Below are 144,179 nucleotides of genomic sequence, written 5' to 3' on the forward strand. Positions count from 1 at the left end.
GCAACTTGGAAAAGTAAACAGTTGATTTGAACAAATAAACAGTGATGGTCCAGTCTCCTTGGTGATACATTATTCTGCCTTAGTGACTGATTCAGGATGGTGGCTGATTGTTCTAGGGTTTAAGAGTATCAGCAACAAAGGCCATAATGCCATAAAACCCTAATTTTTGGGAGAAAAAACCATGCTACCCTCTCCTGAGACCGACTAACTCAGAGACGTTGTAAAAAAGCCCACAAAAATTCCTGATATCAACAACGGGACTCGGGGACTCAGGGATTCAAGGGGGCTCAGATCATTTCCACCCGGTGTTTGGAGGACGGCGATTCTACCAACTGTGCTACTCACGAAGGCGCTGATTATGTTACATTAGTGATTAATGACTAATCTTGATGGGAGTTTCATTATGTTGCCTAAGCAACCTTATCCACTGATCCGGATTGTTGGCTCCTTGTGCTACCTAGAGTCACATTCCAGATGGTGGCTCATTGCGCTACCTAGTAACTTATTCGAGATGATAATCCCATCTCGAAAGAGTTAAGTTCTCTAAGGAAGCACAAGAATGGCTCATTGTGCTGCCTTAGCAACTGATCTTGAATGGTAGCTGCCGTGCTCCCTTAGTGACTGAACCTGGACGGGGTATACAAGACCATCTAGAAAAGAAAGCCTTTGTACTTATACTAATATTCAACGATAATTAAATTGTGCTTCTGTATCTATTGTTAATCCCATAACCAAACAGAATCAAATGTTTTCAAGTGAATCACTTTTATCGACAATAAATAAATACTAAAATGCAATCTCTTTCTGGAATCAACGCGCTTTGTTGTTTCACTTAAAAAAACAAAACAGATGCATTAGATGAAACGATAATTTCGCAGATTAATAAAGCTATTTCATTGGAATGTGGCGGTATACTTAATTTCAATTTCCTCTCCACATGACTAAGTATCTCTTAATTCTTCGCGGAGAAAAACAAATATGAAAAACTACAACAGCGTATTATTTGAAATAATTTCCCAGCCAACATCCAAGAAATGGAGAGATAGTTGTTTCGTGTCCTTGAATATAAACTATCAATGATCTGAATGAACATCACCTTGCAATAAATCACCTCCTAATTATCGCGCTAATTAGAAATAGATAACGTAGAGATAAAGTCGACAGAGAACATTACTGATAAAAAGTCTGTAGGGTATAATTTCTTTAGAACATATTTCACATTTAATCGCTCAGAAAAGACATATAATTATATATATTTCGAAAAATGTTTAGTTATGGGTATTAATATTGCGCTTTAAAAGAAAAGGGGAAATTTATGATCCACACTTAATGTGTTCCCGTAGGGCTAAAAAGAACTATGATTTAAGACACTGGTAGCGGCTAAAGTGAGAGGGAGAATTGCCCTAACAAACGCTTATGTCTCTAAGGGCAATCAGAAACATACGCGTTGTAATTAAGCAGAAGATATCGTCATCCAGTGAAGCAGAATGCAGTGGAAAAGTGCGGCACCCTGGCTCGTGATAAGATAAGCATTAGCTCATCTCCGGACTTTCTTTAGCTGTATCTACTATTCCGGAAGGTTCTTTATGAAGAAGAAGTTTGCTTGGTGATGGTTCTTTTGATAGACTGTCCCGTTTCTTCTAGTACTATGCATGTCCAGTCATTTTTCTTTCAGCAAGGACGAAGCAATTAAGAGAAAATCCGGGCAGTAATTAGAAATGGGATGAGGACATTGGTAGCTTCTATTGGATAAGGTGTATAATGTTTGAACCGCTCCTCCTGTGAACAGGGACTTATATAGAGGGTTGAGCAAAGGCAACTGCCCATTTTAAAAATGAAAGGAGTACCGTGCAAGTGGAAAAGACAGTTAGTGCTATTTCACTTTAATAACATACATCAAAGCATTTATTCTACAATCCTCAGCAATGTTTCTCGTCGTATCCTTTCAATTGCCAGACTACCATTTCTTCCGATGTTCAAGTGGGGATAGAATTCGCTTTGGGTATTCACAGTAATATTACCCGATTTAAAAAAAAAAAAAATCCACAGCAAATTCATGATGTTTATATGACCAACGGTCCATTTCTACTGAATGCTTCAGTGTACTCTTCTATGGGACGCGAACCATAGTGTCCCCACTGCAATCTCCAAGAGTTATTTTTTCCCGGATATAGTCTTTCAAGAAACGTAAAGAATATAGCATTAATCTCGAGGCTTTGACACACCTGGCAGGTTCAAGACAGTAACCACGATGTGTAGGAAGAAAGGTGCTGAAAATCTGTGGTGCCGTCTGAGAATAATGCAATGGGCGTATTTGGATTTTGTTGGTTTCAAAGACAGAAACTCTTTAAACTCTTTAAACTCTAGAAGGAAGGGGATGAATCAGATTGGTCCACTTGATATCGATGGGTCAACTATTGATGATCCTACTCAGGTAGCTAACAAACTAAATGAATATTTTGCATCGACATTCACACATGAGGAGTTATTTAGCGAGGGGAAAGCCAGAGGTGTATTCAACTCTAGCAGTAAGCTAGAGAATCTTGTAATAACTGTGAGTAAAGTGGAGGAGAAATTGTTGAAGATAAACACAAGATGGCGCACTATGGCCATAGTTGCCGATGCGCCCAATAAATTCCGAAACAAACAAACAAACAAACACAAGAAAGGCACCCGGGGTGGATGGGATCTATCCAGTTATATTAAAGGAGGCAGCAGAGGAAGTAAGCAAACCCTTAGCCATAATTATGAGAGCTTCCTTGGACTCAGGTGAGGTACCCACAGACTGGAGATGTGCAAATGTGACCCCAATTCACAAAGGAGGATCAAAGGCTGACACAAGTAATTATAGACCTGTGAGTTTAACTTCTGTTCCAAGAAAATTAATGGAGGCACTAGTTAAAGAAGCACTGCAGGATCATTTAGACAAGACTTCAGTTATAGCTCGGACACAGCATGGTTTGCTAAGGGGAAGTCTGCCTGACCAATTTGATTGGATACTATGATGCAGTCACAAAAGAACTGGATGCAGGGAATAACTTTGATATTATATACTTGGATCTTAGAACGGCTTTTGATACTGTTGCACATGGAAGACTGCTGCACAAATTAGAGCAGTGTGGCATTGGAGGCAAATTGCTGCTGTGGATAAAGGGGTGGCTGAGGGGGAGAAGACAGAGAGTGGTAATCAATGGACACTGCTCGTCGTGGACTAATGTTATTAGTGGAGTCCCTCAGGGCTCAGTGTTGGGTCCATTATTGTTTTCTGTATTCATAAATGATATTGATGATGGTATATCAAGCTTAATGTCGAAGTTTGCAGACGATACAAAGGTAGGCAAGGTTGTCAAGGACACTACTGACACTATGCTGCTGCAACAGGATCTGGAAAGGTTGAGCAGATGGGCTGAGAGGTGGCAAGAGTAGCTCATGGTGTATTGTCAATGATATATAGGAATTTTTCTAGCAGGGATAAGGAGGTGATTATTCCCATGTATAAGACAATGGTCAGGCCACACCTAGAGTACTGTATACAGGTCTGGAGGCCTCATTTCAAGAAGGATGTAGAGATGCTGGAATGAGTACAGAGAAGGGCAACAAGATTAGTGAATGGAACAAAGGGGTGCTCTTACGAAGAAAGGCTTAAGTTTTGCAAATTACAGTGTCTGGAGACTAGGCACCAGCGAGGTGGTCTGATAGAGGTGTATAAAGCCTTGAATGGTCTGAGCATGCTCAATGCTGATGGGATTCTTCCTCTCGCTCAGAATGATCACCTGAGAAGGCATAAATTCAAATTGAGGAAAGACAGATGTAGGATAGACGTGCAGAAATTTGCCTTTAGCCAGCGGGTGGTTGGTTGGTGGAAGTTGATAGCCTAAATAAGTTTAAGGCTCAGCTGGACAGGTATTTCGAACGAACAGAGGGGTGAAGTGGAAGTGGTTTTTTTTTTTTTTTTTTTTTGGCTGATGCTGCATAAGCTTGCTTTCTTGCATCAAATGCCTCTACTAATGCTAATGCTAATGCTAACAGCTCAAACAGTTTGATATACTCAGAGAATTTAGCAAGGGTGTTCTCTTGCTTGGAATGTATGGTCCACTATGAGAGCTCTCTGAGGACATTGCACTACCGCCCATTAAAAAAAGTCTGGATCAGTTGTGATTGCAAAAGAGATTGAGTCATTAATTATTAAAACAAGGGAAAATTTTATTGCCTTTCAAACTTTTTCAAATTTAGTTTTCGTAAGAAGGAATATTCTTTTGCAATGGGAAGAGTTAAGATTGAATAATGGATGAACTGGTAGCCTGTACCCTTTTTTACATGGAATAGTATGTTATATTTTATGTAGGAACAAAAATTTCTTTGCAGAAGTGGACAGGACGTTACGTTGGTACAGTACTCTGTTTCCTTTGTGGATGTCCACTTCTGCTCCGGCCAAGGCTGCTGTCAAGAAGCCTTAGTTGTAGTTTTTCTTGGATTTGATCTCACACTTTTCTTCCAGCATGGTTTGCTGGTTAATATGGCTAACTTCTGTGAATATCTCTGACTGCTGGTGGATTGCTGTTCCTTGAACTGTTTCTCTTTGTGGAAATTGCTGTTCGCTATCTGCAATGCGTTATATCAATGCGATGATAAGTCTCTGGGATGTGATGCTCATTTATGGACAGTGTCTCTTCACTCGTTTCTGTTGTAGCTACAGTTCATTGTGCCGTGGCTACTTTCGGGATGAATATTGAAAACTATATTTAGTTCGTCGTCAGTATTCATGCAACTCCTTGTGCTGCAGTGGAATCAGAAGAACATATTGCCTTGCTGTGCAGTTCCTTCATGTATATATTATATTTTTAATATTTGTATATTGTACCATGTCTATAATACGTATAGCGAATTTTCCAGATCTTTGGCCAGGGACCACTTTATTCAATAAAGAATGAAAAATGAATGCGATTGCAAAAGGACAAAACATAAACGACAAGGACTGCATCTGGATACTTTAGAGTCACAAGAATTCATCGCCAGACACATGTCGAATCAGTACGGCCACAGAACGTGTTTCCAGCCAACACCATTAAACTACCACCTTCAATCGTGTCCATTTCTGTATTTTTTTAAAAGCATTGAATCAGGTGCCTCGTTACCTCCAGATGAAAATGCGTCGAAAATCCCATTGAAGACTATAGGGATTCATAAGTGAAAAGTACCGTGGCCCATTTGCTACTGGTTACGGTAGGCTTGCTGTTGGCACCAATTAGCTGGTAAAAAGAGATTTTCCAGTCACAAACCAGAATTAGAAGAATAGTAAAGAGAGCTGTTTTTAATTTAGATGAAAATGCAATAGATAAAATGAATTTTAAGCTATTTCATGTAAAAATCAAAGCTAAATGAACGTTGTAATTTTTTCATTTGCATAATTTAATATTATGTTTGAAGATCATATTTAAATCACTTTGTATCTGATAAATTTCAACCAATATTAATAAAGTAAAATAGTTTATACAAGTATTATACTGAACGGGCAAATCCAAAAAAAAAAAAAAAATTAATTAATTAATAATAATAAAAATAAAACAGAATAGTCATACTATTGCCATTCCCACAAGGAAATCGTCCACATCTGCTTTGAACTTAGCCAGATTGCTTCTGCCACACTGGGAGACAACTTATTCTAGTGCTCGACAACTCTTTATACGTTTGTGAGCTTCGCGAAATGCTTTCTTCTGGTAATTCCTGAGATTTAAAATTTAGACCCCTCCGGCTCTTGTCTCCCATACGAGGGAACCAGGCTCTTCTCATTCAATTTAATGAACCCCCTCCAGCTCAGATTCCCCATAGATGCTAGTTGTCAAGCTTCGAGGACCACACCCATAAGCCGTTCTTTATTTATGGGTGTCATCCCCTAACTTCAATAGTCATTAACAACCCTCCCCACATTGGCGGGAAAGAGCTGAGTTTGGGTCGCGTCAATGATTCGAGGAATTTTTATGGGCCTTTTTCAAAATCTGACTGAGTTAGTCGCTCTCAGGCGAGGGTACCATGGTTTTTTCTCCCAGAATCTTCGTCCAGCAAGCAGCAAATCGACCACGGAAGGCAAGCAGTTTACAGATAATTATTTTTGAGTACTGGCTAAACGAACCTTGACGAACTCCTGTTGACCGCACTCGTGCAATCCCATCATGTAATTTCCATAAGGTATATTTGAACTCAACTGCATATATCTTTTATTTATACAGTCAGTTATGTTTGCTATTCATGGTGTTTAAAATTGATATAGATTTATAAAACATATGTTTAAAAGTTCTTTGATTGCTTGACTTATATTTCAATAAATCCTTTTCTTGCACCATCATCGTTTGATATACAAAACTGCCTTAGATCGCATATTATGAAGATCTTTATTGAAAAATTCGTCTATACCTTCAGCTGTGCATACCGTGCGAAAGCACCTTATTTATTTAATGCAAAAGTTTGTTAGCTCGGTATTTGATAATACGAGGGCGTTGTAAAGGTACTTTAGCTCCGATACGAAGTTTTCTAATTTTCCAATCTTACACTTCACCGACTCTGGTATTACGTGAGAAATGCAGACACCTTATAATTAATAATGGAGCTACGAAAGTCGGGAAGGGGCCCCAACAACATTAGCGCATTTATAGAGGCAAAACAAGTTTGTCGATAAATTAATTTAGAAAACCATGCAGGCATATTTTAAACTTTTTTTTTTTCGAATTTCAGTGAGCTCTAATATGTACTCGAACATTACAGGTAATTTCAGAATAAAAATGAGTTTAAATCAATACTTAGTTGAGATTTTCATAGTTGGGCAGTCAGTGATATGGTATGAGTCGTCCATTGGTTGAAAAACCCAATTTAATTCATTTTTAGGTAGGTGGCGCTTCTGTATGTTACACTTTGATTGGCATTTTTATTTCCAGTTACAAATGGCGGTTTTTATAACTGGAAAGATGAATAAAAAATGCAATACTTGAATAGTTTATTATAATACATAAAGCGAATTACTTGTGTGTGATAGGGCTACAGAATCTCAGTTATTTTTATTCAATTTTTCCTTATTTAATCTAAATCTCCTAAATCTGATCGACCTCCTTCTTGAACTAAACTGTATCTCATACGGGCAGAATTAAGGAGATTAATCGTTGGAGGTCTTTTCTTAAGCCCGATGTTTTATGTAAATTACCAATGTAATTAAGCAATTACTGTAATTAGATACAACTCATTATTTTCCTCAGGAGATGCATGGAAGCAATTGTTTTCGCTAAGTGAAAGTTACGAAAACAGAGATTTCTTTGAACTAAAATAATTCCCTTTTTTATAAAGAATTCTTGTATAAAATTGTCGATATGAACAGTAAGAGAAGCATTCCTTATCCCTAAAATACATCAGAGAATAGAGAATTTCTAATAATGGGATCCGTCTTTTTAAAGATTATTTTTGAATTTTTGATCATTTTGAAGAGAATTACATAAACTGAGGTGTCCAGGCAGAGAATACATAAAGAATTCTATACTGTTTGTGTTACTTCCACTATTAAGGCTATTCTTTGCCCGAATTACAGTACGTATAAGTCGGACATGGATTCAAGTAGGCGTCTGATGGAGTCTAACTCCACATTTGACTATTTCTCCATCAGGATATTTGTCAAATGCTGTACTGTGGTCTGTAGAAAGCTGCGAACCCGAACAGCCCTTTCCGATATAGATTCTAATTGGATTCAAATCTAGAGAAACAGGAGCCAAACAAAGATATTGGAAATCTTGTGAATTTTACTAGAACCATTCACATGCGATATTTGGACTGTGTCTAGTTGAGGCAAAAATGAAGCACAGCAGGGTAAAGTTGGTCGCATACGACAGAAGGATATTCATTGGAAGCAACGCGACCTTCTAACTGCATAAGTGGACCCAGTTCATACCAACAGAATATACCAATGCCACGATACCAATCCAGCTGCTTTAGTTGGGTGCACGAGACAGTCTGGATGACTTCATGAAGTTCATCAATGGTAGAGTGAAAGTCCTACCATTGACGAAAAAAAGTATAAATCAAGACTCGTCACACCACACAATCGTTTTTCCATGTTCCACTGTCGCGTTGCTGTACAGGTTCAATAGAATAATTTGATATTTTAGCAGAAAGATATATCTGTCTTAAAGGCACACGACTACCAAATTCCAAATTCTTCAACTCCAGCCACGTACTTCGGTTGGAAATGGATCTTCCATTGAATAAATTGAATTTTGCACTCATTTTCTGCTCACTGGTTCTTCTATTCTGACGCACAATTAGTTTTAAATTCCTGGAGTCTCGTTTACGGAGTACCCAATTACTCCGCATCTTATTTTCTTCCTTTGAGAGCACACATTCTCCTTTCGTTTTCCATTCACTATATATTTTTTGGATGATTGCTTTCAACACACTAGTGATTTCCTTTGTTTTCTCTATTGTGGTTCGTAATCTTTCCCTATAACCGGATCCACTAAGAAACCCCAGGTAAGGGTAGAATATTCATCTACCGTTAACTATTACCTGTGGATATAGATAATTATGATTTATTAGCAAACAATTTTCATAAGAAAGGATCTTTTGAAGTGTACAAGTCCGTACTTATATTTTAAATAAATCAACAGCCATCGAACTACTCTAGAAGAATGCGTTGAATAAATACACGTTTCACAAAATCATAACAAGGGCATTCTTGGAAAATTTGTTTATTGTGCAACCCACGCTTAATTAAACGAACAAAGTGTGTCCCTCAAGGTCCAAAAACTATGAAATAACAAAGTACATATACACTAAGTTATGGTCCAAACTGGTGGGTAATGCCCACAATATTTTCTTCTTCTTTGGCCGCAAGCATTTCTATTGCAGTCGATATAAAAAGCCCTTATATTCTTTCATCAAGAAAACTAGTAGTAATTCCCAAGTGAGACATCGCCTTGTGGAGCAAATAGCATTTCATGACATATTCATACGTCAATAGAAAAAGAAAGCTTCCACCATGTGATATACGACCATATATTTATAGGCTTAAGCTTTGAAACGGGAAACCGATAAAAATGCATTTCTGTGTCTTTGGCCATCTTAGAAATGCGGCATATGAGTTATCTTCACATTTATAATCCTAAAAAAGAAATGGATTTTTTAGTTCCAGAGAACAGTGTGAAACACGTTTGAGATTTAAACAGCATCGTAGTGGCATTTTTAAGGACATTATATCGTACTTTGTATAATGTGGTACAGAATAAAATATCTTATCGCAAACGGAAGCCATTTTGTTTCGTGTTTTTTTGACAAGTGTAATATTTCCACTTTTTCATTCGATGCACGATTTATATTTTTGTTTATTTTACTAAATGGGGTTTCTGTTGTGTGTTTTTTCGGAAAATGCGTAGTCCGTGCTTGAACGAGATAAAAGTTTTTATCTACGAATGACTGAAAAACTACTCCATAATTTAGTCAACACTCAAAATCGAACTACAGTTCCCATCGTAAAAGAACTAGAAATTTTGAATTATTACCTGATCCAAATTATAAATAAAACATATTCTGTTCTTTTATTCCATGTGATTTAAGTTTTTGTAAACTTACTTTCGCTTTCTTAAAAAAATTCATTTTTATATGAAATAATTACGAATCTGTAATCTATATTTGCGCAGGATCATTGAGCATTTGAGCATTGAGCATGGAACATTGAGCAGGAGCACTGAGCATTTGAGCACTATTTGTTGATATCTTACACAGGTGGCTTAAGCATTTTGTGGGGAAGATGAGGAGAGCTGTGAGGAATATGGGATGAAAATAACTTTAATAACAATACGTTACGTTGATGGTAGAAAATAATTATTAAAATGGACGTTAAGAGGATATTTCAATGGAAATAATAGAGTGGATAAACCTTGACAATCTGCTAGAAGTGATGGGAAGAGCAGTCGGGAAATTAGCATTGGATTGGTAAGATTTCATTTCAGAAGAGGAATCAGATATTTACAGTGAGATGGATATTGAGTTAAGGAGGAGGTTATTGAGTACTTTATATGGAGACAGCATTAGAAGGTAGTTAGACGAAGTGCTGAGAGGATTAGAATTTTGGATGTCTTCATACAGACTGTGGATATCGTGTGCTGAAGGGAAGGGCTAGAGACAAGGAAAGATGGAAATGCCATTGAGATAGAGAACATGATGATGATAACATATATACATTTTGGCCACACCTACGGAATAATAGTGGATAATTCTTGTCCATGTTTCTAAATATAGGTAAATCAACAAAATTGTGTAGTTGAGAGCAGAGGCTGCTCGTTCACAGGCACTGTGGCACTACAGCACCCCAAGCTATTTAAATCTAGATATACTGTGAATGAAGTATATGAAATTTTGTGAAGAGCAACGCAATGAATATTTTTATTAACGGACCCGCATATAGTATACACATCCTCTATTTCCAGGATCAATTTCAATAATAAACGAATAAAAACCACGAAATTGTTTCCAACTTTGAGGTTTAATTAACCGTAGGCTTCACTGTGCGCCAGGCAGTGACACATTTTGCATTCCAGTGAATATCTGGTAGTTGGTTGTCATTGGCAACTTGCCAATATACATTTTTTTTTATAGGTGAAACGAATCAAAGCCACTGTAAAGCGCGCAGTGCAGATTTCATCATTGACCATGATGGGTGTGTAGCCACAATGTCAGTGTCTTTTCGTTATTCGACCGAATTCCCATTAAGTAACTAAATAATATCAATGTTAAGTGAATACTCAACATTCAACAGTGTAATTATGTGATTATAGCTTAATTGCGAATTGAGCTTGAACCTTTAAATCGCGTGTCGGTGAATAAACTTCTGCAACTTAGTTTTTCACAATTATCTCTCCAAGAAAAAATGCGATTAAAAAAGAAAGCCGGCTTTGTGGTTGTGAAGTTAAAAAGTCATTGTTTTGTTTAAATTTTTAGATTCCAATTTAAAGAACCATTTAGAAAGTAATGCAACATTTAATGGCATTTCAAAAGCTATTCGGAATGATATTCTTGACTGTTTGCTGCAAATATACCGGGATGAAATAAAAAGAGAAATTAAAGAAGTTTCATTCGTAGCTGTCATAGCTGGTGACACAGCAGATGTTTCAGAACATATACAAATGGTAATTGTTCTGAGATATGAACTAAATGGAGATATTTTTGATCGTTTTTGGGGGATTTTCACTCCGGAAAACCAAACGGCAAACGGAATATCGAAGTGCATTCTAGATCAGTTAGACATAATCCTCGAAGGAAGTACTCAAAAACTGGTTGCTCAGACAAGGCAAGAAAGGGGGAGTTCAGGCGAAAATAAAAGAAGTGCACAAAAACGCACATTTTATTCACTGCTATGCACACCAACTGAATCTGATGATGAGAAATGCAGTACCCGAGATTCCAGAATATTCTTTTCGAAGTCGATAGCAACATTTTTCTCGAGATCACCACAGCGTCTCTCTGTTCTCAGAAAGCATATGGACAGCCGTGTTGTCCGACGACCTTCCCCTACAATATATGCACCGTGAACAGCGTTTATAAAAATTTTGAATCCTTAAAAAAGTTCATGGAGGAACTACAAGCGACAGCAAACGCAGATAAGACGATTTCAGAAGAAACTGGAATTTTGCACATTTTGAGTTATGAAAAATTCGAGTTCTGGTTAGAACTTTTCCATCAGATAATGCCTCACGTGGAAGTTATTTATAATCAAATGCAATCGCGACAAATTGAGACAGTTAAAATACATGAATATATAGGAAACTTTAAGAATGCCATTATAAAAATCAGGAATTCAATGTACTGTGAAAATCCTTCAAAAACAATCATGATTAAAGCGAAGGAAGTATGCAACTATATAAGTGTTGACATAGGCGAGAGATATTCTTTTACAAAGCAATTAATTGCTGCTAAAATTGTTTAACCAGGAGAACTTTGTTATTTTTCGTACGAAAATGCCCATAGAAGAGGTACGGCAGGCTACTGAGGCATATCCCGTGATTGAAAGAGAAAAATTTCTTACGGAATTACAAGTTTTCCATAGCAGACATGATCTACACAATTATTGCAAATTAACTGACTCGCTGAAATTTATCTCAGAAATTCTTGGTGAACTTACAAAATTCGTAAAAGTTCTTTTGACCATTCCGATGACTACTTCAGAGCCTGAACGCTGCCATTCGACATTAAAAAGAATAAAAACATTTTTAAGGAGCACTGTGAATCAGAAAGGGCTAAATACACAAGCAATTCTTTCAATAGAAAAAAGTTTGGTCAACAGTGCACCAAACTTGAATGAAAAAGTTATTAATCTATTTTCAATAAATAACACCAAAGAATGGATTTTGTTTTTAAATAAAAGTTCAAGTCTGTTAATATAAAATGTCTAGTTAATGTTTTGTAGTATTTTTGACTTGCTTATTATTATTACTGTGTATATCTACATGTCTTATAACCAAGGCAATTTAATGTAACTTTAAGACGCAGCACCCCCAAACATCAGAGACACGACCGCCAATTGTTGAAAGACTATTACCCTTCAGTAAGAAAATGTGCTAGGTAGTTATAATGGAATCACCCAGCTAAAAATGTTTTTTTCCAAATCCATTCCGCTAAAAAAGGTCTCCCTTTCATTCAAATTAGGCCGTAAATTCTGACCCAATTAAAACAGATATACAAGCGCGTTACCTAGAATTTCCACAGCGGAAGCTGAGAAATGAATGATAATGACCTACTTAAACCACTGGGGCGACTCTCATGCCTATTTATTCATATTATACAACTATACAAAATATATGCAAGTATATTAAGGACCAGTCAGATTTTCACCTGTAGCTTCTCATAAGAGTGGCCTGGATATGGGAAAAGAATACCAAAGGAACCTCATAAGGTACAGAAAAGATGAATGAAACAACACCGACACAACAACCGAAACAAAACGGTACAAAGGGACTTTATTCAAAAATGGCAACATAGCACTGGCTGCCATGATATAGATGCATCACTGTCAAAGATGTAACAAATGGAAGACGTGGTCCTGAGTAGGAGATATGGACACCCCTAATGTCGATGCAGGCTTTGCACCACCTTTCCATACTTAGAACAATGTTGTTTCTTGCGGTAACATCGTCCAATCCTCTGTCAGTGCCATCTTCAACTGGTGAACATTTTCTGGTGGGTGTGGACGTTAGGAGTCTCCCCAGAGCTTCCCATATGTGTTCGATAGGATTTAGATCGCGGAACGGGCAGGCCAATCCATACGAACAATGTCCTCACTTTCCAAAAGCATATCAACAGCTGCAGTGCGATGGGGTGTGGCGTTATCATCCATAAACACGAACTCGGGGCCAATGGCACCTCGGAACAGACGCACATGGGTAAGGATTACCTCAGTACAGTAGCGTGCACCGGTTACAGTACCGCCTTCGAGTATCTGGAGTTGTGTACATCCATCCAAGACAACGCCTTCCCAAACGAGAACATTTCGACCGCCATATCGATCCCTTTCAGTGATGTTTGCGGGGTGATACCGTGTGCCAACATCTCGCCAGATTAGCTGAGGTCCAGAATAGCTGCTGAGACTGAATCTACTCTCATCACTAAAGAGTACCTTAAGTAAAGATTTTGTGGTTGGTACCTTTAGAAATAGTGTTGGTCCTTAAGTTTTCCGCACCAGTATATTTCATTACGAAAGTAAAAAAAAAACAAAAAACATTTTTTTCACTTTAATTATTTCATCATCATCTTCTTCTTACTGTTCCAACCTACGTTTGGATCAGGTGATCCAGAATCTTTTTTATCCTCCCAGATAATGCCTTCCATCATTCTTTCCCACTCAATTCCCTTTGTTTCCACATCGCTAATCTGATCTCCCCGTCTTTTCCTGGGTCTTTCTCTCTGCCTCTTCTTGTCCATTTTTGTCTCAAACATTCTTCTTGGTAATCTGACCGAGTTCATTCTCTTCATGTGTCCAAACCATCGCAAAACGTGGTGTAATCATCTTCTCACTCGTACTTTCTATTCTCAAATGAATTCTTATGTCAGTATTTCTTATTTTATCTATTCTAGTTTTAGCTAGAATTGTCCTTAGCATCTTCATTTCCATTGCTTGGATTCTGCTAGAATCGTTTTTATTCATTATCCAAGTCTTAGGACAAATAGGGACCAAATATGCCCTATTCATCAGATTTTTACACTTCATTGGAACTTCCCTAGCTCATAACAGGCTATACTTTAAATATTTATCCTTGTTAAATATTTCCTTTGTGCTCCTTCAAAATATGAATTGTCCTCTTGAGTAGCACCGTAGGTAGAACAGCCGTCCTCATTATACCGGGTAGAAAAGACCTGACGTATACAAGAAGCAATATGGTCTTAGTGGCTAATGGTCCTAAAACTCTACTACAACAACAAAATTTGAAAAGTCAACAAATAATCGTCAAACATCCACGGGGGTAGAACAGCGGCTACGTCTGTGTATATAAAAGGTCGGTGTCGATACCGATTTTTTTCTCTTTCTTTTTCTTTTTACTTTAACCCGGAGAACAAGGTTTTTCATTTCGGAAACAATAAAATCTACCATGAAATACACACCATCACAGTCAAAAGTCAGTGATATCTCATGGACCGTCTTTGCGATTTTCCAACTAATCCAACGATCCCATCCACAATTTGAAAAAAAAAAAAAAAAAAACAGGTCTTCACAGAGAGAGAGAAAGAGAATAGGTCACCTAATTGAAAGGGAAATATATTGAAAGGGAAAGGGAAAAAACTTACAAGATTTGGAAAATATAACTACAACAAATGAGTTGAATATTTTGATGCATATATTTATTTACAGAAACTAAATAAACACAATTATAAAAAATATGAAGTACACCAAACTACTTTTATTTTTTTTTTTAGTTTGAGGATTAACCTTTATTATTTACAGCGATCCAATAACGACGGTGCTAAATTTAAGCCATCTACCCACGCAGTTAAGTAGGAATCTCTTCAGATAACACGGTGAACCAGAAATGCTGTTGACATATCGATCCTTAAATAATGACGAGAAAATTAGAGAGTATACTGCGAAAATGTAATGGATACGTTTTATCACATCAGAGATAATCGGATACAGCGATCCTGTTGATGAAGGAACATTTTTTTTTTTAAAGTTTGATTTTTAGAAACGTAAAATTATCTCTTATATAAAAAAACAGATAAACATTTTGCTCATCAAAAGTTGTTGTTTATATATTTATACGCGTAGAACTGATTAGTTTATAGAAGGTAATTTGACAACCTAACAGAATATTGGTCTCCATGACAACAGAACTGGCACAACTTATCCATTTATTAAGGAAATTGTTAGCAATTTGCATAATTGAAAAATTAAGAAGAAAATCACTATAAGAATGATACAGTAGCAAGCAAACACATTTTTATCAATATTATATTAATTTTTAATGCAATTACCAATTTAAATACTATTCGGTCTTCATTCTATTGGTTTCCTTCATCATTTGCAGTATTTTTTTTTTAATTTACATTTTGTTTTAATTACAGTATTTTTTTATTTATTTCAGGTATTTATTTTATTTATTAAACGAATTGCAGAGCCCTGTTTGATTCGTCCAGTATTATAAAGCAGGGACAACCTTTATAAATAAACTATTTGAGCCACCTGTGGCCAATATGGACAATTTTGTTTGTTTAAAACTAGTTCAATACCCAGGCAACTCGCAGCGATGTCAAACTTCGTTCGGCTATGAACTTAACACTCTAATTTCGACTATAATTCCGAAGTTCATTTTTGTATATTATAAAAGAAAATACCATTATTTAAACACAGTCTAAATCCATTAAAAAAAGAGTAAATAGTAAACCATTGGTCTCTGTTCGTTATTTTTTTATGCAGAACTTTTCTCCAGATTTTGTTTATTATTAAAAGTTGTAGCCTTAGAAAAATAAGGTAGTAACAACCCTCTTGTAGGCAGGGTGAACCAACTGGACGGTGCTGGCCGAAAGACAGATACCCTTTCACTTGAGTCGTAAAGGTTAACCGCCACATTCCACACAGAAGAAACCAATCACGCGCACTGCGTACCTGCTATGTTGAAAAATATAGGTTTACCACTCGCTGGTCACACTAGACGAAGAATTTTTAAAAGGAAAAGAGAACGAAAAAAGTTTAAAGTTATATTTGGGGATAGGACCACAATATAATCAATGTTCTCTTTTTCTCTCACTCGCTAACTGAGATTCTTCCAGATTAACAAAACAACAGTTGGAACAGTCATGTTTTGTTAAATTATAAGTAATTTTTGTTAAATTTAGCAAGCTCTTAAGTAACCGAAAAGCATCTTAAAATAATATTTTTCTAGATAATAAATTGTCATAAATAATTCTTAATCATTATTTTAAGAATTTTTTTTTATAATATTAATTATAATTGTTATAATTCTTTATTTGATGTTTTATTTGAAAGTTTAGAAATACACCAAAAATTATTAGAGAAAAGTGCGTATTGGAATTGGAATATCAAAACATCAAAAAAAAATAGAAGTTTGAAAATTTTGTCATTAAGAGTTTTGAAGGAAAGTGTTGTTATTGAGATCTTAAGTTACCGAAAATCATTTCAAAAGTAATATTTTAAAATAAAATAATTAAAATTTAAAATAATTTGTCATAAATAACTATTAATCGCAGTTTCAAGAATGTTTTTCTACTATTAATTATTAAGTGTTTAGAATACACCAAAATTGATTAGAGAAGAGTGCGTATTGCAATTGGAATATCAAAATCAACAAAAGTAGAATTTGGAAAGTTTTGTTATCGAGGATTCTGAATGGAAAGTGTTGTTGTAGAGGTCTTAAGTAACCGAAATTAATCTCAAAAATAATATTTTTCTCGGAAATAATCTTAAATAATTTGTCATAAATAACTATTAATTACACTTTAAGAGAAATTTTCCAATTTTAATTATCCGATTTTGATTTGTAAGTTTAGACATACACCAAAAATTATTAAAGAAAAGTGCGTATTGGAATTGGATTATAAAAACATCAACAAAAATAGAAGTTGGAAAGTTTTGTTATCGAGAGTTTTGAAAGAAAGTGTTGTTATTGAGATCTTAAGTAACCGAAAATCATCTCAAAAGTAATATTTTAAATTAAAATTTAAAATAATTTGTCATAAATAACTATTAATCGCAATTTTAAGGAGTTTTTTCTACTATTAATTATTAGATGTTTGATTTAAAAGTTTAGAATACACCAAAAATTATTAGAGAAGAGTGCGTATAGCAATCGGAATATTAAAATCAACAAATATAGAATTTGGAAAGTTTTGTTATTGAGGATTCTAAATGGAAAATGTTGTAGTTGTAGAGATCTTAATCTTAAGTTACCGAAATTCATCTCAAAAATAATATTTTTCTCTGAAATAATTTATCATAAATAACTATTAATCACGCTTTAAGAGAATTTTTCCAATTTTAATTATCCGATATTTGATTTGTAAGTTTTTACATACACCAAAAAGTATTATAGAAAAGTGCGTATTGGGATTTAGAATATCAAAACAACAAAACACGGAAATGGGTAAAAACCAGTTGTTCTCTTTACAAACGTAAATGGAAAGTGCTGTTATCGAGATTGTAAAGAAAATAAAACATTTGTGCAATGTTTGAGGCAAAATGTCAATGTTAAACGAATTATTCGGTAAACGAAAGAAGCGAATGATTCAAGAGAGGAGAAGAGAATTTTGTATATTTGCCATGCTTCTCCAGGTAAGCGAAGAATCGACTGTATTTCTATCATGTTTTTCTTTCGCAAAGATACGTTGTTTGTTCGCAAAGGACAGCAGAGATCTTTGTGACAAACGGAGCAGTCTAAACATGTGGTAGACCATGACCAGCCTCCCTAGGCTATCGCGTGTATCATAGTTCTTTGGAGTGTTTCTAAACTGTAAACCCTTTGTGAAGTGCATCCATACCTTATTTATCAAAGAACTGTCTGTTCACCTGAGTTTTCTTCTCCACCACATGCCAACTTTGTCAGAGAACTTTTCTTGCAACTTCGAATTATTTTTCGAATGAAATATTCACGAAAATTTAAACTGCAAATAGTGAATTGGAAGAAACAATGGTTAGAAATATTAGTCGAAAATGTTAAATATGCATTCCGTATGAACTATATTAGTGGAAGATTTTAAATAATTAAAGTTATTTGTATATAGAATTTATTATTTTGCTTTAAGTCCATTTTATCTAATTTTAGACTCTCTGGAAGTTTCTGTTTATGAACCGTATAACTGCGTCAGCATGGCATTGTATCCATCCGCCAATGTTTCCCATCAGATACTGCATGGGAGCCACACAAATTTTGGGGTACCTTCCTGCGTATTTAAACGTTAATATAACTTAATTTAATAACATTAAAAATATCGCAATACCGTTCACTATATTTCAAATATAAATTTAAATTTAAAATATTTAAAAATTATGTATTTAATATGTCATTTTATGATGTGTCCATGACAGCTTTACGATGATGGTTTATTTGAATTGGTTTTAAACAGGGAGGGGGAATAAATACATTAGAATTATAATTGTGTATTAACTGCAAGGATTCTGAACATCGTTTACCGCTATGATTTCTGTCCGTACGCAATTTTCGTTATTCTTTACTCGTCTGCCCTGCTGAAATGTGTCTAGTCTTTCATCGTAAAATTCAATCAGCACAAGAAATGGAGCATTGACAATTATGACACAGTAGTTTGCAGGAACTGTCGTTATCATCACTCATTGTAAATCCACTGCAGGATGAAGGCCTCTTCAGCAACTTTCCAGTTCTTTCTGTTTCGTGCAATTGTCATCCATTTACGGCCCATGAACTCTTAAATTTCATCTGTCCATCTCCGTTTTTGTCTTCCTGGTTTTCTTTTAGCTCGCTCCTCTTAGGCACCAGTCTGTTATTTTCTTAGTCCATCTGTCGCCATGTCTTCGAGCAATATGTCCTGCCCAAGTCCATTTCAGTTCTTTAGTTTTGATAAGAATGTCCTTTGCTTGAGTTTGCTGCCGAATCCATGTGTTTCTCTTCTTATCCAACAGTCGGATTCCTAATATAATTCATTCAATTCTTCTCTGTGTAGTTTTCAGCTTCTCTTGCATTCTTTTGGTGAGTGTCCAAGTTTCACTTCCATCGTAGGAACTATAAGGACTCCTAAATCCGTCTTCACAAAGTCCTACAAAGTAGCACTCAACTACTTGTATGCATTCAAACTCACTGAGGCGTTCTGCACTTGGCTTTTCACTTGAAAATGTACGAGATGAATCCAGAAGTTCAATGCATAACCTTTGCCCTATTAGTGTATAACTTCGTCTACATCAGGATAGTCGATATATTGCGTATCACGTAATTATTAATTATCATGTCGCTTCCACTATTAATATTCTCACGGTATATGTATTATAAGTATATACAGGGTGTTTCTAAAGTAGGGACAAAACCTCTGGGACCATGAATTCCTTTTTGCACACTTCAATCAATTCTTATTGTTACAAGTACGCTAAACACAAAAGTGTTTTAAAAATAACCTTTATTAGGTATATCCAACAGTCTTTAGTTACTGATTTCATTGGTTTGATTACTCCAAGAAGGAAATTTTATACATATTGCTGTCACGTGTCTGGTTCGTGAAGTTCATTTCTTCTAATCCCAGGGAGTGCCCACTTTTGGCAATAGAGTGAAGGTGTTCATGGACCAATTTGTATGTTGCCCGAAAGAAAAACCCGATTTAACTCTCGAGGAAAATCCCTGGTTCCTCCTCTGTACTATAATCTCGACTAAATATCCGTTAAGCATTCCTCCTGGTTCCGATTCGAACCTAGGCTTTTACCAAACAAGACCATACATAAAAAAAAAAGAATAAGCATACTAATAGGCCTGTCTGTTGATATTGATCAGGCCTCTCCACTTTCTTAAGCTGTTTTTCCTTCGAAAAGTTCTCTATTTATCAGGATCATCCTAATAAAATAAGATAAATAAAGAAAACTGCGTAATAGTGAAAGGTGGTGTCAGATCATTTTTATTTATTAATTTTATCGGACGACAACCGGCTGTCTCGCCGATATCAGTAACCATACATTTCTGTATCGTACTTATTGATTTAGTTATCATTAACATGTGAAAAGCCAGGAAACATGTAATTAACTGACGTATTTGTGTTATAATAAAGGTAACTGTGTTTTATTTATAAAGTACGCTGTCGATTCAACCTTCTTGAAATGGAATGATCCTCAAAAAAAAAATGCAGGGAGGAAGGAGAGGGTGTGTGTGTGTTCCTTCTTCAGATTGAGAGATTCGATTTGAAATAGAGAATATATTAAGTCAGTTGCATTCGGGAAAGGAAATAATTCATAAAAAAAGTAAATAGGACGAGGAAAGTTGACATTTATCCAGTAAGTTAAGCAATCCCATCGGAAAGAATAACCTGGAGTCTTCAGCACAGTTTCTTTTCGTTGATACAATTTATATCTGAGTGCGTTGGCCTCTCACGTCTTTAATGATAAATTTAAAGTATGCAAAAATGCATCGCTTTCCAAGAAACAAGATTTAATGATTCATTGAAAAAATGCATGAAGGTGTAATCGATTATTCTGAGATAGCAGGGCATTTAAGTGCAACTATTTTATTTTTTATCCCTGAATCCCTTGCATTGTTTTACTTCTACTTTTCTCTCGCTCTCTATCTTTCCACAGCATTCTTAGATCTTCAAGACAGAAAAAGTCTTCCCACATATGAAATACAACGGAATCATTGTTATTCATTTCACGTGGTCCTCCTTTGTCAATAGGAGTATCGTCATCACCTATCCCCCAAGAAACAAATTTATCCTCATCAGATCCAGCCCCTTCCACGATAAAGTTGTTCTAACCTGTCCGATAAGAATCACCAAATCTCAGATAACCTCGCCGTGACCTTCTGTAACAAACTGTCCTTCAAATGACCTTGTAACTGCATCACGTGGTGAAGTAAAATGCAGCTGATGGTACTAACTAATTTTAATATTAGATGGTGTATTAATCTAAAATGATTTAAATCGCATAGTCTTCTTCTTTACTAAAAAACTATATATTTTTAAAAGCGTTATAAAATATGCCAAAGTTTTCTATATTCTACTTATGAAAAATGTCTTTTTTTTTTCAATCTAGTAGATAAATCTGTAGGAAAATGAAATTTCCTACCGATTTATCTACCGAGTAATCTACCGATTTGTTCTAGTTACCGATTTGTTGTAATTAAACTGGTGATCCACCACATTTGTTTGGATAAAACAAGAACTTCACTGACATATTCACGCTGTCTTATAAATTAACCTGATCCAGAATTATCTTGTGATGATGGGAAGCCATTTAACTACCTTACGCCCAATCGATTTCTTCCAGTCTTTGTTTATTTTTGCCATTTCCAGGGATGTCATTCGACTCAGTTAAGAAATCTCTACTCACACATCGTGGCAGCCTTTTCTTGACTATTCAATCTCTTTTCTAGGGATGTTTATCATCCAAAATAAGGAAATGCACGACTCGATAGATATTTTGGCGGTGTTGTTCAAAAAATAAGGTGAACATTTGAAACGTCATCCAATTTCCCCGAGTGGCGTGGGGATATCCAACTAATTGGTATCATTTCATCCACACACTAAACTCTTCGATCATGTGATGAAAATCACGTGTTTGTTTCCTTGTTTTCCCCTGTGGTAAATGCTAGCATGCCGTGCATGGTGGTTTCAGCCCAACCGTAATGCAGCAAAGATCTTCTCGGCTGGAGCTGAGACTGCGCACTACGCACTACAGCACTAAAGAGAGGTCTGCTAGGCTGTGTGGTTTGCAGAATACACAGCGACAGTTTTCGCCCTGTGTCGATGAACTGTTACGGAGAAATCGGAAGAGGAAACTACATAATGAATTAAACTTTGAAGCTCGGATCTGGTTGCTGTTTGTTGTGCTATTCATTCGGTCTTCTTTTTTCATCCCGAAAATTTGATTTTTATAGACGCGTTCAAGGACGAGAGCATAGCCATTACCGTCCAGCCTAGGCATGCCGCTCTGTGCGGTATTACCGAGTGCACCAAGACAGAATATGTCAATACTGCTTATTTATGCTACAGTGGGGTTTCTAATAAGTGGCTGTCGGACTGCTCTACACGCTCAAATCAGAGGTAGGTACCTAGCGAGATGACCTTTCGAAGATGATAAAAAAATAATAATAATAAAATAAAATACTTTCACAGCCCTTACTAGAATTTTAGCATCACGCACAGAATTTACTGTATTTTGTTTCGGGATGGATGACATGCACGCGAAGCTATATATTACTTTACACAAACTAGCACTCAATTGTTATTTTTCTTTAAAAGTTCATAATTTTCTTACAGTGTATTTGTATTTAAAATTGTTATAAAACATAAAATGCTAGATTAATATTATCATCTTTTTATCCAGGTACATTTAAAATTTTCCTTTATTTAGAGAATTTAAATTACATATATAAATAAGATTATGAAATATTGTACTTAAAAGAAAAGTGTACGTTTAATTACCCCTTCTTATGTCACCTATTCGCTTGCATTGCCAACTTGGAGATAATATCATTAAATGATTGTCCCATTTGGGATGAGGGTTAATTCAAAATTTTGTAACACGACTTTTTAATCACAAGGACAGCTTTGAATACACTTCCATTATTATCTAAAAACACTCAAATTAAGGTCACATAATTTAATTTTTTATCACAAAGATCAAATGCGGCATTCGTGCTCCTGTCCCTCCCCCTCCCTCATTATAAAATACTGAAGACATCATACCATATGTTTGATTTGAGAATTTCTCCCCCATAATTTTGAAATGAAAAGATATAACCAATCAAAGAGCATCGTGTGACAGGAAAGACAACATATGAAGTGGAAAATATTAATCAATATTATTAAAACATTATTTTTTGCAACCAAAAATAAGTGCAAGTCGTTCATCTTAACTGCTCGTATTAGATCAATTCCTAGATCCGTTTAATAGCCAGTAAACATTGTTTTCCCTTAGTATAATTTGGTTTATAATGCATCATGGAATTCAAGTCATAATCTCTTTAAAGGGGATGATATTAGCTGTGATAATTGGAAAACTCGGATTTATCAGAAAGATAGCATAGGTAACGTATATCGTAATCCTTGCCATCGAATAAATGTAATTATTTCTTGTGATACTCTGTGTACAGCACTAATGCAATAAATACAGTTTACCTTTCGTTGCAAGATCTCTTAGAATGCAAATAAGGATATTAGCTGCTCTGTTGCAAACACATATTGAAGAAGATTTGGTATTTAAGAATGCAGTCAAAGAAAATCGAAAATAGAAACTAAATTATATTTGTTTCAATAATTTCGTGACTAACATTTAACATTTGGAATTTAATTTACTGTGTAATAGTTGCTTTTTGTTTAGAATTTTATATTTAGGGGATAAGTTACCTATCAGTTATTATATAATATAGAACAGTATTACCACTTATGCATTAATTCATATTAACTTCAGCTATAATAATATAAGCCTCAATTCAAAACAAAATGGCTAAATAATAATAAATAAATTTTCTGTTTATATTCCGGTATTGTTATATAGGGTCAGAACAGTTTACTAGAGAGAATACAAAGAACAGACTCGTATTTAGCAGTCTCATAGGCTAGAACTACTATCAATATATGATGTGAACTATTCATTTTTTAATTCAGTTTATTTATCTTATCTTTAAATTAAGACTTGAACTGGTACTTTGTTTGTTTTGTTCTAAATATAGAATGATTTAGAGAATCACGTTCGTATTATTTAAGGGGAAATAATCCTTAGCTTAACAGAAATAATCATCAGTGCATATATTTTATATTTCTTTTATTTATATTATTATTAGTGTATTTTCATTATATAATATTATAAATTCTTTTTAATTTTTTCCCTGAATATATAAAACAATCAAACTGAATTTTATTTTATACAATTGATTATATTAATAAAATTATTATATTGTATTATAAAACTCATTTCAGAAATAAATTATAAATTCTGTTTTACCGTGTAGTTTTGATTATGTAAATAATGTCCTGATTTATTTTTCATGTTTATGTGATGTGCAATTTTGTTCAAGAGTTAAATTCTTTTTGGACTTCTTCCCCAGACACACCTGGTGGAAAATTTAATTTACAATTTCGTTGCTTTTGACAGCTAATGTAATTTTATTTATGGAAAACAAAATTGCTAACTCTAACTATATTTCCACAGCTACAGTAAAAATAAATAAAGAAGATCTAAACGCCATATTATAGTAGTTACAATAATTTAATTAACTAGAACTTACAAGATAAAAATGTCTAAATAAAATTTGCATTTGAATAGAATAAAAATACTCGAATATAAATGCAATTTGTTATATTTTATATCTTCCAAAGTATACTGCGTTATCTGCTGAATATCCTGAATGTGACTATAAAAGTTTTGACTGCTAAAATCGGATGGCATTATACATAATTAGGAAAATTAGACCTCTGGATGTGGTGCCTTCGATTTTGAAATATAAAGTGTATCATCTGAGTTGCAGTAGCTTTTGGTGATGTTTATAAAATGGACCAATAGATAAATTGTATATTAATAGAGCTAATGCTATTCCTATTTAGAATAACAGATAAAGAAACTAGTGGTTATATGAATGCCATTTTATCCAGAGAAGCCACGTATATTGATTAACAATTAAAATCGTAATTTTCCACATGCTGATGTTAATAATTCAAGAGATTTTTCTGACTGTGACCAGTTGCTACTCGTCTCAATGCTCTATCTCTCTATACAAGTGAATAATTTGCATAAAGAATCACGAAAGAGAAATTTAAACTCGCCTGCTACAAGCACCAAGGGCTTCTGTTCTTTGACTTAACTCTGCAACAATCAAACAAAAAATATTATTCTCTTTGAATCCAATCGTGGAAATGTATGTTGGGCAAATACCAAGCTGTATCTTTCGTAGATATTCTAATATATACAAAATGCTTAAGCATTTGTTTAAGTGAAAGACAAGAACAACCAACCAAGCACTCTTTTGTGGTTTAATAATGGGCTGCTGACAGCTCTATCCAGTTAAGAATATTGGGGTTGCAAAAGAGGAGGAAGGGTCACTAATTTTGTACATAATGCTCGCCATAGTGAGAAACTGTTAACCACAATTGCCATATGCTAATGAAACGCAATTATCATTTCACATTCAGCTTACACGAAACTAGAATTCATGCCATTTCTAATAAGTAGAGTCATGCCAGTATGCTTTATGGAAGAGGAGTTTCCCATATTTGCCTCCTTCACTTCTAAGGTACAGTAAATTCTAATATACCAAGGGGTGTGCGATTCGTCACGTGCGCTTAGAAGCATGCTTAAGTAAACAGCAATTTCTCTAGCAGTTAGAGCAACTTTTCCTGCGCACAAGTCATAACCTTTCCTCCATGATCACATGTAACTGTGGCAGAACAAGATGCTAAATTAGCTTTTCTGGACACCACTTGTGTCATTGTGTAGGAAACAAATTAGCAGTCAACTGTTTGCGTGGTTAGAGCTCGTATTGCTCCAGAAACGTCTGAGTTTGGTGGCGTGTTTCAAAGTCATATCCCTTTATCACTTTGTAATGCCCCATGCCCCTACTAACCACACACGACAAGATGCATGAATCTGTAAGGTAACAGTTCCTTTCCATGGCTGCGAATTTTATTCATCGCAGGTGTTATTTTATTATTCCGAATTATATCGTATTCAGTTAGCGATGAAGCTTTTGGTCCGGTTCTAATCATTATATTGGATGCGTTTCTTAAGTAAAGTGAGCAGTAGAGATATTTGTGAAAAATACAAAACACAGTTAGCTGCAAAATCATTTAGTTTCAATGCTTGTCTTGTGTTAGCCCTTTTCCTTTAAGTTATTATTATTTAATTAAAATCTGTCGGTGTACATCTGGACCCCATCCTCATCAATTTACATGTATATATGCATTTATATATCTGATTGTAAATCTATTTATCCACCGCTTTGTCTTCGAAGACATCACTGAACTCGTGGATAATAACACAAAAATTGCCTACCGAGCACTACCACAATTACATCGGTTTAGTGTGAAGAAGTCAAGCACCAAAAGCCTCAACGTTCCCCCACTGACATAAATCCCACTCGTAATACCGTACTTCAGTTTTATAAAATTGTCTGCTCTTTTCCTCTCTCCACAGAAGTCATTATATAAGTATTGTATACTGAGATGGAACCGCTGTAAATGCTTTGCTGCTTCCCCCTCAAAAGGCTGCCCCTATAAACTGCCCGTTACTCTCATAGATTGGGTTAAAACCCAGTTTCTATAGTCTTAAGCATAATGGTCTATCTCTTCTCCTTTGGGAAGGAGTCAAGGCTGAAGTAGAGACATGTAGACAAAGAAATACAAACTCATTGCATATTTACTGTTGACCCGAGGATTCTCCTCCAACTTCCTTCCTTTAAAGTGCTGAGAATTGGCAGCATTAGTCCTGATGCATGTTGCGAAATGCTGCACTGGCTTAAAGAGTTTTGATCCTCAGCATACTCTAAATAAAACAGCAATTTTTATATTACTTTAGGAATCTTTCCATTGACACATTGAAAGCATCTTTTCTTTCACGAGTAAAACAGATTAAGTAAAAGGCATAACTGACGTTATCACTACCAGTAATCTCACTGGTGCATTAATTTAAAAAGTAACACATTCAAGAAGTTTTGTCCTTATTTGAGACTTATTTAGGGGTTCTTCCTCATTTATTCTCATTTAAAAAGCTCATAAATGCCTCCATACTGAAAATTTCAGTCCTGTCTGTAGCATTTCCTGTTGATCCGATGATAATATAAATATTATAAGATTTATTATTAATAATAAAATACACACACCCAAACGTACAACCACATTCTGCCGATTGCTTATCCTCCAAAACCCTGTTATAATACCAATACTGTAATTTCTATTATAGACTTACATAGACTAGCAGCGACATCTATCAACAACTGTAGAATCGAAAATGCTTTAAGCGGTTTCAGAATTTTGAATAATGCTGTTCCACACCGAAATGGCCACTATTAGATGGAATTCACTATTATTCATTATATTTATCAATTGTCATAATGAGAAGTCGTTCTCAAAGAGTTCATTTGAAATGGTTTTGTTTCTTCTTCTTCATAAATTGAATATTTCATGCTTCTGTTATTTTACGTGGTCCAAATCAAATAATAAAGAACAAATAGTATCTTTTCGAATGCAGAATATTAAGTTAGTTTATCAAAGGATTCCATCCTTGTTGATGGAGTTTCATGGAAATTTAATGTGGCTTTATTAGATTCTTCGCAGTTGTCGGTGTTTTTTGTTTTTTATTGTGTATTAAGTGAATGCCAACAGAAAGGGGAAAAAAAGTTATGATTATGCTTATGTGGCTCCTGTTGGAGGAAAAAAATCCAAGATCTCTGATGAGTTTAGTAAGCCAGTGGCGCTTGTAAATTCTTTAAAAGAATATTAAAATCCAGGTTGTTCTCTGTGAAATTTAAGCGAAGACCAAATACCTTTAATAGTGTTGTATGCGCCCTACATTGGGAATAGAACTGTTTGATGTTTTGGTACAATTGAATGTTTTTAAGAGACTGGAAGCTTAATATCATGTAAGAACTTATTGATTACACTTAAAAATAACCAATTTTCTTGAATAATAATCATTACAGTACGCGAGTAATCTTAGGAACAGAAATTTAATCAAAAATCAAGATTTGCATTTCCTTATGCTTATTCATTAAAATATTTCCCCATTTTCATTTTCTTACTTTATAGAATTTAAAATCAGATCCCATTTCCACCAAAATTCAGTTTACTGCAGTTATGAGCTGTTCGAAGAATTTATCTAATTTATTCTATTTAAAATATAATTATGTATTTTATATTATTCTCAACAACCGATTATTACAAGAGTAATCCGAAAAATCCATTATAAATTAAATTTATTCTTGCTCCATCTTTCAGCTATATTCAGCGTTTTCTCGTTGCTCGTCCGCTTTCGTATATCTACTAGTCATGAAGAGAAGATACACATGCATAAATGCCTGATCGTTATTAATGAATTCACCTGAAATTTTTCCTTTAAAAATAAATTATAGAAATTATGAGACAGTGGTCTTATTTTGTGATTATCCGCTTTTTTTTTTTTTTTTTAGTTTTGGGTAAGAAATTGAAAATTGTTTATTTTTTCAAACTATGTTATCTCCTTATATAAGTTCGTGAATATATTCCTCACATATTTTTCTCCATAACAGTCTTTCTTATACATATCCTTCGGATATTCCTTCTAAAAAGGCAGAAAATGTTGAGGGGGATATAATAACCATATTCTCTAGGACAATTTTCTCAGGTGAATGGTGCCCTAGTGATCCATTTAGGAACCAGAGTTTTCTACAGAGATACTTCTAAAATGATATAGAGATATTGAACATACACCAGATGCTGGAACCTATGTAGGTTTTTATCGGTGTGTTTTCTGTTTGTATGACAGATCTGGATCCTGCTGTTTCGGAAGCATTTTCTGTTCCTATTCGAAATACTTCTGGCAGCTGGGAGCTCACTATATCGATTGTTGGCATCATTATCTAAGCCACATGTCTACCTCACTCTGCAGCTGTCACGGTAGAAGCTCTTGGCAAACCATACTGTGGCTTTCTTTCTGACACTACGACGATCTGTCTCTGGTCCTGTTGTCAAAAGATTGAAGCAAAAAAACACCATCAGATGGTACAGCGTTTAGAACTTTATCGAGAGATCGTTATTAACCTAAAATCTTGGCAAACGTTGCTGTGTGTTCTAGCTCCAGTTGGTGAATCTGGTCTCCGTTCATATTTTATAGAGAATCCAGCGAATATCTCTTTCTGTATGGCATAACATAATGCATTCATTATTGAGAGTTGAAAACGCTTTTCATATTAGCATTTATAACTGCATGCGATTCATTTTGTTTGATGTACTAGAGCATCCACAATGGACAAATCTACTTTCATTTGCATTCATATAATATGAAATGTTTGAGTACTTGACTCGTGGAGTTCACTTGTACTTCATTGTAGTATAGCTAAGAAAGGTGTATTGGCCTGGACATTTTTATAACTAGTAGTTTTAGACTTATCCAAAGAAGTAAAAACTGTGTTTAATTTAAAATATGAATGATTCATTACAGTTAAGTAACTCCAACAAAAAACCACGATTTTTTTTCGCACGACTGCATCATGAAAATTCAGATTTAGCTACTTTGATGTGGGTAAAAGCATCTACCACTGGAATCGAATTAAATAACATAAAATAGAAACGGAGATTATGAATAAAATAAAGAAAAGCTTGGAGTTTATAAAACACTGCTTAAATCTTTAACTAATGTTAAATAGCTTGGGATTTGTGAAAAATGGCTTAAATCTTTAACTGCTTTGGTCTAAAATACATAGATTTTTAATCTTAATTTAATATAAATAGTTGTACTGTATATGTTATATTCCACTTATCTCTGAAAGTGTGGTAATTTTTCCAATATGGTACAAATGTGCATCGTTGTATGAAAATTTTTCAGTGGGTTCCAAAAGGAATGGAACATGTTGATATAATGCTTCTCCCAGTCTTTGTTTCATACCATTAAATTAAAAAAAAAATGCTGCAAAGTCTGCAGAAAAATGCTTATTTTGGAAAGTTCAATTACTAACCTTAATTAAGAAGAATTTGCAAAAAAAGCTCAAAACCAGTCTGTAAGAATTTATTTATTATTTGTTTTGTGCAGGTGTGTACATAAAAAGGTGTACAAACTTATAAATTGGCTTTATAAATAATGATTATTATTATTATTCCTTAATGAAGCTATATTAAGGAAGAATCCGATCAGCATTGAGCTTGCTCAGCCATTCAAGGCCTTATACATCTCAATCAGATCACCTCGCAGATGGCTTAGTCTCCAGACGCTGCAATTTGTAGAACTTAAACCTTTCTTAGTAAGAGGACCCCTTCGTTCCACTCGCCAATCTCGTTGCCCTCCTCTGTACTCGTTCCAGCAGCTCTGCATCGTTCCTAAAATGCAGGGGAGGTCCCCATGGACTGGAGATGTGCAAATGTATCTTCAGTACACAAAGACGGATCAAAGGGCGACACGAGTAATTACAGACCGTTAATTTAACTACTATTCCAGGAAAAATAATGGAGTCGCTGGTTAAAGAAGCATTGCAGGATCATCTAGAAAAGACGGTATGTTAAAGGGAAGTCTTGTCTGACCAATTTGATTGGATTGGTCACAAAGGATTCAAGCCTGTAACCACTAAATACGTTCCTGCTGTTTCTCATATTCTCTCTATCTTGTGAATCTCTCTGACCGTGTGGTCGTCCCGGAGTATAAACAAAAAATAAAGGGATAAAATAAAGACAGCGAGTTGTTCTTAAGTTCTGCCAATTATAGCTTTGCAGAATTGATGCGTTTTTTGAAACTTGTCGAAACAAACACCTGCAACTAGAATTCTATAGAAACAGGAGTCTGAATTGGTGTATATTAATGAATATCAAGCAGATGCATTTGAAATTTAAGTAAAACTATTTTAAATTTATGCTGGTTCTCTTGTTTCTTGACATTAATGCAATAAAACGGTCGAATTTAATACATTTATCTTATTATTTATGAATTTTTATATTATTTAGTAATTAATATTAACGAAAATTTAAATTATGTTTAAAATTTTCTTTTTAAACGATTTATATTAGTTTTATTCAGCCGTTCTGAATTACGTATAAATAACAGCGTTAGTTTCGTATTTAGGAATAAGCAATTTTTGGTGATGCTTTTGTACTTTATTCTGTGTTAAAAGAAATAAAAATTTCTTGGAAGGCATAGTAAGATTAAACTGATACAAAACGAGTTTATTCTGTGTTAAAAGAAGCATTAAACTGATACAACACGAGTCAAAGGTATACAAATAAATTAAACAGAATAATTCGTCAAATGTGATTTCCAAAGCAGATTAAAAGTGAAAACGTTAAAAGTATATATGAAAATACTGCAATAATATTAAATCAATACAGAAGTAGAATGTGGGAACACTATCTTATTTTGTATTATTCTTTGGCGTATATTTTATTTTGCATTGTATCTGCCATAAATAACAAACTATTATATATGCATGAATTAACTGAAGTCTGCACAATGCGTTATACAATTCAGTTCCTAAACTACAAAAAGCTATTATGCGACTTCATTATAAATGCATGCTTTCTGATGTCAAATCCTATAGTTATAGGAGATTTGCGTTAAGATCAATACACATTCTGCTATAATATTCAGCAGTACATGATTTCAAAAGAGTCTCACTGGTTATTTTGCATCTTTAATATTTCGAAGACCGAATATGATGATCTGGAAACATCAACAGGTAACAAACGCATCTCTTTTGTTTTTTACTTAATAATTTGTGCTGGATTTGCATAATGACGACGTTTTATAAACCTGAAATAATTTTTAGTTCTTTCCTACGTCAGCTCTTATTGATTTCGGTGTTTTTATTTTTCGGTATATAACTGTGTTTTGAGCAAAGTTGCTGGCCAAAAGCGAACTCAAATTACAATTTTATTTCTAACAGCGAATGTCACATGCCCTGGTGTATCAACAGATTTCGAATTTGTTTCCTAACTCGTCGAAATCTGAAACTCTCCTATTTGCTTATATTGTGTACACTCGTTCCTAAGTGATCATGTGACACTGGGTGCTGACAGTTAAAGCCGAACAACTGTTATCACCCTGATTGCTTCTTAACTTGCTGCTAGCAATCCGAACGGGGCTTCATTAAGTTTCACTCATCTCACAAACATCAATCGACTCCCCCGATTAAACCAGTCGCGCTTAAAATGGATTTTGTAGCTCATTAAACAACGCAGTCTTAGCGTGCATTTCGAATCTGCAACGTCATCAATAATATTATTGATTGAATTCAAAAATCGATAGCTAAACCGACAGACTTTAATTAGAGCAATACAAAAATCTTGTTATAATGAACGTTCTTTATAACAGGCTTTTTTTTTAAAAGTCCACCGAAATGCAAGCTTTGATATGATGAATGTTTAAGCTTTTGATACTTTGTTAGAAAATTAACATTTGCTATGAAAGCACGTTTGTTGACTTAGAAGAACGTTACTGTCTTTATAAAAATTAATTTCGACAATTTATAAAAATTATAAAATTAAGAATTCGACAAAATTAACAGAACAAAATGTTTTTCAGAATATTTTATTGTGAACGGTGTCGCCAAGGGCAGTGTTCCCAATAAAATAGGAGTCCGTTTTAGCCTGCAAACAGTTTATAGACGTTTTTTATCTGTAAAGAGGAAAGAGGTGCCATCCCTCAAAAATCAGAGAAGGGGATATTTACAGTGGAGGCGGTGATCCCGTGTCGGGCAGAATAATCATCAGCGGCCGCTCCTCTCTTCACATTTTTGATAGCGGTACCATAACTGTGCAAAGGTACCGAGAACAGGTTCTCGAACCCTATGTGCGACTTCTTAAGGGTGCGGTTGGCCAAGATTTTCTTTTCATGCACGACAACACCACTGCGCATAGAGCTTAAGTGGTGAAGGAATATCTTGACACTGAAGATATCCAACGACTGCCGTGGCTAGCATAATCCTCAGACTTAAACCCAATCGAACATACGTGGGATTAACCATGCTCGTTATAAGGATGTCATGTCTATAAGATACAGTGGCAACAAATCCCATTCTTTCACCAGCACACGCCAACAGCCAACTCCTAGGTCAGTTGGTGAGCTAAGGTCTGCGCTAGTGAAAGAATGGGATTTGTTGCCACAGAATCTTATAGGCACCATTATATCAAGCATGGTTAACCACTGTTCAGGCATTAGACAGAGGGGTCGGTTCAAAAAGTAGGGACAGTCTCCCAAGGAAGAGAGTGGAACAAGTGGCGCTCTCCTTCGATTCTGTGCCTCATAATTGGCTAATAGAGACGCTGAAGATCTACAAAGTCAATCCCCCAGTGACAAACTTCCTAGAAGCAGCCATGGCGAAGTAACACCATCAAGGCCGAGAACATCACAAGCAGACCGAATCCCATCAGGAGAGGAATCTTTCAGGGAGATGCCCTGAGCACACTATGGTTTTATCTAGCATACGAAGCGCTGTCCACCATGCGCAACAACAGCAATTCCTGATATACCCTCAAAGAAGGAAGGAAAACCTATACACCCTCTCCCATCTGATGTGTTATTATTAACATCAATTTATTAAGCGCAGAAACCGTGGGTCACCCCAGAACGGCAATGTTCCAGGAGTGTTTGTATTATACAGACTGAGGTACGATTAACACATGTACAAGAGTAGATGCGTTCTCGACCTGGAAAATATACGGAATTAAACTTACAAATGCATGAAAACAAAAACAAAGTTTGCACAAATATACAGATATGTAAAAGTTAAAGGAAGATAAATGCAGTAGTCAGTAATGTCAGCAGGGATAAAGAGGTGATTATTCCCTTGTATAAGGCAATGGTCAGGCCACACCTTGAGTATTGTATACAGGTCTGGAGGCCTCATTTCAAGAAGGACGTAGAGCTGCTGGAACGAGTACAGAGAAGGGCAACAAGGTTAGTGAACGGAACGAAGGGTTGCTCTTACGAAGAAAGGCTTAGGTTTTGCAAATTACAGTGTCTGGAGACTAGGCACCAGCGAGGTAATCTGATAGAGGTGTATAAAATCTTGAATGGTTTGAGCATGCTCAATGCTGATGGGATTCTTCCTCTTGTTCAGAATAATCACCTGAGAGGGCATAAATTCAAATTGCGGAAAGACAGATGTAGGATAGATGTTCGGAAATTTGCCTTTAGCCAGCGGGTAGTTGGTTGGTGGAACAGACTTCCATCTCTCGTTGTGGAAGTTGATAGCCTAAATAAATTTAAGGCTCAGCTGTACAGGTATTTCGAACGAGCGGAGGGATGAAATGGAAGCGTTTTTTTTTTTTTTTTTCGCTGATGCTGCATAAGCTTGTTTCTTGCATCATATGCCTCTACTAATGCTAATGTCCAGGAGCAGGTGATCATCAAAGATTCATTAGCTGGTAACAGTTCTTAAGGATTTCCATTCTGCCGAGTTTGTCCTCACAGAAGTTACCTGAGTGGATGCCTAATTTGAAAAAGATTTGAAGGCAATTTGCCTGAAACATGTCTCTCAGGGAATGAATATTTGTAAGCGGAATCTACAGAGAGAGAGAGAGAGAAGAGTCAGGATGTTCTCTTGCCTTCTTTGGACCAGAGATCAATTCGCTGTTAAAAGCTATGCAAACGGACATTTCTTGTCGTGATGAGATGTCTCCATGTATATGGATGGCATCGAGCTCTACGTGAGATCCGAGAAGCAATTCCAATAGGTACTCCGGATCACCCAAGAATTCAGCAATGGCATCAAGATGGAATTTGGACAAACCCCATGGATTGCCTCAAAGGAAATTAGTCTGCCAAAACTACCAGCTGCAGACTGATAAACAGATCGAAGCCATGTCAGAGGGAGAGATCTACAAATACCTGAGGATGATGCAGGCTCAGAAGTTAGAGCAAAAGGAGATCAAACCCTGCCTGACTGAAAAAATACCGAGACTCAAAAGCCTGCCCAGAGGAAAGCTGAATGGAGGAAACTCAGTTAAAGCCGTTAACACCTATAGTGGACATAGTGTGTATCTGTTAACTGTACCAGTGGTCCTCCACAGAACCGCGTTATAGTGTCACTATAAAGAAGCAAAACTGCCAATGCCAGATAAAGGCGTGAGTAGTGTAGGTATCGTAAGAACAGTGTTATTGTGTTGTTCGCGGTGTTCATCTGTCCTCTTAGTTACTGGAAGGCCCTCACACCAGGAAGGGCATTCGAGCATCCATCCACGGCATGAGGAACCTGACCAGGATAATGCAGTCCCAGTGCTCCTTTGGAATCATAGAATGAACTAACGCTGAGGTGGAAGAGATCCTGAGAATGATATGATGACCAAGAGCCCGCCGAAGTCGACCGTAAAGAGAATGACCATAGCTTGGAAAGGAGGAAGGGACTTGATATACTTCGTCGAGCAACAAAAGAGAGCGATAGAGAACCTAAACAGTTATTACAAAAAAACAGAGTGCCATTCTACCAGGCCATAAGGATGATAAACAAGAGGCAAACTTCACTGAAACTAAACGAGGAGACCCCTCTATCTCAAGTGGAACAAAGGAAGCTAAGAAGATGAGCAAAAAAGACACTCAATGGCAGACGCTATAATAACCTCTATCAAGACGACATAGAAAAAAATGGCTTCCAATGCATGGCTCACGAGTGAGGCACTCTTCCTCGAGACTGAAGGATTTATGCTCGCCATCCAAGACCAGGTAATCAACACCAGAAACCATACAAAAGACATCCCAGGAACTCGGAGTGACAGATGATACATGTCGACTATGCCACCTGGCCTCCGAAACGATTCAACACATTACCTCAGGTTGCAGGGTGATCACCCAGTCCGAGTACACTCGCACACACGACCAGGTAGCAAGAATAATACATCAGTAGCTAGCGAGGAAATACCGATTGATCAAAGAAAGTGTTCCATATTTCAATTACAAAACTCAACGCGTTTTTGAGACCTTTGTTCATAAACTATACTAGGACCGTGCTATAATTACGGACAAGACAATCCAGCACAACAGGCCATCCTAGACATAACTCTCATCCACAGGCTTGGTACAAGTATCCGTCACTGGGTCGATTCCCCCCCCCCCCATCAGGGAGAAATAATAACAGAAGTGTAATAATAAGGCAGAATATTTATATTATTTCCATTCCCATAAGGCAACCATCCAACTTTGCTTTGCTTATATGAATTTAGGACTTTATTTATTATTTTTTTTAAATAATTGTAGTAATAATTTATCTTTTATTGTAATAATAAGTTAAACAGAATAATCTACATTTTAGCTTTAAGAAGGAAACCAATATGCTATTTTTTTTCTTTCCTGCTGTTGAATTTTCCCACTCACTACGTTATTTTCCAGTTACCCTGAGAATAACTATAGTTTGCTCCTTGCTAGGTGCAGAATAAGGTTATGCCCTACTTTTAAAATAACGTTTTATAGCTCTGTAGAATGAGACTTTTATCCCAACTTTCCTCAAGTTTCACTTTCCATAAACTAATCTTCTCTGCTTAAATAATCAACGAACCTAAGTTTAATCTATGCTGTTGCCCATATTCTAACATTCTCAAAGTTTATGTGATACTCATGAAGATGGTTGAATTCGCTGGCTCTTTATGTACAGGGTGATTCAGAATTGCATGCCATAAATTCTACACAGGTTTCTTGACAACAAAAGGAATTGAAAATGTTTTGGAATTTATTTTCCGAAACAGGGTAGCTTTCAAGAAAAACAATCTTCAAGTTTTGTTTTTGTTTAGACTTGTTTTTCTGTATCAGAGAAATGGACTCAAGAGAAACATTGCACTGAAATACACCGGTAGTGAAGCATTGTAACTACCAAATTTACACTGGTAGTGGAGCATTGTAACTCAGGTCACAATATGAGTGTGTTCTAAAGGCCAAAGGGTTCAAGTGGAGAAAACCCTACATTTAGAACAGACAGAATAAACACCAAATATTTCGGTTTGCATGAAAATGTTTAGGGAAAAATCTTGTAATCCAAAGATTTCAAATCCAACCCTTCCTGCTCAAAACGAAATGAACTTATTATGAAAATAAAAAGTTCTGTGTCTCATTTTAGGCAATGAGACGCAGTGGAGAGACATTACTTGAGTATACTGTTCATGAGTGGCACTATTGACCAAAGGAATATCTTTGTATTCAACTAGCACGCTAGAAATTATTTAAATATGCATATCCTGTGAAATATCTGAATCGATGATGTGCGCAAATCTGACTTCTCGCCAGAGTATGAGTACCAAATTCAAAATACTCTTCCCCCCGCCTCTTTTGTTCAGCAAACATGCATATGATCATTGTAATGTCCCGATATGCTCTTTGCTGCTTATATTATCAACAAGTATTGACCGCTAGGCTGTGTGTGTGTGTGTGTGTGTGTGTGTGTTACAGTAACTGAGTAAATTATGCATTAGGATATAAACTACCACTACGGTGTACAGTGTGTTTAATGGCTTCGATTTCCTTTGAAGCATTTGTTGACATTCTGTTCGAAGTTTAGCCAAGTCCAATTTTTCCTCATTACACTCTAAATAATGACTTAGTTTACGGGAGCATTCTTTAATGTTCTGGCAATATGAAAGGGGGTAGTCAAAGGGTTGTGAGAATAGAGTATAAAGGACATAGGTCTGAAATCCTGCGTATTTTTATTATTAGTTTTCAGTGCATTAGCTCAGAGTTCAATAGACTTATTGTATTTAATCTTTTAGATTCGAAACATTTGTTTTCGGAAACCCCTTCTGCTTATACTACATGTTTTCTGATTTGGATTCGGGATCATAAAAATGTAGCCAGGTTTCACCACAGTTGCCACACTGGATAAAAATCTATCTGGATTAGCAAGAATAATTTTAAATTCTCTTTTAATGACTCCACCCTCTGATGTTGTTTGAGAAATTATTGCTTCATATGGCAGATCATCCTTGGATCAATCTCAAGGGACTCCGTTCCTATTTTGAACTCTGCCCGTCATCTTGAAACAGTAGCATAACTGGGCGATACTTCCCCAAATACTCTAGTGGTTCTCTCACAGTTTTTTTTAGCATTTATATCCTCATTTGTTAAAAAAAAGGAATTATTGAACGATGCTCGATTTGTTGTACATCCATTCCTCATCTTCCACCCACCAGCTTAAAAAGTTAAATCTTATAAACTGCATGAGATATTGACATACCATTTTTATGCTATTTTATAAGACATTAAGCTATCAAAATAAACTATTATATGATTTATTAATACATTTTATGCACTCAATTCTCAGAACTATTTGTACGATCATTTCTCTGGGTCAAAATGGATAAAACCCTTTCTGTATAACATCGAGATCCATCCACCATTGAGAACACATACACTACCCTACCAGATTATTACATAATCAGTGTTCTCATGTCCTGCCCACTCTTTGCACAATAAATATAACACTCACACCGTATCAATAAATGCACTATAGTTTGAAGAATGGCAGAACATTCGAGTAGGTGCAATTAATTAAAATAGAGACTGAAAAGTACCATCAAAATATGTATTATTAGTGACACAATACCTTAATGCTCGATGGGTCTCTCAAAAATATCTTTGTGATCTTTTTTCTTCATTTCAAGTAGAGAAATATTCCGAATCAAACAGAGTCCAAAAACATCATCGAAAAGATAATTAATAAAACCAACTTACATAATAGCATCGAGAATGTAGCTGACATTCTCTTTAATTTACATTACAGTTATTATATTATTCCAGACAGAGCTCGAACACGCGCACATCAAGATTATTAGCCTGCCTAGATTTCTTCACTTACTTTTTCGGCTACAGAATAATAAAATAAATCAAGAACCACGCCTCGCTGAAATTGCTATCCTTCTTTCAACTTCTACTAAGTATACCAATTAGTGCACTGGGACAAAACCCTTTGCCTCGAAGCGCACTGAGTAAAACCGGTACTGCTTAACAATCAAATTTATCTCCCTTCAGATAACAAATTGCGTGTTCCTGTTTTCATAAGTAGGTACCACTTACTCTGGGTTATTAAACTACTAAAATATGAATATATTTAGAACTTTCTGCTAACTATGAAGGTTGCCAGTTTTCATATTTTAATTATTGTATGACTTTGCTGAATACGAATAACTTATTCACAACTAAACCTAGCAGTTTCAATATGGAAAAAGAATCTGTACAGCAAGATTGCGAATTTGAACTTAGACAGGTGCTGCCATCTGTGTGCAAATATTGCGCATAATTATGCTTATAATCATGTGCGATGTTTTCAGATCATGTGATGCATTCACGTCTTCTGTACAAGTGTACTCTCTTTGTATAGCACGATTGATTTTAGAGTTACCAAATAGGTTGGTCAGTGAATCTGGGTTCAGATCAACACAGTAAGTGATAAAAAAAGGCTTGAATATAACAACTCGGAATGAACAGGTCTTTGTGTGGACATGTTTAATTAATGGCAATAGATGAAGAGTAAGATGATGGGTAAAGATGGAGATGAAGATGCTGGGAAAAGATGGAGATGAAGATGCTGGGAAAAGATGGAGATGAAGTTGATGGGAAAAGATTAAGATGAAATGATGGGAGAAGATGAAGATGGGGATGATGGGAGAAGATTAGAATGAAGATGAGGAGAGAAGATTAGAATGAAGATGAGGATGATGAGAGAAGATTAGGATGAAGATGAGGATGATGAGAGAAGATTAGGATGAAGATGATGCAGAAGATGAAGGACTGCTTAAATATATTTTTTTCCTTTAGTGACTGAGGCTAGGTGAACATAAATCGCAAAAGTGTGGGGTAGTGTAACCCAACTGAGACAGTCTCAAAGTTAAATCGTTCTGTGTGGAGGTATCCAGCCCTTCTGTGGCATCCAAAATCGGTCTAACTTCAAATGATCATATACTAACTTATTAAATCTAGCATCCTCTACTGATGTGACCAAATTGTTCCTTAATTCTCTGCGTAAAAAATTACTGATCTTTGGTATAATCAAATTTTTAAAATGTTAAATTTCGTCTCTGACTATAAAAAGATGAGGGATCATTTTGTACCATAAGCAATAAATTATTTTTATTATCTGTAAACATGCAGAAGTTATTAGATGCGACCTGGCAGCTAATAACTGACCCAGAAAAAATATATTTTTATCACTAATTTTCGTGTTGGAAAAATGGCGAATATGGAATTTAGCGAATTATACGAGTAAATACGTAATTGTTTAACTGTTATCGCCACAAGATATAACGAATATTTTAGGTAGTAAGTAAATAAGTTGTTTTAGTTTAATATGTATATTGGAATTATCTACAACACTTAGCAACGGTTTTGCATCCAATTTTAGATACTGTACCACAAGATAGAAATAGAGAAATTATACAATACTCCAAAAAACAGCCCGAATTCAATGGAGAATCGATATTTACGTTACCTCGAACGATAGCATTAAACACTGATAACAATTTTCGAGAGAAGCGAGAAAATTTTAAAACCCTCACTCCCCATTTCGAGCGTAAAACAAAAGCAATTATCGGACAAACGATGTCATTAAGACTGGATGCTATTACTTATTTTATATGAACGAAAATGAAACGGGCATTAAGAATCAATAGGTGATGTGTCTAGTATTTCCATCTCATAAAAAGCTTACCAACAGTGCACGCTAGAAACGAAATGAATATGCATTTCCAGAGGGGGGGGGATTTTATTTTTAGATACACCTAGCTGCATCTTGATACGTATTATATTAGAGCGTAGAGAAGTTTGCTTGCATTGTGTTTAGCATAAATATCTCGAACAAAACGTCCGTCTTAATAGAACACAAAGGAAGCTAATGTTGCAGCGGATGCAGTAAATCTGAATTTTTTCTCGGACTCGTGTGTAATCTTAGACGAAAGTGATTTCATAAGTACAAAGCAGTAGAATTCTTCCTTAGAACACAAAAGCTTAATAGCCCTCTTATGTAATCTAAAATGGGGTAATAAATTGTAACTGCGCTTGTAGTAAAGTTGTCATAAAGATGTGAAGCCTGGAGGAGGGAGAAAAATTTCGAAGCGTTAACAATTTTCATAATGCGTATCCCCTGTTTACACTTCCATTGTTCTGGTTCAAATAGCTCGGTTCTCTTTCTGAATACCTACTAACTGTTCCGTTGTTTTGAATTATCAAAGCTAAAAAAATGAAAAAATAAAAGAAAAGAAATACTAAACCAAGTAATGCATCATTTTTGTTTGTTCTGCTTTTTTCTAAAAATAAATAAAAAGTTCTTTAGGATACCACAAGTTAGAATAATACTTCAGAAATTAGTTCTGAAGTAAATTCTGGGGGCCCTCGCAGATTGAGAGGTACTGGAGTTTAGAGAGATATATATAATTGTGGGGTAGTTTTATAGGAGCACATTTTAATTAATACCGATATTTTCAACAGTTAGTTTTGGTTATATTGCAACTACAGGTTTCGTATCTCTCATAGCAACTCACATTGAACAACTTCTTTCTATTCTTTTGCCTGCTTGTTGTCACTAGAAACCATATTCTGTCTGATGAGGGTCCAGTTTGTCCCGAAACAGGTTGTCATATGAGGCACTCGTCTTTTGAACGAATGGTTTTAAACAAAAGCTATCGAAGAAGGCCATCAGTTTGAAAATAGTGCAATACCAGGGCAACTAGTTGCAAAGGCAAGTTTGTTTTGCTGCGAGAATTCACACATTATCAATGAAGTTTAAATCTTGCTGCCCGCAAAAACAGATTAACGGATGAGATAGTCTTGTAAGCATCTATTCATGTCGTAATTAGCATGTTTTTAGTGTTTAAAGCCCGTTTAACGCAGTCATATTTTTATGACATGACCTTGAACATATTGTTTTGCCATTTACATAAGTCTCTGAAATAAGGATGTTTAAGGAACATCCTTATAAAGATTTTTTTTTCTTGTAAATATCATGTCTCTAGCACCATTTTACTCAAAGTTATTCACCTTTTCGAGTTCTCGTTTAAAGCGATCACCCTGTACACATAGCACGTTTATCCTATTAATAAAGAGCGAGTAAATATACCGTATATATCTTTCGTTAGCGTCTATAATGATTCCGATATGAAATTACTTTTAATTCTAGTACCATAATTAATAATTTAATAAATTACGAGAATCCTCACACGTGTTTAACGATGCGATATAAATCACGTTCTTCGTAAACGAGCATTCTATCAAAATATATGCTGATTGACTTCTTCTACAAATTTCACGCTTACCCAAGACTAATATAGTTTAAGTACATCAATCCAGAAGCTACTGAACTCTTTTCAGCTGTTCAGATTTACTGTTTGCTTTTTTTAACCTCAAATTTAAACCCGACAATAAATTATTCATTATTAACTGACACGCATGCGTAATTACGCCTATTATCATTTCCAATGAAAAGTTAGGTATTAACAACGTTCTTTTTGAATAATTAATAGAGATATTGGGTTTTCGCTTTTAAATTTAGCTTATCGCAAAAATACTCACTTCTATTTTAAAATACTCAACGCGTTTACGCGTACAATATTTTCTTATAGTGTTCCTTTGTGTATACTAAAGCGCAAAAGTTAAATTATACCGGAATATTTTATTGTTGTTGAATTTAATGCATGAAGATTATTATTGCTGTTGTTGTTCCTGAGTTACCGCTGTACAGTTTTTGGTGAGAAAGGGATGTTATTCACTACAGGAGGTAAAAAAGATGCTTCGTTGGTTATATGGTACAACATGTCCACTTAATTTAAAGTTTATTATAGACTAACTCAGCCATGTTCCGAGCAAGGTCCATAAAACTTCCTCACGTCGTGGATTGGATTCGAACTCATTTGTTTTCCACCCAGTGTGGGGGAGAACTGTGATTATACCTGTTCTGCCCTTGAGGACAATGCGCAGAAGATTAGAATGCACAGTTTCTTCAATTCCCAGTGTATGGTACAGGTTGAAATAGAGCAGTTCTAGGCTTTGTTCAATTCACATGTTATTTGCTGAACACTGGATGTCATATTTTTCTGTCCTCATTAGAATACGACGGCTTCGCTCTTGATGTATTGTTTTTCTACCACCTTTACGTCTTTGAGATGTGGAAGAACCGGTCTAGTCATTAAAAACTTTTGCAATGGATGCTTTTGAGAAACCCGTCATGTCTTTCGTTTCTTAAATCATGGCTCCTGATAAACATGCACCCACTATAAAACCTTTTTCGAAGTCTGAGCGATCATGCGTGTTCCCCATTCTGGCTTCAAATTACCGCAGTGGAATAGCCTGCGCAGTCTTTATACTCAAAGAGGCAATATGTCATCACCGCATTTCCGTTTTCTTTCCATCTATTCGTAAATTTCACATTTATTTACATTTCTGCTCTTTCTGACTCTCTTAATATAAAGGGTATTTTTTTTTTTTTTGGCCAGTGTGTTTATTATTATAGCTAAGGAATCGTATATGTTTCTGATAGTTTCCAACAATCCTGGCTGTCCACTCTATAATGTAACAAATCTCATGATATAACTGATCTCTGTCCATTATGTCGTGGGAGCCAAGTCCTCCAGTGATCAGTGTGGCTAGAGTTCTCTTGTTGTCAGGAACTATCTGCTTTAGATATAGAGTTACTCATAGGTTTGCATACACGTAATGGATACTCCTTCGATGTGGAGTTCATTATGTGTGAGCTTGTTAAGCTATTCACTCATATGATCATATTCCAGAGTTGGAATCTGATCCATTGTTGATTAGATTCTGATTAAAGCTCATGCCTTCATCCCATGTCAGAGCTAACGCTGTGTAAGATGCAACTTTTCTAATAGTTGAGCTCTCCAATTTGCGATATCCTCAATTATTAGGGCTCGTGCTACTATAGTCTTGTTGCTTTATGAGTGGATGTCTAGACTTCAGGATTGATTTGTAATGTTCAAGTCATCATAGAGTATGTAAATTGGGGATGAATGTCAACTCGATCAAAATTAACTTTTATATCAAAACAAACTACATCTACTTGGAAACTATTAACGAAAGTATCCATTAATTTGGTGAACACGTGCGTAGATTTTCTTTTAATAACAGTGTGAAGGTACCATGACCAATGATGATGGAAAAAAACCTGGAAAATAACCCCCCGTATCTCAGGGGGAAAACAACCACGAAACCCATGCCTGAGAACGACTAATTCAACCATGTTGTAAAAAACTAAATAAATAAATAAAAATTGTTCGTGTAGTTGACGGGATTGGAACTTAGACTTTTCCATCAATGGTGGAAAACGATCATTATAGCCCCTGTATTGGCCACTAAAGTAGTCTAGTGGTTAACTATCAATGGTTGAAACATGATGCGATAATATTTATAAAATCTTATTTTGGACAGACCCAGACGATGGTATAGACGCAGCTATTTTTGGTCCTTGTTTGCAATGCAGATGAAATGGGTACATTGCAATCTATTTTGTAAATAAATTGCAATCTACTACAGCTATTTGTAAATAGATGTAGCCGAATTATAAATTAAAATTAAGTCAGTTTAAATATTATGATTAATATTCAGTTTACAACCAACGTGACTATATTATTGATGTAATCCTCAATTATTTATTGCAGTTTTGAGGGACGTAAAACGTAATTATTATGGTTCTTCTGAAATTTTATTTCAAATGTATATGATATGCCCCTTCATGTGTTAAGTTCTTTGATTTCATACACATACTAAAATACAAAATTAATTAATAAATTTAATTTAACTGCAAACAGTTGAATTAAAATCTTCACTATTTTCCATAACGTTTCCAGTAATGTAACATTCTTTATATTTTGTATCATAGAAGTCAGTTGGTTGGATAGTTGCTGTTGGGTTTTAGGAGCATCGGCGACTAAGGCCACGTTGCTCCGTGTATACTGTCTGTAAATTGCGTGTGTTCTGAGGTCGATTTTCTGTTTGCTGGAAGGAAAACCAGAGTTTCCGGGAGAAAAAACCATGCTGCCATCGTCTAAACCCGACTAACTCAGCTACGTTGTGAAAAGGCCCATAAAAATTCCTCCCGTCATGGACGGGGTTCGAACTTAAGTCTTTTCCACTCGGAGTGGGGGAAGATGGCGATTCTACCAACTGTGCATTAGAATTTAATGCACCTCTGACTTGTATGACCTCGTGAGTAGCATGTATTTGTTAAGGGATAATCTTGTCTGGCCAATCTGATTGGATACTATGACACAGTGAACTGGATTCAAAAATTAATTCTGTTTTCATACACTTGGATGTTAGGCAAGCCTTTGATACTATTGCACATAAAAAATTGCTGCTCAAATGGAGCAATGTGGAATTAAGGACAAGTTACTGCTATATATGAAAGGACGGTTGAGTTGGCAAAGACAGAGTAGTTATCAGTGGACTCTGATCTTCTTGGAGAAATGTTATCAGTGGAGTCCGCCATGGTTCAGTCTAGAGACGTTGCGTTTTATATTTATTAATTATATTGATGAAGGCATATTAGGCTCATTTTTTAAGTTTGCAGATAATAAGAAGCTTAGCGGGATGGTCAATGGCAGTAATTAAGCTATGGTACTGCAACAAGATATAGAAAAATTAGGCATACGGGCTGAGAAGTGTAATTGAAATACATTAACAAATGCAAGGCACTGCATAGAGAACTGAATAAGATGTTTAAGGCTTTGAATGGATTGACTAAGCTCAATGCTGGTGGAATCCTTGCTCTTGCTCAAACTGCACACACGATGAGGCATAAATTCAAAGTGAGGAATGATGGTTGCAGAGCAGATATGCGGATGTTTGCCTCCAGCCAGCGGGTGGTTGATTGAACAAACTTCCATCTGTTGTTGTGGAAGTGGGTGGCTGAATAAATTCAAAGAAGAAGTAGACAGAATATTAGAGGAGATGGGCAGGTGATATGGGAATTGTCGTATATTTTGGATGATGCAATGTATGCTTGCTTTCTTGAATCAATTGCCTCTACTAATCATAACTTTCGCCCGCAAATGGTGATATTTCTCATCCAGTCATTTCCTGAACACCACCAAATTTCTTGTTTGCTGTTTTTGTTGTGGAAGGGAGTTATTTTAGATGCACTATGACCCCCAATTTAACTCTTACAGGTATAAAAGACAGTATAGCAAGGCAAGTCAGAAATATTCCAAAGGAAATGTCACGTGAAACAATTGGCCACATGAGTCCCTAATTCCAGCATATTGCTTACATAGGTGAGGTTTGTAATGTTAATAAATCTGTTCCCATAGCTGTCCATTCTTATACAGAACAATCACATTTATTTGTGTCACTCGTTCCAAATTGTCTGCCTATTGTTCCTGCAAAATTTCAATTCTGTGCGATTGATCTTGTGCCTTAATAGAGGTTGATAAAAAATACACTGGTTTGCAAAAATATGCATGCACACATACGCCTATTTTCAACGTCTCATTTTGTTTTGTTTACAATTCATTTATGATTGTTTCAAGACAAGAACACTATTAAAATAAAAATAATAACTCCATCTAGAAACTCTTACTGGACTTGAGAGTAATCAAGCCTCCATGTAATCCCTTTTGTTCGTCAAAAAGATCAAATGAATCGGCTCTAAACTAATAAAGTATAAGAAGATTATTGAAGCAATAATCACATCCAGTCCTCTCCAACATTCATCAAGATCCGAACCCATTATTGACATAGGCTGTTATTAACTGAAAGTGATTTGCTAAATCCCGGAACTATTTTTATTTGTTTTGTAGCTTCTCTAATTGCAAACACCCTTATCCCCATTCGACGGAATTAGCACTAATTATAAGAATTCATTAGTTACTGAGGGGTCTAACGAAAGGACGAGCAAAATATCCGAGACGCATCTTTCATAATGGTATTTAATTAAATCCCGATGTCTATAGGAATGTGTGTGACCAAATTATTGGCCTCTTGCTGGATGGGTTTTCATTAAAGGAATAGTTTGTTCTCCAATAAAGCGAACTGCTACTTCGTTGTACACGTGAATATTTCAGATAAATCAAGTACGTTGCTGAGGTGTAAAAGAGCTACAGCAGTCAACGGTTCAAAACAAACCTTGACTTAATGAACAGATGTTATAATAATCGGAGAATAAAGCTACATTTCCAGAAAGCCATTCCATCGATGGCAATTCTTTTCAAAAAATGTCTATCAGCTTTAAAAAAACTATAAGAGCTCTGTAAACTTGTTTACTAGTATACGATTGAGTTTTTTGAAATTTTAAGAATATACTGATGTGGATTCTACAGGAGTTGTTCAAACCATTTTCTTTTTAAAAAAATAAAAAAACGTAATCTTTTGTATTTATAAATGTAATAGATTGTCTCTACTGTTCCCTCAATACACATGTGACTTATATGGAGTCTTATAAGCTGGAATGTAGAACCCCTCAAACACCTCTCAAGTGAAATTGGATAAAATGTATGTTGATTCATCCATGAACTTCTCCAAACACGTACTACTACATCCGAGGTTGCGCATTACTCTTCAAATTCAAACGTGTAGTGCTTTTGGATATCTTAAGGATTCAGTGTCTTCTACCATGCAAATTCTACCTTTTTGGATTACCGAATATCGATGGAAATCCTTCGTTCACTCTTTCCAATGAACATTGCGCCGTAGCAACTTCTTTAATCAATAACAACACGATGTATTGATAACGTTGGGCTTCAGAAAGCTGTCCCTCACAACTGGTCTTACTTTTTCTGCAGTGGCATGAAAGAGGAACTGGCGTAAAAATCAGCACACAATTTATCCGATTTATCGACAGGTAAAATTGCTTATTGATGAAAGGTAACCAAATAAGAGAGTGGGTCGATTTTAATCCTAAGACTCTTAATTTTAGGAAGTATCCTTGCACTTATAGTTCATTTGTTTGTTTATGTCAACCATTTTAGAGTCTATAATTATTCATGACATAAACAATATGTCATGTATTACAGAATCGAAAGTATCGGAGAGGTTGATGTAATAACTTTGGCCTGCTGGCCTTAACTCATAGCATTATATAGCCAGAGGTGATAGATGTTGGTGATGACTGCAAAATAAAAACCAGAACTTATTATTCAAAAAATTAAACTAGACATGGTGTCAAAGAAAAGGTGATCTTTTCTGTCAAAAAGAGAGGGATAGAGAGCTTTTTGTATAATATTTAAATAAAGAATTTAAAGTATTTTCCAACTTCTGTTGGTAGATAATGAGATCAGATTGTATACAATATTCTTCAGTGTAGTGCCTCATATGCTCTTGATTCTAATTGTATCCTATGTTTTTCCAACTCTCATTCAATGTGTATACCCAACCTTTCAGAATTTTTCATTATATGCTCTGATGATTCTCCATTTACATTTCTTTGCATCTATGGTAGGGTGAAAATGTGGCGTGAACCTCATGAAGCCATATCACGTCCACAACTGTCCGTGATACCATCTCCAGCCTCTCAAGCTGCTGGAGGTGGTTCGCGGTATTCTTTTAGTATATGCTGAGTCCGTTCATACCGTTATTAGGGCATGTTATCTCCAATGAATATCTTTCTGTCATATCGGACCAACTTCATCCTATAGTACTTCATTTCTTTTTACCTGGATTGAGATGGATTCTTGTAAGACGACAATGCACCGTGCGAAAATTATATCTGAATGGTCCGAGGAATATTCCCAATATTTCCCTACATCTACCTGCCGCCTAATTATCCCGATATGAACCCAACTGAGAATGTATAGATTATGTTGGATGAGGCAGTTCAGCTTCGCAGTTCTCTATCTCACACAGTACAGCAGCTGTTAAATTATCCTGATAGAAGAATGGGCAAATCTGAATCCATACTCCCTTAAACACCTATCGGAACCTACGCTTTGATGTGTACCGGCTGTAATTCTGGCAAAAGATGGCCCTATTAAATACTCAAAAGAGGTTTCTTTATTTTTTGGCCATTGAGCGCGTTTCGTGGATTCTTCTCTTCTGGTAACCCCATTTGGTTGATTTCCACTGAATTTAGCCATTCTGATCATTCTGCATCTACAATAAAAAATACCTATAATTAATAAAAACAATTATTCGAACACAGTAGCGTGTATTTACGCTACTGTGTTCGAATAATACTTTGTACACTGGTGTGCAAAATTTAAGAACCAGTCAGGTTTTCACTTGTAGTTTCTCATAGGAGTGGCCTGGATATGGGAAATGCATACCAAAAGAACCTCGTCAGGTACAGAAATGATGAAGGAAACTACAACGGAAACAAACACTACAGAGGGACTTTATTCAAAAAGGGCAACATAGCACTGGCCATGATACAGATGCATCACTGCCAAAGATGGAACAAAGGAAAGAGGTGGTCCTCAGTAGGAGATATGGCCACCCTTAATGTCGATGCAGCTTTGCACCGCCTGTCCATACTAAGAACGTTGTTGTTGATAAGTTCTTGCGGTAACATCGTCCATTCCTCTGTCAGCGCCATCTTCAGCTGGTGAACATTTTCTAGTGGATGTGGACGTACCTCTAGGCGTCTCTCCAGAACGTCCCATATGTGTTTGATGGGATTTAGATTGGTGGAACGGGCAGGCCAATCCATATGAACAATGTCCTCACTTTCCAAAAGCGTATCACAGCTACAGTGCGATAGGGTGTGGCGTAATCATCCATAAACACGAACTCAGGGCCAATGGCACCTCGGAACAGACGCACATGGGGAAGGATTACCTCAGTACAGCACCGGTTACAGTACCGCCTTCCAGTATCTGGAGTTGTGTACGTCCATCCAAGATAACATCTCTCCAGACGAGAATACCTCGACCGCTATATCGATCCCTTTCAGTGATGTTTGCGGGGTGATACCGTGTGCCAACCTCTCGCCAGATTTGCTGACATCCAGAATCGCTGCTGAGAGTGAATCTACTATCATCAGTAAAGAGTACCTTAAGTAAAGATTTTTTGGTTGTAACCTTCAGAAATAGCTTTGGTCCTTAAGCTTTGCACATCAATGTATATACCTATGCACAATAGTGTAAACCAATAAAGTTGCTGAGCCCTCAGATCTCCCATAATGCATAACGATTCATACCACCAGTACGTAATTGGAGAGCGCTTTGCAACAACAAGATATGCCAAGATTTGTAACTATTGTGCAGCGTATTCTTGGAATTATATTCTCCTCCTGCCATCTACTGGCGGTTCGCAGAAACTTGAGTGGTTGTACGGTGGTGCTGCTATCCCGAGAGTTAAATAATCAGCCTGTGTATTATTAAAAACATTAGATCTGGATAACGTCCCAGTGTTCCAGGCTATACTATTCTTTCCTACCTTTACACAAAAAAAAAAAAAAAATCAAAACATTCCATAAAATACGCCCATATTAAATAATGGGTTTTCTTCTATTAAGAAACTATATGCCGACCATACAAGTCTCGAGTGTGGATAAATTAGAATAAAGATTTCAACGGCTTAAAACAGAATAGTGTAACTTCCATTTCTAACGAAAAAAAGAATCACTTAATAATATATATAAAAACAAAATTCTATTCATCTCTTGAAGAGCCAAATTTTCGTTCTAAATTTCCTCAGAGACGTTGAACAGTTTTTTGCCATTACCATCATTCTAAAGATAAACACACTCCGCATAAATTAATTCCATTATATATTTATTGCAGTAAAAGGGTAAGGTTTTTAACTCCACATTGTCTCTTGTAACGATTTCAGCCGTCACTTTCAGACATCACCCCAGACACCGGACTTCCTTTTTGCCTTGGCAATATTCCAGAAGCAGATTCTTTTTGGACAATCTGCTGGTGGGATTTTTTCCAGTAACTGTTGAAAGCTTTCGTTAGGGTTCTCTTAACTCGTATGAATTTAATTCATTGGTTGCTCAGTTTTAGCAGTTTAACGTCATTTTTAATAATGTATTTACCATTGAAATTTAAAAAGAAACATGTCTAGTTCACTGTAAGCTCGCTTTCACTCTTAATTTTCAGCTTTTTCTTTGCTGTGCATAAGAGCCTATTGTCTTCACCTCATTCGTCCGTCCGTCTGTCCATCCGTCTGCATATCACAACTGGACTATAACAAGTGAACGAATTTTCATGAAATTTTATATTTAGCTCTCTTAGAAAGATTTGTCGAGCCATACCAAATTTCATTGAAATTAGAGAAACAGAAATCGGGCAAATATTATTTCTTTTCTCTCATACAATTTTTATGGAAAAAAAATTGATAGATGCAGTTTTAATGGAGTATTTTGTTAGCTTTAGACAGTACGTGCACGCTTCGCGTGTATTTTTTATAAAAGACTCGTGATATAGAGAAAAGAGACTTAAAAGTATATGGGAGAATAGTAATAAATATTATACAGTTGAAATTGAACTGAGCGGATAAGTTTCGATAACGTAAAACTGTAGAGTTTTATTAAGTATTCTATAAAGTTATAATCTTAGTAATTAATTGATAAGTAGATAACTATATTTACTTTCACTTCAGTTAATCACAGAAAAAGAGAAAAAAAACAATTAATTTTAAGAAAATAACTAAAATGTGCCTGAAATATAACGCCTACATTAATTAATATTTTATTAGTTTTTTTACAACTTTTCACATAAAAAAATTCATATGCAAAGTTGGAGTTCAATACGAAGTTCAGGTTGGAGTTCAAGAAGAGTCCGGCGACTTTATCAGACCACTAACTGATCTCCATTCGTCCTGAATCGACTTTTTTAGCCCTTGACATTATTCAAGACTTTGTTTTCCGATATATTTCCATGGTCTGTGTCTTGAACTCTCTTGAACATCCAACAAGAGTAAATAATGTTTATTTTTTTTCCCTTCATATAAAACAAACTAAGACTCAAAACAACTTTTGTATAAATCTAACTTTATATATTTTAAACCAAAAATAATATTTCGATGTTCTAAGTGTTTAATTTAGTTCACATGTTTTTGTCTTTCTCTTCTGAGGTATTATTTTTGAGTAATTAAATTTTTACTGTTTTACTTTGAATTGTTTCAGTGTTCTATTTATATATACTGCCCTACCATTATTATTCGGACACCTAAATAAAGTTTGTTAAAACCTTTAGCCTACTAATCTACCTCTAGTCAACTTCGAATACTCTCCACCCAATTTTTCATAAACGTCGTCCGATATTTTCCATCATTCGGTCTTCAAAGAGGTTCTCAATTCATCCCACAGATTCTCTCAATTCTAGAGAGAACTTTTCTACGCTCATGTCTTCAAATCAGTCCTTCACAACGCCAGCATTATGACATGGGGATGATAAAAATACGGTCTTCCTGAAGAGCAGCCACAATGTAAGTAGTCTATTATTTGCCAGGACGTCTAGATAGACCCCAGCATTCATGGTTTTGTCCAGAAAAACTAGTGGTCCCAGGCAAAGCAAGCAAGACCATCACACTGCTTCCGAAAATCTTCATTATCGGGGCGATACACTCCGGCAAGTAGCTTTCTCTGGGCATCCGGCACACTCAGACTGCTAAACCACGTATGGTGACTCGTCACTCTAAAGCACTTTTCATTAGTTTATGATCTAAGGACGGCGGGACTTACCAAGCTAGACAGCATCTGGCACTTTTCAGGATGATTAGTGGAGAGTAGATGGCTGCACGACCATGGTAACCCACATCATGCAAGGTTCTGCACACTTAAATAGTGCAGACATGGGTCCCAATCGTCTCACTGAAAGAGTTTGTGTGTGCTGCGACAACGTCTACCTGTTTTCCGAACTGACCTTTTTTTTTTTTTTTTTTTTTTTAATCAGGGTTCTCCTGTCACGTTTCGTTTAGTTTTGGATGTTTTCCGCGTATTTTTGTGACAGTTTCAGCACCAGTCCACTTCCATTTGAAGTCATCAATCAACCTAGGGATCCTCAGTGAGAAGAATGAACTCAGAAATATTATTAAATCGATTTCATAGATGCTAAAAAATTAAAGAATTGGAACTACATCTTGAGATGCCATCGTTGAATATGTATAGATTAATTATAAAATAATAAAAGCTGTTTTGTAATTGAATAAAAAAAGCACTTTTGCGAGGAAAAAGTTACATTTGACTTAACAGAGAGATTGGATTTATCTTCTGATTCACCATTTTTTTTATTAATTAGACCAACTTACATTACTCCATTCTCCAATAAAATTATTTATGATACGGAAAGAGGTTCAACTTGAAATATTTAGATAAATGCAAATGTAAAATAGAAAACATTTTAACTCTCATCGTATTTGGGAATGAAGAGATTGATCAATAATATTTGAATATTAAAATATGCTAATATGATTAATTGATAATCTTCAGTTCGAAATATTAACATAACTCTATCTCTGTCACTCATTTCACCCCTCTTTCTTCTTAAGACTCTTAGAACCTTCAGTTTGGGCAAAAATCTTATCATCCATGTCTCGCGTATAGTTGAATATTAATAAATATTAGAGAAGAAATTATTTATGAATATAAAATTTTAATGAATAAATATTGAAGATGAAATAGAACATTTCGAAGGAATGAAGTGAAGTTAGAAATTTTAGAGATTGGTTCCATCCATTTCGATTCAGTGTTAGTTATTTATACCTGAGGTACACTTTGAGTTCATTTCTTTAGACGACTGTGTTAGGGTACATGTACTGTATTTGAAATTTATGAATATCGCGAATGGAGAAATATACTCATTGGCCAAAATATAGAAAACTTTATTCTATATCTAGCAGAGCCACCTTTTGCCGAATTACAGCCCCTACAAGCCGTGGTATAGAATCCTAGGTGTCTGAGGGATTCTAGCTCCATGTTGCCATTATTCAGAATATTTATCAGCTGCTGCATTGTGGGTGGTAGAGAACTGGAAAGCGAAACTTTCGAATCCTGGTAAAAATGAATCATTGCAGGATGTTTGTCCAATTGGTCACAAAGATATTCATTGGATGTAACACGACCTTCTAACGATATGAATGGACCCAGTATTCAACAGAACATACCCCATAATATGATACTACCTCCAGCTGCTTGAACGTTGGACATGAGGCAGTCTAGATGCATGGTTTTATGAGGTTCACGCCACACTTTTATCCTTCTATCACTCGTTCAAAATCGCAAACACAGGAAAGGAAGACAGTTTTGCAGGTGAATGGTCTAATGTTCCTTGTGTCACTTTTTAGCATCTTTTAACCCGTGTGACATCACGCTGAAGTAGTGGATGTAGGCCAGTAGCACACACTAATTAGCACATGGTCCTAATAAAGTTGTCAGACAATGTAAGTTGTAGTACTACGGTCATACAGGCAATGCACTCAAATGGATTTCTAACTACTTAGAAGATACAAGTCTAAATGTGCTTTTACAAGGTGGTACAGCTAGATGAATTTAAATATGAAGTTGTTTAAATATTGTAGGGAGTTTCGAAGAAGGCTACCAAACTCCTTAAGCCTAGAAGAAGTCTGTAAGACAAAAGAGGAGATCCAAATCTGAGAGAGTTGTTGAACTTTTTAAAACAAAATGGCTCGCCTTGATTGCCTATTAGAAAATAATAAAATCAATAAATTTTCTTTTTATACTCCGTTACGACTACATCAAGTTAGAGAATTCTCAATATACAGGGAATTAAATTATTTTTAGTTAAATTATAGTTTAATAAATTTATAGTTGAATTCTTCAGACTCGGGTGTATTTTCTGTTCTGTTTTTTTTTTTTTTTTTTTTTTCTAAAAAAAGGCTTTCCATCAGATTTTATTTTAGAAGAATCCGATGGTTACATTTGGTGAAACATTACAGCTAAAATCTTCACATTTCAAGTAGATATTTCGTTAGCTGGTTGTGGCTATTTCAGGCTCCAAGAATGTTTGGACAACTCACCACCCCACTTGACCGTTAGTGCTCTGTGCTGCTTGCGACATTGGATTTCGGTTTGGAACTGAGATTCTGACCGTTGTATCAACATTAACCTTTCACATTTTCTTAATATAAGCCACTGTTGACTTCGGCTTCGGAAGGCTCAGAGGGCCTTCTTTTTAATACGTCAACAAATCGCTGAATGATAACTGACAATTTATGTTTGTAAATTTTAAAGGCAATGATGCAATCCAAGGACATTTAGATAGATATGGCATTCTGAAGGACACACACCGTTGATAGAGACTTTGTTAAGGGAAAATCATGTTTAACTAATTTAGTATGCTATTTTACACAGTTACTCATGCGCTGGATTTAGGGAACAATTTCGGCACACTTTATTTGGATTTTTTCAATGCATTTGACTCTGTCCCTCATGAGAAGTTTCTGTATAAGCTTGAACAGGTTGGGATTACTGATAAGATTCTAAGATAGACTGCTGGGTGGTTTGCAGGCAAGATAGCAGAATGTTGTGATTAATGGGTATCCTTCAGATTGGTGTAATATCAGGAGTAGGACCCCTCAAGGATTCTTCGATCACCGTTGCTTCTCATTTTCTTAAATGACATCGACGAAAGGATAGAAGACTTGATATCAAAATTTACAGATGATAAATATTGGCAGAGTCGTTAAAGATCAGTGCCATACAACGCTCCTTCAGGATGACTTGAACAGAGTTCAGAGATGGTCAAAGAAGTTGTAGCTACGTTTCAATTCTGCTAAATGTGAGGTCTTACACTTGAGGACCAGCAATCTCCAAATAAATTACACACTTGGTGGTTTTGAATTAAAAACAGTGGAAAAGGAAAAGGATCTGGGAGTTACAATACGGGCAGATATAAAGTTTTCTGAACAGTGTAAACAGGCAACCAGGAAAGCCTGTGGTGTCTTATTGATGATTTATCAATCGTCATCCTGTAGAGATAGGGAGGTAATAATACCCCTGTATAAGACAATTGTAAGACCACATTTGGATTACTGTGTTCAAGGATGGAGACCTCATCTGAAAAAAAGACATTGGGCTTCTTTAAAGGGCACAAAGATGGACAATTCAATGGTGAGATCGACAGAAGGGCGACCGTATAAGGATAGACTCCGATTATGTGGGTTGCAGGGCTTGGCAACCAGGCGCCACAGAGGTGAACTGATTAAGGTTTATAAGGTTCTGAGAGGGATTAGTAAAATGAATGAAGATGGAATTCTCACTGTTATAAGGAATTGCAGAACTAGGAGCCATAAATTCAAAATACAGGGGTTGAGGTTTAGATTAGATTGTAGAAAGTTTTATTTTAGCCAACGAGTCGGTGATTGCTGGAACAAGTTGCCCTCGCAGGTAGTTGAGGCTGACAGTTTGAATAAATTCAGATTTCAACTGGACAGTTACCTATGCGAGGAGGGAAACATATAATTTGTATTTTCTTATAATAAATAAAACAGTATCAGTATTTAAAATTTAAATTATTGCTAAAGATATTTTAAAAACAAAATTTTATTCGATACAGTCACCAATCTACGTTTACTAAACTTTTCCAAAATTTGTTTTCGTTTGCGTACAGGTACTCATACGATACACCACCACCACAAATGTCCTTTCCCATCAGATTGTTTCAGAACTCCAGGTGACAGGCATAAGTCATTTTTTAGAGGGCTATCAACATTTCGGTACTTTCAACCACCTACTTTTGACTCTGGGGTCTCTAAAAACGTTACCACCCAGCTAGGTCAAACAGTTTATCTTCACTGCATAGTCCACAATTTGGGTGATAAAACGGTAAGTAGAATTTATTAAAATTTCATCTGTAAAATTGATTTCAATGTTTCTTTATCGAATTATATAATAATTTTAGTATTTTAATTATTTTCTCCAGTTCGATCAGTTTAAAATAAATATAATAATTTTAAATTCGCATCTTAAGGAAACTTAAGAGGCAAGAGTAATGTTGAATTAACGACCTTGTAATAAAATATTCAATTAATAAGAACTGAATTTATTTTTCTTATTTGGCATAATGTTTCAAAACTTACAGATTAACAGAACGGCTGAAGTCACTGGCTACTGAATCTACCGTGGAATAAATAATGTAAGAGAATATTTAATTATGGGGAATTGAAAAAGAGATTGATATACATCGGCTGTTTTTATTATTAATAGAATATTAAAATATTTAGAAGGTTCTTGGGCTACTTAAAATCATTTGTTTAAAGAACAAATTGGTATTTTCGAATAAATACCAAAAATGGAATGAAAAACTGAAAGCCTCATAAAAAATGTACGTCCATCACATTTTAGCTTCTATTCCTCAGCTCGTGCATGGATTGTGTGTTTGTCCTTCTAGAGTATGCGCATAAATTATGTATAAAATCTACGAAACATTATTAAATGCGAAACTATCTCTTAAGAAACCTGTCGAACATATTTCATTAAACAGAATTCAGTTTTATCTTTAATATCATTAACAGCTCTGCCGGAAGAGCAGTTGTTAAGAGTAAGTTGGGAGGTGAAAATCCACGAGTACGCTCCACCCACATTTGTAACGCAACTACGAATTTTAGCAAAGCATATTGAAGTGATAACGCTTCAATCGAAGTTTATTTGCCCATTATATGCACGTTGCTATGGGCGTAGGCTTCAGAGATGTCTGCGTTCCATTTTCTCTTCTTTGTAGAGGCATTCTCCTTCCGAGAATCCATCCTCCGATTTCACAATGTGCAACACATAGTGGGAAGTATTATACCCGAAAAGGGAAAAGGAAATACTTGGAAAAGTCATTTATAAGGTGGGTAGTAATAGTCATGAAAAATTGTCCGCGTGCATTTCCACCAATAAAATTAATTCTTAACATTTCTTCAGTCACTGAGAAAGCATTTATTACCAAAGAATTAATTCTCCAAAGTAATGGAGAATGGGTTTTTCGACTTCTATTCGGAATTTGCTCAATAGAGAATCTAAATAATTGACCGAGTCAAAACTCCAATTGGTGTAGGAAAACGGAAACAGAGATTAAAAATGAAAAGCAAGAAATATATTTATTTTTAAAATGAGTTTAATATGTTAAGCAGTATCTGCAATTATCAAAATAAATAATTATTATAATTAATCTCAATCTTAAAATCATAATTAATATAATTTACTGGCGAAATGTGTAATTTTAATCAAGTATTATGATTGCCCTGATTTATTTGATTTATTGGTTTGATATCAAAAGTTTGAAGATGAAAATTTGTTAAAAGAAATTGAACAGTTGTGTTTAATAATCACTTCCTTTTTGGGAACTGGTGTCTTTGATTTTCCTCAGCAGCTGAGTTTTATTAGAATGACTATTTGATTGAAGATATTTTACCATTTTCGTGCTTTGGAAAGATAAGAAGCGATCTGCCAGGAAATGGATTCAAGAATTCTAACCCCTCACCCCCATTATCTCAGACATTTTTATGAAGACATTATAAATATTTGTGATAATATAAGTGCCTCTCAATGGGTAATACAAATTTAAAGATAATATTTATATTACACAAAGAAATCTCACGTGTGGCATTATCTACCAGTACGCTGACCACGATCAGTCCAAAATAATAGTAGTAGCTGGAGACAACCAACAAGGGACAGTCTATAAGTATTTACCCTCACCTAGAAACATTTGAGTTTGGGATTTTAAACTTTCATACTACTCTATGTCTTTATGTTCTAGAGATATATATACATTTTTCTCAACGGTGAATAAGCTCTTTCAGACATCTTGAATAGAACTGCTCACTTTGACGAGAAAATAAGGCTTCCACTTCATTAATTACCTCCTCACCAGTCTGAAATCTGCGGTCCCCTAATGGTTTCTTCTTTTTAGGAAGAGGTCAGAAGAATAAGGCGGTGTTTCAGATTTTCAAAGCCCCCTTTGTCGCAAAGTCCACTGTGAGAGCAGCCATATGAGTATTGTCGACGCCTTGGATAGGTATGAAGCGTCTTTTCAGCTTGATGACCTCTCTTAAATCTCCCAAGGAATTTATGTATCACTTTCCCCCAGTGATGCTGTTGCCTTTTTGTAGGTAACTTTTGTAAGGATGAGATCTCTAGTGTCGTCTCAGAAGACAGATAACATAACATTTTTGGCCACCAACTCGCCATAATTCGGTAAAAGAATCATCAGCATTCACTCTATAAAGCTCCACCAATTATATATTTTTTTATGAAAACCCTAAGCACGGGAGGTATTGGAACCTATATTACTTACTTTGTAGTAGCGTGCATTAAGATAAAAGAAGAAACTTATTGGCCTCGACAATGTCCCCCTCATACACTCTACTCGGACTCCCTCCAGTCAATCTCTTGCACAGTGGAGAAAGCGAGATTATACACTAGCTGAACGAGAAGCCTCCTAGATAGTTACCAATAGGTTTGGTCTGGTGCACTATGTAATAATAGGCTTGTGAACACCGTTTTATAGCTGTACCCTCGAAAATATTGCCTGGTAACACAGAGGGGCGGCATTCCTCCGCGTGGTGTGGGCGCCACACCTCGACCCCTGCTTACGTTGGTTCACACCTGGGTGTTCACCTCCAGTATACTAGGTGCCGTATTTCAGAACTTGCACAGGGGGTTTATACCTAAGAGTTACTAATAGTACCACCATCATGAAGGTGCAAGCACAGGATTTGGTAGACGCAGACCGACCGGACTTCACCGAAATTCGGTCCACTTGACTTGAGTGTCATCTGAATATCAGTTCTATCAGCGTTTTTGACTCCCAGATAGCAAGCCCAGCTTGACATACCTGAGAGAATGTCTCTGACAACCTCAAGGACAAATTGTTCCGAACATGCTTTCCTGTGGAGCCTTTGAAAAGATTTCAACAATCTCGAAGCCTTTGAGGAAATGTCAACAATCTCGGAGCCTTTGAGGAACTGTCAACAATTTCAGAACCTATCGGGATGTCATCTTACACATGTGCAAAAACTAATGCATTATGGTCCAAACAGAACCTTGGGTAATGTTGACTTCATTTGCAATAAAATTTGTAGTCACAAGTCTGTTCCACTTTAGCCACATGGCATGGTTTGTGACTGAGATAAGTCTCCCATCTCTTTGGTCACCGTGCACACTTGTACTGACATTTCCAATTCATCACAGTAGTATAAGAGACAATCCTCTTCAAATACAGATTTCATCTCTGGTTTTGTTCTGCTTCTTTGCCTCGCAAATGAAGAAATTTTATAACGGATCGAACCTCAACCGTCTATAGCATACCAATGGTGAAACCGCCTCGCTGTATTCGTGGCTCTAGTTCAGCAATCGATGATTGTAGAAAAACAAATAATAAAAATACATTTAACTCATCAGACTAATCGAAATATATATGCATAATATCGAACCCCTAACTCAGATATTTCTAGATGAAGGTAAATTCATATTGACCACCCCTTGTAATAATTAGGAGTCTGTCAATGGAGTATTGATTATCGGACTTCGCACCAGTTTCATTCCATACTAGTGCAGACCTTTTAACGATTCTTTCAATGTATTCCGAAGTATATCATCGAAGTGTACATTCGAATGATTAAATGTCCGAAAGGTGGGCAGATATTTGCCATGGTACATGAATATTTCGGGCCTCTTAAGAGTATCGCAGAGTCTGTGGAAAATTTAATTTATATTTCGCGCATGGCAATTCTCATTTAAATCGCCGCGAAAATTATTTTAGCATGGAGGACGCCGGTTTTCTCATTATGTCTTCCTCCTGCGTAAATTTAAAAAAAGAGAAAGATATAATATTTATCTCAAGAGTAACTTTATCTCACGCGATCCTTGAACTTCCTCAACAGTATGGCGTGGCTGTGATCGATATTAGTTAAGGCCAATATTTGTGTGGCATCGTCATGTCACTGATGCTATTCTGGCGGTGTTATTGTAGTCCTCCCTTGCTTTATCTTCTCCAACGTTAATAAAGTGACGCCCGAACTGTGGAATAGGCAGCTTCCTTATAAAGCACAATTAGAGGTTGGTAATCAATTCTTCACTGTCTCGGTGGTGCACGGGACACACAGACACACACGCAGATAAAAACGAAACACACAAAGATATGTACACAAGGTTGCCGTCTTTCAACACGCACCGGGCATCTCATTAATGATTTCTTCATTTTGCCTCACGGACTCATGTTATTAGTACACGGACGCGAACACTACTATTAGCTATCTGAACTTGTTAATTACTGGAATGACTTTTTTTAAAACCTGCGATTATTTGGAGATGTGCAAATATGTAAGCGCCAAACATCTATTAGTCAATCCCTGGAGCAGTCTAATTATTCTATACAAAAATATTCCACACACTCACGCATACCCACGAAGATAGATAAACACATTAAGGAAGGCCATCGGAATATTTTGTTTGTATGAACCAACGTTTCTGAACTCAATGGGCTCTAATGATGGGTTTTTTTTTCGGTCTGTATGGTAGCGAGCGATCAGGATCTTAAAATTCTAGGTTGGAGGGATGTAAATTTGAGGTGCATTAATGATGATTTTAATTAAATTTGCCGACTCTCTCCTGTCATCCAGCGCCTTCTACTGACCAAATTCCAATGGTACTCATTAATCCATACCTGCTTTCTCTTGTTTTCTTCCAAGATCTACTTCATATTTTTTGAAGAGAACTGAGGTAATTGTTTTAAACGTTGGACGTTTTCAAAAGTTATTCTGGACGTTAGTGGTCTCTCGTATAAACTTTAAGGACATTGAAACAGGGCCAACTGCCATTTAAAAATGGAAACCTTTAAAAATGAATGGACACCAGACAGATGAATTATGTAACATTTTTATTGTACTTATAATTTCAAGATGTCCTTCTAGATGAATAATTGGCAACTGGTACTTCTTGCGAGTAACATTGTGGTTATTTCACACGGTGTGAAAATATTTGGTAGGACTCTCGTCAATCTTGGGCGATGGTTATATGGTAATTTTTCTCCCAGGACACTGGTTTTCATCCAGCAAAACCCATCATACTTCTCCTGAGGTTGGCTAACTGCATTCATGATTGAACTGGCAAGAGGATGTCTGAAATGCCATGCCACTGGTGTGTGTGTGTTAAGAGCCAAATCAGCTAAGACTCTGAGGCATCAGTAAATTGATTCTATACATTGGTTGTATTCATTCATCGATTTGCTTGTTTCTGGATGAAAAACTCGAGCTTTCTGGAAGAAAAGAACTCACTTCTCTCCAGTGAACAACTAACTCAGACACGTTGTGAAAAAAATCATAAACATTGTTCGCGTCATAAACGGGATTGAAACCTGGGCCTTTTCCACTGGTGTGGGCAGGACGCTAATTATAAAAGTATTTCCATGAAGTGGATGACTTCAGACATTTTTTCTTAGCAGGTGCCATAGAGGACATGTATTTTAATCAAGGAGTAATAGTTGAAGACTGATTATAAGAACATTTTATTATAGTAAATGTCCTATAAATAGAGAAATACCGAAAGATATCATCTTGAGAACCGAAGTATCGAAAAATGCGATTAATCGGCTACCCAATAAATCCACATTTGGGACGCATGGCTTTCCTTTGTTCATCCTAAAAATATCTTTGCCCTTCATTTTGAATCATCTTATATTATATTATATTATATATATACAAACAAATTCTAAAGACTAGGCAACCCTCCAGCCTTATGGAATACCTACTTTGTTATTCCCGTACACAAAACTGCACATATCAAGTGTCATAAGGAATACAGATCCATATCAGTAGGTTGCAACGAACTAAAAGTCTTCGAAAAGGCTATTTTTCCCACCTTAGTTAATCACGGTTTCCTCAATAAGCCAAGCTATCTACACACCGTGATCCATGGTTGATCGACCATCATCGACCTTATGGAAATATTATTCCATGCTAAAAAGATAAGCACTACGGAATCCCAAGTGAGTTACTAACTTACTTATCTATTGTCGTTCCAGCTTCTTTCCCGATCGATAAAGAAACCAATTTTCTCCATTCTTCTCAGAAACTTCATTTCCATTGCCTAATATACTTTTTCCGCATTATCTACGATTCTGATCCATATATTATTCTGATCCAAGTAAAGTACCACACCTATTAAAGTTGTTGTACTAAACAAAAAACAAATAATAAAGCAAAGGACCTACAACCTTAGTTTATCATCTCAAGAGATCTCTCATAAGGAAAAAAATTATCGGCTTTTCTTTTCACAGAGGTATTGGAACCATTCCTTTCGGTATCGCAAAATTTCCAAACCTATGCTGACGATGTTCATCCCTCTTATCTCAAACGATTCAGAAAGTCACCAACCGAATTTCTCAATCTGAACAGATACCTTATGAGTTTTGCCTTGAGATTAAACCCAGCAAATCGGTACCACTTTTACTAAAAAAGAGAAAAGCGTCGAATTACGGTAGAAGGTGCTAAACTTAACACCATCACTCATCAACTTTATTTGAACTCACTTGGGACAAAGATCTTACCTTTCTCTAACGCTTCAAACTGACCAGGGTACGCTTCTCTAGTCTCGTAGTGCTATATTACCAAAGGTGCCTCACACCATGTCAACTCTGTGCCTGAAAAGTTTGATCATCTACCCCTGCAACTTATCAAAAAATTTCCTTGGAGTAGAGTACTGGTCCATCATTGGATGGATGTCATTCATTGTCCAGGACTGTCCTCCACACAAATTCCAATGCTATTCCGTGAAAATACGAAATCCTCATCAAGAATCTGAGCTCTCTAAGGTAATCACCAAAAGATTTTGCTCGCGTGACCCATTCCAGATAATTTGCCCACCACCAAAGGACAAGAATTAAAGTTCAATGAATTAAAATCATTTAATACTATTTTGTAACACGCCATTCAAAAGCTGTGTATGTTTTGTAAATGATGCTATGGATTCTCTGATAACTTTATAATCAGTTTGCCTCATAGGATCAGAAGGGGTTTACAAGTTTCTCTTTTAATTAGAGAGGGCTTATTTCCCGTTACATGCGTTACCCTAACCTTTTGCCTGCTTTTAATTATCCATAAAAAATCTCTTCTTAAAGCCATTTCTAAAATTCTGAACTGTTGACACTATTTTGTGATAAATTACCGGTTTTTATATAATTGTTACTGCCAATACAGCAAACTAAAAGTAAAATGTTACTTCGTAGTTGATAAAAATCACGACCGTGTTTACTTTTATATAAAATAAAAGAAGATATAAAAATAGAAAAAGATAAGCAGTCAAGATAAATCTGTCCTACAAATATAAACTCGATGTACATCTGAATAGGATAAAAAAGGAATCCGGTTTGGAAATTTCTACTACACTAAACAAAAACTTACCGGAAAGGAAAGAATGGAGTTGTTTTTTTTTTCTCTCTTTCTTTCGCGCACACAAAGAGTGAGCGAAGAATGCAATTTACTGAGGATGTCAAGCATAAAAAAAGAAACTTGTCGCATGCACAAATAGCGATAGTATTTGTACAATACATCGCAATTAAATGGAGAAAATGTGTAGTACTTTTGTTTAGTTTACCATGTTTAAAAGGAACAGCTAACGAAGCCCATTACCTATTTAAATGCAGAGCTTTTACAGTTCTTTAGTTTATTTTGCTGGACATGATTTCTGAAAAATAAAACAATCTGATATAACAACAGCTGCATTTGTTTAGTGGGAGAAACTCCTCAATAGTTTCCAATGCTGCCAAAGAACCCAAAAAATCTGATTTGAAAAAGATCCTGGAGCTATTGTTGGGTGTATTTGTAGGCGAGGGATTGTGGTTTATTGGCTTTGTTTTCCAGGTATTCAAACAGTTGGCTATTTTCACTTAAAAGATAAGCAGTAATTAGATTTTTTGCACCAGGACAGTCTATATTTTCTTTATTTAGCAACATAAGTGGAGCTGGAGAATCATTCTGCTTTTTGTATCTATTTCTAGACTGTATCTTTATTTTTTTAAGTATTCTTGGGCTTCTCTTGCCCATCTCAAGGCTCGAAAATTGCGATGAAAAAGATAAAACGCTTTAATCATTAATAAAAAAAATACGTCCTAGTCTTAGAATTGCTTTGGGATATCATTCTTCAACAGAACTTTTCGTTTTTATGTTTTTTTTTTTCTTATCTCGGTGTGCACCCAAAAGGCACCAACAAAAATGAATCGATGATAAGACCAGAAAAGTGAGTTGTCACTTTACCAAAGCGAGCTTCAATTACTTCTCGGATACATAACTTTCAAAATACGACAAATATGTCTTTGAAAGCCATCTACATATTAAAGGTTCCGGCCAAGAATACATTCTCCTTGTCCTATTGGAACGATTTCTATACCTCTTTATTTAACTTATTGATTTCTCTGTTTATTTTTGTTCTAAGATACTTCTTACTCTGTCGATTTTAGTTTATTTCTTTTTTTTTCTTTAACCCGTTCAGGTAATTACTGTGGTCGAATCAATGGCAGAAATATATGGGCTTATTTTCTGAAAGAGAAAGGACTGATATCGATTGGAGAAAAGGAAATAAAATAGTTGATTACTTACATCTCAGAGACATTCGTCATTAAATCAGTCCGAAAAGAAAAATAAAACCGAACTGCTTTCAATCTATCAGAATAGTGGAATGACAATTCTCAAGTTCTGTCACAAAAGATTTTATTTTCGGTCGAAGTAATGATGCCAGACTGAGGATTTTTGTTTTTCGTTTATTATTAACTGAAGTAGAGAAATAGAAAACGTATTCAAAGCACGAATTTCAGCTTTTGTCATTCTCCATAAGGCAGTAAATATTACCACTAAAAAGTACTCAGTATTTGATAATAATTTCTTTCCCAATTCGTGTTTATTTACGTGTTTATTTTCTTAATAAACAGCGTGAAGGCATTCCAATAATCAATTAATTATAATTATACTCGAAATCTGTCCAGTGTCAGAAGAGATATGGAAGCATTGCCAAAGCGCTTATCAATTAGTTAGTCCTAGCTTAAAATAAGCACTTTCCTCTTAACAAAGGGGTACAGTTACTTGAATAAGCAGACCAAAGAAGTCTATTTATTTGAATAATAAACACTCTTCTCTTCACAACGAGTTGTGTCGGTATTGTGTCACTTTAAACAGCACTTCTGTATTGTGTAGTGGCGCAAGAACAAATTATAGGCCCCCAAGAGCAAGATATTCACTCTTTGTGTTCCTTAATAACGAAACTGAACTCATCAGGGACCCTGCTTTTGCGTTCCTCTCTCCCGCGTAGTGATGAGACTGGTGTATACTAGTTTTGCCGATTTTATTGAGAGAAAGCCATACTTTTTGAAGTTGTGCAAGACTAAGGCAACTTGTTTTTCTGGTAACCAGAATGCCGCATGAAAGAGCTGTGCCTTTTACAAGAAAAAAAACATTTTTTTTTGTTCCGATACATTTGAATCGTGCGGTACTGAGACAACTCGTTCGACAGGCGGTGCTTCCTCTATATGATAAAAGGGCGTATGTTTGAATAATATGAAGTGTTGTTGTTATTGAGTTTTAAGATCTAGACCTTCTGAATGGATTTTCTGTTTGCTGGACGAAAAACCCGAGTTTCCTGGAGAAAAAACCATGCTACCCTCTCCTGAGACCCACTAACTCAGCCACATTGGGAAAAAAGACCGATAAAAATTCCTCCCATCATCAACAGGATTCGAACTCAGGTCTTTTCCATCTGCCGTGGGGAGGACGGAGAATCCTACCAACTGTGATACCCACGAGGGCAATATGAAATGTCTCCTACCTACACCATCCCCTAAAAAGTATCCTGAAACTCCTATTTCTGTAGTTATTGGTCCTTCCCAGATAAACTCGTGACTGAGATCGGCATATATATGGAAGACATGAGTAACACAAGTTACTAGTTCTCGTTATGGCACATAGATCTGAACTGACTGATTTCGAGAGGGGTGTTATTTTTGGATATGGCATTTATGGACTCTCGATTCATCCGATTGATGGCTTGTTGATTCAGGCAACTGCTGACAGTCTACACCATTCAAAATAAACTGTCCATAACATCATGAAATGGAAACATGACGGTACTATCAAGTAACGAACAGGAAGACCATGGAAGCTCACCCCCAAGTGATCAGAGGTTCCTGAAAGATTCAATGTGGAATTTTATGCATGAACATCAAGTTGAGGTCTGTACGAACACGAAAAAAAAAAAAAAAAATTATGATATTAGGGTCCCCTGTAAATGATTGCATGTACCCTGTGCGAAGACAATACTTACGGAGCTGCACAGTTACGGATTTCATTAGTGAGGGCGGCGCATAAGCCAAACATCACCGACCTCAACCAGCAGTCTCTCCTTACATCGTCCAACGAGCACTGTAATTGGTCCGTAGAGCAGTGAAAATTGGTTACATGGGGTGACAAATCGCGCTACGCCCTGTTTCAATGAGATAGACGGGTACCGCAAGTACCACCATTTTGGTGGCCAGCTATACAGTGAGAAATGACGTTCAGAAAGAGATCTTAATTACGGTCATCACCTTTACCACGAGTTGCCATTGGCCTTGCACTATTTCAAATAATCAGCTCTTCTTCATTGAAATGAAGCGGTGTTGTTTATTGTAATATTGAGACCAATGCTCCTTCGCAACGAGTGATACAGTGCATATGTATTTTAAGTATTGACCGAAAGAAAGGACGCCAGTCAACGCATCTATTGATTGAATTTCTTTGTTTGTTCTAAGTTAGGGATGACGAAATTTAAATTTTAATTCTTGATCTTTCACATTTAACTTTCGCATTTTAAGGTTTAATACGTAGAAAAAAAACCAACAGTTCCGGGTTTCATTTGTGAGCGGCGGCGCATAAGCCAAACATCACCAACCGCAATCAGCAGTTTCACCTTACATCGTGCAACGAGCACCACAGTGGAAAATTGGTTACATGTTTTTGTTTGCCAAGCAGCCAAACAAAAAAAGCAGAACATTTAAAAGATTTAACGCTCCTCTTGCAGGCAGTTTTAGGAGTTCTGAATCTGTAATATGTTTTTGCTGTTTTAACCGTGGATTGTAAACACCTTTAGCTGTATTTTTCGTAATTTCCGGTTAATCAGCCTACAAATCAGAGAAAATGTTTCACTACCGACATTCGCTACATTATTAAAACCAAAGTGCATTTGAAAGCAGCTCCCTACAGTAACTTAAAAACTACTTTTAAGGATTCTGATTCTGCAATATTTTCTTCTTGAATCGTGGGTTGTAAATGCGTTGAGCTGTTTTTCCAACGTAATTTCGATTTAATTCGCCTACAAATCGGCGAATATTCTTCACTAGCCACACTCGCTACATTATTAAAACCAAAAATGCATTTAATAATAGCTGCCTACAGGAATTTATGAAAGAATTTTTGCTTTTAATAATCCAACAGGTGTTGTTGGTGAAACTTTTCTCTGATTTGTAGGCGAATGAAACCGATATGTTGAAAATAACTAAACGCGATTATGACTACTATTCCAAGCAGAAAAAAATTAAAAGACTCATCTGCTCGGTTAGTACAACCATTAGAGATTCTAGTATGGTTTCCTCCAAGATTTATTGTTCTTTTGAGAGTTTAATTTTGCCCAAAATTTGACACGGATTACTTTTTAAAAGTGATAAAAGAAGCCGGGATTCTTAATGATATTTTGTTAATCGCGTTACAACCGTCTTAACTGCAATTATCTTGAGTTATACTTGATCAACAGTCAACATAAACGTAAGCATTATCTGACTGCTATCCTTCGGGAACTCTTTAAAAGGAACTCGCGTAGATGGCGAGCAGAAAATGTAAAAAAGCTGCAAAGGAAACATTGATTGTGCTGGAAACAACTTTGGTATGGTCACTGCCTAGAATGTCATGTCGCAGGGTATTTACCACCCCCTCAGGGAGCATAAACTCGTTATTGCTACAAATACATCAGGCAAGACCGATCTCCTAACCACGTGCAAAAATCAAGTGTGAATGATGCATCAGACTTATTCGGATCGAGGCTACACAGTGGCTGTCGAATTTTGGCTGGAACTTCGCTACTTGTAAGTAGCAGCTGGAGAATTAAATCGCAGGGTTTTAAATCCTAACTTTCTCTAGCTGATGGGTCTTCCATTATGTGTAATATATGTGGCCACCACAGCACCAAATTTTAATATAAATAAAATGTGTGCTTTAGGCAAAACTGAAATCTCTGAAACACTGGTTAATATCTTAGAGAAAAATCATAATGGAGCCCAGCATAGACCCAATTGTCTAATTCTTTCTGGATGATGTAATGCTGGAAATATATCGCGAGAAAAGAATTCTTGAAACTATGATTAGGGAATATATGATGAAATCCTTGTGGATCAGCTCTAGACTTGAGGAAATATGCAAGGCTTTTGGGTGAAATCTTTCCTGGTGTGGTCTACCACAGATAATACAAGAAATTTGTTTTCTAAATATGGAATTCATTGAACAGGGGAGGTGCAAGAGTTCAGAGAAACTGCACGACAAAATTAGTGGCATAGGCCAAAATCACCCTTGTACTCACTCTGTCAGGACTTGTATACGACCTGTAATTACATTTTGAACAGAAATTAATATTGATATAGCTGCAAAAACCCATCACATATCCCATACCATCAGGAGAAATGGGTTTAAGTAGCTATAAAGGCTGCATCAGAGTTGTGAAAAGCCAAAACATGCAAATATAATTTGTTTGCAAGTTTTGGCTTTTTGCGCCCAAAGTATTTCAACGAAATTAAACGAATTTGAATTTTTGTTTAGGTCAGTCATATATGGTGCCATCCATAGACAGGGGATGAAGAATTTTATTATGGTGAGTAGAGCATGTTCAGAAGGGATACGGGGGGGGGCAGGAGTCATGCGTCATTTAAAAAGCTCCTGAGCGATTCCATAATCTATCCAGAGTCAGATCAAGTTCAAATGGACATTGAATCTGTGTGGTGCAAGATGACTTGTGGTAAACAGAAGACGACAACCAGGGTATGAATCGTTTTATTCAGTATCGTTTTTCACAGAAAAACGATTCTGAATAAAATGGCAAATATCTGTTTAAGAAAATTTGAATAGCCTGCTAAGTATGATTGCCTCATTGCGAATGACTTTGATCTGTATATTATAGATTGGAAGTCAGGTGGTAATAAGCATCGGGAAACAGATTTTTGAAACTACCTGGATGATTTCTGTTTATTCTAATATCTCAGAAAAGTACAGGGGGCTCTAATATCCTCGACCTGGTTCTTGCCAAGGATTCAAACTACATCCAGTGCACGAACTAGTAGCGGGTAGTAAACACACAGCGTCATAAAATGGGTAGTGTCCAAAGAGATTCCTGTGGTCAAAGGAGGAAAATGTCATATTAGGCTACTAATATGACATTTTTATTAATAACAAAATGATCTGATATCTAAATTTACCATTCATCCAACATTAACATACAGTTGTGAAAACCTAGAATTAGATATCCATTGCAACCTATAAATTCAGCCACAGATTAGTATACGGTCTGCTTTCCTACCGACCGCCATCCTCAATGTTTATCGGAGATTTCCGGTAAATAGAGGAGCATTTTATGCTGATGCACACTCGTTGGGCTTTGTTTTCCAATCTCAGTGTGCTGTTAAGTACCAAACATAAAACAAAAGCCGGAGGGCTAGCCAGATGGGAAAAGTGCCTGGCTGGCAACCCAAAGGTCGCGGGTTCGAATCCCGCCTCGGGCTTGGATCAGAGTAAAATGCAAAACCTTAGGAGGTGCATTATGGCCACAGAAGCCGATGCGCCAATAACTAACAAAAATTAACTTTCGGTCAGATATTATCAAAATTAAAGGGGATATACCGAAATAGGTAATTAATAATAGTAAAACCTGTTATTGGGCTTACAGAAACGGGTAGGCATGATACATTCATTTCGTATGGCTATCTCCTATTCCTTTTCAAATTGCTCTTTTATTGTTTTTTCAAGATGGTTCTTTTGCTATAAGATCATACAAATTCAAAATTTGGTATTTAGTTAGAAAAATTAGGATTTAACTTTAAAAAAAAAAAAAATCGGCTACTTCTAGCACGCCAAATTGCTAGTCAATACCATCAGGCCTTAATGGCTGAAATGCCTTCCATCCAAGTTATAAATACACCAGCTAAAACGGATCCAAAAATAAATAGGATCATGCGCTAAGTAAAACAATGTGTGTATAATGTTTAATTGATAACTAATACAATAGTATTAATGCCACATATCTGTATTAATGCCACAAAGCGCACGCACTGTAAAATAAACAATACAGTTCATACATATACAGGCAGTATCTATTGAGAGACTCTAGAAACTAAAAAGTGAATATCGATCAAAATCGAATCCCCAACCGAGTTGAGCGCTCTTATTAAAATAAGTATCCATCACTGCTTAAACCCATTTGATATGAGCTGAGTGGTTTTAAACCTCATTTTCCAAACTCTTCGACTTCATCTGATGGTCTCTCTTTTGTTTTTGTGCATATTTAGCCGCCATCTCATTTAGATTTTTTCCCCGCTTCTCCAGATCTTCTTTTGCCATTAAGTGTAATTGCACGCCTCACTTGATATATTTTGTAATTTTCCAAATTACTCGGCTTGTTTCCTTTTTCATCTGTTTCTTTTTTCTGGCTGCGCTGTTCGGTCTTTTATTCGTACGCCCGTTCTAATTTTAACTCTTTAAAACCAGTTTTTCCATCCCTGCTTCTACTTGAGGCGCCTACAAAAGCACTTCACACATTTATCAGGCTAATACCACTATGGTTTCTTATCTTTTTTTTTGCAATTAAATCTTCCGCTCTTAATACATAAAGAGTAATGTCTTCTTCTTTCTACTTCAAAATCTCCAATCTTTGGCAATAGCTTGTTTTTTTCTCCCATCGAAGATCGCAGCAGATGTTAAAAATTTCTTTCTGAGCTCTTTGCTATATAATTATGTATAATTATTTTAAGATTTATAAATAATTATAATTTATACCATATAACTACGTATATTACGAGATGAACATCAAATTTAGCTTGTCCGTTGTTCTTTTTCATCGATTAAGTTTTATCTTCAGTGATCTGTATTGTGAAATATTTATCAGTAATATATTACAATTATTACAGTATTCTTAGCATTTCCTTATACAGTGCACTGTTGTAGCAGTTTGATTTAATAATTTATCCTAATTAAACATAATAATACATTTTAAAAGGACAATTTACATAATAAAATAGATAAATAAATATAAATTACGATATTTTATTCATTGATCTTCTGTTATTAAGAAAATGAACACGCGCTAATGCAGTCTTTATATATAATAACAAAAAATGAAAATAATTGGATGCGCCATTTTGATATGCGCGGTGCTGCTTGAATGAAAACCTCTCTGCGCAACTGTCATCTTCTCTGCTTTTCGTTCGATGAACTCGCCCATGGAAATGAATCTTCATTTCCAGCGCTTCAACTAATTATATTAAACAAATAATCTAAGATATAAATGAAACAAAATGTCTGTTTGTTTGATTTTTATTCGTCTTATTTTAATGAAATTTGGGATGACTAGACAATTGAGTTGGGCTGATTTCGTGGAATTCAAGGATAAGTTGAGAAATCAGCGATAAGACTAGAATTTATGAATTCAAATATATATTAAGCTCTAACAGGGAACTAAATTATTTTGTAATAACAGAGGAAAGTGGAAGATAAATTGCTGAAGGCACCTGGGGTGGATGGAATCTATCCAGTTATATTAAAGGAAGAATCGAAGGAAGTAAGCAAACCCTTAGCCTAAAGTATCTCCACCCTTACAAAACTCTGGATCAGCATTTAGATATTTATAAGTAATTATAAATGTTATGTCTCTTGCGAAAGTAAGGTAGTTGGTGTTTAAGCTCACATTTGGGTCAAAAGCTGCTGCGAATAATGCGGTGAATAAGATTTTCCGTCTCCTTCAATGAAACAGTGAAGTTACTTTCCATACCCTGATGGGAAACCTTGAGATGTCTTATTTAAAGTATTTTGATAAGGCTTTTTATTGCACTGTCTTTTATTGCAAAGTTACATTTATAGGAAGGTTCATATTGGAACTGTTCTGATTTAATGTCCAAAACAATATATACATTTGAGCTTTTTCAGTGAGTATTCTCTGAATACAAAAAAGGGTTTCTAATAAATTGGTTGTTGTTGATCGTGCTTTGATAACCATCTGCAGATGAATATTGGTCTATATTGGAAGCAACGATTAGTTAAATTTGGTAATTGAAATTTATCAAAAAATTTTAGGAGACCATAACCTATTGGAATTGGTCTGAGATCTGGTTGCTAGGATTTCTCTTTTATTATTTTAATTTTTATTAGATAGTATGAATCAGAGCTGTAATACTCAATATGTTCTACGTTGATAATAATATTAGTAAATTAATAAGAGGAGTTTACCTCAATATAGTACGTAGAACACTTCCGTATGATACCCTCCAGAAATTAAAACGGAAAAAACGAAAAAATCGACAACTTACCGGTACATTAAAGTAAAATATAAATAATTAAATAATCAGTTTAACACAATTCAAAATCAATTTAAAACAATTAAAATTCAAATTAACGCAATTAAAAGAATCTAACGAAAATATTCAAAACGATTTTCCTTCCTGAAGCTGACAATGCTTTTCGACCGACTGTCGTGATCACAGGAACGAAAATTACCGAATCAGGCTAAACCTGCAACTTAAATAGTGATTATATGTCTTCGCGCATGCGCGAAGACATATAATCACTATTCATAGGTTCAACATATGGGACAGAAATAAAATACTTTATTTCTGTTCCATATGTTGAACAGTGGCACAAACAGCTTAACAGATTCTTTAAAGATACCGAATTTAAAATTATAGCTAGGCCTATACGGAAGTTACACACTATACTGAACAATCGCTCGGTTCTTTCCGCGTTCGCAACTCAAATTAATGATCTAGTATACAACATTTCTTGCGGTGATTGCGACTCGGCTTACCAAGGTTCGACGCGGTTTTCTCTTAATATTCGTGTAAATCAACACGAAGCCTCAGTTCGTGCTTCTCGTTCAGCAGCGTCAGAATTAGCCTTTCATGCCATTAACGAAAAACATACTTTTTTATTTAACGAGGCCAAAATACTTAACGTTCAACGTAATTATAAGCGACTATTAATTGCAGAAACCGTTGAAATTAAATTACACGAGAATTCTGTTAATGTTCGGCGGCCATATTTGATCTCTGATGCGTGGACCTTTACGCACATGCGCGAAGACATATAATCACTATTTAAGTTGCAGGTTCAGCCTGATTCGGTAATTTTCATTCCTGTGATCACGACAGTCGGTCGAAAAGCATTGTCAGCTTCAGGAAGGAAAATCGTTTTGATTATTTTCGTTAGAATCTTTTAATTGCGTTAATTTGAATTTTAATTGTTTTAAATTGATTTTGAATTATGTTAAATTGATTATTTAATTATTTATATTTTACTTTAATGTACCGGTAAGTTGTCGATTTTTTCGTTATTTCCGTTTTAATTTCTGGAGGGTATCATACGGAAGTGTTCTACGTACTATATTGAGGTAAACTCCTCTTATTAATTTACTAATTTAATTTTTATTGCAGGGGATATTGATTAAAAATTTTGAGAACGTTCCTTGCTTAGTATTTTGCAAAATAAGTGGAGTATTTTTTTAATGAAGCATCTCAAGTAAAGCTTCTAAAGTTCAATTCTTTCATGGTCCTCTGTGAGATTAGCAGAATGCTGTTAAAGGCCCGGTTTGTATGGTGCGTGGTTGTTGTATCTGTCTTCTAGAGCAGCGAACACTAGGAAGGCTGCTACTTGTTACACGTCTCTGTCACAAGGAGGGGTCCCTACAATGAAAAAATATATGGAAAAAAGAAAAATACAGATAAAATAAGGATAGGGAAGTAAAAATAAAACTAAATAAGGATAGAAATATAAAAATAAAATAATAATTTTCACACAGCTAGAGCCCAAAGTAGCAGTGGGCATAATCCCATGTATGGGGAAGAAAGAGGTTCCTCCTCGCGTCATCGACGAGTTTCGAACCCAGGTCTATTACACCTGGTGTGGAGAAACAGTGTGCTACCGCGAGTACTCTCCGAAGCGGTAAAAACGATAAAAATATGTACATTAAAAATAATAATAAAAACTTGAGAAGCAGAAGCTCCCAGGGAACAAGAATCAGGAAGTCAATAAGGTCAGTAACTCCACAGGAATGATGGGAAAAACTTTGAAAGGTAGCTAGCAGAAGTGAAGGATCTTTCTTCTAGAGAGGCTTTATTAGCAAAATTGAGAAGTTGAAACACTTCTTTGGTTTTAGCAAGTTTTTCTTCATTCCCAGGAGCAAACCTCCCCGAAGCCAGCAACAACGAAAGTCTAGGGTATCGTAGATGTAACACGAGTAAAGAACAAGGGCGCAGTCTTCCTGCTCTCCGTAGGCAGATTGATCAGTGGAGACCCAAGACTAAAGATTTGGAGTTCAGGGAGCCTTGTTTGGCCAGCAGGCCAGAAGGTATATGAAATAAAATGAAATAATTCTCTAGCCACGTTAAGAAAAAAGGATCTAGTAGAACCATTGCTAGAAATGGCCAAGCAACCCCTGCCACATGACAAGCAGCTCATGCCAGCATATTTTTTCTGTACCTTTGTGTCTGTACTGTTATTTATGGTTATGCAAAATGAAAAAAAAAACACTAAGGGAGTATGCATTTTGTACACTCTGATAAGATTAGGCAGGAAGAGGACACAAAGATCTATCAACGAGTTCCTGAAAGGACTTGTACGGCTGAGGATAGAGGTGTCTCTATAGATTGGAGTTATGGCAAAAAGCATTGACCTTTGAATGGATAGCAATTTATTCCGACAGCTAACGATTTTGACACGATGAAACTAGGCTGCCGCAGCAAATGTGGCAATAGGGATAAACACCGCCTTGTACAGCACATATAAGTTATTCTTGTTTACACCCCAGTCACGTTCAAAGACTCTGATCAGCATGCCAATATAGTTTTTGATTTTTGCTGGCACATGTTTTACATGCCGGAGGAAAGAAGTTTGTTGTCAAGAATAATTCCAAAATGTTTTTCTTCAGAGAGTAAACAGATAGAGGTACCATTTATCTTAACAACTGGAGGACGATTCTGATTTAAGTTGCGGCGAAAATTTAACATTTTGGTTTTAGAGGAAAAGAAAATTGGCTTATTTTCATCGTCCAAAGATATAGGTCATCCAATTTCTTATTGATTGTAATCTCTAGTTCTCTTTTGAATTTCCTTGGAAAAATACTGTCGGGTTATCTGATTTTTTTTTTTTTTTTTTTTGTTTTCAGGTGGAGTAGTAGATCGAAAATAAAGGGATCGCTTATTTTCAGAAAGAATGGAGGAATCCATATGGTCTCACTGTGGCTTTGTTTGGTAGTGTACCTATGGTCTCTAGTAAAGATTGCTTTCTACAAGATTGATTGATCAAAGATTGGTTTCCACAAGATTGGTAGATCAAATATTGATTTCTACAAGATTGGTAAATCAAAGATTGATTTCTACAAGATTGGTAGATCAAAGATTGATTTCTACAAGATTGGTTGAACAAAGAATGATTTCTACAATATCATTGTACTTTTGAGAGGAGAGTGATTGTCTTGTAACAGATTGTCATTCATTCTACATGAGCTTGCACTAGTCCTGGTCCAGATGATTACTTGATCGAAAAGATGGGCGACTGAAGGTCATATTTGCCCTTCTGTCATGGGGGGTCGTCTAATCAATATATTTGATTTGCCTCCTCTGGTTCGTCTAGATTTTACTAATTTTTTTTCACTGACATCTTGGTAGCGTACATTCTTTCACATTTGAGGAAATTGGTTTTTGTTTGTTTAAATTTGAAGAGGTCGAGTGGGATTTTTGGTCAGTTATGTTTTAATGCGGAAAAATGCGAGGTCTTCCACTTGGTTAACATCAACCCTAAAATAGATTATAAACTTGGTGGGGATGAATTAAAAATATCAGAATCTGGGAGTTATAATGCGGCAGCTATGAAGCTTTCTGAGCAGTGTAAGCAGGCAGACAGGAAAGCGCATGGTGTCCTATTGATCATTTATTGAACGTTATCCTGTACAGATATAGAGATCATAGTCCGACTGTAAAAGACAATTGTAAGGCCACATTTGGAATACTGTGTTCAAGTATCGAAACCTCATCTGGAAAAATAAAGACATTGTGTTTCATGAAAGAGGTTTGGACAAGAGTGTAAGAAGTTTTCTTTCAGTCAGCGAATTGTTGAGACTGACAATTTGAATAAATTCAAAGGTCAACTAGATAGTTACCTATGTGAGGAGGGAAGCAAATCAAATAATTTGTATTTTCTTATCTATTCGTTTTTTGTTTTTTTTTCTCGGCCATTGCAACAAAAGCCTCTGGCTTTCTTGCACTATATGTCTATTACTATTATACGTTACTCTTCTATTACTACCATTTAGAATGACAATATGATGAAAGGAAGGAAAATTTTTATAATATTAAAAAATGGAAAGAAAAAAAATCAAAAAGAAAATTAAGAAAACCCAATCACCCAAATTTTCCCATTTCAAGAAGGTAACTGTCTTATTTCAAACTTTCCTCTTTGATAATGTCAGGAGGTCGTTTGATTTATTTTAATGATAGCTTTTTAGTGAAATTGCCTATATTTTCTGTTCATATGTGGTTACCGTTTGTGTTTTCCTCATTTGTGTTGTAGCGTTTTAGTCCATACTGCTTCGTATATAATATCTCTGTAATTTGTGTGTGTTCTATGGTCGGTTTTCTGTTTTATGGACGAAAAACCTGCGTTTCCGGTAGAAAAAAAAAAAACAATGCACCCACGCCTGAGACCGACTGATTCAGCCAGGTTGTGAAAAAGGCCTATAAAAATTCCTCTTGTCATTGACAGGATTCGAACTCAGGTCTTTTCCACTGAGTGGGGAAAAGACGGCGATTATTTAAACCGAAAAAGACCACCGCTCATTCTAAGAACAACAATCAATGTACCTAACCAATCTGGTTATCATTCTCAGGATTAACCTATAGGTGCTCTGTTTTATTTTATAGATGTGGTCTCTAGGCCTGAATACAATATTCTAATTGCAGCCTCACCATCGGCTTATATCGAGGGAAAATTACACCTTCCGCTTACTTGAAAAAGTATGATAAATCATTAATAAGAGTCTATCATAGCTCGCCCTAAGCTTTCTCGTCCTCGGATATATCTCCTCTCTACGCGTTCCGTAAGTTACTCCCTGTTCTACAAGCACAATGTTTAGTAACTTCAAACCCTAGTTTGAAGTTGCCATTTTTCAGACCGTGTTTGTAATCAGTCCAAGTCATTTATAAGCAACATGATCTGGTTCTGATCGTTAATCACTCTTCCTAACTCTAAGTCATCAGCTAGCTTTGAGATCAGCCCATGTACTCCGTTGTCAGTGTCATTAAGGAAGATTATAAACCAAAGGGGAAATAAATTGGTTAATGGGTTATGTCTATTTGGAGCACCCTACAGTCTTTCCCACTCTTACCTACCCGATATCTTATAAAGTACTCTCCGTTGCCCAACTGTCTGATTTCACCAGTCTTCCTTCCACTCATCATAAAGTGAATAGAACAAAGGGAGATGAATAAAATAAGAAAAAAAAAGCTGAAAAGCTGCGGAAAAAGTAAAGAGAAAAAAATTGGAGCAGAAACAGTAAGAAAGAAAAAGAGAGAAATTGCAGTTCCAGTAATATCAATCCAAGCAAACCTGGAAAGCCATTTTTCAGCCGTGTTAAAAATTAATTATACACAGATAGGGTAACCAAGGTAACGCAGTGACAACGTGATCACTGTTACTTGTCGAATGAGCTAAGGATTCTATTCATTAAATACACGGCAAACTTCTACGAATGGTGGATGGTTGATTTTGCGAGATAAGTGGTAGTTATTTGGAAGATTGATGTCAATGTCATGTTCTTTGTCAGAACGAAGGCTAAAATAGCTTTGTTCTGATAAGTGAATTATAGACGTCCTGACATTGTGACTTATTATGCTTACTGCTTCCATAAGAAAACCTCCTGAAGAACCTTTTTTTGGTCTTGACTTACGTTTCTGGCAGCCAGGAACAATAAACTTTGCTTTCCATCAGTAATGTGGCTAGACATACTAACACTGATAAATTTCCCCTTATTTTGATTTAAGTTAACTTGAAATAGATGCCGATTTCAGAAATGAATCTTACTTTATCTCATACGGTGAAGTAGCGACCGTTAGTTAAAAATCATTGACTAATATAGATGGCGATTTGGCGTAGTGTCAAATGAAACCATCCCCAATCCTATCGAATACATTAAAGAAACAATTCCACAAAAAAATCATGACAATGCCTGTGCTGAATGTCAAAATAGATGAAGTTGTATGAGCACTTTACTAATTGCAATCTTCTATTTGTAAACATTTTCAGTTCGTTTTACACTTGGAAAAAAAAAAGGTCTAAATAAATTTTCATTTAATGGCATTGTTCCATGAACATTGTTTGACAAAGTTCCGTGACATTGTGAAAATACTGAAAACTCCCTAAAAAATCTTGTCCCAGATTATTTTTAATTAAGAAATAATATAATAAAACCTCAAGTAAATTTAGGGAAGAACGCCTTAGGCAACGAGAGCTTAATGGGATCCGTATTTTCCTTTGCATGGACAGCAAAGCTATATCGTACACTTACTCCAGTCTCTTCACCTTGTGAAGGCGTTCAGAGCAACCATTTGCTGTAGGGCCTTGTTCTCACCTCTCAATCTTGGTGCCTATTACATCTCGACCGAGTGTGGATCCTTCATCCGACGTGTAGAGAAGTAGGATCCAGCATTCTCAGATTGGGTGTCCACTAACTAGACACCCAACCTGCTATGGTCGATCTGAACACAGATAAGGTGATGTTCTGATATTTTCAACGCCTTTTCTATATTCGTTTAAAGATGAGTAGGGGGGATTATTGGGGGACACAGTGATGCCTAAAGCTTAGGTGTCAGTTTTGCTTCATAATTGCCCTTCCTTCACATGCTACCTAATGAAAGTCCTTCCTGAAGGAAGGACTCTCATTACGTAGCATATTTGAGCATTCAGTTTGAATGGTAGTACAATGCAATACGAATTGCTGTATATTAGATTCACTGGGATAGTTATAGGATAGCTTAGGCTTCTTAGTGCTGTTGAACTTTGAATAATCAGGTTACGCACGTGTGCCAACTGCCTGACAGACAAGGAGGACGCATAGTGAGCTGTGCTTTGCCATGCTCCAAGAAAAGTATATGCTTCACGAATGATCACAGAGGAAGTGGTATCCTTATCGTTGAAGTGAAGTAAGTGGTCTGGGTTAGATCAGCAGCAGATACTTAGCATAATTTTTCGAGCTGGCCTTATAATATTGTGTATTGGAAGTAAATTCCTGTAGGTGGAGTCGGGAGTGTTGAAATGTATCATCGGAACGACAACAGAGCCATTTATCTTATTGGAATGTGTCTTTAACCTTATTGGTTTATCTTGCAGAGAAGGAGTTACTTTTTATCTCGCTGCACTAGCTTCACACTCCTGCAACCCTTCCAAGATAAATTCTGAACATCGCTTTCACAAAGCAGAACTCGACTGGGTAAAATCGCTTCAGAATTATTTTAATTCCGGTTGATCAAAACTTGATACCGAACTGACTTCTCCTTCATTTTCTTGTGTTCTGCCAATACGATTTGTTTCGTGTTGGAAAGTCATGAGGAAAACAAGCAACATAAGGATGGTCCAACCTACATGCAATCGACATAGCAACCATCGAACAAACCTAATCCTGCAGTTACGGTTTTAACTTCATTTATACAGAATATTAAGTGTGTTGTGAACAAGCTGAACCCACTTAAAATCATATCCTTCAAGATAAAGTCGATACCACCCGGTTCACAGAGATTGCAGGAGAGATGAGAGACATCTCGAACTGTTAGGACTAACAGCGTTCTACAGAAACGTAGGAAAAATTAGATATCATAAGAGTGGTGGTGGTGTCGAAATGTAATTCTCTGATCATTTCTACCCACTAAATTTCACTTGAGAAAATCAACTAACTTTAAAGCAATCTGAACGACCCCTAAGAATATAAATCATCAAATACAAATTGTTCCTTTTTTTAATGAAAACCCCAAGCACGAGAGGTATTAGAACATATAGTATTTAGTGCCGTACATGCGTTGAAGTTTGAGAAGATGAAAGAAGATACTTGTTGACATTAGACTTGAACTTCTGTAGATTGTAATTTTCAGGAAATACGTATGAAGGAAGATTGTTCCTGAAAATGGAAGCTGAAGGATAAATGAGGAAGAAGAAAAGTTCAGAAGAGTAGTGCCCATGGAGGTATCTATAGAAAAGACAAGAAGTAGAAACAGAATGTCTATAACAGCTTTACCTCCCACCAAGCCACATTCACTCCAGCAGGGCTTAACTCCTTATTTGGATTGTTGCTAATTTTATTTCTCAAATCCCACCGTTTTCACAGGAGATTTTAATATATCCATATCGAGTAATGAGGATGTATATGAAGAACTTTCAGCACTACTGGCTTGACTAGGAGAGTAACATTTCCATTGAAAGATGAAGCCTTTGATCTCTTATTCTATAAGAGACCAGACACAATATTCTGGTGCCTCTTAAGCTTAGTTGATTTGTACCTTAACACACACCACACGCACAAATGTTAATGAAGTCTCGTCGGTGTGTGAATATTATAAATCAGGGTATTAAAAGACACAAAGTTACCAGCTGAGCCAGTAATGCAATGGAGAAAAAGTTTCATGGGTCTTTTTATTACGTCGAATATGCGTGATCAATTCCAAATGTAATTTTTTCTTTCCATCATTCTTTTTTACAAAAATTTACCAATTGAAAGAGTGAACAAAATTAAAATCACATATAAATGAGACGGGATAGGGAATTTACTGATTAAAAAAATTAATAATAACCATTGAACTGTAGCTTTATTTTTCACCTTTATGTCCAGCCTCCACAGAATTCCATGATCCACTTGGTCACAAAAGTTGATCCCAGAATCCCACATACCTCCCTATAAAGTAAAATAACTAATTCGCATAGGTGCTGTAGAAATATACTAAGAAGGATTGTTCGTAAAAAATTAAATGATATTGTGGTTTAAATTCGAGCATTTTTCGAATTCATTATAGAATTTGGTACAAGAAAACTTGGATGAAGTTTTGCTCTACCAAAAAGCTCATCCGTTCCATTTAAAATTTCTGCGAATAATGGCAGAACAAATCTGTTAGTCAATATAGCTTAAACTAAGCATAATTTGAGCTAATATTAAATTACTTTTCCACAAAATGCTTTCCATTTCGCTAAACTTAATGATACAACATACTCATCTTCTTCTTCTTCGGCTCCTAAATAAGATTTCTAATGAAAACGAAAAAGAAAAAAAAATGTTCCTTTTAAAGCATCATTTGGACAAAGCTCTAATATTTTTACTTTTCACGATACATTTCGTTTTGCCCAGTCAGTTCTAATTTGCTAATTCAAGTTGATGACATTCGTTGCAAATGTACAGACATATAAGTAACCGCTTTAAGATGTGGAAAACAATTCCATTATTTAAGTAAATCCTTTTATGAGAATAACAATCTTCTAAATAGCTTAGGGAACTTCCATTTGCAAGAAAGCGAATGTTTCTTTTTGCTCTCTGACACTGCACTTAAAGTCAAAATATTTAATTAATTGCTGACTTCGAATGCGACAGGAATATTAATGTTCTTATACATTATTGTACCAGTAATTAGCGAGCTAGACATTAAAAAATCGAATTAGATATTAAACTACTTTATAATATTTCTGAATTATTAATATATTCTTTTAAAATTGTTTAAGATTTAATATATTGAAAAGTTTGGAAAAGTATAAATGCTGAGAATAATTTTGCATTTGAATTTTAATTTGAAATTTATTAAAAAGTTTCGAACTGTTTTTAAATAATTCACTAGTATCTATTTATCATTATTATCCATTATGCTTTGGTGTGTGCGTTCTTTTCTTTCTTTCACTCTATTTTTAATTTATCTCTCAAATATAAAGAAACGTCTCTTTCTACCGTAAGCTTTTCACAAGTTTAATTAAAGTTTAATCCATTTTAATCCAAAATAATCCCATCTCCACTAACGAATGCAATAGATGTATCATGATTTTGATATTAGATTGCGCACGCGCAATGGATGCATTCATGTCTTAAATTTAGAACACGGTTTTAATTGCTATTAGAATAGATTTCCGATATTATCTTTCTTTTATTCATATGATTTTGCTTCTTATCGATCGACTATTAGTGACAAAAGAAAAACTATGATTTGAATGGTGAAAAACCGAATATTAACCTGCGAATAAATTCCAATTGATTTTCTTTTATTTGTAACACTCGTTTCCATAGCAACAGACTTTTCCGTTGTTTATTACATGAGTTTTCCAGTCACCATTAACAAAATGTATTAAAACTGGTCAGATGAGCTTTCATGATTTTTTTTTTGTCTGCTGTTTTAGTAAATGAGGCTTGAGTTTAATCTTTATTATAATACATTCGTGGCCACAAAAATAATAAATAAACAAAATAAAATGCAATTACCAAGAAATGGATTAATGGTCGACAACAACAACCATTGATGTACAGAACAATTTTTCTAATACATTCAATTTCCATTAGAAAATGAATGCAGTTGAAGTGAATATCCATTCTCCTAAAAACACTTAACTATCAGCTTTCCACAGCATAGGGCTAATAATATTACTGGATCTTTCATGTCTTCGAGTGACATTAATATTTTCAAATGTACCAAAGTTACTTGAATGAAATGATGTCTGACTGTGAACTGCTGAAGGTTGGGTTATACGTTGTACCAGATTACTGTAAGTTGGCTGTTTATCCCTATGGGAACATACATCTGAATCGGCGCTTTATTTTCTCTTATTCAAAACAGCTCACTTGAGTACACGTGACTAACTAATGCATCATATCACTACAGACGTTCCATTCAGCAAAAATCAAAATGACATGCATGCATCTGAGAATAATATGCAGTCTTTGTGCATTTCTTTTTAATTTTCCAGTGGGGCATGATTTGTTTAATACATGGGTGGAAGCATAAATTATTATAACGCGATCGAGAAAGTCCTTGAACAAAGAACTGTTATTTCTACACTACCATACCAAAATTTTAAGCGTATGCTCTGCACGTTTACCATTCTCATCCACAGCTGATTTCTTTTTTCCGAATCTTCCCGAAAGATTTCACGCTTTTCATCTTGCTTCAAATACGATAACTGTGGGGTTAAGGAAGATGCTGCAGTATTCGATTCTTTAATACTATGGCAGAACAGTGTACAGTCGTTGAACGATGAATTTTTAACATAAAACCTTAAAAAAATTCGTTTTCTCCTTACGGTCAGTGGCCTACATCTTATTGCCTACTTCACATCACACACAAAGAAAACATGCAAAAGAGTACAATAAAGCCATTAATATCTCCTCTGAGTACTCGATAATGATTATAAGAGAGGGAATTTCTGTTTAATGCCCTACAATTTTTGAAAAATTCACCCATAAACGGGCCTCTCCGATAGAAATGCGATTAAAATTTCTCTTCTGATAATCGAATAAAAAAGCAGCTGCTGAAGATTGATTAACCAAAAATGTCTGCCGTTAAAAGAAGCTCGATCGTTCTTTTCTCAATCGAAAGAAAATTTTTACATCAAATGTCGATGGAGTTGGACGAAGGAAGGAAGGAAAGACACTTGGATACGTATGGCCTTTCGTCATTATCAAGAATACTCTGTTCGCTTCACTTATCTTTCCACTTGCTAGAAAACCGCCCACGGAGAAAATGTAGGTGAATTGGAGCAAGTATCTCACTCAACTAAGAAAGATAACGCTCTTCAAAAATTTTTCTTTTTTAAAATATTTTTTAGTAACTATCAAAAGAAAAAAAAATCTTTCTGTAATCAAAGATCGCTGATGAAAGATCAACAAGTCTGAGAAAAAATATGACAGTTCTATGGTTATCCAACTATGAATTTTCGTAATCGAGTTAAGTAATAAATATTATGAATTTGATTATGAAAATGATTTTTTCTTAATCGAATCAAATGAAGAGTTTTCATGATCTTTTTATGCAATAAAGCTTCATTTCCTGACCTAATAAACTATTTCCGAACATAGTTTATTTGGATTTTAGCAAAGCATTTGACTCAGTCCCTCATGAGAGGTTACTGTATAAGCTTGAACAGGTTGAGATTACTGGTACCATTCTAAGATGGATTGCTGGGTAGCTGCAGGGCAGAACGCAGCGTTCTTGTGATTAATGCATATATTCTTCAGATTGGTGCAACATCATGAGTTGGGTCTCAAGGACCGGTTCTTGGAGCACTGGTGTTTCTCATTTTCATAAACGACATCGAAAAAGGGGTAAAAGGTGTGATGTCAAAATTTGCACTTGTCATAAAGATTGGCAGAGTCGTTAATAATCAGTGCTACACTGCGCTCCTTCAAGATGGCTTGAGCAGATTTCAAAGATGGTCAGAAAAGTGGCAGCTATGTTTTAATGCAGCTAAATGCAAGGTCTTACGTTTAGGGAATAGCAACCACAAATAAATTATACACTTGGTGGAGTTTAATTAAAAACAGTGGAGGAGGAAAGGGATCTGGTAATTAAAATACGGGCAGATACGTTTTCTGAACAGTGTAAACAGACAGCCAGGAAAGTCCACGGTGTCCTATTAATGATTTATCGAATATTATCATGTAGAGATATAGGAAGGTGATAATCGCACTGTATAAGGAAATTATAAGACCACATTTCGAATACTGTGTTCAAGTATAGAGCTCTCATCTGAAAACAGACATCGAGCTCCTTGAAAGGATTCAAAGACGGGAAACTCGCATGGTGAGATCAGCAAAAGGGCGACCATATGAGGAAAGACTTCTTATATGTGGGCTACAGAGCTTGACAATCAGGCACCTCAGAGGTGATCTCATTGAGGTATAAACCTTTGAGAGTGGTTAATAAAATGAACGAATTTGGAAGTTTAACTGTTATAAAGAAAAGATACGGAAAAAGATATTGAGCTTCTTGAAAGGGTTCAAACACGGGCAACTCGAATGGTGAGATTAACATGACGACCGCATGAGGAAAGGCTCTGATTATGTGGGCTACAGAGCGTGATAACTAGGCACCTCAGAGGTGACCTGATTGAGGTTTATAAAGCTCCGAGACGGATTAGTAACATGAACGAAGGTGGAATTCTCATTGTTATAAATAAATTCCAGAAATAGGGGCCATAAGTTCAAATTACGGGGGATTGACATTTAGATTAGATTGAAGTTTCGTTTAGCTAGCGAGCGAGTCGTTCATTGCTGGAATAAATTGCCCTTGCACTATATAGCGAATACTATTAATACCAATTCGTAAAGTCAGTCTGTCTTGAATTTCTTTTTAAATTAGTTTCGCCCGATTTGGTAAATCTGTTTTCTTAGCAGTGTTTTACTTTGAGTAGTGTTTAGCTGAACAATTTTCGACAAGGCATTTATAGAAATCCAAGAATGTTGAGAATCTTTATACCCAAAGCAAAAACAAGTATACGTGTTGCGAGCGAGTGCGGAAAGATTCGCAGTTTAAACGTTACGTTCTCACTTGGAATATTCTATTTCCTGAGGCTACATTCAGTAGGTGATATGTCAGGTCTCTTTGGGAGAGCTTGCATTTGTCCCCGGGTCACCGTCAGTGAGTATAAAAGTCAATGTCGAAAAGCATCCTTTTTACCGAAAGAAAAAATGTTCAAAAAAAAAAAAGAAGCGAAGGTTATGCACTTTGGGGTTTTTAGGTCGGATATTTGTGACCAGATAAGATAGAATTACAATTCGCTACGGGCAGGGTAGTGCGCTCGTAGTTTAGAAAGATTCATAGCATTAAAATAATTCGACGCTGAAGTTTAGCTTACAAGCATCTGTTATTGAAGTTCTGTGGAAAATTCATAGATGGATTTATTAAATAGGAAACTCTGAGAGGAGAAAGTAACCCACTGAATTGAAATTTCTGATAAAATGTATATTAGGTTGCAAAGATGCCATGTGTATAAACGTGCAAATTATTTTAATTTTTTGAAATTTTTGTTTAAATCCTTACTGTGGATTGAGGTCCTTACTTCCTTAGATTCCATTTGATTAGAATAAAAAATTGCTTCGGTTTATAGCTGTCCTGAAGGAACAGGAAACTTTCTTAGAGGAGTTCATCTTTAGCATATCAACGATGTACAGTTGGTCTTTAATAAATGGACGAAGCAGTCTTAATCCACAGCTCTACACTCTGGTTTTATGATTTTGTTATATTTTTATGACGGATTTTACACGGCGTTTTTCCTTTATGCCATCCCTTAGGTTGTCCAGTAGGGATGCATATGACTCCCCAGTGATTGTTTGCTTGTTCCAAGTAGTGAATGTACAAAATTCCCTCAGCATCCCAAAAAATGGTAGCCATAATCTTGACAACTGAAGGTTGTATCTGAATTTTTTTCGGTATGGGATAACCCATGTGTTTCTATTGAATTGATTCTTGCCTGGTCTTAGAATCCCACTGATGAACCAATGTTTGATCATCCGTAACGATTTTGGAGACCAAAGTTTCAGGATCCCTTCCATAAAGCTCTAAGTTCTCATAACGCCTTACTCTGAATTGCTTCTGCACAGTGCTCAGAAATCTGGTGGCGCACCTTGTACTGATCTTAGTCATCACCAAATGTTCATGGAGGATGGTTATAAATGTTCCCTTAAATATATCATATCCCCTAGAGATTTCGGACACCTTTAAACGTATGCCATTCAGCACCAGGGTTTCCACAGCTTTGCGAATTCTTCATAATTCTTACACTGTTTTTTTCAATAATGAACACGTTCCTAAATAAATTTATACAAGAACATACAAGTATTTTTGAATAGTTTTCATTGTGGTCAAGTTGTTATCGTTCGGAACAACAGGACCTAAAATTAAATAAATTTTAGAGAAACGTTTAATCAATCTGTCATAAAGTCATTTATAATTTGCTTCCATAACGCATGCTTACAAAATAACTGTTTAAATACGAAACCAACTTTGTAAACATTAATAAAGTGATCTCATTATCATTAAGATAAATACATAGTGTTATTTATTTTGCGCTATTTTCAGGTCTCTTGGATCCGAAGACGTGACTTCCATGTATTGACGGTTGGCTTGGCAACATACACAGGAGATGAACGCTTCCAGGCTGTTCATATGGAGCGTACGAACGACTGGATGCTTCAGATTAAACTAGCTCAGTTATCTGATGCTGGATTATATGAATGCCAAGTGAATACCCATCCCTTAATTAGCCTATTCATTTACCTCACAGTTGTAGGTAGGTGTTGCGTAATTAAACAATTCTCTCTCTAAATAAAGCTAATGTATTGTACACTTTATATACGCCTATATTTATAGTATATCAGTACTATTAATTAATTATTATTGCTTAGATTTCAGAGAATTAGCCATTTTATAATGTTCATAGACTTTTGAAACACCGTTCAGGATGTCGCTTGTGCTGCCATCTGGATTCTATAAGTTAAACTAATATTTAACCAAATGTTTTCTCAGTAGGTTTTGTGATTTTTGCTTATATATTCATGGTTTTATAAATGTATAAATAAAGTAAAGATATTTTATAGTTTATAAAGTATCAAGTGTGGTTCAGCTTTTAGCTTTTCCTTCCATTTGTCTTTATTTACGTACAAAAGTTGCATTTTAAAAAAGCGCCACCTGTTTCAATGGTAACTTGACGCACTGATTTCATTTCCAGTCCCAAAGGCGTACGTCAGAGAAGCGCCGGACCTGTATGTTAAGACAGGAAGCTCCATCAACTTAACGTGTATCATAACGAGAAGTCCAGAGCCTCCTGCATTTGTGTTCTGGTACCACAATGACCGCATGATAAATTACGATTCTTCTAGAGGAGATATCGCCGTCCAAAAGGCCAGGGAAGATATGACCATCAGCCAGCTGTTCATAACAAACGCTCAAATTAGCGACTCTGGAAACTACACCTGCTGTCCGTCTAATGCCGATGCCACAAGCGTCAGTGTTCATGTATTAAATGGTGCGTATTTTGTAAACAATCTTGCAAATGTTTATATAAGTATTTTGCTATAATTCTTTACCACAGAACGTACTGTTCTTCTCACTCACCTTCAACCTTTTGGAATTTACACTCATGAGTCAAAACATTGTCTCCACGAAGCACTCCATAATATCTAGGAGTGACGTCACCGACCGGCGAAGCATATACACTGAGTGGACAGAATTCATCGAATACCTACCTAGTAACGGGTAGGCCTACCTTTCGCCCGGATAAGGGCAGTTACACGGCGAGGCATTGAGTCCACTAGTTCACGAAAGCGTTCCACAGGTATTTCCATCCATGCTTGCTGAACCGCTGTCCATTATTCCGCCGCATTCGTGGGTGGAGGATCCAAAGCTCCAACTGACCTTTCCACTGCATCCCAAAGATGCTCCACAGGGTTCATGTCCGATGAGATGTTCTGCAAAGATGAACACGTAATCTGGACCGTTCAGACATGCGTCTAGACGTACCAGAGGTCCCGACGTGTGCCAGTTGAACACGCTCCCGACCATTACCGACCGTCCACCTGCCTGAACAGTTACTTGTTGACATGAAGAGTGCATAGCTTCGTGCTGTTTCCGCCAGATATGCACCCTTCCGCCAGCTCGAAATAACTGGAAATGGGACTCATCGGACAAAGAGACCCGTCTCCAAACATTCAACGTTCAGTGCCGACGTTCTTTCGCCCAGTTCAGGCAGAGTCTGTGTCGTGGTGTAGGCAATGGAACTCTGACGAGTCGGTGGACAATTGCGGCTGATGATCGCCTCGTGGTCTTGGTGGAGACGTTTCTGGCACCTCCCTCGTTGAAGTAGGCGGTGATTTGTGCCACTGTCACTATCCCGTTCAATGAACCAATGCGAGACAGACGGCCACGTTCATCCACCACGCTCCGCCCACAGCGGTGTCTACGATGAGTTGTTATTCCGGAAATACCGTATTTCCGATACACTCTTGAAATTGTCAAGCGGGGAGAGTGCAATGTCTGTACCATTCCGCGATATAGTGACCTGGGTACCCACTCTCATCCCTCTTTCAAAATCGGTTAACTCACGACGTTTATCCATACTGACATCGGATTACCGTCTACCTGAATGCAGTGTACCTATATACTGCATTCACGTATACAATGCAGTGTACCTATATACTGCATTCACGTATACAATGCAGTGTACCTATATACTGCATTCACGTATACAATGCAGTGTACCTATATACTGCATACTTACACCTTCAGCACCAGAGCTTACTTCGACACTGTTTCAGACCAAGTTTTGACCTGCATGGTGATCGTGTATAGATATGGCAGTGTACTCTTTCAAGAAGACAACATCCCGTGTCACAAGGCTCGAAATGTGCAGAAATGGTTCGAGGAGCATGTGCGAGCATTTTTGCCACCCCCCAATATAAATCCCATCTTATATTTGTGGGATGCGGTGGGACGCAGCATTCGCCAGTTTCACGTCAATGTCCCACTCCGTTGTCGAACTGCTGGACAACCTTCTGTCCAGCTGGTCTAGGGTACTGGAGGACAACTTCCGTGGAGTCGATGCCACGCTGGGTGCAAGCGGTTTTCAATGAGGAAAGGGACCCAACACGCTATTAGATAGGTTTTGGGTCATGAGTGTAAGTGCAGCAACAGCACTGTATTTAGGTTGTTCAGCTTTTTGACTAACAGATCTTTTCATTGGTGAAGCAACGAAGCAAATTCTATCTTTTTAATATCCCTTCCCTTTGTGTATGTTACTTGCGATCAACAAACTTCATAGGCTTCCAAATTACATGATTTTTTTCTGCATTCAGAGGAAATAAATTCAATTACTTTTTTTATTTTTGTGTGCCAATCTTTCATTTCCTGAAAATTCGATTGCCTCGTAATATATCTTTTTCTTTATCCCGTTTTTGTCATCTCCTAATTCGAACGAAATTCTAATATCTCTTTCTGTCGTCTCCATCCTCTAGAATATTACTTCAGTATTTATTTTTCTTTTAAGAAAAGACTGTAAGGTTTCATAAAAATGTAGTTAAGGAGATGCTTTGGAATTCTTTTTGTATCTACAGAATACGTGCAGGACACATTTCGTGCATTATTAACTCAGTTCACTAACAAGAAGTATCACGAAGAGTCATTTTCAGCCTGCTAAAACATTAAGAAACCTGCGTAGCATGTCTGTTCAAAAATTAATGAAGTTTCGATCCACATCATACCAACTGAACGCTTTATAATAGTTGTTAAGTTACTGAGTATTATGTTTCGATGGTCGGTTTCTTTTGACAAAATGAGGAGTATATTTTAAATGTTACTCTTATTTTCAAATTCTCTCAAGACAAAATTTCTCGTTCAAATGACGAGCTTCTCGAAAACAGAATTCTGATAATCAATAAATACTGATGCGAGGTAAATTGACCAACAATACGAACTATTACTCTCCAAGGTACAGTTCTTTCTCCCATTCTTTTCCTTTTGTATATTAAGAACCTTCTTCCACCGACTGGAAATCTTATACGCAGTTTTTATGATGATAGCACCTTCCAGTTTGAATTGAATTCCACCCTTCCAGTTTGGGAAACCTTGCCCTTCACAAACAGCTTCAACTTCTGGAATATCCACCACTAATTCCTTAAATGCTAATCTCCAGGTAATTCTCCAATGAGGCAAAGATTACGTAACTGATTTGAATCCTTCTAACACTCTGTCCTCTCATATCTCACAAAAGAGATTCTTCTGCTGCTATGCTTATCTTCGATGACACTCAGTTTTCTATACAAGGTCGTGTATCTCAACCCACGAACAGTAACAAAGTACTGACGGTTCCAAAACCTTTCTTGTTTGAATCAATCACAAAAAAATAAAAATAAAAATGTTCATTTATTAGTTCTGATTATCCACTTTCGTACAATCGATGTCCACATTGTCCTAAAATATAATTTCAAAGTAAACTATATTGTATTCTACAATTTTAGGGTTGGATCTATTTGAAGATTTGTCTCTTATTATTTTTTTAAAGAGTTTTTATATCCTGAAATCACGCAAGAATGTTGTATGGTGTAATTAAATAAAAGAAATCGGTTAAAAGTCTTCAATCTCGATCATCCCTCTCTCATCTTCCACTTCCCTCCCAGATGGTGTTAACAGTTTACTTTTAAGTAGAAAATAATAGCTCTATTATCCGATCGTTAGCGGTTTCCAACACTTGAAAATATGACTTAAGAAAAAAGGACCAAGTAATTGAACATACCAAAAAAAAAGGAGGAGGGGAAGAAGATAGATCCACTGCATCTGGTGGTTAATAATCTTTCAACATCTAACCGTACAGCATTCTTTAAGTAAAAATCATTCGTGTCAGTTCATTTGATCGAGGACGTCCTCGAAGTAGTAAGAAACAATATCTTAGACATAAAATCTTAATGAATATAAAGTACCCAAAGGAAGGGTGTTCCAGGCTTGTATTATTTATCGCTTTCTTCTCAGTGTTTTGGATAATCTGTTAAAGCGTTTCTCACACACGTTTTTTGAGGAATAAAACATTTCGCTCAATCTCTGTTACTCCCACGTCTTGGACAACGTCTTCCCAATGTCTTAGTACTTTTAGTGGCGTTGCCAATAAAACGCGTGTAGAAAATTGAATCAACGGCAGCGCCACCTGTAAAGTGAAGCAAAACTAATTCACGCCTGTTGTTTTTGTCTCGCTCTCTTTGATGTATTAAGTTTTAAGATGCGGGTGAGAGGATTTTGAAGAAAATACAGTTAACTTTTTTATTTCTTAGGTGAGAAGAGGGCGGCTATGCAACACGACCTCAATATTTCACCTGTGTCTAGTGCCAGAAATTTGATCTCGTCGTCTTATCCTGTCTTGGCTGTTTACGTTCTTCTGTGTGCTTTGTCCTGACAGCCCACCCTGCAAGGACCACCGTATGTGCCAAAATGTAGCATCATCCGTCCACTAACCATCTGCTAAAGTAAGGAAAACAAAACTGTTTGAAGAAATTTGTTCGCATGCCAACTTCAACTTTTTAACATTGATGTCTTCTGTTGTAGAGTTGTTTAGAATTTTCTATAAACAGAGAATGGTATTTTGTTTTTAATATTTCTTTGTAAAATATTTTGGCCGTTATTTATCTTTCGGATGATGATCGTGGACCTCCTATTCTCTATTCTGAAATACCCTTTAAAGTGATACTTTATTTATTTATTTATTTAAAACGCGCCATCTTTTTCTCTCTTAAAATATACAGTGTGTTCCAAAAGTTAGTTGACAAATAAAAAACAATTTCCCCAAAATTGTACGTGAGGTGTTAATTGAATACTTAATGGTAACTACTGGATTGTTAATCAACTTAACTATCTTATTTTGGATAGAATACAGATGTTTAAAGGGCGCTTCCCCAGATGTCGAAGCAATCATCCATATTAGGGCGGATTGGTGATCAATCACATACTTCCATTCAAAAAGGACTTTTTGAATGGAAGTAGTTACTAAAAAAGCACCATCGAAATAAGAAAATACACTGCTGGTCATTTGAATAAACCCACTTAGAAAAAATGGACAGATTTACCTGAAAAAATTTGCATGTATAACTGACATATATGGACGTAAACGATTAGCATGTAAAGCTAGATATGGACGTAAACGATTAGCATGTAAAGCTGGATATGGATGTAAACAATTAGCAGGTAAAGCTTATCGGCACAGTAAAACATCCCTTTTATTGCCCTGACATGTTTAAATATTAATAGCAAACAAAACGGTAAGCTAATGACCGTCTAAATGTCTGCAGAGTCTTTAACATGGGTAAAACGACGTTACATACAGCTGAAGGACTTTGAAAGGGGTCAGATCATAAATGAAAAATTTTAGGTGAATTCCTCCATTTTTTGGGAGAATGAAGAAAAGTGTGGAAACTCCTCTTTGCATTTCTTGATTCAATTGCCGTTTCAGAGGATTTGGCATTAGCTCCGACTCAGGACATGAGACGTCAGAATAGTTATCTGGAAGTAGATCTTGTTTTTAAATTCATTTGTAATTTGTGGACGAATCCATTTGCTAAAAGTTAGAAAGATTTAAATATACACCAAGTTACAAAAGAAGTAGCATAATAAATAAAGAACATTTTATTGAATGTTTTCTTTATACAAATATTGTAGAGGGCAGTGTGGTAGCAAACCTGTTAAAGTGAGCTTTAGAAGTTAATTATACTATCAAATCTATGATGAAATCAATAACTTCAGAGAAAATTGAAGCCATTTTGAAGTGCAAACACATCTGAAGACTGGTTATCCATCATAGAATTCCCTTGTCAATTATGGATATTTTTTTCCTTTAATAACTTTGCCATTGGTTTGATCGACAGCGCAACCATTCTGTTGGTTGTGCATTAGTAATTGAGTTGATACAATAAATATGCAGTTGCGCATGAATTGACAGTGTGCGAAGATATTCTGGTAGAAACTCGAGAAATGGATTCCAAAAGATGTAGTGTATCCCGAATAATGGGCATCGGTGTGGGTTTTAGAGTCATTAGCAGCGTTGATGGTATGATGGTCATGTAATTATGCCATTATCCCGTACTTTAATAGCCGAGTTTTACAATTTACGAGATTAGCGAATACAATTGGCCAAGTGAACCACACGACTGTACTGTGGAACAGACAAAGTCACCAAAGTTGCGGCTAATATCGACACAAAGCAGATGGACGGCCCTGACACTTACAAGATCCATTATCGTGTACCTACCTACACTTAATTACCTAAGTTATAATTCAAATTAAACAATTATGATGCACTGTTATTTAATAGATGGTATGGTGTAAACAAGTATTAGGTACTATTTTGTGGATGATAAGGAGGAAACTGCCCACTTTATACTCATCATCAAATAGCTTAAATGCAATTTAGACTTTATGCATTAGGAGATATTCAAATTCTCCATTGGAAAACGTAATATATGATCCATATCGTTGCCAAAATTGTACATCCCAAAACGACATTTTTATAATGTCCTGTCATTTGTTGGTTAAATTTTATACGATTATTTCACGAGATCAGTGTCCTGTTCATACGTTACTTTATTGTTTATAAACAAAGTTTATAAACAATGAAATTTATTGTTTATAAATAAGTGAATCTATTCATAATAAACGGTAGTGTTAATAGGTGTTAATATTATATATATATATTGCTTCGAATATGATCTGGGAGTAATTATTATTGTGTCCAAAGGTGTTCTGAAACATTTAAATACAAATCTATAGGATTTCGGGGGACCAGTACCATGGTTTGTTTGTGGTATCAAAAATTTAACCAGGTGGCACTGGTGGCATTCTTTGGTTTTGATGTGTTTTGTTTGAGTCGTATTACATTAATTTCAGTATTCATGTCTATGATCTACAGTTTAAACTGGAGATATTCGCATTGATACTTCCATAAGTACCTCGAAAAAGAAATACTTTTAAAGCCCTCTTTGTTTCCTCAAAATCACACTGAAGATGACGTCCCTATTCTTTTAAGAAAGGAGTTGCGACTGCGCCACATTCTTTTATTTTCGTGTAAGAGATTTTTCAAAGAAGCCATGGTGAACGTTCCAGAGTTTGTGCGAAGAAAGCATGGGGAACCATTCTGAAGTCTTTCAAGGTACCTATTAGAGGTACCTCATTATCATCAGCCATTTCCAATACACTGTAAGATGAAGGCCTCTCCAGCAGCTTTCCAGTTCCTTCTGTTTTGTGCAATGACCATCCATTTACTGCCCACCAACTCTTTAATTTCATCTGTCCATCTCCGTTGCTGTCTTCCAGGTTTTCTTTTATCTCATCTTGGGTACCATTCTGTTATTTTCTTAGTCTATCTTTCATCATTTCTTCGAGCTATGTTCCTTGCCCAAGTCCATTTCAGTTCTTTAGTTTTGATAAGAATGTCCTTTATTTAGGTTTCAAACGAATTGGGATGTTGGTCCTCAGTATGTGACTGTATATTTTGAATGCTATCCATCCGAAATTTATTCTTCTCTTGACTTCCAGCCATTTATCATTATTAGAGCTAATGACTTGTCCCAGATAAGTAAATGAATCCACCTTTTCAATTACAATCTTTAGTCCGAAATCCTTACTAACTGTGCATAACTGATTAAAATTGTCCTTTGATTCTTTGAGGTTGTGGCTTATAATCACAGTGTCATCTGCAAATCATAAATTGGTTTAATGGTAAAAGGCAAAATGGTTTAGGTACTCTCCATCGACATTGACTCCTTTCTGTGACCAATCCAATCTTCTAAAAGCTTCTTCAAGTGCAGCCGTTAACAGCTTCGGAGACAGGGTCTCCTTGTAAAATTCCTTTCTCAATTTTAAATTTAAGATTTTAGAAGTACCTTATCTCCATTTATTAAAGAACCTTAAGACCGGCGATGGTAAATAATATCCACAGAACATTAATTTTTTTAATAAATAAACATTGATGGAAGTTTTGTTGTGTTGCTTATTTATATGTTTTTGTTTATTTCAATTTTAGAGAGTTTTGGAGTAAACAGCACATTCCAGCATTCGAAACAGAAATGGAGAAAAGTAAACGCATATATAAAATTCCATGTCATCAGGTGAGCCATAATCTTTATTTATATATTTATAATTTATATCCTAAGACAACCATGAAGGTGTGCCTGACGTTAATTTTGCCAAATTAAATTTTATTATTTAATTAAAGAACCAAATTATTTAAAATAATACTTATATTTGGTTTAATTTGTTTACTAACTAATAATATATTATTCTTCATTAAATATTTTAATTAGGAAAAAATATTTTTTATTTTAGCATTCCTTCGTGTTACTGTCTGACTCATGATATCACCAGATGGCGTTGTACATTGACGATCAGGAAGATGTCTTGCCTCATATCTGCTGTGTGTTCGTTTTGTTATTAAGAAAAAACTTTTAGGAAATATTTGATTATCACAGTTCCTGTTTGTACAGTATTTGTTGAAATATATATAAAAAGCTCAAAGGGCTGCATATCTTGCTCATTTAAATTGTATGCAGTGTCTTGTTATTTCTCGAGAATAAAATTGTAAATTTAAATAAAGAGTATTGTTTTATTAAAAATAATATTAAACATTATGACGCATATGCAAATGTATGTATATATACCCAATCTACAGACACTTTCGATGATATGGGTTTATTTAGATACATATACAATTTTATTATTTAAATAAGTATACATATACATATAAATATACTTATTATTATATTATTCATTTAGGCTTTTAAGATACGAGGGGTTTTCAATAAATCATCTACCTACCTATTTTGTTGGCAATGAGGAAATACAAGACAAATAAAATTATTTGTGCTGCCCATCAAATAACACAGGAACAGTAGACTTCGATTCAATATCATCAACAAAGCAACGTCCACGTACATTTTTCTTAAGATATCGAACAGAATTGACGCCAGATCCACACTGTAAGGAGGATGGGTGAGTTCTGTAAAGTCACAATCTCTCAAAGCAGCAGCAACATCATGTGACCTATGCACTGGTACCTTGTCCTAAAGAAGCAGCCCATCTCTGTAAAGTTTCCACGGTGTTTTTCTTTTATAACATCCCTTAGGTTCCACAATACAGATATATATATGACGCCTCAGTGACTCTCTGCTTGTGTTCCAAGTAGCGAATGTAAAAAATTCCCTCAGCATCCCAAAAAATGGTGGCCATAATCTTGCCAGCTCAAGGTTGTGTCCTAAAGTTTTTGGGTTAGGGAGAACCCCTGTGCTTCAATTGAATTGATTCTTTCTTGGTCTCAGGATCCAATGATAAACCGATATATAATCACCCGTAACAATTCTGGAGATGAAAGATTGAGGATTCCTACCATAAAGCCCTAAATTCTCCTCACAACACAGTACTCTAACTTGCTTCTGCACAGGGGTCATAAATCTGGGGATCCACCTTGTGTTGACCTTGGTCACCCCCCAAATGTTTATGGAGGGTTTTGTTATAACTGTTCCCTCAGATATGTCACATTCCCTAGAGATTTGCGACACCTTTAAACGTCTGTCATTCAACATTAGGGTTTCCACAGTTTGTCCATTGAAGATGATCCACGTCCAGGAAGGCCTGTGACAGCGACCACTCCAAAAATGTGGTCGCTGTCATAGGCCTTCCTGGACGTGGATCATCTTCAATCGACTCTCTTTTCCACTTGGACTGTTTTGACCAGAATTTCACTCAATGCTGTGAAGGTGCACTGTTGCCATACACAGCGACCATCCCTTCATGAATGGCCTTTAGCCCATTTCCTTCTTTTGTGAGAAACTTGATCACTGAACGATACTCCAATTTCGGCAAATCCATAGTTTGATAGAGGCGTCTTCCTTCTTACTGTTACAGCAGCACAAACTAAAAACATAGCGGGATAAAAACTAGTATGATTCAAATTGAGATAAGCAGGAACATGATAAATCATGAATCATTGAAATATGATTTAGGAAGTACCTTATGGAGATAATTTATTGAACCTCCTAGTATGTACAACTTCATCAAAGTATTTTATTCTTACCACAATGCAATGTTCAAAACAATGTGCTTGATTCTTTTTCCGGCCACTGAAATATTCGCAGAATATTCGCAGAATAATGTGCAAATGCGCATCCTTTACTCTATGAACAATTATTTTTCACATACAGTATTTTGAATAATTGTATTATTAAAATTACAATAAGCACAAATAATTATTTTAATCTAATTTTTCATATACAAAGTACGCGTCTACAGAAAGATGTTTTCCTGATAATTCTATAAAATTATTCGATATTTTTTTCTTGAAAATTTTCTGCACGTTGAAAAGTAATATCACTGGTCAAATTAGGGGAGGGGAAGTGGGTTATGATGGACGGTGAGGGAACACGCAATTGTGTATCCTTCACGGTGTTATTAATTTCACAAGACTGTGTGGTTTATTAATTTTGTTATTTATCTTTTTTTTTTTTTTCAACGTGGCATTTTGAATGCTTTAATAAATGCGGTTTGCATAGTTTAGGTAGTCATGAAATTAAATATTGATTTTCGTTTAATTTTGGTCACATATAATTAAATTAGATAGCTCTGTTTATGGTCTTTTAAGCTGCCCCGATTAATATAATATTTTATTCAATTTTGAAATGTTAATAGAATATTCTTGGCCACACCAATTAGGTTCTTTTGGCGTAGATTTTATTCAAAGTGTGTTCGGGCGGTCAATAAATTCGATTAAAGATTTTTTCTTTCTTTTTTTTTGTTCGCTGAGTGCATCTACTTCTGTTGGCTAATTTTCAGTTACAAAGCTATTGGCAAAGATATTCCTTTAGAAGAATCTCAGGAACAGTAATATGGGAAGATAATAAATTAGAGTTCAAATCTAAATTAATCACTTAAGAGTTTTCTATTCTTCGGTAAAATTTGGACTGGTTCTTAAGTGTGGGGTTCGAAGCACAGCGCAGATAACCACCCTGATCCAGAAGGTTTAAGTTTCTTTTTAAATATTTATTCATAAAATCAAACTGCATTAAGTTCCACTGGCGAAAAAATTAAAAACCTCGATTCAATATCTAACCGGGACAACTTTTACCGGAATTCTGGGAAAGCTCTTCTAATCATTCAAATAAAATATTTACACTGCGTTGTCCTCTTGAAAGAATCCATCGCAATCCTGGTAAAAATGAAGCGCTGCAGGTTGAAGTTGGTCCGATACGACAGAAAGATATTCATTGAAGTAATACGACCTTCTAACAGTATGAGCGGACCTAGTCTATACCAATAAAACGCAGCCTATACCATGATACCACCGCCAGCCACTTGAGTGGCAGACAGGAGATACTCTGCATGCATGACTTCATGAGGTTCACGCCATACTTTCAACTTACTATTGGTGCAAAAAAGGTATAAATCGTGATTCATCAGACCAGATTATCTTTTTTCCACTGTTCCATAGTCCAGTCTTGGCGTTGGCGGAGACACGAGTCAAATCTTTTGATTTTTCACAGAAAGAAGTGACTTTTGTATAAATGCACTACTATCAAATACCACATTCTTCTTGCCAGTTGCGAGCTATGGTGCACATATTTGCAAAAAGCAAACGTTAGGAAGACATATGCAACTCAACTAGTAATATTTTTACCACTCAGTATAGTCTGTAGGACTGTGCGAAATGAAGACTTGCAGGTGATAACAGAACGGCTGCCACTGGATTTGGGGTTCTTAGTTAAGTCAACGTGCTTCCATTTGCCGTATAGACAGCCATACGAGCGAATACTAATTGAGATTCGTTGCGATGGTGGTTATAATGAGGAGAGTAAACGATTGTGGATTTTTTATATTGACCGGTGGCAAGACAACTGGAACACTTGCGCCAAGGGTTTAATAATCAAAAGTTTCTTCCAAGCATTAAACAGTTGGGGAAGGGTATGTTTAATCGAACCTCTATTCTGATTACAGGACACGGGTCCTTCTTTGGAAAAGTAAATGAATTGAGTATTTCAGGACGTTCAATGGTGTACTTGTGAAGAAAAAGAAGACAAGGTACATCTTCTGTATAGGTGCCATGATTACCAGGATCTATGACAGGAATTGATCAATGGAGCACCCAAAATGCAAGCACTGATTTCTGGTTCCGAAGCCCTCTTCCTGAAGATAAGGACAGACTTTTGGGTTTTCCAAAATTTTACAGTACAGGTTTTAATGAGAAGAAAAGTTCTGCTACAAATGGGACAAGAACAATGCTGATGAAACGACCTGCGAAAAATGTGTGGTCGGGTGGACAGGCGAAATAGTCTACTGGACATTGGAACTGAGAATTTTGCAGTCATGGTAAACATAGGATACCGTTCCAATTAATGGTGGGTGGCTTACCCCGTGAAAATACACAAATGTAGCTATCGCTCACAGCGAAAAAGCATTCTTGTATGAGAGCAGTATGAAATAAGATGGCCATGCATTTCCGTGTGCTGCACTGGTTTGGCGTGCTGAACTGGATATTTTCTTAACGCATTCCAGTTTTTCGTGAGTGAAGGGGGATACATGTAGAATGCATCTCTTTCAGTTACACCAAACAAAATAGAAGAAGTGATTTAACCACAGGTGACACTCGTGTAAAACTCACAACTTCTTCAGTAGAATGCGACTACTTCGCTCTGTCCTTGTGAGGGTGAAAACTAATATCTTCTTCAGTAGGAGGTGACCATTTAGTCCAAAAAACGTGATCCATGTAACACCATATAGAAAACAATTTTCACCACGCAGTGAAAAGCTCCAACAACGTTTTCTTGAATGAGCTTTGTTGCATGAGTTGATCTTCCGGCTATATCATATTGAAATTAAAATTTCAAGGAGTGAACAGCTCCTACCAAACGATACCCTCAGGTGAGCCGCTTTACTTGGCGATCCTTTGATTACTGCAGCTCTAAACAGAAGCTTTTAGAGCTGCATTCGCTTTTCGTCTTCCGTTCATTATATACTTTTGAGATGATACTCCGTGATTTCATTTCCTTTGTTTTTTATTTCGATTGTGGCTCCTGCTAAGCGTGCACCAACAAGATCTTTCTTGAAATCGAAAATTGCCTATATTTCCCATGAGTAGATCGGAAGAAGCCTCAGAAAAGCGTGCAGTTTTCATCCTATATCAAGGAACTCTTCACATACCTTGTATCAACGTATACTTACATATCGTATGTTTAATTATCTGTTGTCACCAATTGCAAAATGGTTTTTAATTTTTTTTGACCAGTCAGTGTATGTTGTTTATAGTACAGTTAAACCAGAATATCCCAAAAATGTAATGAATTGTAAAAGTATTTGTTTTAAAACAGAATGTAACAGTAAGTGAAATCGATAAGCAAAATTGTTCGTTGTAATTCGCAAAATATTCCTAATTACAATAAAACAGTGGAATTCTTATAATACTTGGCTTGTTCTTAAAATTTGAATAGTTATTAAAGGAGCCTATTTTTTTAGGTTCACACACATACATATATATAGTTCAGTTTTAAGGTAAATATCAAGAAAACACGTTGTGTTCAACAAATTTACCACGATAAAGAAAATAATGGCCGAAGGATAAGGACTAGAAGTGGAAAAGTAAGTTTACCTTGGATAATAAATTTCAACAAATGGATATACATGACGGAAATTGAATGAAGAATAAAATAGGGATGGCAAGCATTTGGAAAGCTTAATATAGTCTTCAAGACAAACTTGCCACTCTATCTCAAATGAAATGTTTTTGATCAATTTATCCTCCCTGTTCTAACATGTAGTCTTGAAACATGGACATTGAATACCAAAACTTTACAAAGACAGGGTCACACAGAGGAGTATGGAGCACCGAATTTTGAACATAACCAAAAAAGACCGAAAAAACATGGGTTCTCCATCAAAGGTCTGTGACATCATTGAAAGAGAAAATCTCTTAAAATGTAAATGGGCAGGTCACATATCAAGAAGAACTGACACTAGATGGACCAAACGAATTCTGGAATGGATACCACTTGACTCTAAACGCACAAGAAAAAGACCAAAGATGAGGTACATTGATGAAAATTTGAATTTTTCTGGTGTATAATGGCATCAGAAAGCAAAAGACGGCAGTTGCTGAGAATGTGTTGAGGAGGCCATCCTTCAGTTGATCGACAGTAGCTGGAGACGATGATGATCGCTGTTTTAAAAGTTATATACTCTTATACTTAAAATCGCCATGACCTATCAACGTAATAAATCAAGATGATTTGTATGTATTCTCGACGCTCGTGCATACGTAAAATTGAAGTTTCTGGTAAATGTTTTCGTTTTTTTTTCCCGATAAGACAAAGATAACCATGAAATCATTCATTGTTTTAACCAGTTGGATGACCTGGATATTAATGCTAGGGGGGGGGGGGTTGTATTTGGTTCGCATGCCACTATATAGACTTTACCTATGTTCAGGTCTTCACAAAATATCATGTACCAACTGGAGAAATGTGTTACCGTCGATTTAGATGTTGTGTGCTGGAAGAAAAACCAGGACTAACCTACGCGGTTCTCTCCACCCTCTTCCTCAGATCGGCTAACTATAGCAACGAATGAAGAGAAATTTAAAAATCCTTCCAATCGTAGATGGGAATCGAAACCAGACCTCCATAAATGAATGGTAGTTGGCCATGTACCACCTAGGCTACTCCGATAGGCTTAATAGTACGGCAAACAAATTGTCAAGCTTACCATAAGAAGATACAGTGATATTAAAAGAATAATTAGACGAGCGCTCAATTTGGTTCCATGAATAGCCAGAACTCCAGGTGTAATCAAATATACCAGGAAGATGACCTTTCCCACTTTAGGTGTTATAACTGTGTCAGCCTTCCTAGAGAAAGACTATCTTCTTACAATAGTAATATTATCAAGGAGTTATATCCAACGAATCATATTCTGTGGGTAGTCAATGGAACTTTAGACAGGGTTTTTCTTCTAATCGTAAGGTTAAATCACCAGAAGCATGATTTTCCATGTCCCATGTTTCATGAATCACCAGATTTGCTTTCTGAGTACCCAACATGAATCCACTGAATTAGAGATTACTTCATGGTGTTCAGTGGTCGGAGCAGCAACCACTGTTCCATTGAGATCTGTGCATACAACGATATCTGAATGGGCTGGCAATTTCAAGGACTGGTAGATTGAAAGATTGTGAATTTGTGAACAACCGACGTATGTGTTGTAATAGTATAAATAATGATTATTTATTATGAATTCTGTTAATTTAAATAAACTTGAACACGAATAATGTCAACGTGTGAAAAATCTCAGTACTGATAATTTGTTTGACTTTCATTGTGTCTAGCTTAAAACAGTACATCATGAATTATTCATAACCTTCGCTCAATACCTTTATTCGGCGTTTTATAGGATTTTATCGTGTGAATCAAATATTCTTGTTTTAGGTGTGGAAAATCATTACAAATCTCTGCACATGTCACACAAGTCCAGAAAACATGAGGAGTAAATTGATGATTATCTGCAGTAAAGGGATTTAATGAAGTGTAAGGAATCTTGAAATCCAATGAGCTAGAGGCCTTTTATAACTTACAGAATAGAAGGAGAGTAATAAGAGAGCATCGGAGCGCCTACAAATATTCCGGAAAGTCAAGTCATTGACGTATTTGGAAGGTTGCCCATTATGAAGAAAATAAATGAATATGGTAATCACATTCAGAGCGATATTTTATTTTTGTTCACGGAATGTTTTAATATACTGTATGGCAATGAATAACTAGTAGAGAAAAGTACTTTACTGTCAAAGAAATCGGGGGAGAATGAATAACTAGTAGAGGAAAATACTCTTCTTCTAAAGAAATAGGGTTAGGAATTATTTGTGATGTGCAGTCCAGAGAGGCTCTGGCGAAATTAAACTGGGATCTCCGATGATTTTTATTCGTTGACAGCTTGGAAGTTTCAAATTCCATTGATCATTTTCTTTCTCTCTTTGAAGCTCATGATGAATTGCGGTGGAAATTTCTCACTGCATTCAGTAATTTACAATTTCCGATTATTTTCCAATATATATATCGCGAGATATTCTCATTAGTATTAGTAGTAACATGGCATAATGGTGGAACTTCAACGGGAACATCTATCGAAAAAAAAAAAAAATAAATAAAACACTCTCGTATTCCTTCTATCCTGAAAAAGTACAGGTTCAGATGTTCTTTGAATTTTTCCAAACTCTCCGCCTCGATCACCCTTGTGGGTAATTTCCTCCAACTCTCAACAAAATGCTGCTCAAAGGGCAACTTCATAACCAGTAAAAATATTTCTCCTCAGTCATTTTACTAATCCCTCTCAGGACCTTAAATTAAAATTTCTCCTACGGTGTCTACTTGCCAAGCTATGTAGATCACACTTCTAGATCAACGTTTCCCAAAAATATATACCCAGCTTCTTAACGTAAAGTGACTTTGATAATGTCAACGTATACACATTACTTTGACTACCTCCAGTCATTATCTTGTAGAGTAGAGGCAGCGAGATTATACACTACCTGATCCGCATACCTCCAACAGAGTTACCAATAGCGGTTTGGTATAGGGAATTATTTTCTGGCCGACCTGCGAACAGCGATTTAGAATTCTACTCTAGAAATGTAAGGAATTGGACCCCACCGTGATGCCGATCATAACCTTAAAAGATATCAATCACACTGCATAACAGAAGAGATCCATGGGTTTCACCACTTCACGCCTCCAATAAGCAAAGTGGTGGTATTGCACAAATTGATGAGAGTTGTAAGATGTAGATCTTACAAATTAAAATAGAAATATATATGTTTTGCTAAAATCAATCCAGGAAGGGAGATGGAAAGGGAGTATTAAGTTAAAGATACACTGGTATCTTTAACTTAGCTTCTCATAGGAGTGGCCTGGATATAAGAAAAGCATACCAAGAGAACCTCGTGAGGTACATAAATTATGAAGAAAACAACACCGACACAACAATGGAAACAAAACAGTACAGAGTAACTTTATTGAAAAATGGCAACATAGCATTGGCTGCCATGATACAGATGCATCACTGCCACAGATGGAACAAAGGGAAGAGGTGGTCCTCATAGGAGATATGGCCACCCTTAATGTCGATGCAGGCTTTGCACCGCCTGTCCATACTGAGAACGTTGTTGTTGATAAGTTCTTGCGGTAACATCGTCCATTCCTCTGTCAGCGCCATCTTCAGCTGGTGAATATTTTCTGGTGGGTGTGGACGTACCGCTAGGCGTCTCCCCGAGCGTTCCATATGTGTTCGATCGGATTTAGATCGCTGGAACGGGCAGGCCAATCCATACAAACAATGTTCTCAGTTTCCAAAAGCATATCAACAGCAGCAGTGCGATGCGGTGTGGCGTTATCATCCATAAACAGGACATCGGGGCCAATGGCACCTCGGAACAGACGCACATGGGGAAGGATTACTTCAGTACAGTAGCGTGCACCGGTTACAATACCGCGTTCCAGTATCTGGAGTTGTGTACGTCCATCCAAGATAACGCCTCCCCAGACGAGAACACGTCGACCGCCATATCGATCCCTTTCAGTGATGTTTGCGGGGTAATACCGTGTGCCAACCTCTCGCCAGATAAACTGACGTCCAAAATAGCTGCTGAGACTGAATCTACTCTCATCAATAAGGAGTGAGTACCTTAAGTAAAGGTTTTGTGGTTGTAATCTTTAGAAATATTGTTGGTCCTTAAGTTCACACCAGTATATTTCCTGGTAACACAGAGGGGGTGGCATTCCTCAGTAGGCGCCTCCGTAGCCAGGTGGGAAGGAGCACCAGTGCGTAGCACATGCTCCTTGATTAGACCGGGGTTCGAGCCCGTCACCACCAAATACGGAGGATGCGGAAAGGTCAGAGAATGACCACCGCATATCCCGGAGCAATATGGCCTTAGTTGCTAATGCTCCTAAAAACCAAATAACAAACAAACAAGCATTCCTCAGTGTGGTGTGGACGCCACACTTTGAACCCTGCTTATGTAGGTTCGCACCTGGGAAACACCTTCAGTATACTGGGTGCAGGGTTTTAGGACTTGCATACAAGGGTTATACTCAGGGTTACTAACCGTTCCCCAATCTAACCGTTCCGCACGCAGAGGAGTTGGTTGTCGCAGAACAACCGGACTTCATGAAATTCGGTGCACTTGAATTAAATGTCACCTGAATATCAGTTCCATCAGTGTTTTAGGCTCTAAAGTATCAAGCTCTATCTTGCCATACTTGATGACCAATATTACAAGAAAGAAGATAGTTTTGAGAACTGACATTAAAGGATCCCACTTCCGGGAAGGATCCTGCTCCTCAACCGACATGTAATCTGCGGATGGATCTTCTGATGTATTCTGAACTGCTGTAAAATAAGTGATATCAAAGACGCCGTATGAAAAGCTATTGAAATTTATAGAGTGTAGAAAGCTCCGCTTTACTGTGCCGCGTTAGACTAATCTGATTTCAATAGCAGAGATAGTACTGTATTAAAATACTTGTTGGATTCCATTCTTGAATTTATATTCTGCTTCTTTGCATTTATATATGATTATAACCAGTTTTCCCCGTTCTTATCTGTCTTCGTCAATGATTTTTCTTATTTCCCTCTTTCAATTCTTATTCAGTCAGTGGTTTCATTACATATCTGTTTATAACATGAAGTAGTATCCAGCCTGTAATTCTCCCATCCTTTCAGATGTTTCAGATTTTTTAGGCTTTCAGATTTCTTGACATCCATTATGGAATCTTACTTTTGTGATGCTTCCTAACTGGAATATGGCTTTTAGGATAAATCCATTAAACACGTTCCCATAATGCATTATCATCAAATAGCATATAGTAGCTCTAATTAATAGAGCTGAAAAAAATCGCTCGAATTCAGCTTAGCGCTCACTTTTCTGAATTTTAGCTGATCCTTATTTTAAATTTTCAGGTTGTTTTATAAAATATTTTAATAAGAAATAAGCGCTTTAAAATTTGAAACTTTCAGGATTTTAGGATATATGATTAATTTTTTTGAAATAAACTTAAGCACCAATATATTAAAAATATCTATTTTTTAAAAGATAACTAATTGATTTTTCATTCCCGTATGAGGTTAGCATACCAGAATTAGAAGGATTTTACTGAAGATGGATCAGTAGAGAAAATGAATTTTGAATGTGAAAAAGGCACGCAGAGCTGATGAGATTTATCCACTGATGTAAAGGAAATACCAGTAAAGGTTTCCGAACCCATGTTTATTATGATTCGTGCCTCTGTGAGCATAAATACATCTGGTCTTAAAACTGACAGTTAAAGTACAATATTAGTAAATGTAATGCTCTAAGTTGGGATCATAATTATCCCAGATTATATTGTAACTTGGGAAGCAGCAACTTTATCCTGGATGCGCATAAATTTTTCTAGTAGAGACAAGGAGATAATTTTTGCTTTATTCAGTCTAAAGAATTCGTTAAACCACATCTTGAGCATATACACTGTGCTCCCACTTTATTAGGTACACCTACCAAGTAGCGTGTTGAGCCTCCTTTAGCCTTCAAAACAGCCTGAATTCGTCTAGGCATGGATTGAACAAGATGCTGAAAACGTTGTGCAGGAATGGAGTACCAAACAGACATGAGTGTGTCACCCAGTTACTTGGGATTCGACGGAGGTGTAGGCCTGCAGCGAACAGCCCTTTCCAGCTCATCCCAGAAATGTTCAATAGGATTGAGATCTGTGGACTGAGCAGGCCCCTGCATCAAAGAAAAGCCATTGTCATGTTCCTGGAACCATTCCATAGTGATTTGTGGTTTATGCACCGGCGCATTATCCTGCTGGAAGTAACCATCTGACTGATGATAAACTGTCAACATGAACGGATGCACTTGATCAGCAACGATGTGTAGGTACGATGTGGCACTCAGACGCGAATCTATGGGTATCAATGGATCCAACGTGTGCCAAGAAACCCACACCATAACACTGCCCCCACCACCTTGCAGAGTAGTCGTCAGATATGACGTATCCATGGATTCCTGTTGTTTTCGCCAAATTCTGAGCCTTCCATCAACATGATGCACCAGGAACTTCGACTCGTCAGACCAAGCAACTGTTTTCCAATCCTCGATAGTCCAGTGCTGGTGTTGCTGTGCCCACAGGAGGCGTGCTCGCTTGTTCTTCATTGATAACAAAGGTACACGATGTGGACGTCGGTGTTGTAGCCCATTCGCGACAAAGTGCGACTAGTGGTCCATTGCGATATTTTGTTCTGCTCACCAAGGTTGTATTCTGACGTGATGTGCGACATTGTGGCCCGTCTGTTTGCTTGTACATTTCTAGCCATCCTCCTCTGACCTCTTTGATCAACAAGCGATTTTCTTCCACAGGGGTGCCGTTGAGAGGATGTTTTCTCTTCGTTGCACCATTCCCGATACACCCTTGAAACTGTGGTGCGTGAAGAGTTCAGGAGAACTGCCGTTTCAGAGATGCTTTGCCCAGCACGTCTTGCACCTACTGCCATGCCACGATCGAAGTCCGTTAGATCATTCCTTTCCCATTCTTGTTACGGTTTGTACGCTTAACTGATAGTAGAAAGGTAGTTCTGCTGCATTTATATTCACAACTTTGGTCATGTGACTTGCAACGTTGTGGGACAAACCATTTGTGTGCACAGCAGGGGTGTACCTAATAAAGTGGCAGCACAGTGTAGGTTTAGAATATCCATTTGGAGGAACATGGATTTGATGGAAAAGGTGCAGCGAAGTTAGATTTTGATTTAAACAGGCATTCCTATAAGAGAGAGATTACATTTTTGAGGTTGCAGCCTCGAGACCGATGTCTGCTGCCTGTGGAACTTTCTTGAGGCTTTGAATGGCTTCAGAAAATTAAGTAATGGGGATATCTTTTTCTTCTCTTTTATCCTTTTTTCTATCTAGCCACATGCGCAGTTTCTTATACTATAAAGAATTTTTCTATTAGCTACTTTTAGGTTCACTACTAACATCTATCGCTTGTTAAGATACTATTTCAACTATTGCAAGGGGCAGAAAATGTCCCATACTTACGCTAAATATTTAAAAAGATTTCCTTCTAATTTCCCTGTAGTACTTGGAATCCCTAGATTTCCATGGTACGCAGGTTTACCCATCTCTACGTGGATTTAGATAATCATACTTTAAGATGTAATATTACGATTTCAATAATACTTAATATTTATAATAGTATTCATAACTTTTAATATTTAAATAAATTGCAAGTTACGATTTAGGTCTAGTAATCCTTGGAATCTTATGATTCAGGGATTACTAGACTAAGAACCTTTTCAAAAACGGTTATTGAAGAAATGTTGCAAGAACGGTTATTGAAGAACTGTTTCAAGACCTGTTGTTGAGAGACTGTTGCAAGAATTGAGATTTCCATTAAGAAAGTTCACATTTGTCTCCAAATTAAGATCACCATATATTAAGAAATTGTCGTGTTTCCTGAAGTTCTTCATGGAAAATTTCGTTTTCCCCATAAGACACGGTTTCTTAAAACTACTCGTGATATGTGACATTTCACTGTATTAGTTTCAATGACTTTTTCAAGGCCCGAAATGGGATGGGATCATTTATGACGTAAATTTATTGGGAAGAAGAGGAGTGAATGGTCTCTTATGCTTCCTACAGGAATTTGACGTATAACATGTATTGTAATTTTGATTATCTCTGTTGTGAATGCTGATATAAATAAATTCTTTAAAAAAATCGAAAAACAAATCATGTAATATTTAAAACTACGTTCATGATCCGACCAGCGCAGCATATATAGCACGGGGAATGTTTTGCAGCGCTAGGGAGGAAGGGTCCAGTATCTCAGCAACAGCAGACACTGTCTGCTGTTCGAGGGCAGCCATAGTGAAGGTGTGGCAGGAATGGTCCGAAAAGGAACACGCACACACCCAATCAGTTAAGGTGAAAGGGGGTTGGCAGATGCTCTTTGGGGCAACAGACGGCTCGTGATCCCTCAGATAATGCAGACTACAATCAGGAAACAAAGAGAAAAGTTTTAAAGCTAACTGTCCAGGGAACTCTCTTCCGCCTACGGTGGGTACCGAAGCACCCTTCCCGGACATTGAACGACTGAAAAAGAGTCGTCTGATCTGATGAATTAAAGTTACAGCGCCACCATGCTGATGAAAAGGTGCGTATTCAATGGCTAGCAGGTGAATACCTGCAACCACAAGGCACGGTTGGACGAAAGCAGTCCAGCGGGGGTGGTATCAACGTTTGAAGGGTGCTGTAATGGACATCGCTAGTTCCCCTTATCCAAATTGAACACAGCCTCACCGCAGGCTTCTACCTCTGCGTTGTTTTGGGACCAAATTTTGCCCTACATGGAGACACCGTGTGTTCAGATGGCACTGGACTCTTTCAAGAAGACAACGCCCCGTGTCACAAGGCCGGAATTCCACAGGAATAATTCGAGGATCATATCTAAGAATTTCAGGTCCCCAAATTTCACCGTTATCAATCTTTTGGAACATTTATAGGATGCAGTGGAACTCAGCATTCCCCTGTCCCCTCCAGTGCCTTGCTCCGTTACCGAACTTCTGTCCAAATGGTCCAGGATACCTGAGGATACCTTCCGCGGTTTCGTGAAGTTGATACCACGCCAGGTGCAAGCGATTATCACGGCGAAAGGAGACCCAACCTGCTATTTGCTAGGTGTTCATGATGTTTTGACTCATGAGAACTAAATATCACTTGTCCCATAAGTGACGTAAATAATAAAGCATACAAGTTCATGTCATCTTTTTAGGACAAACGGTGTATAAATAATTGAGGACACTAAATTTTAAAATGTATGCTGAAGGATAAGATGGACTTGCCTGTCTTCTTTATACTAATTAGTAGCAGTCTGATCACTTTTGCGTCCAAGGTTGCGCATTTTTACACCAAAATATGGTGCCAGCGAGCAGTTGTAGAGCCAATCAATAATGATATCGATGCTTCAGTTCGATTTAATTTTTTTTTAATTCGAAATTTCTTAAAACACTTAAAGATGATTTCATTTAAGATTCAGTTTTGATTAAGCTGCACTAAAGGGTCCTTCAAATGAAACTTAGACTCTGGACGTAAACAGTTTTGGGATTTACGAACTGCCCCCGCACGCCCTCTCCAAGTGTAGAGAATTTCTATATGAGGCAGGAACGGTGGCTGTAATTTGTGTGATCCGAACAAATGGAAATTTGCAAATGAATGTCCAGAGTCTGGTGATGCAAATTTTTGTTTAGAGAATATACAACCATTGAACATTTATTGTTCTGTGGTAACTGTATATAAGATTGACTGTTTAAAATACCTTCCGATGTTTTAAGAAGTTCAAGCAGGGATTGCTGAGCACCTTGATCGCGCGGCATACTGTTCCTTCGCGACGAAACAAGTTCATAAAGAGCTTTTCATCCTACAGCCATCCCACTGCCACCCTATAGTGCCGACCTGTTAGCTCTAATTACCTTCTGTTCTTTTGAAGCTAGAATCAAAGGTCTTTTCATTTGCACGTGAAGTGAACAAGACCGTAACATTTAACTAACAGTCAAGGGAGTTCAAAGTCGACCTTTTTTCCTTCCGTATTGATAGAATCAGACACGTGGGGACGACATGCGCAATGACTTCTGGTACGTTCCAGGATTACCTAATGGAAAGTAAACATCGAGGAAGACATGAATGGTTCCCAATCAAACAAAAATGCATTAATTCGTCTCTTCTCAAATAGAAAAATATATTTCTTTACAAGTGATGTTTTCTTTCTTTTTCTATTTTACAAATTATTACAGAAAATTTATAAAAAATATTTTAATCAATTTTTTGTTTTTCAAAAAAAAATATATATATATAAATATTCTTTTAATGTTTCTGTAAACTCGTGCTTTTCATCAGCAACAAAAAACCTACCATGAAACACACAAAATAAATATAAGCTATTTATAGAGCCTAAGTGATCACTGCACTCACGTGCAGCGATCCTTGAGCACTGGAGCGCAAAATTTAAGGACCAATCAGGTTTTCACCTGTAGCTTCTCGTAGCAGTGGCCTGGATATGGGAAAAGCATACCAATGGAACCTCGTGAGGTACAGAAACGACGAAGGAAACAACAACGGTATATAGAGGGACTTGATTCAAAAATGGCAACATAGCAATGGCTGCTATGATACAGATCCATCACTCCCAAAGATGGAACAAAGAGAAGACGTGGTCCTCAGTAGTAAATATGGTCACCCGTTATGTCGATGCAGGCTTTGCACCGCCTCTCCATACGTAGAACAATGTTGTTGATAAGTTCTTGCGGTAACATCGTCCATTCCTCTGTCAGCGCCATCTTCAACTGGAGAACATTTTCTGGTGGGTGTGGACGTGCCGCTAGGTGTCTCACCAAAGCGCCCCATATATGTTCGATGTGATTTAGATCGTGGAACGGGCAGGCCAATCCATACGAACAATGTCCTCACTTTCCAGAAGCATATTAACAGCTGCAGTGCGATGGAGTGTGGAGTTATCATCCATAAACACGAACACGGGGCCAATGGCACCTCGGAACAAAAGCACATGGGGAAGGATTACCTCAGTACAGTGGCGTGCACCGGTTACAGTACCACCTTCCAATGTCTGCAGTTGTGTACGTCCATCCAAGATAACGCCTCCATAGACGAGAACACCTCGACCGCCATATCGATCCCTTTCAGTGATATTTGAGAGGTGATACCGTGTGCCAACCTCTCTCCAGATTAGCTGACGTCCAGAATCGCTGCTCAGACTGAATCTACTCTCATCAGTACAGAGTACCTTATGTAAAGATTTTGTGGTTGTAATCTTTAGAAATAGTGTTGGTTCTTAAGTTTTACATACCAGTGTATATGTTGCTAGGTTCACCAAAATAGATATCTGCAAAAAGTAACACACTCTTCGCAGTAGGTGTTTTTTTTTTTTTTTTTTTTTTTTGTTAATAATATTAACGGGAAAATGCCTCGTTACTTCCAGTAGAGTGTATGTCTGTAAATGTTCTGTTAATTAGACTCATTGGAAAACACGAACAATCGAAGCACACAAAACAAATTGATAAGAACAGCATCGTTTTGCATTTAACCAACGATCAGGATAACTTATTCCAGATAATCCTCCGAAACTCTTTACTATCATACATTATAATAATAATTCAGTAGTTATAAAATAAATACTGAGAAAATTCAGTATTTATTATTAGTATTTCAGTACAGTATTAGCAAACATTGAAAATAGCGTAAGTATTCTAGTTCGTCTGTATATTTTGCCAAAGCCAAATTTCTCAAGGTCCGCATCGAGAGGCTGAGCACGTTTGAGCATTTGGATCGGCAAAACACGATTTCAGTCATTAATTTGCTAAGTTTGGGACAGAGAATTGCCAACATTTCACGTAGAAAGTGCAAACATGTGTCCAGCAGTCATTTTCATGTGCAAGTTAGGCGTTTCTCATTAATTAGCGTTTAGAGCCTTTTTACCATGTGGAGGTGTGGCTAACGCTTTTGTGCGTTGCTGGGGAAGAACGCGATGCTTTTTTTTTGGACAGCCCGCTTGAGTAGCCACTATTCAGTGGAGTGTTTGGAATCTTGATTGGAAAACAGCGGATTCCCAGATTTCAGGGACACATTCCGAAAGGCATACATACATTTTCAAGAGTTCTGCACATGTAGGAGATATTGACATGCTTACTGTCTTAAGTGGCCAGCTACCAGTTGGATATATATTGGAGATCGTGATGAAATTGGATCAAATTTGGATCAAAGATCACTCTGAGGTCTGTGTTTCTCAACAAATGGAATAATCTCACCATTGTAAATACGCCGAATAAGATCATAAAAACGGCTTAGAATCAAGTAGCATTTTTGGTTGGGTTAATTTTCAGGTCAGAAGCTTCAATTTATCTGCATACGGATAATTAAAGAAGAAAATCTTTATTGTACAGTAAAGATACAATAATGTGCCCGCCACAGCCAGGAGGCCAGGGGCTTGACAATGATATAGAAATATAAAAATGTGTACAGTATAAAAATTTGTGCAGTATAAAATATTACATAACAATTAAAAACGTAGCATTAACCATTCAATAGATATGAGTATGTACATAGTTGTGAGGCAGACAGTGCACCAAGGTATGTGCACGTTCATATGTACAAAGCACATATTTAAGCATATTCACACAAGTCAGAATATTTCACAGTGCCAAATTGATGTTCGGTATTGCATTTTCTTGTGAGACAGTTCGTCGATTTGCCTGCGACGTGCCGTTATGCGCCTCATAAGAGATAGCAGATGGAGATATCAGTATGAGTCGACATCAGGGGCCAAACAAAAGGGGAACAAGTTCGGCCAACGAGCGCCTGTAATTGCGATCAGAAGCGAATTTCTGGAGGTCAACTCCGATCATTAGCAGGGCTTGTACTGTAGGAAGTACTTGTCCAGGTAGGAATCTGTCACTGATCTTCAGCCTGTTCCGTTGTAGCTGAAGAAGAGGGGTGGCTCGTAAGGACGGAAGTGGAACATGCCACTGGCATATATCCCAGAAGTCAGGGGAGTTGATTTTGCCAACCAGCAGTTTGACTGTGGTCGCAGTTCTCCTCATGCTGATTATTTGAGGCAGCCGCGGGATTTGGAGTTGGTCGGCCATGCTGGTGGTCCTCTGCTGAGGGGGGAGTCGATGTTTGTGGGTTGCCCACTTCAATATCCAGTATTCACTGGCGAAGATGGGCTTCATGAGAGAAGGTACTGCGGATGCCCATATTTCAGAGGCATACAGAAAGGTAGGATACACAATGGTTTCCAGATATCTGATTGTGGGTCTTGCGTCTGTGTTATGAAGAAGATGTTGACGGGCAATCCAGCGCATTCGGTTGATCTTGCGTAGAACACATTCGATGTGACAGTTGAACCTAAGGTTTGGGTCGAAGGTTACACCGAGATCTTTGTGTTTAGTAACACTTGGAATAACTGCACCCTGCAGTGAGGGTTGTATGGATGTGGGACACTTCTTCAGAGAAAAAACCATAATAACGGATTTTTGGGGGTTCAGTTTGAGACCGAAATGGTTGAGATGGCTAGAGAAAGCTGTGATCTTATTACAGATTTCCGATGTGATCACTTCCCTGTCGGCTGATGGTGGTATTTCCGTTAGGAACTTTATATCGTCGGCGTAGGTAATGACATCATCTCTGTTACACACAAACGGAATAAGGAGGGCGGTAAAAAGTAATCCCGATAAAACGCCACCTTGCGGCACACCAGCATTGATGGATCGGGTATAGCAGAGGTAACGATGAGTGAGGTACACTGTTCTATTCCGGAGGAGCGAGTGCAGAAAAGCGAAAACGTCACCTTTGATCCGAAAGAAATTGGTTAGGAGATTCAGAAGGGCTGAGATGTTGAGGCTATCAAAAGCAGCTTCAATATCGGCATAAACAACCACCATTTCTGATTTGGCCTCAAATGCATTTAAAATTTCCGTTTGGACTGCCAGAAGGTTGGAGACAGTTGATCTATTAGGGACAACATAATGGAGTTGTTTTGATGATTGTGGAAGAAGATGGCGTGTTATATGCGGAAGGACTTTTTCCAGTAGCTTTAGGAGCGTGGATGCAGTGGAGATCGGTCTATAGTGCTTCGGCTGGCTTGGCAGTTGAACTTTAGGTAGTGGAGCAAGACTGTATTTGCTCCAGGATGCCGGAAACACTCTATGAGAGAGGATGGAGTTGAACAAGTAGAGCAGAGGATCAAGGATATATGGACTGAGGCACTTTACGATGAAATGTGGGACATTATCGATGCCAGCGGTGCATGACGGACGCAGCGAGTTGATGGCTTGACGAAGCTGCTGTCGATCGATTTGAATGGAAAACAGCTCATCATCTGGACTTGAAATGGGGTCTGGTTGGTAATCATATGGTTGTGTGATGTTGTCTTGGAATCTGGCTACATAGTTGATCCATTCAACTGGATTGAAATTGGAATCTGGTTCAGAGTTACGGGTATATGGCACTTTGCCTTTGGATAAGGTCTTGTCAGTGTATTCTTTAATGGCTTGCGATTTCAGTCTATTAAACAGTGCTCTAGCTTTGGAGTACTGAGTTCGGTCATATGCTGTACCAGACTGTTTCCATTGTTTATGGAGGGACTGTTTGCACTTGAAACTGTGATTTAGCTCCGAAGACCACCAAGCATTAGTTCTAGCGGAGATACTGACCTGTTTAGCTGCTGAGAACATAGTAACAGTGTGTAACCATCTATTTAATATGTCTAGAGCCAGTTCCGGATCTCCTGATTCGAGAACTTCCCAGGGAATTAATCTTGTTGCATAAAGGCATCTGTTCGGTTGTAGGAAGGTGGGAGAGATGATGATCTTCCTTTTGACGTAGTGGGAGACATTAAAGTTGGGCGTTGGGAGCTGCAATAGGACTACGATGGGTTCATGATCGGATTCAAAGTGAGTTTCGGGTTTAATGTCGACGCTACAGGAACCAGACGATAATATGAGATCCAGGCTGTGAAGACCTCTAGTTGGGACTTCGTTTATGATCCTGAGGCCACTAGGTGCAATCTTAGCCATAAGTGACTAATGAAGATGTTGGAGATTTGGTGGTAAGTTAAAATCCCCACAGATGAGGTGGATAGCAGATGTGTGAAGCGTATTTATTAGCCAGGATGCAATATCATTGATTGTCTGAGCATCGGGGGTTGGGGGTGTATATATTGCACCGAGATCTAATAAGCAAGAGTTGATCTTGACCGTTACTATCAATGCTTCGAATAGATTGGATTTGCTGGAGACTACATGTACGAACTCAAGTCTACTGGCATTTATGAAAACAGCAACGCCCCCACCACAGGTATGAGAGCGGGAGGTGAAGAAAGATTTGTAACCAGCAGCTTGGGCGGAGGCAATTGATTCTTGTTGTGGTTCCAGCCAGGTTTCAGACATGCAGATGACGTCAGCCATTTGGGACAGAAGCATCTGCTCAAGTGTCTCGAGCTTATTCCGAATACTACGAACATTTTGATAAAAAATCTTGAGTGTAAGGTGACATGAGACCTTCACGAGTGCTGATTCGAGGACATTATTTATTTTCTTTGTTGGCTTTTTAGCACGGTTGGTTACAATAGTTGGTATGAGCTGAGGGTAGATTTCATTGTAGCTGTGGTATTGCAGAGATTGATCAGAGGTTTTGTCATCGGGGTATGTATAGGGCTCATCATCGTGTGACCCTGATTCCTGGTTTTGGGGCTTCTGAGAATAGGAATGCCTATCAAACCGTCACGCTTGGGAGCAGTCTTGGTGGGATAGCGCATTAGCCATGGCTAGGCGTGTAAAGAGGCGCCCAGATAGCACTCCTTACTACGCCCCACAGTTAATGGACTTTGTGATGGACTGACTTTCATTTTCAGTGCCTGATATAATAATAAGATTCTTTATTAACATAAATTTTATACAATAATGATTCCGTACACAGAAATCCAGAGGAATCTTACAATTTGTTGTTTATACAAGTGATTTTGTTTTATATAAAAAAAAAAAATATATATATATATATGTATATATAATAATAATAATAATAATAATAACTATATAATAATTAATAGATCAAAGCAAAGATGATAAACAGAATGTAAAATGAATGAAGTAGTAATTACAGCGAAAACGGACTACAAGTTGAGCAGAACATGAAATGACATCGGCTAGCTAAGATCGGCACTTACACAAATGTCCTTTACAAACAGCAAGATGGGCCAAGATGCCATCGCGATATGCCTTGTCTATAGTCCACAGGTCGATGTCGATGTTGAGCGAGTTGAGAGTGTCCAGAGTCACATTAGGGAAGTGTCTCCTGAAATTCTGTAACCGCTGGAGCCTTGAGCACAGGGAGGGAGTACTACGGAGATGTCTGTCTGGCAAACGCCAACCAACCGTGTTCCAGATGTTGATGTGATCCTGCTTAGCTGAGCACAGATGAAGGAATGACTTTATTTTTAGCACATGGGCTCTGTGGACGATGGGCGTATATTGCAGGTTGCAACAGAGAATAGATTTAGATGTTGTGTAGTTCTGGTGCGACCACAAGTTGGCTCACTTCAGCACCCAGAATTCGAGGCCCCATTGTTTCCTGAGGCTGGTGGGTGGTGCCGCCGACCAAACCTCCACGGCATAGGAGAGCACACTACAGAAGTAAGTTGCAAGGTACTTCTTGATTATTTTCTTATTGTGCGTTTTGCACAGATCAATTTTCATTCCCCAGAACGCTCTTAGGGCTTTGGAATACTGTGCTTGGATTTGTTTTTTATATGTGAGTTTGGCATCAAGGATTACTCCTAGGAATTTGACGCTGTCTGTGGGAGTCAGGACCTTTCCTGCCAATTCCGGAAGTAGAGAAGATGCAGTATCAGTAGAAGTGATCCGACTTGGCGTAAAGATGAGATAGTTTGACTTCTCTGGAATCGACTGACAGGCCAAAAAATTTAGCATACTTATAGAATGTATTTAGGTAGCTGTTTACAGATTCAGAGGCGGTTTGTCTTTCTTGTGCATCACCAACATGGCGTTTGCATGGCACGTAGCAAACAATATCGTCAGCATACGATAGGAAGGCTGGAATTTGATCATTACTGGAACGAATATTGCTGCAAATAACAAGGCTGAGAGACAACCACCTTGTGGGATCCCGACTTCGACGCTTTTAGTGACTGTAATGCCATCACCTTTGAAGTGAAGCATTCTCTTATATAGCAAATTATTAAGGATCTCGAGCATATTTCCGGATATCCCGTAGAATCTTTCAAGTAAGGCAAGAAGAGGTGTTATCTGGACTGAGTCGAAAGCAGCTTTCATGTCCAGAAAAATGGTGTGAAGATCTTTGTTGTCATTCCAGGCCTGAAGTATTTTCTGTGATAATGACTGTAGGCAGGTTACGGTAGATCTATTAGGCATGGCATAATGGGTATGTTCTGGCCTATGCCCAAAGATTGCGAGTGCTACATCATTATAGATGCACTTCTCGAGGCATTTCAGGAAGGGAGAGGCAATTGATATTGGCCTGAAGTCAGCCGGTCTTTTCGCATAGGGCTTTTTCGGAACTGCCACGACTCTGTATGATAACCAGCTTGAAGGTACCTGTGCAAATTTGAGAACTTTGTTGTAGAGTTCAGTGAGCTCTTTGCTGATGAAATAAGAAGCGATTTTTAGACTAAAAAGAGGTATTGCGTCAATTCCTATGGTGGACTTGTCAGGTAGAGAATTTATTATTTTTATTAGTTGTTCTTCGGAAATTTCTGTATTACTAGTAGGTGAAGAAATGTTCAACGCTTCGTTCCAAGGATATGCTTCGGACTCACGGTGATCTCGCTTAATACGGAGCACATGCTCACACCATTCCTGGACATCAAAAGATAGAGGGGTGCAAGTATGACTAGTGGACCACACACGTTTTCCCCTGGATAGCCGGCCATTCATGAAATTGTCAATAGAAAATTGTTTCCTCTTCTGGAAATCCATCCTTGCATTGGAAAATTTGGTGTATGACTCTTGTGAAGGCGACTTCTTGTAAGAGGCATGGGCTGCCTGTTTTTCCCTAAAGGCCTTGGTCAGGAAGTCATTCCACCATGGCTTTGAGTGGGGACTTAGGATGCAAGTTTTGGACATTGCAGACCTTGTAATGGATTCCATCCATCTCGAAAGCCAGTAGGCAGCCTCATTTATGTTAAGCTCAGCCAGTATGTTCCATGGGTAAAGTTGGAAAAGGGTAGTAACTTTTCCAATGTTGATGTATTTGGGATTGTATATTCTCCTGACAGTGTTTGTAGTTTGTACTTTTCTACGTTCATCCTTAGGTGCCTGCATAGATATCATCGCAGCAATCGGAACATGATCGGACGGGAGGAAGTTCTCAGTTATGGTCAGGGTTTCCTTTACTAAACAGTTTGAGAAGATGCGCTGCAGGGTGGCATCGCCGTGTGAGGGAGGAACATGAATAAGACCAATGCCCATATCCGACATGTTCGATGACAGAGTATCTAGGAGCTTCTTTGTGGCTGGCAGTGGAAGGTTAAAGTCTTCGAGGATGATGAGCTTTTGCCGATGATTGGTTGTGGATGACAGCCATGCTGTCAGATTAAGGACAGAATCCTCAGAAACTGGTGGGGGTAAATACACGGCACACACAGAGATCGACAAACCAGCAATTCGGTAGATTCCAAGAACAGCTTCTATGTCACTTCCTGGATAAGTGTATGCCTTAATCAGGGGTAGTGAACTCCTTTGACAGATTGCAACACCGCCACCACGTCTCCCAATTCTATTAGCAGCCAGCGTGTGATAGCCAAGATTTGAGGTGAAGGCGGAAATTTCCATTTCATCTCTGAGCCAGGTTTCAATCAGAATGACGAAGTCGTAGTCTGAGCAGGAAAGCAAATCAAGTAGGCCATCTAATTTGTTTTTGACACTCCTGATGTTTTGTAGGAAGCATCGAATTTTTATTTCGACAGAAGGTTGTATTATGATGAGATTACTCTTGGAACCGTATTTGCTTTTCACATAATGATCTGAAATCTCATCCCGGGATCGATGTCGCGTTCGATGAGCCCTCTTACTGGATATTCTGACTGGAATGCGATCGGTCCGATGTTCGCTCGTCATCTCCACGTTAGACATCCGTAAGTTGCACTCACTCTCGGATATAATTTGGGAGACTCCGCTAGAGAGGACAGGTAGCTATGCTGTTGTAGTTATGCCTTGTTGTGGAATGGGGTTCGGGCTTGATAAGTTCTTGGTCTTTGGTGTCCCATAGTACGGCATTACCAACAGCCCTCTGGGCCAGTATTCGGCATTCAGGTATTGTTGGTAATTAGGCCCATCAATCTGAATCCTAAGGGAAGCATAAGACGGATGCTTGGTATTGATTTTGAAAGGCTTACCGGGTATGCCTAGTTCCATCAACAGTGCCTGAATTTCTTCAACTTTTGTCAACGGATCCAGCCTGCTAATGAATATATTTGCATGAGTATTGCTGGTGGCTTGGCGATCTCGTATTCTGAGGCTAGTGTTAACTACTCTCGTGCCAATCAAGGTGGTTTTGCTGTTTCTGGAATACCGTTGGCGTGGGGATGTTTGCGGCGGTTGAGGTTGAGGTCCGGGCATCTGGCCTTGCTGTGCTCCATTCATGCCTGCATTGTCAGAGTTCCTTTTCGTTGATTTTAGCATGGCGCTATAGGCGCTGTCTTTAGAGAGTGTAACTATATCCGTTTCGGGTAGTAGGGATGACTCAGGTGTGGGAGATGGGCGTTCCAGTGGGCCCGGACAAGGGAGCCTAGTGTTCACGGGCAAAAGACCTTGTAGTAGGCTCAAGGACTTTCGTTGATAATCTTCGAGCTGGCTCAGACGTTCCCTTAGCGAGCTATTTTCCGAATACAGTTTTCTTAGAATGCCTTCAATAGTTTCAAGTTTCTCAGTGTTACACCCGCAGAAAGCGCAGCTGACTTGAGCCTGTGATTCCGTTTGAGAATAATTATCAGTAACCCCAGGCAAAAACTTGTTATTATTATTATTATTATTAAATCTGTTTATTGCTCTGCCAAAGAGCCACCCCCTGGACAGCTGGAAGCTAGGGGGGTGATATTATACACAGAGGTTAAGACAGGGACATGTGCCTGGCGATTACATGGGGCACATATATGCTTAACCCGACATGTACAGAAAGTAGTGTTTATTATTTTCCATAATTGAAAGAATTAAAGGATATTATTTTCTCAAAATTGCTATAAATTACATAAGCATGAGGGAAAATATAAAATATACAAAATATAAAGAAATGAGGCAGTCCTTCACCGGTTGTTACACGTGGTATCTCTTCAATTCTTCAATCTTGAACGTAATAGTGCAGCCAGTCGTCTTTGGAGTAGTAGATTCTAAGTAAGAGAGGACCAGTGATGGCTTCACCTATCTTTAACGGGATGCATTGTGGTGGCATTTTCCTTCTGGTGGCGTCTCATAAGTGTATGTTTGCATATGTGTCCTTTAGCTTCTGACGTCTGTATGAATGCTGTTCGCAGAATCTATCCAGGTCGATGGCTAGATTGTTCATCAAATCTACCGTGTTTCCTGGGAACATGCGTCTCAATCCTTTTAGGTTGTTCAAACTGATTGTGAGTGGAAGCCTTGGGTCCATTTGATTCCTTCCGGCAATGCGTGGAGTTTTTATTAAATCAGTGATGCCAGGGGTGTCGAGTCGTCTTGTGATTAGTCTGGCAAGTGTAAGAAGGTTTGCTGCCACAATCTGTTGTTTCCATGGGGGTGACTTCCAGATTTATGTAGAACTGAGCCCTAGAAATGGTGTATTGGTTGCCAGTCCGCCAGTTGAGCCATTTTAGAAGCCAGTATTCCAGGCTGAGGAACTTGTTGAAGTGTGTTGTGGGAGCAGAGGACCAAATGGTTGCGGCATAGAGAGGTATAGGATAGACACATCGGACAACATATTTCATTTTGTTCTTCGTAGCGGGTTCACTAAGAGTGGAATTGATCTGTGTGATGACGTCATTAACAACATTCAGCATTCTAGAGGGAGAGACTGTGGGGGAGGGAGGCAGGTGCACTAAGGGAGCAGCTAATATGTCAGCTGTATCTGATGAATCCCTATTTTGCTTGCGGCAGATTACACATCTCCATTTTGATTTCCTAAGTTGCGCAGTCCGTTTTAGGGCTTTAATGCCACTACAAAAATTGCAAAAAAGAAGCTGGCATGATAATGAAGAACATTTTATTAGGCAGTCGGAAAGTTTTTCGCAGCTCGAGCAGGGTTGCATATTTTTCGACGGCATTGTACCCAAAATTCACTAAACACTACAGGGAGAGATGGCAAGGTTGCTGACAAAATAAAAGCAGAGTACTTACTGACCCAGGAATGTTCCTTCAGGCTAGGATTAAGTAGGATGGTGAAGAGCTGACCGCTTACTTTTCGCAGTATGTGGGCTCCAATGGGTAAATGAATACACACTGTACTCACAATGGCGAACAACAAGGTCCGATTCAACTTTAGAAATTCTGCCAGGAAATCCGAAATTACGGGACGAAATAGTAGCAAAAAGCACTTTGATTCTCACTTTTCACGAACTATGAATATAGATCTAAGACATTAGATGAAAATTAAGATGGTTATACTAGTTTAAGAAACTAAAACAATTGATGTAAGCGGAGCGTGTGAATAACCCGACCCGAACAATCACGCGCACGCGCAGGACTATATGGTAGAAGGGATCCGAGAAAGATCAGAACATCACCCTGAATGCCATGATATTTTTCTACAAACGTGAAAAAGGCCCCTAGGGACACCTAAGCTATCAGTAGTTGCCTCCAGGCAAACACAGACGAACGCAATCTCTGTTCTTTTCTTTATAAAAATTAATGATGAAGTGAGTTGTAATTAGGAGTTTCCTTCCCATGAATCTGTTTGGAATATTGCCTTATTTTTGTAAGTGCGATCTGTTTCACGCAATAAATAAATGTGTACAATAAAATATAGTACGCAGTTGCCATTCCTCAAAAATATTTCTGACTTTTTTCCTTACAAACAAAGCAAACCAAAAAAGAAGTACCTTTGATAGCGCTCACCTAGCATACGAAGTGATCACATTTAGAAATAAACCTCTTAAACTAGCATAATCCTATTAACCATAAGTCTTTATAAATCCTTTCGAAATATTCATTAAAGTTTTAGCACAAATTGTTTATACCTTTCTACTTTTTATCCACTCTTTGAGCTCTTAAATCCAATCGGCTTTTCTGCCGCGATGTAAAATGGCCAGCCACTGACAAACAAAGTTACTTGTTCCTTCTAATGATGAAAGAGCCCTTCAGACACGCATTAAATTGAATTTCTAAAATACTTCTTTGCCGTTGGCGTTGTCACCCTAAGCTTACACATGCAAGAATTACAGGGAGTGAAAAGAGAATTAAACACGTTGCTTCATCTTTGTGCCTTCCATCACAGAAGAATATCGAAATCGATAAAAATCCATCTGCCACCAGCCAACGGGTAGTTGGATTAAAAGATTGTTTCTCCGTGTAACAAGTGCAACAGCTGTTGTCAAAACTAAAACCTTCAATTTGGTTCTCGTTTATCCTATTCGAAGACACACATTTCTCTTCTTATTTTGGTCATTTAAGGCTCTATTACATAATACAACTTCATATTTAAAACGACGAAAAACGAAACACCATTCCAATTTCCAAATTAATCCAAGAATAGTGAGTTCTTTGAAGCATTTCAAACTCAAATTGTCTAGTTCGTTACAATGATTTGACACTAAACATTAAAAAGTCATTCAACCGAATACATCTCAAGAGCCTACAGTATGCCCATCCACAAATATAGGAAATAATAATTAAATAAAAATTACATTTAAATTAGAATTAGTCAATACATTTTTTTAAAGATTTTAACCAGAATTTTGATTAGTGTTTTAACCAGAACGGATAACCTGGAAGACTGCCTCCCATTACGAGGGCCACTACAACATGTACTGCCAAAAACAACAACAAGAATGTTGGAACATTTCTCTGGTTTGCACAAGTTTTATTTCTCATTCCCCGGAACAAAGTTCTCCCAAGCGAGCAGCAATGGAAGACTGAGGTCATCTTAGATTTAACACGAGTAGAACAAGTGGATCCAGTCTCCCTGACCACTGCAGAAGCATTGGTCAGAGAGACTGGATCCACTCTAATGATGAAAGCCTTGGGATCTTCGACCCTGACCACTGCAGAAGCATTGGTCAGGGTCGAAGATCCCAAGGCTGAAGTGCTTAGCAGTGAGAGCCGTGTCCGGTCAGGACGTACAAAACCGGTGACTCTGCTTATGCCATATAACAAAGAGCTTAATATCAGCATATTTTTTTCTACCTTTATGTTTGGATTATTATTTATAGGCAGGCCAACACATTCTAAGGGAATGGGTTTTTTTTTTTTTTTTTCTAATGTGACAGCGTGATCTGTAGAAGAGGACATAAAGATGAATCGCAGATTTCCTGAGAGGAGTTGTAGAACTTGAGTATCCCAGACTAATCAAAATCGTTTACTTTCTAGTTAAAATGTTCAATTATTGGGTTAAATTGTGGACAGCAGTTTATTCCGACATTTGACTCGATGAAACCAGGCTCTCTCAGCAAATGTGACAATAGAGGTAAAGACTGCCTTGCGCAGTATATGTAAAGTATTCTTATTTGTATCTTAGTTTATTCTATGATGCCTTCATTAAAAAAAAAAAAAAAGGGACAGAGGCACTGTTTGTCTTAAAAACATAAACACGATTTTGATTTAAATTGTAGCCGGAGATTAACATTTTGATTCCAAAGAAAGATGTACTTAGCTTATTTTAGATGGTTACAAATCAACCTATACTTAATTGCCTATAATCTCTAGTTCTGCAGTTGAATTTCCTTAAAAAAGGACTCTCAGGATAATGGCGTACGTTGTTGGATGTTATTATTATTTTATTTATTTATTTTTTCAAATTGATTGTTAAGCCAAAATTGTTCATGAGTAGATTTCAAAAAGGAGCCTTTGGATGGAAACACCACCGAGAGATATACCTTCTGACAGACTTTTGGCCTCGACTGTCACTTGCCTATGAGAGAAATAACTTTATTGACAATCTGAAATAGCTGGTCGGAGCAACCAGAACGAATGCTCCCGCTAAACCCACCAGGATAACAAGAATTTATTGTAGGATTTCCCAGTTCGGAAACCCTGAGAACTGGGAGATCCTGCGTTTTTCTTATTTGATATTGTTTTGATTACATAAGGTTATTCCCATCAACAAGGCACTGATTCTGGCTGCAATTAATCTTGCTAACAATTTTCCGAAATCATCGAGAAGAACTATTGGCCTGTAAACCTTTGTGTCGGTAGAGTGTTTAATTTGTTTTCCGTATGATTTTCAGTAGAACAGTTTTCCAAAATTCAGGGAACACATCTATGGGCTAAGCATTTATTAAAAAGCATTAGGAGGAGTTCGGGTCAGAGGCAGCAGAATTTTTCAATAAAAGTTTAACATCCTTTGTGACTTGATTACAGACTGGTATATCTACCATAGGCTTTTGTGTCCCCTGATAATTTATATGCATCCCATGCATTTTGATTCTCTACCAGGAACCTCCAGTCCATCTGACATCAATTTTGGACTAAACCTTGAACAGTATTTCTTAATTGGTATGAAAAGCCTAGTAGCTTCCAAGATTGATTAATTCCTTGAATGTCTCCCATTTAGAATTTACTGTTGGTAACATCATCAGTTGGTCCCACTGTACAGAATTTAAAAACTGTCTGAAACCACTGTAGTCACTTTTACGAAAACTAAAACCTTTCCCTTTACCCCTGATGGTAGTTACATCTTTGAGTAAATCCCACATCAGTACACTGTGATCACTGCCACCTAATCGTTCCTTTATCTGCAAATTAAAGATTTAAATAAGAGCTTTTAAAAGGGGGAGGGGAAATTGGTGGAGTTCATAGTCAGATATTCCAACATGAAAGCATTTTTCTGTTTAATCTAAATGAATATTCCATTATTTGATTATTTCAGTTAAAGTACACTCTTTTAAAATCGGGCACTCCCCTTGGGGATTTGGAAGTACCATTTTTTAAAATTATCTCAATTTGAGAGAGTTATACGTAGTGGTTCAGCAGTTTTAAAGGGCCATATTTCATTAAATATTAAGCACAAGCAACTAAACTTATCGATAGGTATTTATAATGATTATTTTGTCCTTCATGAGTTTTTTCGGCCCAACAGGATTTAAACTGCATGGATAATGCAATAGTCTTAATTCTCACAGCAGACAAAACTTGCATTTTAACGAGTTGCGCTGGTATTGCACTATCATCAATAGTCAGGTTTAATTTAATATTTAGTTATATTACAAAGTTTAAAACTGATTTCATATACTGCATGGTAGCTAATATCGAAAAAAAACTTATATACAGTTTCTTTGTCTGCATGCTACCACTAGAGACCACCTAATATGGGACTATTTTGATCCTGAAATTGGCTCTCATATCAGTCTGGTCTTTTAAATAAATGGCCAGTTAATCGTTTCGAGAATCCATCTGTTTCAAAATGGTGAATACCTGAGCAACTTGTTGTAAAATGAAGTTTCTTCTGTTGTGAGAATTAAGATCATTGCATGATCCTGCAAGGATTCTTGATGACGATACAATCTTACATTTCTTAATATTTCCAAATTTTAAAATGCCGATTTTTGTTTTAAAATGTGCCCGATTTATAGGGTTTACAGTACTTGGCTATATCTTCTTCTAACTCTGGTTCATTACTTGCTTTAAGTTAGAAACGATTTAAACGGAGAAAAAATATGCAATTAAGTAAAATTATTACGAGCATCTTCAGAAATTGGTTCTTTAAAGACACTCCAGTAGTCCTAACACCGAAATACAACTTCATCGTTCACAGAAGCGCAGAACTTCATAACTAGCGAATGCATGGAATGGACAATTCTCACGAGATTAATTTCTCTAGCTGCTCTTCTCCAAGCGCTAGCAGTTAGTGTTCACCAGAGCAGCAAACCATAGCGTGCTACAGACCGGATATTTCAACTGGCGTCCTTTTGTGTTCGTGTCGCCAAAATGAAAAGCTTACAGTCCATAGAATCGCGATGAGTAGGTGCTGATTGATATTTAAAGGTGTTGAATACTCTAAAACCGTACTCAGTTAACTAACCGCTGCGAACGTACACTTTCCTGCCAAAAACTAGGGAAACCCAGCTTAGAGATTAAAAAGGAGTTCAGTTACTCATAGGTGTCTCTATTAATTTGTGTACGCAGTGCACACGGTCAGCCAAAAGTTGTTAAACATATCTACTAGAGAAACTGCTTTTTCTTTTTTATCTGAGCAATGCCCAAGAATAAAATATTTACAATTTAAGCCTTTAAAAGGCGAATTTAAATAAAAATCTTCCACTCTCTAATGATCTGGAAAGTTTAATAAAGTGGAGAATGTAACTGCAGTTCATTACGTCCTCAGTTGATCGGGTTACAGCAGAACAGGAGGGCGTAGGGACTCTCCGAAACAATCACGTGAAGTATATTAGAAGTCTTTTCCTTTGAAAGGGTATTTTTGTCACGGAAAAAAATAACAAGATAAAAAAAAAATTGCTTCTATTCCGCTCTCATTAGCACCGATACATGATGCTGACGAGCTTCTGAAACGTAAGCTTTCACTTTAAATTTATTTCTCAGAATAACGCGAGGATTGTAATGGTTATGTTAGCTCATTTGCATCCTGGATCTCGTAAAGGTTTACAAATGTTGCAACCAGCTCATCGGCTAATTCGTCTCGTGTACTTTATGCGTTCTTTTATGTGCACGCCTTGATAAATTCTTGCTGGAAAACAAAGAAAAAAAAAGCTGTCTTTCTCTAACGAAATAACGTAAACTTTATTGTATTGGGGTCATTATTTAACGCCAACATAACCTCAACAGTTTCGTGTAACTCGTTATCGTAGTTGGTTTTTGCGAGATCTTTTATAACCGCGCGAGGTTGGGTCTCCTTTTAACTTCAGCTGAGATAGCGATTCTTTTTTTTTTTTTTGTTGGTTTTTAATGTAATATATTTTTTTTGCTGTTATCGTTAGTGTGTCGCTGTATGGCTAATTCGAACACGAGGCGCTTGTGTCATACGCTTAAATGCGTATCTGCAACTACATTACGGTTACAAATTATGCAGCGCCCTGTTTTAATGTCTATTATGAGATTCGCAGATGATGCTTCATGATCTGCGTTCATACATGAGGAATTCTTTAGGGAAGGGGGATGCCAGAAGTTTATCGCACTATAACGAGGAGCTAAATCACTTTGTGATAACTGAAAGGAAAGTGGAAGAGAAATTGTTGAAGCTAAATATAAAAATGGCAATTGGGGTGGATGGAATCTATCCAATGATATTACAGGACGCAGCAATGGAGGTAAGCTTAGCCATAATTATGAGAGAATCCTTGGATTCAAGGGAAGTCCCCGTCTACTTTACATGTGCGAATGTATCTCCAGTTCACAAAGAAGGATCGAGGGGTGACACGAGTAATTACAGACATGTTAGCCTAACTCCTGTTCCGGAGAAAAGAATACAGTCACTGATCAAAGAAGTAAATATAATAAAAAAGATTCTGACATAAAGATGTCTGTTATGTGTCCGGAGATTGGTCCAATTCTAGCAAGGGTGCTTTTAATGGATTCTTCTCTCTTTATGTTCACCATACTATAAATTTAGTAGAGCTGTTTAGTTTAGAGCTGTTCAATAAAGAATGATAATACTTTTTCAGAACCAACAGTATTCCTTGCAATTTCTAGCTGAGCTGCGGAATTTAAGACCAAACCAACCTTGGCGGTCGGTAAAATTTGTTTGACCAATCTAATTAGATACTATGATGATGCAATAATGAATGCAAAAAATAATTTTGGCATTATATACTTGGATTTCAGGAAGGCTTTTGATACTATTGCACCTAAAAGACTGCTGTACATACTTGAACAATGTGGCAATAAAGGCAAGTTACTGCTATGAATAAACGGATGGTTGGGTAGGAGAAGACAGAGAGTGGTTATCAATGGGCACTGCTCATCTTGGACTAATATTATTAGTGGAGTCCCCCAGGTTCAGTGCTGGGCTCTTATTGTTGTAAATATTTATTCATGATATTCTTGAAGTTTGCCTTCAGCCAGTAGGTGGTTGATCGTTGGAACAAACTTCCATCTGTTGTTGTGGAAGTGGATTGTTTGAATAAATTTAAGGAAGAACTAGGCGAATTCTTGGATTTTTTTTTTGACTTGGCCATTTTGGATTGGCCATTTTTGAAAAAAAAAACAATCCAAAATTCAATGAATTATGGACACCAATAAATCAAATACCGTTCTCTAAATGTATTAGAGAATCCGTAATAAGATAACCATATGGTTCCCCTCATAGACAAATGAAATAACCCGTAATGTACTGGTCACGTGGAACAACAGAGCTATAAGAAATACTGCAGTCCACCACACCAATACAGTGATTAAAGGCGTTACTTTTTATGGCGACTTAGAGTTTACCCATGAATCGACGCAGACAGTGTCTATGGCATCCTTTTGTTGTAGAGCAGGATTATCATATGGAAATGTCTCCAAATATTTTTTTAGAAGTAGCATCCAGGGTAACTGGAAATTCCACTAGTGCCATAATCTTTTAGAACTTTGACGAACACCTCTGCCACTTACAAACAAATGTTCCTGCTGTGAAAGCAAACGGAACGTTCATACACTCCTAATCGATTTACAGTTCATGCTTTGTCTCCAGTTTTGCACATTGCTGTGAAAAATGTTCCGAAGAATTTATTACAGATGCATCGACTGTGGAGAGATAATCCCTGTTTATGGAAATTTAAATCAATGGACTGTATAATTAAAAATTTAAAGAACAAGCTCTATCAAAATTGCTAAGATATTTGCTCGTGTTATTAGAAAGACATAATAACCAAAATGTGACTTCGAGATGGGCAATATGAGGTACGGATCCTACAAAATCTATAGGATGAATGAGAACTTAATATTCAGTTCGAAAGTCTGAGGTCCCCATGGTTTAAGCAACTAAACGGGTTAATGCTACATCAATAGCTCAGAATTATCCAAGATACCTTTCGGTGACGAGCTGAATGGGTGTGAACTGAACCATTTCAGAGAAATAGTGAGTGATGAAAGCTTGTTTCAGAAAAAAGCAGCTGAAGACACAAGGAAGAAGAAAAGTGGGTTCGGAGCTGGAAAATGAATGGATGACGACTGGTTGCTGAACGTCTTCCGACTAATTTGGAAGAGAGTGGAGAAATTACAGATGTCAATGCAGAAGAGGAGTGCCCATGGAAGTATCTAGAGGAAGGACATGCAGCAGAGACAGAACATCTATAAGATAGAGCATGGAGAAACTTTTTAAGAGAAGGGTAATTAATTACCGTGAGTGTCCGCTTTTCAATGGAGTCTAGAAGCCCGTGAGATATTTTGACGGCACTTCCCCAGATGTGGAAACAATATTTCATGGTAGGGCATTATTGAAATTTGTACAGAGTCAGTGGTTGTTTAGAAGGAAAGTAAAGCCAAGAGCGAAAGAGAAAACCAAGTTTTTTTCGATGCAGAGAAAGCAATATTTATGATATTCTTATGCCAAGAGAGCTTAGAAGTCGGGGTAATCCCCAATAGAGATATGTGATCTTGTTTAGAAGTCTCAGTCATCGAATACAAGAATAGGAGCAGGAGAATTCTTTTTTACTAGATATAAGACAAGTCTGAGTTTTAGAAGGATTGAAGTTTATTGTGCTATATTTCTTCTATTGGAGAATTACCCGGAAAGCAAAATTTAATGAGATAATAGTGAATTTTCAAAGAGTAGAAGCTTGTGCAGTTTGTGCACTTGAAGTGTGCGCAGGACGTGGTTTCTCAAAGTGGAAGGTGGATTGTAATGTCCTATCATCAACAAAACTATGAATAGGAATTCCGGTTAATGGAAGAAGGTTATTAATATACAAGGGGAAAAAAGTGGGAGAAAGAACCCAACCTTGGGAAACACCAGCAGAAGTGGAGAAGTTAGAAGACAGAGAATCATCTACCATCAACCACAGGGAGCGATCAGAGAGAAAACTGATCCTCAATTACGAAAACAGTCAGCAATCCATAAGCTATAGGCTTGTTTAGAAGACCCTTATGCTAAACGTGATGCTATGCTAAAGACTTAGAAATATCATGAGCTACTGTTTGAGTTTCAAACTTTTCTATTGAATTTTGTCCCTAGAATGATTGTGTATGGCATATGAAAAAATGCAGTGGAATTTATTTGAGAAAATATTGATTAATTTTTTAGCGACATTAAATTTTAAGAAATTCCAGTGCTCAAGAGAAGTTCGCTGTAACGGAATTTTACTACCTGAATTTATAAATATTAGCTCGGTTTTGATTTCTAGTATCATCAAAACATAGTGGAACGAATATTTAGAATTAATCTACTAAAACGGTTTGCTTTTTCAATTTTACATAGAAAAAATTAAATAAACTACACACCAAAGCAAAAGCTGAAAATGATCAGCTTATTTTCAAAAACGAATTGCATTTAATTAATGCCATTAATTAGAAGTTCAGCCTTGACAAAATATTATCGACTTTGTCTTCTTTTAAGATGCGGAATTAGGTTTGTTCCTTCCACTCTGCGTGTATGTTTTTTTTTGTAGCGTGATAGAAAGGAATTCCAATAATTTAGATTTGGATCTAATCATATAAATCTTTAAGGAAATTTTCTGATTTAGTGTGATTTTGTTCTTTTAAATGGCAAGATAAAGAGAATTTTCCACTAACTGCAAAGCTACAAAACGCAGGATATTTTATTTGAGAAACTTAGGCGAAATGTGTGAAATTTATCAGACATGGAGGTTTACAGAACCCAATTAGGTGGCCCAGACCTTATCGTACTTCTGTACTGCTGTTGTGAAGTAAAATGAATAGAGTGGAGCAATGTATGTGTCAGAGTTTGACAGCTTTATTACACCATATCAGGACATTGCATTTAATATCTCGACTGCCGAATGAAAGAAGAAAAAAAATCGACTGAAGGCATTTCTGATGCTTTTTTAGCCATTTCAACAAATAACTTTTGTGACAGGCTACTGACAGAGAAAAGTATTTTTATATATAAATGATACACTCGTTTCTTCACTTCGTGATTGAAAGCAGATATTGAAAGGGGAAATCATAACAGTTCTTTTATAAGAATAGACGTTAAAATACAATATATTTTAAAATAATTTCTCACAAGGCTTAGTTCAGGAGAAAATGACAGACAAATTAAAGAAAAATTCCACTGTAATATTCTCAATTGAATTGTGAGCTCTTCAAATGCAACTTCCAGTTGACAAATTTAATATTATTGCCGGATTCTCATAGAAGTAAACTCTTAGACAACTTGAATTTTGCATACATGTCCTATTTCACTCGCATAAAACATTAATACAATATTGATTACAAGGTTGTTTAATTCTAAAAAACCTCGGCCTCAGAATCCAACATGGATATTGAAAGGATCAATCTCATCCCATTTAGTTTCTTCTATTGCACTCAATGATAGATATTGGACTCCATTTGGACGTCAGCCACTGTTCATCTAAAGTGCTGGAGTTCTGATGTAATGGCATGATCACACTGATTGCTAATATGCCATCGTATGATGACTTCCCCAGCTGGAATTCACTAAGCTTGACTACTTGACCCATCTACTACATTGCGTTGCTCTGTTTACTTCTAGCGTGAGCTCAGTTGCTTTCATATGTAATCCTGACACGGGAATTGCGAGTATGGTTCATGTTCTAAAATCCCAGAAAGATCCGGTTAATTTTGGCAATATGGTGTTCATTGCCCTACTATTAATATTCGGACACTTGCATACAGGAAAATTACTAAAGTTGGCTGAAAACTTTAGCCTTCAAAACTGCCTGTAGTCTTCATGGAATGATCTCCAACAGTTTTTTTTTTTTTTTTTCATAAATGTCGTCCGATGTTTTTTGCCGTTGAGCCTTCAAAGCGGAGACTGATTCAGTTCTCATTTTTGAATGATCTCTTCCAGTACGCACCCGAAAATCCAATTCATCCCAGAGATTCTTTATAGGATTGAGGTCAGCGCTTTGAGCTAGGCGGGCCAACTTTTCAACGCACAAGTCCTCAAACTAGTTCGTCACAATGCGAGCTGTATGACATATAGAGTTGTCCTGGTGATACAGGCATGGGACATCACAACTGTTACAACGTAGATAACTCCTCGTTATCCAGAACGTTTAAATAGTCCTCAGAATTCACTGTTTTCTTCAAAACCAATGATCCCAGGCCAGAATCATAAAAAACAACCCCAGATCATTAGGCTACCTCCGCCAACCTTCGCTGTCGGGAGAGTATAATCCGGAAGGTAGCTTTCTCCTGACATCCACCAAATCCAGACAATCATCAGAGTGGTAGACCAAGTACTGTGGCTCATCTCTCTAAAGCACATTTCTCCTTTAGTCTATAATCCAAGAACGGGGAGCTTTACACCAAGCTAGATGACGCCTGCCATTAGTCAGGGTGATTGTCTTGCGGACGACTGCAAGATCGTGATAACTTATATCATGCAGCGTTCTGCGCACTGGACTGGTGATGAAATGTGTCCCAATCATCTCCTTAAGGGCCTGTGTTTGCTGCAACAACGTAAACCTGTTTTCCGAGCGGATGATCCTTTGGTTCTCCGCTTTTCTGTATCCCTTCGTGTTGGTTTCAATACCAATCCGTTTCCATTTGCAGATCACATCACCAATCGTCAACCTATTTATCCTCAGTCACACTGAAATGTTTAGAATCATATCACTACCTCCTCGAAAGCCCGGGCGCATGTTATGTCTGACACGTGGTAGGACGTGACCGATTAGCATTGGAAGGGTGTCCATATATCAAAGGAAATGAATATTTCCTTTGATATATGGAAATGTTCATTTCCATATATCAAAGGTTTCAAATAAATTCAACTGAACATTTTTATCTTAAATATTTTATGGGGAAACTTTGTACAACTTTTCTTAAACTTCGAAGTATTTCCATAAATATTCCGTTGGGGTATAAATAAAGCTAATTTTTGGGTGCTCGGTCAGCAGACTTTTAAATTGAGTGTAGATGAAAAAGTAAAATAAAATTAAAGTCTGGGAAAAATACAGCCGTTTCATTACTGGATACAACTTTCGAAATCCAAAGAAGTTCCCTTTATTTATTTCCAGTCAGCTATGAAATATATCTCTTTGTGAACTTTCACAGAATTAAAATGTTTTCATTCTAAAACCTAACAAAAGGGGTACTATATATTAGTCTCGAGTTTTATTCACACTCGCGCGTTTTTAAACAAAACATTGGTATCTCAAGTAGTATTCTAAGGTAAAGATAGCTCTTATAATATTAGGTAGTAAATCATAAAATCTGAACTAATTTCTCAAAATATGGCTGTGATAACTGATTGATAGTTTGTCATATGCTGCCTACTAAAACTCTGGTTACTGTCTGACGTTAAGGGCTCTTTTAGATTACTCTTGTCAAAAAGTGGGCAACAGAATTTAAACGAGGGAAGAGACCCTGAAAGAATGGCCACGTTGTTATAGACATGAAGTTGCTGACAGTGCGCATGATCTGGTATTGAGTTATCGATGAGTCACAGTTCCGTACATCACCAGTATCTTGGGCATCTCATCTGAACTTGTCTACCACATAATAACAGATGTCAGCACGATAGTTCACAAACTTGTTGACAGCAGATCAAAAACGCAAAAGAGTTGTTAAAAGTCAAGTGTAGATTTGCATTGTTTTCGAGAAGATTCAGAAAATTTCCTTGCAAAATTTATTGACCATGAATGAGACGTAGGTTCATCATCTTCAGAGACAAAGGAACAGTTCAAACAGTGAAAATGCACCTCTTCTCCCCTTCCAAAAACTAAGTAGATTCCTTCTGCTGGAGAAGTGATGGCATCGGTTTTTTGGGATACCGATGAAGCGTTGCTAGTGGATTACCTTCAGAAAGTTCAGATATTTACAGGAACATATTACCAAGACATTTTTCTGCAAACATCCAAGACAAACGCCGAGGAAAACTAAGCAAAGGAGTCTTGTTTCGTCAGAACAACAAGCTTGCACACAAGTCTGTCAGTGCCATGACTGCACTGCATGAATACGTCTTCAAAATCTAGGATCATTCCCATATTCGCTAGGTCTACTCCCATCTAACTGTCACCTAATTCCTACTTTGAAAAAAATACCTGGCTGGCATACATTTTCCATCGACAGTTATATCATTGCACAGTAAACGCAATCCTGGAAGCCCAAAAGAAAACTTTCTTTGCAGCCGATATTTTACCAGACTCCTCAAACCCTTCATACTCAGGCCACGAACTTGTAAAATCCTCTTGGTATCATACACTAATGATATTAAAGTTATTTCAGATTCTATTTGTATTGAATCTGTCATTAGTTCTGAACGTTTTCTATGAAAAACAGTTGAGGAATTCTCTACATATTTAGCATTGTTCAATTTAAACTATAGGTCATTTAAAAACTTAAACATACGATGCACAACCAAATTACAATTCGCATGTTCCTTTTGAAATGTTTCTCTTCAACATTCTACCATTCCGAAAGTTGATAATCATAAGGACCTTCGTGTTATTTTCGATACAAAATTCGCTTTCTCCCCGCCCACGGATCTCCTCAAACCAAATTCTTTATATGGTTACTTAAACAACAACTGCAATGTATAGGCCAAGTGCGGCCTACATGTTATGAAAGACTCTTAAAGGACCTGTGTTCGAACAGTTTATATGTTTCTAAGATGGTGTTCATAAAAGACCTCTAAGGTTGACTAAATTGTGAAAGAAAAAAGAGAAGTGGTTTAACCACAGTTTGAAGAAAACTACATTATCCATTATTCCGAACCAGTCACAGTGACGAGGGCTAAATATGTGACAAGGTATATGGTAAATGGACCGTGTGGAGTTACCAATCCTAATCACTTGAACAATAGTATTCAAGTGATTACAGAAGAGCGTTGGAATTTTAAAAACGCAAACGATTGTATCCACCAAAAAGATTTTAAAATAAACCGACTATGTTAAGTAAAATGGATGTATTCTTGAAGGAAGAGCAGGTAAGAATACTTTTCTCGTTTGTCTGGCGAACTCGGAGGATCAGAAGAAGACAGAAATGTGAACTTTTCCTGTCTCTGTTAAGCCTGTTTCTGGTGCTTGTTAAATTCAATTGGAGTACGTTTAACAAGCGTACGAAACATTAAATAAAAGAAGGCAGAATTGGAGACATGACATATTACAAAGAAGTCCGAATGAAGGCAAAATGGATAAATAAATTCGCAAGCAGACTTGGCTAACAAGAAAACGAAAAGAAATCCTTTCTAAACTAGACAGGAATAATTGAATAAACTGTTCCTTCAATGAGCTAGCGAAGAGCGGAAATGTTCGGATGGCGTTATATTAACGAATTTGTAAATAGACAGCGGGAGGGAAACTTATTCGGTACGATACATTTCCGTCTGGCGTTCTTCTTGGGAGATCGAATAAGTATTAGCACTAGTAGAGGAATACGATGCAAGGATGCAACCTAATAAGCATCAGCCAAAAAAAAAAAAAAAAAAAAAAACATTCCCTGCAATCGATTTTCTAGTTTTTCCTTGGACACAACGGCAAGTTTTGTTTTAGCAATCTACCACTCGCTGGCTAAAGGCAAACTTTCGCATGTCTATTCTGCAACCGTCCTTCCTCAATTCGAATTTATGCCCCCTCATGTGCGTAGTCGGAGCAAAAGGAAGAATCCCATCAGCATGGAGCATGCTCAAGCCATTGAAAGCCTTGCACCTCAACCAGATCACCTCGCAGGTGCCTAGTATGCCAGACGCTGAAATCTGCAGAAGTAAACCCTTTCTTGGTAAGAAAGGGTTCACTTGCCCTTGGTTTGACTTCTGTTGGAGACTTCAGGGCAGAGGGACACTTAGTTAAAATGAGAAAATAGGCCCGAATCCTTTATGAATTTAAAAGTTCAGTTTCCGCTGGCTATGGGTGGAGGTGGAATCATTTTAGTACAAAGATTGGAGTGATCGACGCAGAGTTCCGATTTCTGTCCTATGGAACACCTACACTGAATTAGCTTTTCATTAGCAACACCCCCTTGTGTAGGAATAAACTGGTCTGTGACACTGGTGAAGGCTCAAAGTCGCCTGATATAAGATTATAATTCTCACAATGACGATCGATCGGTTTTTGAACTTCCGAGGAGATCTTTCCGACTTCGAACGTGGAATGATTGCTGGGAAAACCATGCAAGTACCAGTATCTCGACAACAGGCAACACGGTTAAGTGCTCCTGATCTCTGGTGTTACGAGTCTATCGTGACTGACTCAACAGTGGTCAAAGAATCAGACAAAGGTCACGTGAGACAGCCACGTGTGATCGACACCAGTGATGAGTGTGATGTGTCTTTTGTCTCGTAACACGGCAGCGAAGCAGCATAGTGGCCCAGCTAGCGTTCGAATAGCAAGACCAATATCTACATGAACTATGTGCCGTTAAAGGTACCTATTTTCACTGCGAGGCAAAAAACTACACTTTGCATCAGCACGTCAGCACCGACTCTGTATCACCAACATATGGAAATCTGTCTCCTGGTCTGATGAATCCCGTTTCCAAAACTCTATAATGCTGATGGGCGTGACCGCATTTGGAGAAAGCAACATGAGACCATGGCTCCCAGATGCACTGTTGGTATTCGACAGTCCGTAGCCGATTGTTTTATGAATCAGAGAATTTTTTTGTGGCAAGTCCTGGATCCTCTGATTACCGTTAATCAACGGCTCGATGGAAACTCCTATTTTTCTGTCGTTGCATACCAAGTACACCCCTTCATGATGACAGTGTATCGAGACAATTCTTACGTCCAAGAATACAATCACATATCATGTCTTAAGGTCCGGCAGGTTGCAGCGCTCGTGGGAAGCACAGTTAGTAGAATCGCTGGGCACCCCACACTGTGTGGAAAAGACCTGAGTTCGAGTTCCGTCGATGACGTGGGATTTGAGTTTTTTCCCACAATGTGACTGAGTTAATGAGTCTCAGGAGAGGGCAGCATAGTTTTTTCCCCACAATGTGACTGAGTTAATGGGTCTCAGAAGAGGGCAGCATAGTTTTTTTCTCCCGGAAACTCTGGTTTTTCGACCAGCAAACATAAAATCGAACGCAGAACACATGCAATTTACAGACATATACGGAGCAATATGAGCTTAGTCGCTGATGCTTCTAAAACCCAATTGTAACAACAACAACAACAACCGGCAGGTTGCTAACTGACGATGAATGATAATAAATTCTCCGTACCCCATGGCTGCCCAACTCGCAAGTATCAACCTAAATGATTATGTTTGGGACCTATTGGAAAAAGACGAGCGATGCTACGACCATCCACCTGAAAACATCGAGCATTATAGGACGAATTGCACAATGCATGAGCCGCACCACCACAGGGGACCTTGCAGCGCCTTGTGGATTAGATTCCATGCCAAGACAGGCTGTATTACGAACAGAAGGTAACTCCACGAGGTATCAAGTAGGTTTTCCTATTGCAATGCGAACTCAGTGTATGTGGTGAACTGGAACATAGGGTGACGGCCTGACCCACACGTCCCACATCGGTAGCTGAAATGACCAGTAGTTCTTCAGGACGAATGGAGGAATATACTTGCTGTAGACTGTTGTTCGTTGGTGGAAAACCTACTCAAGAGGCTGGAGCATGTTGCTTTGCCAAAGGGCACTGAGACGCAGATGAAGGGAGTAGCAGACTGAAGTGTGTCCGCATCCTTTTTTTGGAGGGTGGTGTACGTATTGGTATGAATTTAAATCTTGCCAGAGCAATTTAGACAAATTCTTTAACGTTTTGAAAATTGGAATTTTCGTGAAAACTTTATGCAATCTTGAAAATGAAATTATACAAATTATATAATACGCTCTAAAAAAGGCAGGTACAGTGTTCAAGAATACTTAACGTAGGTCAATTACTACAAAATGGTTCTATTGTGCAATGCAACTCAAATAATGTCCCGCAGAATTTTTAAGCCAACATCGATTACACTTTACAGCGCAATAAATGTTCCAGTTAATTTGCCAACTCGATAAAAGGAACTATTACCGCGAATTTTCGCTAAAATATTTAGTTGACACCGAGTTGAAAAGTTTAAATCAGAATAAAGTGATCAAGTTTCAGCCACATGAAACAAGGTTACGAGAAGACCCATCGCTGGGGATTTGAAGTGAATGTTGTCCATGTCTACATCCCACGAATGTTAATCTAAACATCCATTTCGCCGAAACGACATGTTCGTTGCGCTGCAACTCCTCTGGGGAAAAGAGGGGCGGGGTGGTCAACAAAGCATACACTAGGTAACGAGATAAACCAACCTTAAATGGAATTTCTCCAATTTGCTTGCATTTCCCAAATTTGGTCAAGTGAGAGAAACACTAAGTCCCGTACCCATAGGATTGCGAGCTTGCGCTGTTAGCTCCGTAAAACGAGATGTTTACTAAATATATTACTGCATTCAATGTTAACGCGAGACGCACACAGTTGAAGAAGAAAGAAGGAAAAAACTGGCAAGTCCGTACAATGGAAAGAAAATACAAAAGTGCGGAGAAAAGATTTTAAATAAAAAATAAAAAACACACATCGTTAAAATGGAACACAAACAAGTCCCACAAAGTTTATATCTGAAAGACTTGAGAATAAAACGGAAACGAAAGCTCAAAAGAAAATTCCTCTTAGTGGCATGTTCGTCTTCAAAAAGACTTTGTTCTTGCTTACCCAATCTCACATATTATTTTTAACGACTCTTCAATACACTGCTCAAGTAAAAATGTGGTTTTGTATTTCACTTTTGGGATTTTTTCTAAGAGAAAGAAACACGATATTCAGAAGAGAATTACAAATGACCATTTATAGGAAATGTTTTTTTTTTCTCTCTTGTTAGAGTAACTATTAGCATTAGTGGTGGAAAATTATGCCAAGAAGGAAACTTATATAGCTTCAGCCAAAAAAACATTACCCATCTCAATTATCCACCGACTCTAACAATTCTTTTGGGTCCCTCACTAATCTTGTTACCCTTCTCTGAACCCGTCCAACAGACTTTCGTTCTTCCTAAAATGAGGCTTCGAGACCTATTGCCGAATCTAAAAAGATGCAGCCCAACCAGTTTTATACAACGGGATAATTAACTCCTTGTCTGGCAAAATATCCTAGCAGTCTGTCTGCATTGCTCAGAAAACTTCATATCGGAATGTACAATTACCTCTAAGTCTCTTTTGTTCGTCACCACCTTCAATGCGGTATAATTGCTCTGCATGTGCAATAACTTGAATTTATCGATTTAAACCCTCAGTTTCCGCTTCTCAACCAATCTGTTTAGTTTATCTAGGTGAAGATGTAATAGTTCCTGTCATTCACAGTCCATTTTTGATGTCATTAATTACCCTGCCAAACTCTATATAATGTGAAAAATTATTATTATTAGTAGTAGTATACTGGTGTGCAAAATTTAAAGACTAGTCAGGTTTTCACCTGTACCTTCTCATAGGAGTGGCCTGGTTATGGGAAAAGCATACCAAAGGAACCTCGTGAGGTACAGAAATGATGAAGGAAACCACAACAACGGAAACAAAACGGTACAGAGGGATTTTATTCAAAAATGGCAACATAGCACTGGCTGCCATGATACAGATGCATCACTGTCAAAGATGGAACAAAGGGAAGAGGTGGTCCTTAGTAGGAGATATGGCCATCCCTAATGTCGATCTAGTCTTTGCACCGCCTGTCCATACTTAGAACAATATTGTTGATAAGTTCTTGCGGTAACGTCGTCCATTCCTCTGTCAGCGCCATCTTCAGCTGATGAACATTTTCTGTCGGTTGTGGATGTGCCGCTAGGCGTGTCACCAGAGCGTCCCATATGTGTTCGATGGGATTTTGATCTGAGAACGGGCAGGTCAATCCATAAGAATATATCCTCCCTTTCCAAAAGTATCTCGACAGTTGCAGTGCGATGGGGTGTGGCGTTATCATCCATAAACACGAACTCTGGGCCAATGGCACCTCGGAACAGACGCACATGTGAAAGAATTACCTCAGTAGAGTAGCGTGCACCGGTTATAGTACCTCCTTCCAGTATCTGGAGTTGTGTACGTCCATCAAAGATAGCGCCTCCCCAAACGAGAACACCTCGACCGCCAGATCGATCCCTTTCAGTGATGTTTGCGGGTGATACCATGTGCCAACGTATCGCCAGATTAGCTGACGTCCAGAATAGTGAGACTGAATCTACTCGCATCAGTAAATAGTACCTTAAATGAAGCTTTTGTGGTTGTAAACCTTTAGAAATAGTGTTGGTCCTTAAGTTTTACACACCAGTGTGGTAATGGCAAATGATGCAAGAAAGCATGCTTATATGGCATCAGCCGAAGAAAAAAAAAAAAAAAAAACGCAGTCCACTCATCCCTATTCTCAAACAAAATGTCTAGTTCTCTCGTGAATTTATCCAACCCATCTACTTCCACAACAAGAAGAGATGGAAGCCTGTTCCAACAACCAACCACCACTGGCTGAAGGAAAACTTTCTCACATTTATCCTGCATCCATCCTTCCTCAACTTGAACTTATAATCCTTCATGTGTTTAGCCTCAGCAAGTGGAAGAATACCATCAACATTCGACTTACTCAATCCATTCAAAGCTTTAAACACTTCAATCCGATCTCTCCGCAGTTTCCTAGTCTCAAGATGATGAAATTTGCACAACGGAAGCCTTTCTATGTAAGAGCACCATTTTGTTCCTTTCACTAATCTGGTTTCCCGTCTCTGCACCCTCTCCAAGAGTTGGCCTTATACAAAGGGATAATCATCCCCTTATCTCTACTAGCAAAGTTTCTGTATTAGAAATTTGAAAAGAAAAGCATTAATAACCACTCTCTGTCTCCTGCCAGTCAGCCATCCCTTTCTCCTTAGCCTACCCCTAATGTTTAATCACCAAATTTGTCGAGTATCTAAAACACTTAAACCTTCACGCAAACGTTTACAAGTCAGCTAACTCATCACTCTGTTCAAAAGAAACCAACGTCATTACACTTTTGTTAATTTCAGAATAAGCCAATATAGAGAGTCACTTCCTACAAGGACTTCGACATCATCCTTGACTCAAACTTAAATTTCAACCAACGCCAAACTCATGTGGCACTGAAAATTCAAAGAGCCACGTGGACCATTAAACAAGAAACAGTAAGCATAAACAGAAGTAAAACAATACCTACCCTCGTAAGTAGCAGAGTTGATAGAATTTCCGTCCTCCCAACACAGGGTAGAAAAGACCTGAGTTCGAATCGCCTCAATGAACCAGGGAATTTTTATGGGTCTTTTTCACAACTTGATTTCTTGCCCAGAAACTATGGTTTTTTTCGCCAGAAAACTGCAAATCAACTACAGATACACGCAATTTTCAGACATATTACATACCGCGCAATGTGGCCTAAGTTGCTGATGCGTCTTAAACCCAACAACAACCAAGCAAAACAATCATCAATCACTTCCAGCCCTGGATCTACTCCACTCTAACAAATGGATGTGAGCTATGGTTGGGTGCTACACATTCAAGACATTTCTTTCCACAGATTACTGTATCTTTAGATGGCTCAATTGAAAATCTTCTTTACATTCCCAATCTCCAGAAGCAATATACAAAATACCATCCAAATTAAACCACTGGGACCAAAAATCAAGGATGCTAGCATCTACAGGCAAAGCTGGTCGGTCAGATAATCAAAGCACCAGATCATGATTCTGCCAAAGATAAATCACGTCATAAACTACTTTTAAGAATAAATTTCGCAAAATTCGCTAGATGGAAACGCTCTGCAAAACGCTACAACTCATAAATCACTTCAAAGAAGATTTATTTGTAGTACCAAAGATCTAGTACCAAAACAGCAAGAAATGAATCGGCAGAAT

At 37.1% G+C, this 144,179-nt stretch overlaps 1 protein-coding gene across 1 annotated transcript; it reads left to right on the forward strand.

The window, feature by feature from the left end:
* Nucleotides 1–21,915: 21,915 nt before the first annotated feature.
* Nucleotides 21,916–96,570, forward strand: LOC150085231 (zwei Ig domain protein zig-8-like). The gene is made up of 6 exons (XM_090373105.1): nt 21,916–22,242; nt 56,299–56,513; nt 88,021–88,231; nt 88,670–88,966; nt 92,757–92,948; nt 96,494–96,570. The coding sequence occupies exons 1-5, from the start codon at nt 22,122–22,124 to the stop codon at nt 92,876–92,878; spliced, it is 966 nt and encodes a 321-aa protein (XP_090229231.1). The 5' UTR covers nt 21,916–22,121; the 3' UTR covers nt 92,879–92,948; nt 96,494–96,570.
* The last annotated feature ends 47,609 nt before the right edge of the window (nt 96,571–144,179 follow it).

Source organism: Mastigoproctus giganteus, chromosome 5 (assembly GCF_048544385.1).
Source record: "Mastigoproctus giganteus isolate SK-2022 chromosome 5, ASM4854438v1, whole genome shotgun sequence".
NCBI classification, from domain to species: Eukaryota; Metazoa; Arthropoda; class Arachnida; order Uropygi; family Thelyphonidae; genus Mastigoproctus; species Mastigoproctus giganteus.

Coding starts and splice junctions, on each gene's coding strand:
- LOC150085231 (XM_090373105.1), top strand. CDS start 22,122: ATGCCGCTCTGTGCGGTATTACCGAGTGCACCAAGACAGAATATGTCA. Junction 22,243..56,298: donor TCTACACGCTCAAATCAGAG/GTAGGTACCTAG, acceptor GTTTGCGTACAG/GTACTCATACGATACACCAC. Junction 88,232..88,669: donor CATTTACCTCACAGTTGTAG/GTAGGTGTTGCG, acceptor TTTCATTTCCAG/TCCCAAAGGCGTACGTCAGA.